We start from the raw sequence: 130,008 nt of genomic DNA on the forward strand, positions 1-130,008 counted from the left end.
AGTGATCATAATATGATAGAACTCATCCTGCAGGTTAAGAGGGGAAAGCTGGAATCAGATGTAACTATATTACACTTGAGTAAAGGTAACTACAAAGATATGATGAGAGCTGGCGAGAGTTAATTGGAAGGGTGCCTAGCAGGAATGAGGGTGGAGCAGCAATGGCAGGAGTTTCTGGGGGTAATTTGGAAGGGTAAGTTAGCTAGTAATATAAAACAAAATTGCAAGCATTCTTTCAGACATATAAAAAGGAAGAGAGAGGCAAGAGTAGACATTCGACTTCTGGAAGATGAGGCTTGAGAAGTAGTAATGAGGAACAAAGAAATGGTGGTGGAAAGGAATAGGTACTTTGCATTAGTCTTCACAGTAGAAGATACCAGTTGCAGATCAGAACTTCAAGAGAGTCAGGGGCAGAGGTAAGTGTAGTGGTTATCGCTAAGAAGAAGGTGCTTGGGGAACTAAAAGGTTCAAAGGTGAATAAATCACCCAGACAAGATGGACTACACCATAGAATTCTGTGGGAGATTGTGGATCTTTCAGGAATCATTGGAGTCAGGAAATCTCCTTGAGGATGGAAAATGGCTAATGTAACACACCTGTTTAAGAAGGGATGGAGTCAGAAGACAGGAAAATATAGACTAATTAGCCTGATTTTAAAGTCCACCAGTAAGGGTGAGATTGCAGAGTACATGGAAACGCATGGTAAAATAGAATTGAGTCAGCATGGCTTTGCCAAAGGATGATCATGCCTAACAAATCTGTCAGAATTTTTTATGGAGATAACATCAAGTTAGACAAAGGCATGATCGTGCCTTTAGACAAAGAACGTGATCTATTTATATTTCCAGAAGAACTTTGACACGATGCCACAGAGGAGGCTGCTAAATAAGAACCCAGTGTATTAGGGGCAAGGTACGGGCATGGATAGAGGACTGGCTGACTAGCAGAAAACAGACAGTGGGGATAAAGCGATCTTTTTCATGATGGTAGCCAGTGACGAGTGGAATTCTGACGGGGGTCAGTGTTGAGACCATAACTATTCACATTATACATTATTGATAAGGACGAAGGAACTGAGAGCATTATTGCTAAGTTTGCAGATGACACAAAGATAGGAGGAGGAGCAGGTAGTGCTGAGGACACAGAGAAGCTGCAGAAGGACTTGGACCGACTAGGAGAGTGGGTAAAGCCATAGCCCATGGAATATAATATTGGAAAGTGTAAGGTTGGAAGAATAGAGGCATAGATGATTTTATAAATGGGAGAAGGCTTCGAAAATCTAAAGTAAAAACAGACTAGAGAGTCCTAGTTCAGGAATTTCTCAAGGTTAACATGCAGGTTCAGTTGGCTGTTAGGAAGGCAAATGCAATATTAGCATTCATTTCAAAGGCTAGAATACAGGGGCAGAGATGCACTGCGGAGGCTGTATAAGGCTCTGATCAGAATACATTTGGAACATTGTGAGCAGTTTTGGTCCATATCTAAGGAAGATGAACTGGTGTTGGAAGGATTTCAAAGGAGGCTTACAAGAATGATCCCAGGGATGCAGGGCTTGTCATACTAGGAGTGATTGAGGACCCTCAGTATGTACTCAATGGAGTTTAGAAGGACAAGGGGGTTCTCATTGAAACTATCACAACACTGAGAGGCCTGAATAGAGTGGACTTGAAGAAGATGTTTCTGAAGGCACAGCCTCAGAGCAAAGACCCTTTAGAACTGAAACAAGGAGGAATTTCTTCAGCCAAAGGGTGGCAAATCTGTGGAATAATTGCCACAGAAGGCTGGAAGCCAAATCATTGAATGCATGTAAGAAAGAGACAGATATGTTCTTGGTTCCTAAGGGGAACAATTGTTATGGGAAGAAGATAGGGGAATGGGGTTGAGAAACATACCAGAATGGTAGAGAAGATTCAATGGGCTGAATGGTCTAATTCCAACAAGCAGAAGATACAGAAGATAAATACACACTTGGACACAAGCTTCTTCTTTGCCACTATTAGATTGATGAATGAACTCTCAGACTTCAAACAATGTTGATCTTGTTAATGTTGTTTGTGTTTTGCACATCTCCTGTGTGATGTAACCTGTGGGCTTGCTCTGAGCACTATATGATCTTTATGTCCTTGTATGCTATGATCTGCCTGTACTGTTCGCAAGGCAATGCTTTTAACTGTACTTAGGTACACGTGACTACAATTAATCAAATTAAAACTTAAATTCTGCTCCTATACCTTATAATCTTATGGTGTTCTATTGGAAATGCCAGAATTTTGACTGAGTGCCAATAAAGGAATGGTAATACATTTCTAAGTCTTGGTGGTCTCAGAATTGAAAGGCAGATTGGAAGTGATGGTGCCCCTGTCCTTCTTGGTGATAATGATCACAGGGTAGAAGGTGTTTGATAAGTTGATGCTGTTCATCTTTTGATAGTTCCTATTGCCGTCACAGTGCATAGATGGTGGAATGACTACAATTAAATCACTGTCAAGGGAATCATTCAAGTGTGAGGCCAAGCCCTGGTCAGCATAGCAGCAGTTGCAACCTCCAAATAGTGGACATTCCATCACATTCCTGATTTCAGCCTTCTCAAGCTGCAAAAACATTGATGGCTCATAAGCTAAGGCAATTCTTGTGGAGTGTCCAGCTCTGTCTGGCTGTTGATCGACCCCACCCCATTCCCCCAGTCCTTCGCTCCTTCCTGAATTTATATTGATTGAAGTCTGCGTATTGATGACGCTGAAAAAAGGCCAAGAGTAGATGGTTGGAGATGGTTACGGCTTCCCAATTAACCAGTTTAAACATTTTGTACCATTACTTAGTCCAAGCCATAAATAAGTTGTGGAGATGAGCACTGCAGAATCATCAATGAACAACCCCAACCAAGACCTCATTGATGAGACAGCTAAAGATCATCAGTCTAAGGACATTACCCTGAGAACCTCCGTGGAATATCGTGTGACTTCAAACAGCCACAAGCCTCTTTAGATACATGAGGCATGAATCTTTCTCAATGACTTCAGCTTTGCTGGTCTCCCTTGTACAATATCTGGTTGAATGTTGCCTTACTGTCAAGAACAGCTATCACACCTCCCACAACAATCAGATCTTGTGTTAAGACACTGATAAGGTCAGGTGCAGGAAGAAGAAGGGTGTTTTTATGACTGGAAGCCTGTGTCCAATGGATGCCCACTGGGATCAGTGTTGGAGTCCTCGTTGTTTGTGGTACATATATAACTGATTGAGCTTTAAATGTAAGAGTGTTGATCAGTTAATTCACAAATGATATGAATATCAGATATTGCAGGAGCATGTAGATGGGTTGGTCAGATAGATTGATCAGTGGCAGATGGAATTCAATCCAGATAAGCATGAACTGATGCATTTGGAAAAAATGAAAAAGGCAAGGGAATACATGATATATAGTAGGACCTTGGGAAACACCAAAGGTCAGAGGGACTTTTGTCTGCATGCCCACCAATCCTATAAGATAGTGAGACTGATAGATAAAATAATTAAAAAGGTATAAGTGTTGTGAAGGTGTCGGTGTGTATTGTACCTTTGAGAGAGAGTGAAAGCTGGCAAGGACTGACTGAAAGCACAGAGTATGCTGAACAATTTAAAAAATGTAACATTTGGTTGTGAAACAAATAGCTGGAACTACGTTGCCATGGTATACAATTTATTCAAACTTGGCCAATCAGTTTAAATTAATTTGAATTTGAATTTGAATTGAATTTATTGTCACATGTAGATACAAAAATCCAAGTGAATTTGAATTTCAGTGTTTTGATGACATCAAACCAAAGAGACGGTCCGATGTTTTGGGGTGTATAAAATCAAGTATTTGAACAGTTGGGGAGAACAGCAAAGAGGAGAAAGTGAGGACTGCAGATGCTGGAGATTAGAGCTGAAAATGTGTTGCTGGAAAAGCGCAGCAGGTCAGGCAGCATCCAAGGAGCAGGAGAGTCGACGTTTCGTTCCTGAAGAAGGGCTCATGCCCGAAACATCGACTCTCCTGCTCCTTGGATGCTGCCTGACCTGCTGCGAGAACAGCAAAGAGCAGTCAAGCACCAACTGAGTGTTAGCAGAATAGCTCTCTGAAAGGTACTTGTCCGTAAGAAATTTGTGCAGCTGAAGACTGAAGAAAAGATGACCCAGGAAAATCTACAGAGGAAAATCCACAGAGGAGAACTGACCCAGCTGGCTGGTTTTGAAATGGGATTTTTTTTTGTAAATCTTAATCAGGGTTTTTATCAGAGCAGCATTGTAGAATGAGAGGTAAAAGATAGAATTAAGAGAAAGGAATTGTAAATAGTTGTTGTCTAATGTTCTCTTTTGGACCTAAAGAATAAGACTGTTTATTTTTTTCTTTAACTAGTAAAATTTGGGGCAGTTCTTTGTCACTCAAAATTTCACAGATTACGACGCGAAGGGAGCTTTTCTACGTGTCTGGTTTAAATTAGCAGAGCGGTTTATCCCATGTCATAATATAAGCGATACTTGCCTTTATTAGCCTAAGCATAGAATCTAAAAGCAGGGAGGTTATGCTGGAACTGTATAAAACACTGATTCGGTCACAGCTAGAGTACTGTGTGCGGTTTTGGAATCCACACAGGAAGGATGTGATTGCACTGGTCAGGATGTAGAGGGGATTTACCAGGATGATGCCTGAACTGGAGCATTTCAGTTATGAAGAAAGATTTCTTTCCTTGAGGCAGAGTGAGACTGAGGGGGAATGTGATTGAGATGCATAAGAACATGAGGATCACAGACAGGGTACATAGGAAGAGACTTTTTTCCTTTGGTTAAGTGACGAGGGGAGCAGAGGTTGGGGGTAAGGGGCAAGAAACTTAAAAGGGATGTGAGGAAAACCCTTTTCACCCAGAGGGTGGTAGGAAATTGGAACTCAGTGCCTGAAAGGGGGTGAGAGGAAAATCCCTCATAACATTTAGGATGTATTTAGATGTGCTCTTGTGATGTCATGCTATATAAGGTCATGGGTCAAGTGCTGGAAAATGACAATAGAATAATTAGGTGTTTGTTTTTGACCGGTTTAGATTCAAAGTGATGATACACCTTTTTTGTGCATGCTATCAACTTCTATGAATCTATGAACAGGTAAACCTGTTCTGGGGAAACCTGAACTCAGTGTCAGTAAACAGGTGTCACTTGATACTACCTCTGTTTAATTCTTCCATCACTTGCCTGATTAAAAGGCACTGAGTGGTTGCATTCGATTTGGTGCTCTCTCATCTTAGGCAAAGTAGGGGGTTCAGAGCAATAAGGATTCAGACTGGCATTCTACAGTAGTTTCTAGAGATTACTGCACTGTTTGACATTTGGGTTTTTATGATGAAAGCTATAAACTTCTCTGCACCCTCTTGTTGATAAAAAAGAAATTGCCATACAGCTATTTTGAAGAGCTGCAGAGGAGTTTGCCTGGCAATGAAAACCATGAAAAGCAGGTTATCTAGTTAACATCACACATCTGTCGAATGAATCTTGCTGCTTAGCTAAAGAAGCACTCTTATGGACATTTATAAAATCATGAGGGGCATGGATAGGGTAAATAGACAAGGCCTTTTCCCTGGGGTGGGGGAGTCCATAACTAGAAGGCATAGTTTAGGGTGAGGGGGAAAGATTTAAAAGGGACCTTAGCGGCAACATTTTCATGCAGAGGGTAGTGCATGTGTGGAATGAGCTGCCAGAGGAAGCTAGTACAATTACAACATTTAAAAGAGATCTGGATGGGTATATGAATAGGAAGGGTTTGGAGAGATGTGGGCTAAAAGCTGGCAAATGGGACTAGATTTAGTTCGGACATCTGGTCGGGTATTGAAGAGTTGAATCAAAGGGTCTGTTTCTGTGCTGTATATCTCTATGACTGTAGCATATCCTTTAGGTTGGTCCAAAGAAAAAATGAAAGGAACCCTCAAGATTTCAGAAGATAAGGGAACTTGATCAATATAAGTGAAATAAGTCCATGAAGACTGGTATCCTGAAACCAAGTCACCCTTTATTTACATGTGCACAGTACATGATGCTGACACAACTAGCACATAGCCAGCTCCTAGACTGAGCAGAACCCCTGACATTCCTGTTTATACCTGAGAGCCAGGAACCCTTAATTGGACCAGTTAACAGCCTCAATCAGGGAACTCATATTCTAGGAGCTCCACTGGAGTGACATCATTCCAATCACTACATCCTCTCCCTTGAAGTCCTGGGACATAGGCCTGTTCTTTTTCCTCTACCTTCCCCGGGGTGTTTTTGTACCAAGTCTAGTTCATCTGACTCTAGTCTTTTAAGCATCACCACCCTGCACCCCCCCACCCCACGCCCTCACCCTTCGATAGCTACTTCTTCACTTCCCTCAAGGCTATACCTTGCCTACCAAACCATTTCCAAGGCTGATCCTTTTTCAGTAGCAGATGTAAGAGTGCCAGGATGGAGACCAGATTACATATGAATTTTCTGTAACAATTCACCAACCTATCGAAAGGCCTAAACTCTGGTTTAGATGTGGGAGCTGTGGCACTTTTGATTATCCTCACTTTATTTTCCAACAGATGTAGCCAAGTCTTGTTGACTCTATAGCCCACGTAGGTCACTTGGGGCACTTGGAACACACATTTTTCCCTCCTAAGGTGTAAACCCACCTTGGAGAAGCATTTAAGTACTATGTCTAAGGTCTCTAAATGCTCTTTATTGGGCTTCCCAGTTATTAACACATCATCCGGATAAAGGATGACCAGGGATGTGCCTTGTAAAATGTTCTCCATCTACTGCAAAATGGCACAGGCTGATGATACTCCAAATGGCAGTCTGGTATATTAGTACAAATCCTAATGGGGGGTAATCACAACTTATTTCTAGGAATCCTCACTTAATCGTAATTGAGTCAATCTAAGTGAATCTTTCTCAATCAATTTCACCCCATCAAGCTTGGGCCTAAACCTTTTTCTTCAATCAGTGGTAACTGAACTAGCTGCTTCTCATACAAGACCGGAACCAAAGTTGTACCTTTAATGTGTAAAGGTTCCCCAGTATAGGTTCTCAGCCTGGCTGAGGCCTTATGCAAACCTAGGGGTCGGAGTCCAGAGCAAACTTTGTTAAAGAGTAATTCTGCAATCACTGGTACAACTGCACTGGTATCGACCTCCGTTAGAACCAGGTGACCATTTAATTGGATGTTTATTTTGACTGATTCTGATTTGGATGTTGTTAAGCAATTTAACTGTTTCAAGCCAGATGTGTGTGGACTTTCCAGGATCAGGATCAAGCTTGGATTATGAAGATGTTAATCACTTGGCTTCGTTTTGAAGTTTTGCTGTGGGCGATCCCTTCGGTCCAATTCGTCCATGCCAATCAGATGTCCTAAATAAATCTAGTCCCATTTGCCAGAGTCCCTCTGTTCATGAGATGGCCTACAATTACCTTCCCTCAAGTGGTGTTCCCCAAGTTTAGTTAGCCTGGCAAGGCTGTACACTTCTACCAGAATGCCCTGCAACTCATAAGCTCTACTTGCTGAACTTCCTAATGACCAGGTCAGTTGTAGTGCCTGTTTGAACTCCAGTTGGGCTTCAGCTAGTAGAAACTTTTGTTAGTTACATCATTAATCCCACATACCCAACGGGTTCTCAGCATCTCACCTCAGGTTGCACCTCTGCCAGTCACCATAACCTGGTCAAAATTCCTATAGGATTCCCCTGGTTTGCAAACTGGTAGCATCTCAGAATTAAAGGAGGCTAGGGTCATAACATCCTTTCATTAAATCTATTGACTTCTGGAAGGTTTTAGTATGTGCTGCCTTTGGGAAAGTGAGGAGAATTACTTGCTTTTCATCTGCCCTATATCATTTGCCTGGAAAAAAAAGACATTCTTTCCACACACTATGCCCAGTCTTCACACAAGTCAAGCTTCCTAAATAGTGGCACGATGCCCAAAATGCTTATCCCAATTCAAAGATGACTGTTGCAAGTGAATCTCCTCAGGGGCATATTTTTGTCACATTGTCTCTGAAGTAACTTTACAAAGGCAGGAACCCCATCAGCAAGTCATCCTTTATGAGCACTTGCATTGTACGTGACACTGACCCAGCTACCATAGAGCTGGCTCAGAGAGTGAGCAGAACCCTGTTTATACCTGTCAGCCAGGACTCCCTGTTAGGACCAAATTAACAGCTCTAAGGAGGTCAACCTGGCTGACCTCGTTCCAATTATCATAATAGGTCCACTACATTCAGAAATCATGGATTTTATAAATGGGGAACCGAGCAAATGCATACTCTAAAATGTAGTGTCATTACAAAGGAAGACACAAATAACACCCAAAAATATGAAGGGCCTAATGCAAAGGAGGAATTGGAAATTAGTGTGAGTCAAGATATGGCGTTAGGGTAACTGATGGGATTAAAGGCAGATTAATAGCCAGGGCATGGTAAGCTTCAACCCAGAGTACTTAAGCAAGTGGCCCTACAAACAGCATATGTGCTGGTGGTCATTTTCTAAAATTGCATACACTTTGGAGCATCTCCTATGAATTGGGGGCTGGCCAATATAATCTCTTTAAGAAGGGAGGCAGAGAGAAAAGAGCAAAATATAAACTAGTTAGCTTTACATCTGTATTTTGAAAAATGCTCACATCCATTATAAAAGATGGAATAGCAGATTACTTGGAAGATAGTGACAAGGTCAGGCAGAGGATTTCTGTGGATTTCTCTGCTCCAGCAAGCAGTTGAGTCCAGAATATTGAAAGTTTTCAATGAGTTAGATATGGTTTTTTGGGCTAAAGGCATCAAAAGCTCATAGGGAGAAAGAGGAACCAGAGGCTGAGCTGGATGATCAGCCATAATATTGGATGGCAGAGCAGGCTCAAAAGGGACAGATGATCTACTCCTGCTCCTGTTTCAATAAATTTTAACAATAATTTCAGCTGTAGAAGCTTTTAGGAGATAACACAGAGGTGATTACAACAATAAATGAGATATTCGAGAGTGTGGTACTGGAAAAGCACAACAGGTCAGACAGAATGTGAGGAGCAGGAGAATCGATGTTTCGGGCATAAGCCCTTCATCAATAAATGAGGCAATCAAGATAAGCCTAGACACCAAGAGGAAACTATGACGTACACAGGATCAAAATCACAAAACAAATTTGGGACTTTTTAAATCAGAATTCCTCTCTATATAAAAACGGCAGTCTGCAAAGCCCTGCATTGTTGGTAGGGTCTCACACAGCCATTGCATATGAGGAAATCAGAATGCTAGTACCTATAAAACTTGTCATTCATAGAAAACAAAGGAAGGAAAAATTCTAGTATGCTGACATGTCAGTAAAGAATAATCTTGAAATACTCATCAGAAAACATGCTCATAAGGATCTATTTCCAGTGAGCAGAGGTCCAATCTGGTGACTGCTAGCAGTTCCACTTAAACTGATGTGTTCAGATGGTCTCAATGGTCTAATGTGTCAGAATGGACTTTGAGTAGCTGCTGCTAACATCTACAGTCAACCTGCTTCATTTTATATGCTGGTTAACCAGAAGTACTGTCATAATCTCAATCCCCACATGCTTTAAATCCAAATTAAAAATTTAATATGATCTCCAACACCAGAGTGACAAGGGAAGAAACAAAACTGCTGCAGAAATTTTAAAAAAAGCTGGCTTCAACAATCAAGCAGATCCCAATCAACAGAAAAATAGTTGGAATACACATTTTGGTAAAAATATTAAACAGTTCCTGTTAGTTGCTTTTGTTTTTTTGGTCTGACAATTCATTCAGTTCATTGCCCAGAAATTTCTAAAATATATAAACCAGATATTTAAAAAGATGTTTTATTTTAAACAAAGCCACCCACCCATGTACTTGGATGCTGTTTCTGCAACTGACATAATTATAATTATTTAGATTTCTAAAAAATTACTATTAGCTACAAAAACATGGTAATATAGTTTATACACTTGAAAGCATTTGTCAAAAAGTTAATCCAGAAATGAAATAAGTCACTCATTCACAAAGACATAAAGCAGGCATTTTTTTTTTATTAGTAGGGATGTTACAATATCTCGCATACTAAATCCTGAAAGTTTGTTGATTAAGGAATTGCAAAGGTGATAACTCAATGAATCTGCTAGGAAGGTAAATTTAAAAAGTGAATCATTTAAATTGAGACAGCAGAATCCATTAAGAACCTAAAGTTTGATAGCTGTTCTTGTTCAATGCAGAGATATGGCTAGTAATAAAGCATTTTACAAAATATATTTTAAAGTTACATTTACATCATTTCCAGAAATCAACTGAATCAGTTAGAATATAACTAATTGCATTTTCCCAAATCTGCTCAGCAAGATACCAGTATTACAAACTTCAAGTGTAATTAGAAAGTATCGGAAATTATTCCAGATTGTTTCAAACATGAAGATAGTGGCTCCTAAACTCCTCCCTGGTAACCTGCCACTCACAGATCATGAGATCAGAGGCTGGTGCTCTTGTCTGGATAGCTGCAAAAATCCCTTGGGATGAATTTTCACAGTTTGGCTTTGCCAGGCTGAAGCTGTAGAGTCTGAAGTTTCATGGCCAGGCCCATATTACCTGCAATTTTCAGCTTTCCCTGAAAGAAGGCCTAGAGAGAGAAAAATAATTGTTTATTAAAAATAATTTAAAGAAGAATGTTTCACATGAGATAAGTGATAATCATGACTTTTTTATTTAGACACAATGCATCTAATCAATTGACTCTCGATTTAGGGAGAAATGTGGTATGAAGTAAAGCTCAATAATTGCCTTAATACCTTTTTGCTTCAAGTGTTATTTCCATTTCTCACCCAAAGCATCCTTTTGGATTTACTGAATGATTGCTTTTGTTCTGAATTCCTTTCAAATTCTGACTTAAAGAATGTAGCCTTTGAAATCTTTAAAAGTATATAATGATCATGCATTCTTTTGTTAAGAATGCAGTCATTTAAAATTCTAACAAAATAGAGTAAGGGTGACACAATGATAATTTCTGACTGCAAATGTAGTGTCTCCCTAAAGTTAGTTCTGAACAGGAGCAGCACAAAATGCACACTGTTAAATGAGGTGAATATATTAAGGAGCAGATAAAATGTAATGGATATGCACTCAGACCCGCACTTCTTCACTGTACCCTAGATGCTCATCAACAATGGCAAGGTAAGAGGAAGAGGAGGAGAAACCTTGATCTCTCTCCATCAGGAAAACAGGGTATAGGAACCCCAAAGCTTATTAAAAAGGGCACCCCAGAACTGCTCAGCCCTTCCACTTTCTCCAGACTAAAAATGATATAAAAGGGAAGTTCCTGAGCCTAACCTGCACACATCATTCAACACTTTTCGCTCTCTAAGAGAGAGCTGTACGTCAGTGCACAACACATTTACTGCAGCAGTTGAAGAAGGCAGCTCACCACCACATTCTCAGGGGAAACTAGGGATGGACAATAAATGTTAGCCAGATAGTGATGCCCATGTCCCACAAGTGAGTAAACAAAACTTTCACTCAGATACTGAAGGGCTTTTGTCACAAACATTGGCTTTCCTGCTCCTCGGACGCTGCCTGACCTGCTGTGCTTTTCCAGCATCACTCTAATCTAGACTCTGGTTTCCAGCATCTGCAGCCCTAGTTTTTACCATACTGGGTGAGAAAGCAGAGTTGCAAAAAAAAAATTGCCCTGCATGTTAAATGTCATAGAGCATGGTTACGCATATTTAGGTAATGTTATGGTTTTTGTGCACTGTGCAGCATTGAAGAGAACCAAATGAAAGTCAGAAAGAACTTTATCAGAATTCTTCTCAACCTGATAGCTCTCGAGAGAGTAGATTGTAGATGAATTGTATCTCATACCCGCTCAGATGATTGCAGAACTATGTAATTTTAGTACCATGTCTCACTGCTGCTTTTTCTCAACTGTTGTACAAAGCAGAATATGTGTAGCTAATTTAATGTAAGTTTGACTGAAGACTTAATTTGGATATTAAAAAGGATAAAGCAATATTTATTCAGCAATAGAAAAAAATGTAGAACAGCTACCAAACAAGTTATATCTTGAATTTACATAATGCAGGGTCTGGCATGCCATATGAGCAATTTAAATACAAAGTTTCATTCCAGCCACAATATTGCACAATAGCTGACAATTGGCATCTCCAGCTTCTTGGGCTCTGTGAAACTGTGTGCATTCCTCATATGGACTGATCTTCTAGACGTTCTGCTTATTCTCACCTTCACTCCCCATTTCCTTTGCAGCCAAGAATCCTCTTTGTTGGCCCAAATTGTGAGAGACGCAGCACAAGGGGAGGCAATGGCTTTAGTGATATTATCACTGGACTATTCATCTTAATCCAGAGATTCCAGTAATGTTCTGGAAATCTGTGGATGAATCACGCCAACTGCAGTTGGAATTTGAATTCATCAAAAATCTGGTATTAAGAGTTAATGATGACAATGAAACATCAGAAAAACCCATCTGGTTCAGTAACGTCCTTTAGGGAGAGGATCTGCCATCCTGATCTGGTCTTCATGTGACTCTAGAACCAGGCCAATTAAGGCCGAGCCAGCAACACCCTTGTCCCTTGAATTAATAAGAATGCAGTATAACGATATCTGGGTTATACACATAGCCCTGTCTGAGCAGTTCTCTGAAGAACTGCTCAGCACAGCCCTGATGGAAACATGGGCAGCACTGGGCCTTGGGTCTGTGTCAGTCTGTGGATTTCTTATGGCTCTCATGAGCAAGTTTTGGATGGGTTCCTTCTGGTCTCCCAGCAATTATCCCTGTATCAGTTGAGGATCTTAAAAAGAGTCTGGCACTTCCTACTGTTTGGTACATAGGAGAAGAGTGACAGTTCCAGGATATCTAGCACAGACCTATAGATGTGGCCTCATTGGTCACAAATGTATTAAAATTAAGGAAATACAGCCCTTTCATGGTCACAAATGATACTGATGCGGTGCTGTCAAAGCAACATGGTACACCAGATAGTGCCCTGGCTTCAGGAGGAGCCAGTAACGTCTGAGAATCCTTATGTCTTAGCTATTTGACTCTCATCAATGGCAAAAAGGTGGTGTCTACTGAAACTGGCATCAGCAAAATCCCAGACACACGTCTGAGTGAGATACTGACAGATGACAGAGGACCCCAGTTGCTTCATAAAACAATATACTAGCAAAGAAATTAAGAGTAGTGTGACCTAGATAGGCATTGGGATAAGATTGCCACCCAAGCATTGTTAATTGCAGTCCTCATCCTTTGAAATAATGGTTAAGAAGATTCTTGGTCATAGAGTCAGATAGTACAGAACAGACTTTCAGCCCATTGAGGCTGCACAAAGTCTCTGTCATTACTGTTCCGTCATTTGGAGATAACAGCAGCGAACATTATGAAGACAGTGTCTCATTGTTCCTCTGTGCCTTTGAAGGGGATAGTATCCAGTGTCTTCTCCTTTACAAACAGTACAGCTGACACTGCAGGCTGTTATTGCTGCTGGGCTTGCTGAAACTCTTGTCTCCTTCTCTTATGCTTTCTCAGCAGAACAATGCCACAAGACAGACTAGATTGACATCTGCCATCTATATCAACTTGAAAGAGAATCTGTGGGGAAATTCAGAGATGACTGTTTTTGAAGGAACTCTTGAGCCCTCACATCTTTAACAATTAAGATAAATGTTATGCAAACAGGGTTGCACAGGTATTGCCCTCGGAGCTAACAGTCAGTCTCAATAAAAGAGACTCTGGATTAGTGGTGCTGGAAGAGCACTGTAGTTCAGGCAGCATCCAAGAAGCAGTATTTACTGCTCCTCGGATGTTGCCTGAACTGCTGTACTCTTCCAGCACCACTAATCCAGAATCTGGTTTTCAGCATTTGCAGTCATTGTTTTTACCTCAATAAAAGGGACAACATGCGACCTTATCAAATGCACTGTAGTCAAAGTGCCCATGCTCCATTGGAGGACAGCTTTGGCTAGCAGCTTCTCATGAAGCATGATCCCCACAGTCACCTTCCACATCACAGCCCGTGTCCTTGAAGACTTACATTCCGGAGAGAGCATATGGCAACTGCTACCATACATTCTTCCGGTATTTGCCTGGCCAACTGGGAATATCAGTTTCTGCTTTTAATTTCCTTATGATATTAAGACTTCTTGACTACAAAGTGGTACCCATAGTCACAATGGACTAGTCATGGTTGCTTCAGGGCATACAATTTGTAGATTCTTTGACCAGTACTGATCTCTAGATGAAATTAAAATTTAAATTAGCAGGATTTAATGGCTTAAATCAATTGGTGGCATGACTACAGCAATAGCTCAAAAATGTCACAAACTCTATCCCTAGAGGAAAATAAAATTACTTGCACTTACCAGTTTGGATTGTGCAGTTGATTTTCAGATTGGGAGCATGACGTTATTACTATTAGTTTTGCAATTAATGATATGGAAATACATGCAAATTGCCTCTCAACATTCAATGATCAAAATCTTGCTGTCTAAGGCATGAAGAATTAATAGAGAGATCTTTTCTTGGAACGAGTCTGATTTTTAAAACTCCTCATGCAATTATGGCGTCATACTTACCATCTCAGTGACGGGCTAATTCTGCAGGACATCTCAAATTCGACAACTTGAACCCACAATCATTTGACTCACGAGGCAAGAGTTCTACTTCTAGCTCCTCTGTGCCTTGGTTTATTTTCAAGATTTTTTGGTTCCAAGTGGTCTCTTATATTCTCCATAATTATGCAGAGTTTAAATTCTTAATTTTACTTTTTGTATTTCTAATTGCGAAGTAGCACATTGATGAGAGGAGCTGTACCTGACCTGATGGGTACTCAACATTGGCATAAGAGTTACCATAGGCTTGTTAGCCAAATAGTTGTAACACAAGGTGACTGGAGGTCATGAATTCAAAACCTGCCATGGGCAATTGTGAAGCTCAATTTTAAACTGGACAATTTGCTGGCAGGACAAAGACAGATAGAAAGTCTACTACATGGTTGATTCTTACTGCTCTCAGGACAGAGCAATAAATGCAAGCCGTAAAAAGTCATGTCTGTTCAATGAAAAGAAGAAAAAGTGATAAATATAGTCAAACATATACACACTATATTACCAAAGATCCAAAAAAATCTCCTATTAAATTTGCTACATTTCTCTTAATCCATGATACATTTTAGTTCATGCGAATAAATACATCAAAGAAGTCTAAGTATGCTGCAATGTCTGAGCCGAGTCATTTTTTGGCAGGGATCTAATTGGTGCTACATTTCAATGCAGTTTGGGCAACACAAGATGCTTTTAGGTTGGGGGTGGCAATTCCTTCATTTTTGACAGACGTGGGGGCTCTTCTCCAAGATTTAATCGATATTCTGTGTTTCCAGACTTTTCACGTGAACTTTATGAGTTTGCAAGTGGGCCATAGCAATAAAAAGTAAACTTAACGGAATGCAATTTTCAAGCAAAATGTCTCATCGCATATGTTTGAGAAGTTTGATGCCATGTCTGAATTTTGTTTCCATTATTCATTTTGCTACAACAGGTGTTAAAAGCAATTTTCTGGAATGCAGAAAAATGGCATTTAGCCAAATAGTCTTCAATTTGAAAAGTAAGCAATTGATTTAATAAATCCTGCCTTCTATTTAACATTTTATATGGAAACTACTTACAGTCTGGGGATTCATCTTGCCAGTCATCAAAGCTAACAAATCATCATCAGACATAGTTATGGTGCAGTCAGCTTTCTTCTCTGAATTCAGACACAGAAAACAAAAGTTAAGTTTTCTTGAAAGGAAATCCATTTATAGCCTTAATCAAAACAAAGCATGGTTGAGCTAACTCACTATAAATTTCCTTTCTTAAGTTGTCATAACCAACGATGGGAAAAGCTATACATCAGAACCTAGTATTTGCAGAACTATAGTAAGCTTTCTTCTACTATATTCCAACATTTCAACATAAAGGAGCAACCTACACACTAAAACAGCGTACCAGTTTTTTGTAAATCCTACACAGAATGAAACTGCCAATTACTGTTAGATGTAGGTATTTCTACAGTGAGAACAGGAGTGACCGAATTCTGACAACTGAAATCCAGTTGACTGGAATGACAATTGGAGCCAGTTGAGATCTTTCTCTTATCAGTTTAGCTAAGATTTAAACATTGGCCCTAAAACTGGAATATCCGAAACAACAAATTAGTCTCATAGTGACCACATAACTACAGTCAATGGTCATTAAAAACTCATCTAGTTCACCAATATCATTTAAGGAAAGAACTCTGCTATCCTTAACTGGTTTGGCCTACATGTGGCTTGAGTCCTACAGCAATGTGGTTGATTCTTAACCAATTAGGAATGGGCAACAAATGCTGGCCAAGGCAGTTACGTCCACATCCCATGAATACTAATATAAACATTGACAGGCAATCGTCTAACCTACTCACTAACTCATCACTTCGTGTATTTTATATTTCTAAACTGGTAGTTGGAATTCTCTCAGCAGAAGATGACAATAAATGCAAGTCAGCATTTTTAACTCTGGTGAAGTAAATCATACGTGTAAAAAGATTTGCTATCAACAATATTTCCACAGCATTGCAAGTTTTGATTGAATAATTTTTGATTTAGTAAAATTTGTTCTACCATCTTGTCTTCTGCTCAGTTCTGTCTTTTTCTCTTGTTCTCTTTAGCTTAGCAGACTTATAACAGCAGATTTTTAGGCTCTTAGCCACAGACTCAGCTCCTGAGAGGGAGATATCCAATTATATTGAACTGTTAAACAGTGACCTCTTTACAGCTTTTTAACATCTGCTAATAGGATATTAAACTCTACTGCCCTGCTCTCTCTATATTTGTTATTTGCAGTCTATCTATTCCTTGAAACAAATTTATGAGGTGATCCATTTCACACGAGCTGTTTCTTTAATGTCTCATCCTCCATTTAAAAGTCTAATTTTTGCTTTGGATTGAAAAAAATGGTTGACAACTCTTATGAAGTGCAACAGGTTGATATGTTCACTTATTCATATAGTCCAGATCCTGCTCAACATGTAATGAATTTCTATGATGCAAACGTTTTTGTTTCTTATAATTTATCAGCTCATAAAAACAGTGCCTCCATGGAAAATATTAAAAAAGCAAATGCAGCAAACTATCAAGTAACAATTTTGCTTTGGAAGAACATATGTCTTAAAGTGGATATGCATCTTAAAACTCAAATGAGATATCAACATCCCATTGAACATTTTGAAAATGTATGATTTAATAAAATTAAAGGATTGGTGTGCATAGCCCTTTATTAAAAGAAAACCCACAGCTTCTCCAGCAACAACAAAAAAATTCAAAACAATTTAACGGAGATTCAGCATTGTAACCTCAGGTTTTAAAAAAATGATATGTGGCCTTGTTCCAGCAGAATGTATGTTACAGTTGCCAGTAAGTAGCCTTGTGCAATTCTCTCACTCCTTATCCTTCAATAAAAACACAGCATGCACAAAACACAAGTTTCCTGCAGATTCAGTTCCCACAGAATGTTCATATGATAGAAATTCGTTACATTTTGGGCAGGATCTGGAAGAGATAAATAAGTGAACATACCTTGCACTTCATAAGAATTGTCATCCATTTTTCAATCCAAAGCAAAAATTAGAGTTTAAAGTCATTTGGTGTTAAAGGTGCAAGGTTTCAGTGTCATGTTCTAAACCACTACTGGCAGATTGAATATTTTTCCAGAATTAGCACCTATAAACAAAAACTTTCCAGTTTAATTTTTTGAGACCTCTTTTGTTTATCCAGGATATCCTGAAACTTGTGGTTCTTTTTTTTGTAAATATAAAAGGCACAGTTTTATTTTGCAATCTCCTCTTTGAAAATAACTGCAGTTAGAGTTGCAATTCAAACTTGGATCTGCCTTAAAAAAGCTTCTTGGATTCAAGAAGCAAAGTTGATTCTGCATCCCTGATGTTCCTGTAGGTGATAGCAATGCTCAATCTTTATTCAAATAATACTGTAACTCTGGAGTGTTACGTATGCCATCTGAAGATCATAGGCCAAATTTTCCAAAGAGTAGCAGCCCTTCTTTTTTCACAAATGAAGGGAGCTCGGTGTTTCTGAGAGAAGATTCTGTGCAGGACTACTTCAGAAATTAGGAGTCGTACCTGCATTCTGACAATTCTTTCATAGCGCAAAACGGTTAGAGGATGGTAAATCACAGCCCATTTTCATACCAGTCAACTGCCATATTCTGAAATTTAAAGGTCCTGACATATACTTTGGCAGCTGGGGAGGGGGTACAGTGCCAGGTGGTAAGATGCCAGATGGGTAAGGGTTAGGGTGCCAAGTGTATAGGATGCTAGTGTGGATGGGGATAGAGTGCAAGATGGGTAGACAAGTATTAAGGGTTGGTTGGGTGGGTTCAAGAAAAATCAGGTAGGAGTGGGGAAATTAGTCCAGTTCAGTATGAATGTATAGGAACTGTGATTGGGACTTTGCAGATGAAGAGGAGGCTCAGATCACAGTCTGGGGGAGGCACAGTTGGAGTGTGAGAGGTTATCATGGGTTCACTTTAATACTTACTCAGCACTTGGACTATTAAATAATGTAGTCTAAATTTTCCTGAGTAACTACATTAGTTAATTTAATCAGAAACATCTGAAGTCTTCTATATTTATGGACATTTTAGAGGGTTCCAGGCGGGGAGGTATTGCTGAGAGGGTTCACTTTCAATAGCCTGTGCCTAACGTCTTGAGCCAGACTCAAATCCTTGCTGCTTATGTTGAGAAATTGGACCATCAAAACATGAGCCATGGTTTACTTTATCACCTCACTATTATGTTGGGCTATACCATAACCATATTATAGCACTGGTCCAATATGGAGCAAATGACAAATACAGAATTCCAGAAGTAAGTAGTGAGTGACAGTCTTTGACATGACGGCAGCATTAAATGAGCTGAAAAATGTGTTGCTGGAAAAGTGCAGCAGGTCAGGCAGCATCAAAGGAGCAGGAGAATCGACATTTCGGGCACAAGCCCTTCTTCAGGAATCTGCATTAAATGAGGAATGGTACCAAGCAGCACTTGGGAAAACTGAAATAAAGATATATCAATAGTGGCTGGAATCACAAATGGCATAAGCAATGATTGTTGTCCTTCTTGTTGTTGTAGGCTTTTTCTCCTCAGCCCGTGGATATTGATGTAATCTTCAGAACAGTGTTTTAGGTCCAACCTTCTACAGCCGCTTTATTAATAACCTTCCCTTCATTGAAAGATTGTAACATTCAGCTCCATTCTTATATCCACACAGAATGATGCAGTCCATGTCCACATGCATCAAGTTGGGCTCACATTTGGGCTAACTTATAACAGGTATCATTGCCTGTTATAAATTACCACTTGTGTGGCATCAATGACAAGCTTCAACGAGACAGCCTAGCTTAACGGTATTACTATTGTCTGTCAAAATTTTGGTGAGCACTACTGATGAGAAAGTTAACTCACACCAGTCACAGTTACTGGAACAGAAGACAGACCATACGTTTTGCTGGAAGTGGTAATTTTAACAAAAGTGGCTCATCAAATACACTAGTACACTCATTACTCCTCGCTTCCTTTAACTTTCAACAAAATTGTAAAATTACTCCAGTGTAGACATGTTGGTTTGAATGACCTCTTTCATTGCTATAATTTTTTTTTAAAACAGATTTTTAATATATTCGGAGGTGAGACAATGGCTATTTCATCGTTCAGGATCGTCAAGGGCAACATTGACCATCTCCATATGACTCCATTGTTGTTGTAACCATCGTGATGACACAAGGTGAACAAACTAAACCTTACCAAACGTGCATAAAGAATAGGATCAGAAGTAGGCCAATATGGCCCAGTAAATTTATTTTGCTGTTCGATACAATTACGAATGGTTAGCTCAATCCTGTGATTCCTTGATTCCATTAGCATCTTAAATGTTATGCTTTATTTCTTGATTTCAACCCTCATTGCTCGATCTGCTTGTGTGAGAATGCTGGAATTATCAGAAGAGGAAAACCTTTCTGGGTTACTCAGAGAAGGCAGGAGAGTGGTACACAGTGAATTGCTCTTGCAGAAAGATGGAACAAACACAAAGTATCAACCAGCCTCCTCCCACTTATAACACCTGTGTGATTTTAAGTGATCTACTGTTATCAGATGTTATATTTTAAAAAAGAACCTCAGATCATTAGCTTTTAAAAGGTCAAATGAAAAGGACTAGCTTTAAAACATGCTATTTCAGCATATTCACTTCCACATGCTGCTTTTCCTTACTAACTTTTGTTAGATGCCATTCTACATAGCCTGTTATTGAATTTCAATGTGAAATATTAGTCTTAATTGAAGAGAAAAGTGACAACATACGATACAAGTTCCATTAGCTTGCTGCATTAGGAGACTTCAGCATTATGCAAGATTAGTAAATTTGCATCAATTGCAAAACATACATTCTGATTAAATAACCATGAAACTTTTGGTCTATGGAGAGAAAGATACATATTCAAAAAGAGGAAGGAAAATTAAAAACACTTAAGTGTCTGATTCAAACTCTCCCACGTTTTAATCAGATTTTTTTTAATGAAAAGAAAACAAAGATTGGCTTGATGCTAAGAATGCCTTCTTCTGACCTGCTCTAATGATCTGGAGTATTAGCCCCAAAATCACTGTCAAAATAACAAGGCTAATAGTCTGTTATTTATGTGCAAATACCACATAAAAATCATGCAGTTGCTTGATTAAATGCAGAAAGTGAACAGTTACTATTGGAAATGCTACTTGCTTCTCGAAAACATCAGTCTAGATCCCATTTAAATGCATTGAGACACATATACTGTTAGTACTTGCTCCGTAAAATGTGAAATAAATTCAATCCAGAAAGCTGAGCGGGATAATTGAAATTCAATCAATGCTTTAAACTATGTGACACGTTTGTGCCTGCCAGTCAACCTTTCTGGCACCAAGAATTAACAATAAAATGTGAAATCTCATTATTCCAGGTTTTAATTTTGGTTGGATATATGCAAGAAAATCCTGTTGCTCTTAATCCAACCCTGTTCTCCCTCTTTTTCTTCCTGCACCTGATTATTCTAACCTGCACTTCCTTGTACAGAGCTTGAGTTGCTCATTGATGAGGCTTCAATCTAATTGATCAAAGAACTCCAAAGATACCTTCTCTGTTCATTCAGGACCAGTTGCCACATACTGTGTGCTACACTGTTCCTCTTTCATACTTTCAATTGCTTGCCGTACCAAATGTCAAGCAAATTAATTGGACAAGAGAAATTTAACTAATAGTAGGCATCATTCATTAACCAGTTCCAGAAATTTTTGTGTCATTATCAGTGTTCCCACTAATTCTATTCTATTAGAATTTTCTTACCAGCTGTACCAGCCTCTAAGACTATACATGGCAGCAACGTGCAGAACTAAAAGTTAATGCTGCGATTAGTGTGCCAATAACGTTGAACACAGGAGCGACTGTATGCAAGCAGCTAGTAAGAACATTGGAGACTTTACTAAAATTGGCCTTCTAATGACTAATCATCCTGTATGTTTTTCTTGTAGGCTTTTTCTTCCATTAGAAACCCAAAATTGCTGAATGTTGCTAGGCAGAGGAATTTAAGAACAAATAATTTGAGGAAAACTCATTAATATAACTGAAGCTGAATTTAATGTGAACATTACGGCATGGACAGTGTTCAGCATTCATGGAATGTTTTAACATATGGGAGTGCTACATACAATGCTCCTAAGCCTCCAAAACAACCAGCAGCAAGTCATAAATTATAGAAATAAAGGTCGCTACTAGACACCAGTATGCAGGTGCTTCCTTTATATCATTAATGATAAAAGGGCAAAAAAAAAACCCTTTTTTAAAATTTGTTATAGTAGAAAATTCATCTTACCAGAATTGAAATCCACTGATCCTTTTCCATTCTTAACATCTACTACCCATAATCCTTCTTTTCCACCAGGGCCATCCTTGACTTTAAATGCAAACACGCCTCCAATCTTCTTCACAAAACGTTCTCCTTCCTAGAGAAAAAAAACACGGGGACAGGAAATTAATACTCTTTTTGACTTCAGTAAGATTAATCTTAGTCAAATAGTTCTGAGCAGCAATATATCAAGTCAGTCTAAACCTCAAGTAGAATACACAATTACCATGGCTTTGCTTTGCACTCCTGCACAGGATTAAAGATAAAAGCTCATTATTGAATGGCTGTTCCTTCCTTCAGCTTTAGCCTCCATCCTTTATTTTTTATATCAGGGAGGAAGCAATTAACTGGTGGTGAACTGACAACAAAATGACACTCCAAATGGCATTAATGAAGAACTACACAATAGTAACAGCACAGTATCAAGATTGTCAACAACTTTTCAAGCAGGCATGAAATTCCTAAACTGCAGTATCTGCAAAGAATTTTTCGTAGACCTGTTGTGTAGTGGAAAAATGTAATGAGATGAGGATATTCAAATGACAAATGGTGACAAATGTTTAACGCATTGGAGTTCACATAAAGAATTGTTAAGTTGTGGCAAATGCCAAATTTCAAAACAATACTTAACTACTCAGATTTCCATTACGTGGTGCTCGATTGCTCCATTTACACTTGTCCACACCAAGCACCTTCCAGATATTAGGCTGCTCACTCCAAAGATTTTAAGGACCTGAACTGCCAACAGTAATTTAACATTCAACTTAAATGAGCAATAAATGTGACTTTATAGTCACATTCAGGAGTCATTTGGTACATGGTTATCTAACATAAATAGTGTACCAATTTTATATAATCCTGGGTTCAAATTTAAATACTCACAGCGTGGGTCAGAATTCCAAATGCAAAATGAAACAGAGATACAACTTTAAGAACATCAGAAATTAAAGATAAACCCATGAAAGAAGATGGTACTCAATAGACAATGTAATAATTTAAGGACTTGCATTGCAGGTCATAGCAATAAATTGATGAGTTGGTTACATCACTGAAATATCCAACTATAATACCAGATGACTTTGAAACAAGCTGAAAATTACTTTAATTGGTGTCAACTAAAACTATGTTTTCCAAAATAATCACTTGTCAGTTTTAAAAACACTCGACTGGTCAAAATATCAAAAAATTCGGATTAGCATGGTTGCAATATTTAATATCGCAACAGGAGAAAACATTAAATCAGGTTGCACTGACAAGCTAAAGCTACGAGCACGAACATTATTACATTAATAACCTTGTCCTTACTGATGTTCATGGAATAAACAGGAAATGTCATTAATCCATTCTATAGCTGATCATCTTGTACAAGTGCTGATTATCCATTGGCATGGCATGCTCTAACTCCGAAAGAAGCCTTTTATTTTCTATATCGAGGGCATTAAGACCAGTTTAAACACCTGCATGACAGACATTCTGCAACATTGGCTGACTTTGCACAAACTGGGATTTGAAGCTAGGCTATTTCAAAAGTTCAAGACAGCATCGCACAGGAAGGTCAATTTAGCTGTTTTTGACTAATCAATAGCTAAAATAAGCACTTTTATAATGTAAAATAAACAGTTTTATGCTAACTCTTGTTTGTGGAATGTAAACTTCTTGAATAATGTAAAAGCCTGCATAAAATCTCTACTTTCACAGATAATCTCTGTGTTATTTCAGAATTTAGACAAGGCCAAACAATCTGTCACGCAAGATCTTACTCGAATTTAAAATATACTATAATAAGCAAATGCCAGTTCCCTATAGATCAGTTTATGTTAGCCGCTTAATACAGCTTATGCTGTTTGAGTAGAAAGGCACATCTGTTTCACAGTACATTTCCTTGGGTACAAAGAGTCAATTTTCTCTCTTCGGCTCTATTTTGATTTAATTCCTCCCCCCTTTCTCTTACCTTTGGTGTCACTGCACTGCCCTGACAGCATTTGCATGCAAATTGGTAATTAATTGGAAATACAGGTAATTGAGTGGTGGCGGATAAATAGGAAAAGCAACAGATTTGGTGATGAAAAAACAAAAGTACCGTTGTGCGTGAAAGCACTGGGTATGAAAAGAAAAATAAAAGAAAAGGGTCCATTCAGAAATTATACTGAAAGCAAATCCAAATATCATCCCTGGAATACTGCTCATGTAACCATTCTAATCTATCTCATGTGTAGCCTTTAAAGTACAATGGTTTAATCCATTTAACTGTTTACTTGCAAGAGAACATTTTACAAAAATATAAACATGCATCAGTATTACAGCACTGTGTTTTATCTTTTCCACAAGTTAAAGACCTCAGGGAGGGTGCAGCACTCAAATTACATTATATGGACTGTGAGTATACTTGCTGTCTATGTTATGTGAACATACCGGCACAATTCTGTCATCTGCATTGATCAGTTGGAGCCATAAGCATTGAAGCAGAGGCTGGTTATATTTTCGCCATTCCTAACTCAGGAGTCCAAGTAGTAAGCAGTCAGACAGCAAGGTAAGACCTGGTAGTAAAACTGAGAGGACAGCTTAGTCTCAAAAGTTAAACTAAGTCACGATTACTCTTGCCTCAATATGGGGTGGGTGCAGGGCTAGCCAGGGCATAGACATCATGAAAATTCTGTGTTCCAGGGGTAAAGTAGGTAGATTAATGATGATCTGAATTGGTACCGATGAAGGGGGCTAGTGAATGGTCATAAGAACCACATGGATCACAATAAGGGGACATGAAGAACTGCAGCTAAATCATGATTCATGAGCGAAATCTGCAAGTCACTCTTCAAACACAAGGTTGGAGCTTCAGCATATTGATAAGATAAACAACTGTTCACAAAGGTTGCAATCCAAATTGGGAGACATAAATGTTTCTTTTAGTTGCAAAATGAATGCAATATATCTGCCATGCCCTCACACACCACAGGAAGATTGTGAAGAAATGAGCATGGGGGTAAAGTGGTTTGTGGCATGGCACATAAGGCAGGGCAAGAAAGTGACCATGACTTGATTTAAGTTCTCCTTGGAGACCGAGCTGTTCCATCAGATATCGCATCAAGTCCTACCTTGATATCTGCAATTGTGACCATTTACTCAGCAATCGAATAGAATGCAGCTTGGACATTACCAGACATTCATGATGTGATTTCTTAGAAAAAGTCAGGAGTTAAGAAGAACTGTGGGTTATCGGCTGTTTTTACTGGAACAGCAAATAATTTTGGAAAAGATGACAACACAAAAGGTATTTAAAGAAAAAAAAAAGAGATTGCTTTCCTTCCCACATATTGTACCTCTGCTGAGTGGTGTCTTGTCTATCAAGAAATGAATGTGTGTGTTAGGATTAAGCTCAGCCCAAACAAGGGTGGTTTTAGGACAATAACTGTTACCCCTCTCCAGTTATGGCTCACCTCAAAGAAATCCTGAGACTGCAGCTGAGGAGAGATACAGCGCTGTTTACACTTCAACCAGGGCCATTGTGGTACAGACTGTATACCTCATGGAGATGAGGTTCTGATGCCTAGACCGGTCAAGCGATGCCATGCAGCGCAGCCTGGACAGGGTGTTATGCTTCATAATGGTGTACTGTACTCCACAGAATGGTGAACTGGCAAAGGTGGAGGGATGTGCTATAGGAGGATATGTAGCAGTGAAAGGAATGCTTTCAGGAAGGTGAGTTTGAGGATCCTAAGATCCCGTTGAGTCTTCTCGGTCAATGAGATTGTGGCTGATCTGATAAACCTGAAGCTTCACTTTACTGCCTTTTCTCTGTTAGCCTTGATTGCTTACTGACTAAAAAATCTTCTATCTCAGCCTCGAGTATACTTTTGTGGTCCAGCCTTGGTAGTTTACTGCAATAAAAAGGTGTAAAGATTCACTATCTTCTGAAAAAGAAATAAATTCCTATAACCTCTGCTTTAAATGTGCGACTCCTTATTCTGAGATGATGACGTCTGGTCCTAAAGACTTCCACAAGGTGCAACAACGTCACAGGATCTTCCCTTTTAACTCCACTAAAAATCTTGTATAGTTCAGTAAGGTAGCTCCTCATTCCAAAGATCCCCTGATGGCAAGGGGCCTAGCCTGATAAGGAGTTTCAAGCCAAGAGTTTCATAACCCTCCTTGGCTTGAATTGCTGCAAGCTTTGTGATCACAAACAGGGAGGCAATGGAGGGCCTGTGCAAGGCTGGATTGGTCTGGGAAGAATCTTCCAGTGTCAGTACCACTCTTTTGCCCTGTGTGCTTGCTGAAACTACTGTGCTTTCTTGAGAGAAAAGAGCATGCAGAGCAAGATAAAGGTTCCTGGTCACCTTCATGCCTTGCCTTTGAAGTTAGGCATCATGGCAAGAGCAATGGAGTGCAGGTCTGGAGTGCACATCCAGCATCAGCTGAGCACTCTGCTAGAAGTGGCTGCCACCTTTCCCATGGTGACAATAATTGCTTCCATGTTAGATTCCCAACATAATGAGAACCTGGGATGACTTCACCATCCTTTGTTCCAGAATATGACGAACCTGTCCAATGTTCCTATGCCTCTCTCTCTGCAGGTTGACCATGGGACTTACAGCCAATATAAAGGCATGGCATCTGATGGGGCTGAGCAGGTGCCCAATCTCCAGCAGTTCTTTGTATGTCAGAGTTCTGAAGCATTCCTTCTTTGACTGCCTGCAGATACACATCAGTGATATGTCCCCTTAATCTCTTCTGGAGTACCTAATGAATGGATTATCTCTGTGCTGGTGGATGGTGCAGGTGAACATCTTGCTGGTGCAGCCTCTGAGGGTTTACATTCCCTCCTCCATGGTGGTGCTGACAAGTAATGATGCAAGTTGTGGTCTCTTCCTGGGTGCCGCTAGTTCCATTGAAAAGGGAAAAAGCTAATGCAGATTCACCTGCTGGTGTTGTGCTCAGCTGACAAGAGCAGAACATAACATTACTCACTGAGCTAGTGCTTCATTGGCATCTCCACATCACCACAAGAACAGTCCTGGGGTCAGCGCTAGCCTTGGAAGCACAATGGGCAGGAGTCGTCAGTAGTTTGAGACAGTGAAATGGGAGTTAGTCTTTCAGTGGATATGATGCATGGGGTTCTAAAGACAGCAAACCATCACCCTTGAACAGATAGTCATGCAGTGCAAAAGTTTCAGTGAGTGTGTGAAGAAGGAGATGACGACACCACTTACTCTTGCAGGGTGCAGGAGATCATTGACATTCTTGTGACACTGTTGGCTATGCCTCTTCTGTGAAGCCACAGCACTGACTCATGCTGTGTTCTGTGCCCAGGCTGGATGGATCTGGGTTAATGAGATGGCCTTCTTCTCATCAGTCAGGAAGAGGACTGAATATCTCTCAGTGATGTTGACTAGCAGTGCCTGGAGGACACTGGAGCTAATATCGGTTTGTTAGGAGCCAGGTCTTCAGTTGATATGACCAGCCCAGGCTGAAGGATTGTTCCTTGGTTATAATGCCTGAAATGGTATCAAGCTGACCATTAAATACAGCACCAGGACCTTTGATATGAAATGTCCCACCAGTAATGAGAATCTCAACTTGGGCATCTCACATCTATTGGCGTAACCCATGTAACATTCTTGCTTGAATAGATAATAAGGAAGTAGCGTAATGTGTAGATCAAACTCGTCTTGGGTAGAACAGATATGAAACATGTTTGCTGCCACATAACGACCTCAAAGTGAGCATTGCCCAGGTTGCAGAACAATACTCAGACTCAAGGGAATACTTATGCCAGGATTTTGTTTAATAATTTTCTATGAAGCACCTGCAGAGTGATATTCAGTTGTAGATGTTTTTGCTGAATATTGTTATCATGATTCCCAGACTTCGATCAGTAAAGCCTCATACAAATTTTGCACAGGTTAACAACAACAGATCAAAGCAAACTGCATTTATTTTATCACTAACAGTCCCCTTTTCTTTTCCAAAATAGACCAACAAGAAAGCTTGGAAATTAAATACTGATCATCACTGCGACTAAAAATCTCTGGATCTCATTCTGTAAGACACATTGTAGAAACATGCACACAAAGGTCAACTGATGTCAATAATACACACACACTCAAGTAAGCTGTTTTATATCAATTTACTAAATACTTTAAACTGAATCCAAAGCAGACAAAACCTTCTTAGAGAAGTGCAGACAGGAGCCAGAGAAAACATCCAGGTTTGAGCCAACTGTACAACACCAGCAAAAGGCCTGTCAAGCCAATGCATTTCACATTAACACACATCTGCTTTAGATTTCACATCAACACCAAAGGCCTTTATTCTGTCCCTATCATTGTGTTCTTTGTTTACTATGCTGTGAACAAATTTTACATTTTTACCATGTTGCCACTGATTCTTGACTTCTTTTTTGACAGTATGTAAGCTGCAAAATATGTTGCTTGCATAAATAAGATTAACTCTTGTGATACACAGAGAGATATTCAGTGCCAAGCATCATAATAGTAGGGAAGGAACAAGCTGTTGTTTTGTGAGAAAGTCTATAAACGGATACAAGAAACTACAACCTGCATCACAGTTTACCGCTTGTATTGTGCAAACTCCATTACACATCAATATCAACATTATTTATAAATTGCATAGGAATGCAATATCGCATAATAAACTGCAAAGATTCAGAGTGACAACTGTCTGGGAATCATGATTAACTTAAAGAATTAAATATTGATGAGGATTGCGAAGACAGTGGCGATTTGCCACTACTTGTGAAAGGTTCACTGAAGTGTCACATAACAGATGTTGGAAAAAATGAGGTCCACAGAATTAAAGGAGCATTGACATTATGGATTCAACTTTGCTTTAAAAGAAAGTGATGAACAGTTGTTTATCAGAACCCACAGAGATACAGTCGGTTCTGCTATAAATTGTGCTTCTTCAACGAAAATTGGCTACAATGTGATTAAAGAATTTAATCCATTATATGTAGGTCATGAACTTTATTTACCTGTATTGGGTTTAATTGCGATTCTGGTCCCATTGGTTTAAATGGTGCTACTATTACGAGATTTTCATATAATGTGAGATCACACGGCAACAGAACTACCGCTTTATAATCAGAACAGACTGTAGAGAGTAGTGTGTCTCAGAGGTCAGCATTATTAAAGATCGATGAGGATGTCTATGTGTTGAACCTCAGGAGATGGGAGAGATACTAAGTGAATATTTTGCATCATTTTTTACTGTGGAGAAACAAAGAGAGGCGAGAGAACTCGGGTAAATAAACACTGATGCTTTGAAAACAGTTAACGTGATAGAAAAGGAAGTGTTGGAGGTCTTAGAAAACAAAGTTGGATAAATCGCTGGTTCCTGATCAAGTGTATCCTAGGGCTTTGTGAAAATTTAGGGAAGAAATTGCGGGGCCCCTAGCAGAATTATCTGTATTGTCGAGAAGCACGGGTGAGGTCCTGGAGGACTGGAGAATGGCTAATGTCGTGCCTTTGTTTAGGAAAGCCTATACAGAGAAGCTTGTGAACTATCAACCTGTGAGCCTGACATTGGTGGTGGGTAAGTTGTTGGAGGCTAACCTGAAAGACAAGATTTACATGCATTCGGAGAGGGAAGAACAAATTAGGGATAATCAGCATAGTTTTATGGGAGGGAAATGGTGTCTCGCAAACTTGATTGTGCTTTTTGACGAAGTGACCAAAAGATTAATGAGGGCTTCGTTTATGTGGACTTTACTAAAGCCTTTGACAAGGTTCTGCATGGCAGACTAATTAGTAAAGTTTGATCGCATGGGATTCAAGGTGAAATTGCCAATTGGACACAAAATTGGCTTGATGAGAGGAGACAGAGGGTACTGGTGGTGTAGGGTTGTTTTTTTGGACTGGAGGTCTGTGTCCAGCGGTGTTCCACAGGGATCAGGACTGAGTCCACTTCTGTTTGTCATTTATGTAAAACAATTTGGATAAGAGTTTGGGAGGCAGATGACATCAGAGTTGCTGGTATATTGGACAGTGATGAAGGTTATCTAAGATAACAAAGAGATCTTGATCATCTACATCAATGGGGTCAGGACTGGCAGATGGAGTTTAATTTGGACAAACGTGACATATTGCATTTTGGTAAAACAAACAAGGGCAGGGTTTATACAATTAACAGTAGGGCCCCGGGTAGTGTTTTAGTACACAGACACCTAGGGGTTCACGAACATCATTCTTTGAAATTTGCATTATTGTAGATAGGGTGCTTAAGAAGGCATTTAGCACACTTGCCTTCATTGCTCAGATGTTGGAGTCTAGGAGTTGAAGTTGTTACTGGATACTGGTGAAGGCTTCTTCTGGAGTACTGTGTACAGTTTTGGTCACCTGCTATAGGTAGGATATTATAAAACTGGAGAGGGTTTAGAAAAGATTTACCAGGACATTACTAGGAACGGAGGTATTGATTTATAAAAATAGGTTGGGACTTTTTTCACAGGAGCACAAGAGGTTGAGGGGTGACCTTGTGGAGGTTTATAAAATCGTGAGGGGCACAGATAAGATGAATAGCATAGGTCTTTTCCTTATTATGGGTGAGTTCAAAACTAGGGGGCATTTTATAAGGAGAGAGGAGAAAAGTTTAAAGAGGATATGGGGGTAACTTTTTTCTTTTTTATGCAGAGAATGTTTTGTGTGTAGAATGAACTGCCAAAAGAAGCAGTGGAAGTGGGTACAGTTACAACTGTAGATACATGAATAGGAAAAGTTTGGTGTCATATGGGTCAAAACCAGGCAAATGGGACTAGTTTAGTTTGGGAACAAAATAACTGCAGCTGCTGGAAATCATAACCAAAAACTCAGCAGAATAAAGTAAAACCCTCAACGATTACATGAGGAATCGTGTTGGAAAATTCTGAAAATGGCACAGTATTGGAATGCATGGATGCATTTGGAAGAGTAGGGAGACTTCATAATGTTAAGATAGAATTGTTGAAAATTATGGAAGGATGGGTATGGTAGAGTGAGAATCTACTTCAACTGGGAAAGGAGAATTGAAACATATTTTAAATAATTGTTAAAAGAACCAGGCAGACATGAGGGAAAAAAAAACACAAATAAGGCACTAATTGAATAGATATCGTAAGCAGACTGAAGAGTAAGAAATGGCAATATGATTTTAAAAAAGAAAACTAAATTGCTATGCAATGGAGGACGAGCAGGGAATTGCCCATGTGGATAGCTCTATCAAAGGGCTGGCATGGGAACAAAGGACTGAATGGTCTCCTTATGGCTATAAAATCTCGTAGCTCTCCCTATATATTAAAATTAACTGAAGTGCCCTCAATATTCTGCCTATGTTTCTAATTTCAATGTGCTTTTGCAGGTAGGAAGAAAGTGAATAGGAGGCAAATTGTCTAATTAGCCAAAACATAGGTCTCAACCCTAGTCACATTGAAGTACTCTGTAATGTAGAAGCGCACACTATTTCTTCTTTCATGTCAGTCAGTTTTACAGTGTTGTTTCATAGCAGTAGTGAGTAGGGTTCAAACTGCTTAACAAAAGCATTTCAGTATGACAGCTAATGGCAAATAGAAGGAACTTAGCCTCAATCGGGGCGAGAGAACACATACCTTATTCACTAAATTTCACAATCATTTATCTTTTTAAAACTTCAACAGATGTTAGGAGTTAAAAATTGGCCTCACCTCCTGAAGTTTTTTCTCAATTTCTCTAAACACAGTTTGGGCTTTGAATCCACTGACATTGGCCACAGCATTGGTCAGAACTGCTTGGATATTTTGTCTTCTGAAAATGAGAATAAAATAGTTTAAAGCCAAAAACATTAAAGAACATCGTCTGATTAGCGCATCTTGTGTCATGCATTTCATTGAAAACTTTATTTCTGGTATAGGAAAATTAGAACTTTAATAACAAATAGAAATGCAAACATATAGAAAATGCAAAACTCCCATGGTGGGTACAGCACAAATGGAGGGATTTTTTTTCCCTGCAATGCAAACATTTCCATTAGCAACAATGTACAAACGAACAGTTAATTTTGAAAATTTTGCATTGAAAAAAGGTTAGTTAAGTCCTACACCTTTCTCAATTGTGCAAACTGTCACAACAGGAAGCACTGTTACCATTCCCCTACAAGCATTCAAAAGAATTTTGGAAAATAAAGTTTGTTTTTCCACAGTAATTGCAATTAGCAATTTCAAGAGAGGTTTGAAATAAAGTGTAAAAATTAATATCTTAAAATATGATTGGATTTGCCTAATGAATTATATTCTATGGTTCGTATTCCCATCACTAAAGAACTTACTTCAAAGTCTCAGCTCATCTAAAATGTATAGGTTACACTACGTTGTTTTTAATTCAATAATTGAGAGAATTTTCAATTGCATCAGTGCATTCCAACAGTATGCAGTGTGTAGAATTTCCCAGCATGAAAATTGCCTCACATGTAAGCACTGAGAGTTTTACTTTCTACATCTGACTGAACTGAGTTAATTCTCAGTGCATTAATTCAGACAACTGATGACAGTTAGGAGTTCCTATACAGTGATGACACAAATCTCAGCCACACAAAGAACAATAGGATAATATCCCCCATCAATGAAGGCTGAAGACTACATTTCGGTAACTGACTGGATTAATTTACGTTACATAGAAAAGTACAGCACAGAACAGGCCCTTTCGCCCACGATGTTGTGCCGAGATTTAATCCTAATGTAAAATATAATAACTTAACCTACGCACCCCTCAACTCACTGCTATCCATGTGCATGTCCACCAGTCGCTTAAAATGTCCCCAAGGACTCTGCTTCCACCATCACAGCTGGCAATGCATTCCATGCATTCACAACTCTCTGTGTAAACAACCTACCTCTTCATACTATCTTCTCCACTCACTCACTACACTTTGTGGGAGAGATACTCACAATATTCAAACTTTTAATTAGGAACCTCTGCTGTATTTTAGGTTAGAAATTCTATTTGATGTGTAGAAAGACTCTTGTTCAGTCCAGCCCTACTTCTAGCTTACTGGCTGACACACAGGGCTGGATTTAATGGAGCTTCACGCAGTAGAAACCATGGCAGTTGAGCCCACTTAAAATGTTAGAAAGACCCCACATCAGTTAAATCGGAGGAAGTAAGGTGCTCATAGAAGATTGCACCTACCATCCCCAGGGTTTCAATTAGCTTGATTCATAAGCCAGTTGACACCTATGTCCTCAAGTGTAGTGTAGAAAAGCACAGCAGGTCAGGCAGCATCTGAGGAGCAGGAGACTCAACGTTGCGGGAGGGCTTATGCCTGAAATGTCGACTATCCTGCTCCTTGCTGCCAGATCTGCTGTGCTTTTCCAGCTACACACTTTTTGACTCTTACTCTCCAGCATCTACAGTCCTCACTTTCTCTCACCTTTGCCCTCAAGTCCACCTGCAATTTACTTTAGGCTCAGAGATTAAATGAAGGCTGCATGGTATTGCAGTTGGAATGGATTTGCCTCTGGTATCTTACAAAGGAACATAGGAACGGGAGTAAGCCATTCAGCCCCTCCAGCCTGCTCCACCATTCAGTGAGATCATGGTTGAACTGTGACTTAATTTTTATACCTTTGGCCATATCTCTTAATGTTTTGCTGAACAAAAGTTTATCTTCTTCAGATCCAAAAGGAAAAACTGATCTAGCATCCACTGCAGTTTGTGAAAGAGAGCTCCAAACATCTACCATTCTGTGTGTAGAAGTGCTTCCTCTCAGCTCTCCTGAATGGTCTAGCCCTAATTTTCAGACTGTGCCTCCCTAGTTCTAGAATCCCCAACCAGTGGAAATAGTTTATTTTTATCTATCCTGTCTTCTCATGTTAATATCTTGATGATGTTGATCAGATCACCCTTCACCTTTCTAAATTCGAGAGGAAACATGGTTCATTTGTATAACCTCTCCTCATAACACCAGAAGTCCTTGTATCAATTTGTGAACCTGCATTGCACTGCCTTCATGGCCAATATATCCTTCCTAAATTGTGGTGCCCAGATCTACTGACAGTGCATTTAGGAAGGTTCATCATTTCCAGTACTCTCTGCTTGCCCAAGACAACTGGCGACTGGGCTCTGATTGACTGGCAGTGCTTGGCAGATGGGCCTTCTGCCTTCTTTATTATCCTACAACAAAAATGAAACCTTTACAAAGCAGAGTTGAGAGGAGTGCAAACATCTTGTGGCGTTGTAGATGGGCGATGCAATTTCGCTGCATATGTTTAAATTCTATTAAAAGGAATTTCATAATTCTGCTGGTTTCCACGAATACTAAATTTCCCGTGTACAAATAATTTAATTTGCCAATAAACAGGTCAATTAGTCGAAAGCTAAAATTGTGACCATCTTATGGTTGACTAATCCAGGTGTTTAGAATGTTTATACGTAGGCTAGCAAAAGCGGAAGGGGACCCTCTTGTGTCCCAGTGGTAGTGTCCTTACTCCTGGATTGGGAGGTACAGGTTTAAGTCCCACCTACTCTAGAGGTGTGAAATAACAACATTTCTGAACAGGTGGATTAGGAAAAAAATAGGTTAAATTAAAGAAAGCAAGAGAGGAAAGGATTCTAGTGTCACAGTGATAATGTTCCTACTTCTGAGCAAGAGGCCTGGGTTCAAGTACCACCTGGGCCAGAGTTACTTAAGAAAGTTCCAGAACAGATTGATTTTTAAAAATGCGAGAGAGAAAGGAAGCCTCAGGTCTTGCCGAGAGGATGAAAAATGAGCCTTCACATAACCATGATGAAGACAGCAGAACATGGTGGTCAAAATCATTGGCCTGTAGCACACTTTATGGAAGGTATCTGATAAACCCCTGTAAGTCTGGATCGTTCATGGGGCAGACTTGCTTTGGCATGATGGGACGGCTGGGGTAGATACACATATTCTATGTTGCAAATTTAGCAATTTAAAAATGTAAAATGAAATTAGGTTCTCTAACAATGACTGAACCATTTTCAGTGTTACTCATGAAAGATCTCTACTTCCAAGTAAAGTTAACACTGAATGACATACATGTTCAAACTGCTAATATTTTCATTTTGTTTTACGTGTTTTACATCTAACTCTTAGTCAAAGATACCATGTTAAAAATCTCAACACCAGGTTAAAGTCCAATAGGTTTATTTGAAAGTACATGCTTTTGGAATGCTGCTCATTCGTCAGGTAACTAGTGGGGCAATATCATAGGACACAGAATTTATAGTAAAAGATCAAAGTGTCATACAACTGATGCAATGTATTAAACAAACCGAGATTGCTGTTAAGTCTTTAATCACTTAGAATGAATTGCAGGTTTTGATTCATTAATATTTAAATTCCGGAACGTCTTTCAAGTCACAAATCCCAGTTGTACTCGGACTGTGACTTGAAAGATGTTCCGGGATTTAAATATTAATGAATCGAAACCTGCATCCCAATTCTAAGTGAATAAAGACTTAACAGCTATCTCAGTTTGTTCAATACATCGCATCAGTTGTATGAGACTTCGATCTTTTACTATAAATTCTGCATCCTACGTTCCTGCCCCACTCATTACCTCATGAATGTGCAATGCTCCAAAAACTTGTACTTACAAATAAACTTATTGGATTACAAGCTGTTGCTGTGTGATTTTTTTTAACATTGTCCATCCCAGTCCAACACCAGAACCTCCATATCAAAGATACCATGAGTTAGAATCATAGAGATGTACAGCATGGAGATATACCCTTCAGTCCAACTCATCCATGCTGACCAGATATTCTAACCTAATCTAGTCCCATTTGCCAGCATTTGCCTCATATCCCTCCAAACCCTTCCCATTCATATACCCATCCAGATGCCTTTTAAATGTTGCAACTGTACTAGTCTCCACCACTTCCTCTGGCAGCTCATTCCATACACACACCATCCCTCTGCGTGAAAAAGTTGTCCCTTAGGTCCCTTTTATATCTTTCCCCTCTCACCCTAAACCTATGCCCTTGTTCTGGACTCCGTCCCCCCACACGCAGAGAAAGGACCTTGTCTATTTATCCTATCCATGCCCCTCGTGATTTTATAAACCTCTATGAGGTCATTGCGCCCCCACCCCCCCAGCCTTTGATGCTCCAGGGAAATAGCCCCACGCTATTCAGCCTCTCCCTAATAAGTCAAATCCTCCAACCCTGGCAACATCCTTGTAAATGTTTTTCTGAACCCTTTCAAGTTTCACAACATCCATAACTGGATGATCTTTAATGCAGATAGAGCCACAAGGATAGGAAATACTAGATATGCCATTATCAAGAACAAATCTATTGCGTAAGCCAGCTGAAGAATAATGGTCCTTCTACAACATTCCTGTGCATATTAATGTTCATTCAGAAGAGCAACTTCAACACAAGTACGTCAAATGAAGCTTGCTGCATTTTCCTGACCTTGTGCAAAATTGATGATTTCATCTTTAAATACTGAACTGCTTCTTGTTCACATATTTGCTACACAGAGAGTGATTAAGATTGAATAATACCTGCTCAAACTGGAAATTCCAGTACAGACTTGCTACTTCCAAAGGCTAAACAAATCAAAAACAAAACACCACAGTGTAAAGACTGATATTGTGGTGCATTTCCCCGTGCAGCAATTTCAACACAATGCTTACAAAGAGTCACACCATTGCTCATGGAATTGGGCTAACACAATGCCACACATTCACACCCAATGGCATGCCTTGGGCACTGCTTTGAGTGTATGTTGTTGGAAAAGCACAGCAGGTCAGGCAGCATCTGAGGAGCAGGAGAATCGACGTTTCAGGCCGAGCTCTTTATTAGGAACCTGACTCTGATTGCCAGCATCTGCAGACCTCACTTTCCCCTGGGCACTGCTTCACCCTCTATCATTGTTCCACAACTGAGAATAAATGACTCCTTTCATTCATTAGAATGGCACTTCAGGAAGAGTCATTAGTATGACTGAAATGTTAGCACCACGAAGTATGATTTAGTAATTGTGTTCTCAAGTGTTACCCAAGTAATAGTGAGACAATATAAACATCAATATGTAAGTGTCTCGCTCATACACAAGACAAGAGACCTTGGTCAGCACACCATCCACGTTAAAAGTCACTTCCTCCATCACCAACACATAGCGTCAACAAGGGTGAACCATTCACAAGATAAACTAAAACAACTTGCCAAGTGTCTTTCGAGAGTACATTCCAAATCCAGTACATTACCCACTTAGAATTGGAAATATACAATTGTTCCTTCACCAGAAATTCCCTAAACTACACTCTGGGTGAACCTGCACCACATGGACTTCAGCAGTTCAAGAAGATAGCTCATCACCACATTCTCAAGGGCAATTAAGGAGGACTGCCAGTGACAGTCACAACACAAATGAATTTAAACATCTCTCTCTAGGTTGGTGGCATTGTTAGATGTGAAGTATCAAGTTAGATGGAATTGCTTTCCATCCCAGCAATTTGCCTCATTACCAGTTTCAAATAGAACTCTTTTGAATAACTCCTAGAGTTCTTAGAGCAAAATATTGCAACATGCTTTGAGTCACGTCTTAATGATAAGGCAGAGACAGAATGAAAAAAAAGGGCCTGGGTGGGTTACTCTTCGGAGGGTCGGTGTGGACTTGTTGAGCCGAAGGCCCTGTTTCAATACTGTAGGGGATCTGATCTAATCTAATCTAAAACAAAATCCTGCATTCAGGATCCAAATAACTTGCCCAAAAGTTTGTGTTGACAACATGCTCAGCAACATGAGGATCGAGGACAGAAACTTGTGATATTAAGTTAAAAAGTCATCCCAAAATGTGGACCCAGCCAACAACCTGTTGAGACATTTTACTGAGGGCCACAATTCAAAACATTGTCTTGCCTGTGGGACACTGTTAGGAATATTCCAACACATTGCACTGGTCCTTTGCAAATCTAAAGCCAACATTAATAGATCTCATTTTAATAGACTCTGTCATGTACTCTGTGGGCTGTCAGCAAATCTTATTCCAGGAAGAACAAAGGGAAAATAGAGTAAGAGAATAAAAAAAACTTTGCTAAATTGCAGTTTATATTTCAAAGATGGACAGACTGTGAATGGAGGTCTAGAGGCACATAAAAGCAGCAAACCTGCCGAACTGATAGTAGGATGGGCTGCAAGTTACTATTTATCACATGAACACCACTGCACATTCTCAAACCCAATGCAAATAGTGATCCTCTTTGCTGAAAATTCATTATTAACACCATGCGTGGATGGTCCTGAGGCAGTCCATTGTTGTTTCCTTTATTAAACAAACAAATGGCTTTGACAACTTCATGGTGTTATTGAAATGGTTTGCAGAATACAAACAAACATGGTGGAGAATTTGGGATTGTATTTATGGTATAAAGCATTTTTCTGTTCTCTGTTCAAAGAAATTCAATTCAACAGTCAAAGCTAATTTTTTTTTTACAAAGTGGATGTAATATTATGCTTAATGCATACTCCACCACTTCATTCAAATTTTACAGTGGCAAAAACTAACATACAGTGGCCACTCATTTTTCCAAATGGCCTCTAATGCTTATTACATCTAAAATACTTAAGTGTTAAAGCACAATATTCCAAGAACAGAAATATTATTCAATTTTGTTCCAATCACACATGGCTATTGGTCAAAATGTTCAAAATGTGTTCAATTGTTGCACTGGTAGGAGCAGAAAAATGCTAAAGCTTTCCACTTAAAGAGTCATATGTCCAGATGCTGTACAGCAGCAGATGTACATGAGTAAGCTTAACAAAAATACTAGCTTTTTTCCCCATTAAAAAAAACACAGCTGCAGATCAACACATGCATACAACTGCTCTCTGCAATTTAAGACAATTCCAAACTGAACATTGTTTTTATTTAGAGGCTCAATGCATTTGTACAAGCCCAGCCACAATAATAGGTAACTGGAGAGACAGCTCCAGTATGTAAGCCAGCTGACAGTAAATATTAATCTCACTAGTCACTAGGGAAAGGCAGAGCAGCTTTGGCTGGTTCAAGTTCTTGAAATGCCTGGCTGTATAGGAACCACATTGTTTCAATTTCTCCTCGGATTGTTAATGGATTGATTTGCAGTAAAGGCGATTTCTAAACACACAAGTTCCAGTGTTAATATGGGATCTGGGGCCTGGCAGATACTCTACCAACAGGCTCTGCATTGTATTGCACTTTAATATGGCAGGACTCAGCTTTGACACAAGGAAATATTAACTCACCTTGCAGCCTGTGGGAACCCCATCCTGTATATTGTTACTACCACAGCACCACCAAGCCCGATGTTATGCTGCAGAGCGACCTTTGCCCCAAGAACTTGCCTCTTCCTGGCTTCGCCTCTCAGTTGCCAGCACAGTTCAGCACATTGGGCCAGGCCTGACAATCAAACACAGATACAATCGATTTTTAAAGCCATCACATACAATCACACTAACAGATAACACCTCAAATATTTAAAAGGGTGGGTGTTGTACTCAACTTATTCATAATACAGAAGTAATATTTAAAAGAATATATATAAATAACTATAGCGTGAGCTGTAGAAATATAATTGCTACATTGATTGCATTTCCATCCCTTAGAAATTGCATTTTTTGGAAGAAATTATTTCCAAAATTAGGCAAACTCAGTCTAATCCAAATTAACAAGCTTTTGTTGTCCTAAAACAGACTTGAATCTGATCAGGCCAAGGGCCAATCAGTGGAGCTGTGCTTTTGTGAATATGTTTTAATATTTCCAGGCAGTTCACTTAAAAGTCCTGACGAAAGGCTACACGTATGAAAATTTTTTTTGGTGCTCCTGTTTAAAGCAGTTGACTAATTTGCTGTGTTTTCTATTTAATACTCTAGTCCAATACCAGGTTGATGCCTGCCTTAACAATCATTCCTCTTAGGTTCCTTTCATATGCTTTTCCACATCAGCCTGAGTGTTTCATATCAGAATAGTCAACATGGAAAAAGATGGAGTGATAATTGACTAACAATAGTAATATGTAGATTGCAAACCTATTTAAATAACATAAAGTACTCTAAAGATTTGATTAGATTAGATTACTTACAGTGTGGAAACAGGCCCTTCAGCCCAACAAGTCCACACCGACCCACCGAAGCGCAACCCACCCATACCCCTACATTTACCCCTTTACCTAACACTACGGGCAACTTAGCGTGGCCAATTCACCTAATTTGCACATCTTTGGACTGTGGGAGGATACCGGAGCGCCCGGAGGAAATCCACGCAGACACGGGGAGAATGTACAAACTCCACACAGTCAGTTGCCTGAGTCGGGAATTGAACCTGGGTCTCCGGCGCTGTGAGGCAGCAGTGCTAACCACTGTGCCACCGTGCTTACTCACAGCTAATCTTGAACTTTAATCCATTATTATATTGAATCACTAACTTGGTCGGTTTATTTAAACCAATGCCAGAACATATCATTTAAGAAAGTGACCTGACTAGCTCAGTGTAGCTACCTGAGTTATTTAAATAGGTTGTTAAGTGCTTGGCCTATAATTACCTGTGTTTTTGTTTCTTTCCCTTTTTGAATGTCAATTATGTTGTAGTTTTCCATTCCTCACTTGACCTTGTCCAGATTTTTCACCATAGCCCATGTCATTCAAGCCTCTATTTGAAGTCATCCACTACTTTGAAAGCCCCTTAGCAACAATATTCTGGGGTCTTAACGGACCAGAAGTTTAACTGGACCAATATTCTGATCAACAAAAATTGCTTCAGAGGTTCAGTAAAGCCTTGATGCTCTGAATCTAAAAATGCAATACCTCACCGCTCAGAGTTTCTCTATTGACTGCAAGGCCTGAAATAGAAACAATACTATCCAAAAGGATGCACGTGCCACAACTCACCAAGCTTACTTCATTTTCATCTTCAAGCCCTGCAATCCCCTGCCTAATGAGAAGGCGCACAAGAACAATAAGACGGTGGGAACACTTATTTGCATATATACCTACTTTTCTTAATTGAATATTTATCAATCAATTTAGAGGCTAAATTCCACATACAAATCAGACACTCTAGGAAAGCAGTCACTGGAATAGGCAAATCTAGAGGCACCAGAAGCACTTTTGAGAGATTTAACAACAGAGGAGCTGAGGCAATTTTTTCTTTATTTCATTTAATTTACAATGGCTGTAGCTACTTTGAAATATTCTCACTTGTTTCACTTGGCTCAAAAACTCTCATCTCATGCATCTTTACTGCTATAAAGGTGAGGACTTTTTTTGAGTGATCTCCTACCTCAGTTATATCAAAAGCTTCAAATCTGTAGAACGACAAGTTTCCTTCACACTTCCGTTAATACGCTTTCAAACTAACTTTTTAAAATATCCCCCAGCATGGGGGTGACACTGACCCTGAAGTATCTTCATGCAGGTCTCTCACATTCTGCCCTCTAATGTGAAATTATTCAAAACTCTGCTGCTCTAAGTTTTATGTACACGGAGTCCCATTTATCCCTCTCCCCAATATGCTACTTTAGCTCCTGGTTATCAAATCCTTTGGTGCCCTACCTCTTTCCTATCTTTGTAATTTCAAACTCTTTCAGACATCAATGCTCTTCTAATTCTGGCCTAATTAGGGCAGCACGGTGGCTCAGTGGTTAGTACTGCTGCCTCACAGTGCCAGGCACATGGGCTCGATTCCAGCCTCAGGTGACTATATGGAATTTGCACATTCTCCTCGTCTCTGCATGGGTTTCTTCCTGATGCTCTGATTTCCTCCCACAATCCAAAGATGTGCAAGTTAGGTGAATTGTCTGTGCTAAATTGCCCAGAGTATTCGTGGATGTGAAGGTAGGTGCATTTACCGGGTGAAGTGTAGGGAATGGGACTAGGTGGGTTACTCTTGAGAGGGTTGGTGTGGACATGTTGGGCCAAATGGCCTGTTTCTACACTGTTGGGATTCTTGAGCATCTCTGATGTTAATCTCTCCACTAGTGGTGGCTATCGTTTGTTTTAGCCTTACACTTTGGAATTCTCTTCATAAAACATTTTGCCTCTCCAACTTATTTCCCTTTTCTACAATCTCCTCAAAACCTATCTTGAGGAAGTCATCTGATTTAATACTTCCTTATGAGAACTGGTGTCTTCGATAATGTGCTGGTGGATCACTTAGGCACATTTTACCATATTTAAGGACATTACGTAAATGTGATAAACGTAACTATCTTCAGAAAGGGAAATAAAACTGCAGTGGAAATTGAAGTTAATTCTCTCTATTTCATAGTAGGGTAAACCCTGCTACACATTCAACTGAATCACGTATTTTTTGTGGCCGAGGATCCCAAACACAATCTCTTCAATTCTGCACAAATGAAACCCAATGCATATTCAAATGTTGCCAAAACAGAACTCGTATCAACTCTCACCTGGTCTGTCAAATATTCTACCTCTCATACATGTTGAAACTCTGGAATATGTTGATCACTTCTCATACTATGGAGGCACCTCTCTCAAATGGTCACCATTGACAACGAGATCCAATACTGGATAAGGGTCTATTCAGCATTCTGCAAACTTTTGCACCATATGTTTGACAATAGACACAGCCAATCAGAAAGAATTGCAACAACGTATCCATCAAGCTGCAACAAGCTTTAAACTTTAGCATCTTAGTGATGTGGCAGACTGATGGTAGAGAAGAAAATCCCGCACTGCACGTTTTTGTGGAACCTACCTATGTTCCCAAAGATCTGAAGGTCGAAAATCAGCCTGTCTATCCATAAAGACCTCCGGCAGAAACTCACAACCGTGATTGGATATCACCTCAAACTCTAGTTAATGATATGTACAAGCTATTATTTTGGAAGAAGATTGGAGGATATTGGTGAACTCATGAGTCCTGCAGGAAATGTGCCAACAAAGCAATAATTTTCCTCAATCTAAGAAGATTAGCAATGAGGGCTTTTTGAAACAGTGATTGTGAAAGAATAATGAATTTCTATCATCTGAGAAACAACTAAACACAGGAAGCAGGGTCTGAAGAGCAGTAGGAGCATTACCAAGTCTGACAGCTGTTCCTAATATTGCCCATGCTCCCAATTCCATATTTCCTTGCAAGAAAAAATCTTTGAGGCCCCAAGACGAAAATTATATTTACTTTTGTAAAAGAGCAAGTAAGATTTCTTTACTATAATTACTTATAAAGATAATGAAAATAATCCTAATTTTGGCAAATTATTTTAGCAATTTTGTTTTCGCTGGAAGTGCAAACCATATTTTTAAATGATATATAACAAATGGGACAGAAGGATGTTGATACAGTAATTGTTTTTCAGTCACAGAATTCAGATGATATTCCATTCTCCCGTCATTGATGGATAGTCTCTTACACCTGCCAAATATATTTTTATATATAGTGTGTGTGTATTCACAATATCTACCGGGAACATAGTGTTCATAACATTTACCATCTGGCTTAGTTCTATCACAAAAAAAACCCAGAAAAAGCAAAGATATTTTCATTTTAGGAAATTATATGGGATTTTACAACACAGAAACCAGCCTGCCTTCATGAGTTTATGCTCCAAACGAGCTTCCTCCCATCTTATTTCATTGCATCTTATCCATATTTCTTTCTGCCTTGTGTGTTAATCAGTTAAGTTAAAATAAAAATCCACTTCTGAAAATTAGTCTTTGATTTCCATTTAGAAAAATAAATAAGATTAATTTCTCCTTGTCTCTGAACCTGGTTCCAACTGAAACTTGTTCCAGGCACTGATGTTAATTAAATGAGAACTGATGACAATATGAACAAATGCAAGTTACGAAATGATCCTGCACATGGCAGACATGTGAAAATTGTCTGATGCAATATCACCTGTCAATATCCTATATTCCCAAAGAACTATTGAACTTGACATGATTTCCAATGATATATTAGGACTATGGTTTTGGAGGAACAAGTGACAATGGTGATAATGTTGTCTTCAATAAGCCAAAGGACATGCTGCTTTTTAAGAACAGGAGGACTCAGTCCAACATCAGTATAACTGATTTACTAGGAATGAATAAGAATTTTCAAAGCTGGGCCACCCAGGAATATTGCAGGGTCAATCCCTACATTGAGTCGGCTGACAGGGCCTACTCAGTGATTTGCAGAGTGGAAATCATTCTGGGTTTCTACTCTTGATTGTCATCTAGTGATTTCTACTGGAAGTGAACATTTAAATGTACATAAGTCCAAGTTCAAATGTTTCATTTCCCCCTAATGATTGAAACGATCCTCCAAGCACTTAACATCAAAACTCACATTGGACACCTGAGTAAGTTTAGTGCCTCTAAGGTGGGAAAGGAAAATTTGTCTTTCCTCCTGTGATGTAACTACTGAATCCACTGCACCATTGGGAAAACACTTGATCTTATTTTATGCCCTATTTTCCAGCCCACTGTGAAAAACCTGAACTTAGTATAATATAATTTCCAAGGATGCCAGGAAATTTCTAGTGTCTTACCCATTGACCGGAGAATATTTGAAGACCACCATTAGATTGGAAAACATCTGTTACTGTCCTAATATGAATATGGCAACTTCTGGCCAAGGAAAGAAAAAGGAACAAATAGAAAGAAAGCTGCTATTTCCTCTACAGCTTAAAATATGATCTTATGACACACATTCCCTGTAATGATTCATCTGTAAAATGGTCCAACAATTCCTTTCTGAATATATTTGTATTTGCAATGCATAGGAAAATTCAAAGTAGGGTCAAAGTAAAAAGACATTTCATATATCTCAAGGTGCTGTAGCCTTATCTTACACTCTAACAACTGTTTAAAAATAAAGATTAGACTGGCTGTTTTTAAATCCTCTGCTGAAATCTTCCAAACATTAAATTCTCAATAGTAAAATTATTGGTCACTGCTAATATGGTGAACATATGGGCTGTTTTTAAAAAAAATAATTTCCTGTTATGAAGTCAAAGAATATGCTTTCCAGATGGAGTTTGATCTAAAATGTTAGCAGAAAACTTAAGCTGGTAAAACGTGAAAAGTGAATTAATCAGAAGCAGCAGGAGGATTTCTAAAGGTATATAAAATCAAGATGTAAAACCAGAGGTTAAAGAAAAACATTGATTTTTGTCTAGTAGATTACACTCGTGGATCAAGTCCAGCTCTGAAGAAACTTTGTTCCTTGCAAAAGCTTCACAAATTAGTTTTGAGTCTAAAAACAAGATATTGAATGTTATTTAAAATATTAAACGCAAGGTTTTCTTGAATTATGAAGTTTCACACATCTAAAATGAATGCTTATGGCACATATAAAATAACTCATCAACTATTACCATTATACTCGCCTTCCAGTCCTCCTTCTGAAAGTGGCATTGCTATTGAGTGTTATCATTTGCAGCCAATGTGAAAATTGAAGGTGTTTTTCATACATGGACATTATTTATCATCTAATGTAGATTTTCACTGGTCACATAAATTTTAAAAATGCAAAAGCAAGCGTGAAACAGAAGCTGCAAAATGACATAAAATCAATAGTTTTACTCCATCTGCCAATTTTTAAAAGAATTCCACAAACAGATTCAGTTGCAACCCTTTGTAATTTAGGGAGCTAAAAAAAATCTATTAAGAAAGAATATAGGACTGAAAAGGCCTGAATGATAAGTGAAAGATTTCCAAAGCCTCACTCTGTTCAGAAAATAGTCTACCACTGTATTCTTCCAACCAAAGTGTATAACCTCACTTTCCCGCAGTGTATTTCATCTGCCACTTTTTTGCCAACTCTCCCAGTCTGTCCAAGACCTTCTACAGCCTCGCCACTTCCTCAACACTGCCTGTCCCTTCACCTATTTTTGTACCATTTGCAAACAATGACCTCAGTTCCTTTGTCCAGATTAGTAATGTATAACACGAATGCAGTCCCAACACCGATCTCTATGGAACTTCAGTGGTCTTCCTGAAAAACACCCCCTTATCCTCACTCTCTGCCAGTCAGCCATTCCTCTATCCATGCAATACCTTGATCCTTACACCATTTATTTAGCAACCTCGTGTGAGGAACCTTGTTGAAGACCTTCTGGTAATTTAAGTAAATCATGTCCACTGGCTCTCCTTTGTCTAACTTGCTCATTACCTCCTCAAAACATTTAAACAGATTTGTTCACAAAGGCACGCTGACTCAACTCTATTTCACCATGCACTTCCAAGTATTCTGCAATATCATCCTTAATAAATGGACTCTCAACTCTTACCAATGACCAAGGTCAGGCTAACAGACCTACAGGTTTCTGTCTTCTGCTTCCCTCCCTTCTTAAATAGGGATGTTACATTAGCCATCTTCCAGCCCACTGGGACTCTCCCTGATAGCTGAGGAGAGGTGATCTATCTCCATCAGAACTCTAATTTGTTGTACAGCTGGTCTGAGTTATTTACCCACCTCAAACCTTACAGCTTTCCCATTACATTCACCTTAGTGATGGCTACTGCACTCACTTCTGCTCCCTGACACTCTTTAGGTTATAGTATGCTGCTGGTAGCTTCCACTGTTAAAACAGATTGTAACTACCTATTCAGATCCACTGCCATTTCTTTGTTCCCCATTAGTACCTCTTCAGTCTTACCTTTTAGATATTTAAAAAAGACTCATATTTGATAATCTCTCCTCGATTGCTTTTTTTTAAAAAAAGTTATCCTTTGCTTGTTTTTAAAGGTTTCCAAATCCTTTGGCTTCCCACTAACCTTCACTACATTGTGCTATTTTTTTCATTTTTATGTTGTTCTAGACTTTGCTCATTAATCATGTTTGGCTCAACATCCCCTTAGTGTGTGTTTTTTTTCTCTTCGGGATGGATTTCTGCTGTGCCTCCTGAACTACCCCAAACTTCCTGCCATTTCTGCTCTTCTGTCTTTCCTACTGAGCTCTCCTTCCAATCAACTCTGGCCAGTCCCTCCCTCCCTCAGTTTCTCCTTCTCAAACTGCAGTGTGAAATCTGTCATATTATGATCATTGTCCCCTCGGGGGTTCCTTCATCTTAAGCTCTTTAATCAAGTCTGCCTCATTCCACATCACCAAATTCAGAACTTTCTGTTTCTTAGTCAACCCTCTCCGTAAGCTGCTCCAAAAAACAACCACGTCATAGACGGTACATACATTCCTTTTCTTGAGATCTGCCTCCAACCGGATTTTCCCAGTCCATCTGCATATTGAAATTGCCCATGATTGTTTTAATAGTGCCTTTCTAACATGCCTTTTCTCTCTCCCCCAATTTATCTTCTTCCCCACATCCTTACTTGTGCTGGCAGGCCTGTACATAACTCCCATCAGGGTTTTTTTTTCCTTTTGTGGATCCTTTACTCTATTCAACAACTTTCGATTCTATATTGCCTCTTGCAATTGACTTAATTTCATTTCTTCTTAACAAGGCAACCTCGACCCCTGTGTGCACCTTCATGTCCTTTCAACAGAACGTATATCCTTGCATATGTTGTTCTCTGTCCTGATTCCTTTGCAGCCACGTCTCAGGAATAGCTACAACATTGTACTTGCCAATTTAAATTTGTGCTACAAGCTCATCTATCTTGTTTCATGTATTCCGTGCTTTTAAGTACATCTCTCTGAGTCCTGTGTTGACTGCCCCCCCTTTTCACAATCATCTTATCTGCTATCCCTGAAGTTAGAATCCTGAAGTTTTCCACACTCGCCAATTACTTGATCTAGAAACTTTAATAACTGCTACTGAGACCTTCTCCACCCTTGAGCTTTTCCCATAATTTTCCATGCAACTGAACCCCCATCCCCCACTATTTAGCTTAAAACCATATTTACAGCCCCAGTTATGACATTCACTATGTATCTAGTCACAGCATGATTCAGTTGGAGCCCATCCAACCAGAACAGCTCCATCCTTCCCCTGTATAAGCACTAATAACACATGAATTCAAACCCACACCAATCTTTGAGCCACATGTCTACCTCTTTGAGGAGTTAAATTGAGCCATTAATAAGATAGTTAAGAAGCTATAATCACCATTAATCGGCAGCTCAGCACCATCTAGCAACAGGCTGCCACATTAACAGGCAATGGATAAAAGATGCAATACGTTGCTCATCAGATTTCTTGTCCCATTCTTCCACACATCTCACCTTAGTCCTCATTGCTAAGATTCTGACCTGAGAATCACATTGTCTTGTGAGGGAATATAAAAGTTGTGTGCAGCTGTGATCTCCAGCATCTGCAGACCTCATTTTTTACTCTAAAACTACGTGAACTCCCTACTTCTCTTCTTCATGCTTCTCTTTGCATTTAAAAAATGAAGATTGAAGCTTTCAGACCACCATTTATGCACATAATGCACAGAACGTTTTTAAAAAAATAGATCATGAAAATTTTCAATTTTGAAAGCAAAATATTCTGATTCCATACAAGATACAACTTTATGGAAGTCAAAATGCTCCTAAAATATGACTTTGAATCTACAACATCTGAAATTTTAGACGTAACATATATTCTTATCAACATTTAAATAAATTCAATTAAAATGGCCTGAGATACAATTTTGTATTGTGAAGTCTGTTAACAAGAGGAGAAGATTTCTCCAGAAGCTTTATGGAATCACCACAAAAGATCAAGGAAGTTCAGGCATAGGGCAAAAACTCTCTCCCAACTTTTTCATTCATGTCCGAAAGGTGCTGACAAATCTTTGAATATTTCAGACACTGACAGCCATTCAGTTTCTCAGTACATGCCAACAATCCCTTCAATAATATCAGAAGCTGATGCTGTCCTCATTTGACACAAATTCACTTTCTAGCAGATACTACCGAATAATCAGGGCTAGGGACCCAGTCTCAGCTTTTATCCCCTCACATGTCACAGTAACTAAAGCCCACTGTAATGGCCCATTTCTACAGGCTAGGCTTCGCCAATGCAGCAGTGATCTGAGAAAGACCTACTTTTCCCTAACTTTGTGTACTAACATGACCGTATGAATTATTCAGCAAACTCCAATGGAAATAAAACCAGAAAGATCTGAGTGGTTAATGGGGCATTGGCCAAAGGGCAAGGTTGAGCTTAGGTTTCTCTATTAGATTGCTCGAAAGGGCTCTTCACAATTTCAGTACAGGCAACTCATGCACAAGATTGGAAATATTTACAGGGAAATAGATATAGTTCATAAAGAAGAGACTCAACTAAACTGCACTGTTTGATCTGTAACCAGTATCACTACCCATACTGCTATCAGGCCTTACACAGTTGATTTGAACAAAGTGTGGAATAGGGGATTACATAATCAATAGATTATTCAGGAGGATTCACAATGCTGTTTCTATCAATAGGACTACCAATTGGAAGCAACGGTAGATAACTTTGTAGCAGTTCTTGCCTTTGTGTAATTGGATTTTGAGTGAAACCCAAACAGATGGGACGAAAGATTTTCCCTTGGAAAGATTTTAAACGAGAAAGAAAAGAGTTGAATAAGAAGTGTTTAGCAGGTTCCAATGTAATTCCCACTGGATACAAAACATACAGCACAGAATACATCAACAATTTACAACTGGGCCAAAGGATAAAAAGATTGCAGTTAATTCTTGTGGAGGACTGCAGTATCTTGTTCTGTAAACTTCATAAAAATAGGGAAAAATAATCAGACTAAATATACAAAAAAAATCGAGTACATTTGGAGAATAACTACAGACAGTTATATCAGCCATAATACTACAAAATAAGAGTTATAGCTTGTCAACTATTTCATGCTTATTCCAAACCAAAATACGGGGAAGGGGATAGGATGAGGTTTGCAATTGAAACAAAAGAAAAAGTTACCTTAACATGAAACCTTAACATGAAACTTTAACTCTTCTCTGTACAGATGTTGCCTAACCTGCGGAGTGTTTCCAACACGGTTTTTGTTTTTAGCTCATTTTATTTTTGTTTTGTGCATTATTCTTATGTTTTAGTGAAAAAAGTAACATGAGAACACTAAAAACTAATACTGAGTTTGCAACTGACAATTTACAGTGCAACTATTTACAAAACCTGACATGAAACACCACATAATAAAGGGCCATTGTTACTTTCATCATAAAGTTTCATAAATGGAGTAACTTCAAGCAGAATTGGAGGCAAAACTCCAAACTCAAAAGGCCATCGAGAGAACATATGGAATTGTGCACACAAAGGAGAATGAGAAGGCAGGGAGTGGGGAGTCATAACAAACGAGTTACAAATAAGTAAAAGAAATTAAAAAACAAAAAAAAGGAAAGTTAGTGAGGGTAAAGATGGGAGAAAGGAGAGAAAATAGAAAGAACCTCACATGTTATTTTTTGATTTATCTCAAACCGAATGCCATAGAAGATGGATTGGAACAGATAATATTTTTAAGTGACCCCTGTAAGATTTGTTACTAAATATTCTTTTACAATTATTGGATTATAATAATATTGGGGTATTTTGAATGTTATTGAACTCTCAACCTGAAGTTTTGTTTGATGGAAGAACTGATATAAGGCTTGGTGTCATCAAGAGACCAATTCACAATCAGTGTTTCAAACAAGGAGTTATCCCGATCAGGATGCACTTACTCTAAGCAAAGAAAAGGCTGAATTTAATGGTTGCAGCAGTGGCTCCATCCATTGGCTTGAAGCAACATCACAACTACCATTTCTAGGGGCCACAGCAGGATTAAATCCTATCACACACTCTAATATCTATCTCCATGATTTGTAGATCATTAAGTGTGAAAAGCTCAAATCCAAGAGCTGTCGGTCAGAGGACTGTAAGGTTTTCAGTCACAGCAGTGTCAGAGAGTGATGGTCATTGTAAGGACTACTGTAAGCCCTAAAGCAACACAGGCTTTGTTGCTGGAGAGGCTCTGTGTAAGGTACAAGCTGCGACATCAGGACGGTCTCCCAATACCAACGCTGCAGGAAGCAACCAGGCTGCACCAGGCAACCTTGCCATGTAGCATGGACATTACCTGTCTGCTGCTGGAAGAATCCTTAATTGGCAACAAGTGCCTCAAAAAGGATAGGAGTGGGAATGTCAACTATGACTTACACTGCACTTGACTTAAGCAAGAGGAAGTCATGAAGGCAACAAGACCTCAACAGGAGGTAAGGGAAATTAAATTCCATCCACACACACAAATAAATACTGACCGACCCGTTTATCAGCTTATGAAAAGAAGCAATGTTATGAGGAAAGGTGTGCATATTTCTATCAATATACAACATTGTGCATTAGCTTCATGATCACTTACTCAATCAATTCCTGAACAGGACAAACATTTCTGAATAGTATTTACTGGGAAAGAGACAAGTTTGTGCACATGTGTGAAAAACAATTTAACAATAACTACAATCCAAAACTGAACTCTCCTGTCTTCTACAAAAAGCTTGCTCAGCTGACCAGAGACTAGAAAAGATTGCAATCGATGATAGCTAGATATGGGAACACTGCATGGTGAAGATGCAGCCCAGCAGCAGACATGACATGCAATGAGAGTGGGTGATCAAGTGGCACAAACCAGGACTGGCATTAACCAGCTGGTGCATACCAGTGACATCAGTGGTGAAAGAAACAGTACACATGTCAGCGGTTGCTGTATGAGCCAAGTCACAGGTGCAACCAATCATGGTGCATGGTTAATTGGTGGCAAAATTTAGTAATTTGAAAAAGGCTCAAGAACTATTTTTTTTAAGAGAAAAAAACTCAACAGGCACTTACTATTTCACTACGAGACAGTTAGAGGTGCATATTTTTCTTCACTCAAACCGCCCTGAGATATTAATGGTGGGTCTTCTCCATAAATCACTGTTACCTTTGTGTTGACAATGCATCTACAATGGTGTTGAATAGCCAATTCCAGAATATGAAGTCAATGAAAATGAAGGAATGCCAATACACATCCAAGCCAGGACGGTGAGCAACTTGGTGTGGCAACCAGTTGCCACATTGCATTCCATCAGCCAATGACATGCAGTAGTCAGTAACATTCATGGTAGATTACAATCAACTTATTGTAAAAATATAGTGTGCAGAACACACATGGATAATGATCCAGATATTGCCGTCACTGGCAAAGTCTCGAAGTAAGTTACACACAAAGTTCTAGTGAGCTTTTCGGCATGGGTTTTCCCTTTACTGATGCTGGTTTGAAACTGCTGTCAAGTCAATAGGATTACCAGTCATCTGGCAGTGACAATGTTGTTCTCAAACTGAGTAAGCAGTGAATCACATTGAAGAATTCTTACCAACAGCAAATAGGATGTAGAATAATATCCTTAACTTCAGTTTCATTTATGGAGAATGAAATAACTGACTGGACTGTGCAAAGAAGGTTAAGGATAAAATATCACAATAACATAGCATGAAGTAAAAAAGTTAAGTTAAAATCACACAACACCAGGTTATCGTCCAACAGGTTTATTTGGAAGCACTAGCTTTCGGAGCGCCGCTCCTTCATCAGGTGGTTATGGACTATAACCTGGTGTTGTATGATTTTTAACTTTGTAAACACCCCAGCCCAACATCAGCATCTCTAAAATCATAAAAATTAAAATGTTTAATCACAACAAAAGAGAAATTCAACATTCCACAAGTGTAGAATTAATTTCCTGGGGCAATGAAACTTCTGAGCAGTAATTATGAATTAGTGGATGAAAAGCCCAGTTAAACATCATTCAATATGGCACAATTTTTGAAGATTGCTATTCTCACTGTTTAAGAAACAAAGTTAGAAATCATATGACATCAAGTTATAGTCCAAAAGGTTTATTTGAAATCACAAGCTTTCTGAGCAATGCTCTTTTGTCAGATGAAATGGAGAGAAGCACACAGTTATGGAACTTAAATGCAGAGAGATAATGGCAAAATAGTTCCAGGTAATTAAGAGTGCCAAAAGTTAAGTACAAATGGCTGTGAGTGGGATGCCGCCAGGCTGAACAGCAAGTCTTTGCAGGTGATCAAAAGTGTCAAACGGTGTGAGTAAAGGGTCAACAGCTGAATAGCAAGTGAAGGGATAACCGATAGTCCAATTAATTAAGACAAAGATAATTTTTTAAAAAATAAAAAATAAAATGGTGCTAGAGACAAACCAAATATCTGGAATAACATGATAGGTATAAGAGTCACACGACGAGGGTCTAGCCAAAGTAACAAGTAATTGAAATCTGTACAAACCAATTAAGTTAGAGAGATCATAACAAGTTGTCAAAATGATGGAATCAAAACAGAACAGTAAGGAAGATTTTACACAGATCAATATGGTGGGGTTACATGTAGCGTGACATGAACCCAAGACCTCAGTTGAGGCCATCCTCACGGGTACCGACCTTGGCTATCAGTTTCTACTCAGCGATTCTGTAGCATTGTTGCGTGTTTCAAAGGCCACCTTGTGGGATGCTTACCCGAAAACTGGAGGCTGAATGTTCTTGACTGCTGAAGTGTTCCCCGACTGGGAGGGAACACTCCTGCCTACAATTGTTGCGCAGTGTAGATTCATCCATTGTCATCTCTCTGCATGGTCTCACCAATATACCATGCCTTGGGGCATCCTTTCCTGCAGTATATGAGGTAGACAATATTGGGGGAGTCACATGAGTACGTACCATGTAGGGGTGGATGGTGATCCCATATTTGGTAGTAGTATCTATGTTGCTGATCCGATAGGTTTTGCAGAGGCTGCTATGGCAGGGTTGTGCAGCGTTGTGGTCAATGTTCTCCTGAAGGCTGGTAGCTTGCTGGGAACGATAATCTGTTAGAGGTCAGGCTGCTGTTTGAAGGCAAGAAGTGGAGGCATAGGGATAGCCTTGGTGAGATGCTCATCATCATCAACAACATGTTCTCCACAGCCTTCAACATGACAGCTTCTCTGTTCCAGGGAAGTACTGGACGACAAACAGTATTCCTTTGGTCATGTCTGTGTCTGTTCTCTGAGGAGGTCATTGTGGCTTTTTACTGTGACACATCGGTACTGGCAATTCATGAGTTGAGCATCGTATCCCGTTCTTATGAGGTCATCTTTCAGCATCTATAGGTGTCCGTTGTGTTCCTTCTCATCTAAGCAGATCCTGTGTGTACACAGGGCTGGTCTGTAGGAGATGGTTTCTTTAACATGCTTAGGGAATATCGACATTCATTTCTTTTGACACTTAGTTACCTGGAACTATCTTGCCATTGTCTCTCTGCATATAAATTCTGTTCCTATGTGCTTCCCTCCATTTCACCCGACAAAGGAGCAGTGCTCCAAAAGCTTGTCATTTCAAATAAACTTGTTGGACTGTAACCTGGTGTCATATGACTTCTGACTTTGTTCACCCCAGTAAAACACCAACACCGCCACATCAATGAGATTAGTAGTGCAAGAGCTTATTAATTCAGAGATTTAAATCTGATTTTAGCCTGGGAAAGCTTCATTAGATTCTGGATTAGTGGTGCTGGAAGAGCACAGCAGTTCAGGCAGCATCCAAAGTGCAGCGAAATCGATGGTTCGGGGAAAAGCCCTTCATCAGGAATAAAATTAAAAAATCAGGATTTCGCTGCACTTTGGATGCTGCCTGAACTGCTGTGCTCTTCCAGCACTACTAACCCAGAATCTGGTTTCCAGCATCTGCAGTCATTGTTTTTATCTCAAAGCTTCATTAGAGTCTACCCTGTGGAGAATGCAGAATCACTGTCAGCAAAGTCTGGATTTCCATATTTAACCTATTGCTTCGGCTTTATGAGACTATATAATCTTCAGAACAAATCTATAAGGTCAATCAAAGTCACAACTATGATTTTTACATTACTTGCATACTTAGTTGCTCACCTGCAGTATCAATACTAAAGAATTATTCATGTAAACATAGAAGACACTTCATAGTAGCAAGGAGTCAAGCACATTGTAGTCCTTTCATGAATTAAATGATTCTGCACAATAAAGAGCGAACTAATTAGTGTAACTTGTGTGCAATATTTTCTTGCTGAATTGTATTATTAAGCCGTAGTATGCTGAAACAACAATTTGGGGAGTGGAAATTATTTACTCTGCCGTGATCTGCTTCCAAGCTCCTACATTTTCCGTTCTACACTTCACATTAGAATGGCTGAAAGGATAGAACTGGTGTGTCCTATTTCCTGTCTTTCTTGCATATCGTCAAGAGTGTGGTGCTGGAAAAGCACAGCTGGTCAGGCAACATCAGAGGAGCAGGAGAATTGTGACATTTCCGGCATTAACCCTTCATCAGAAATGAGGCCTGTGGGCCGGGGACTGAGAGATAAATGGGAGGGGGGTGGGTTTAGGAGGAAGGTAGCTGAGAAAGCGATAGGTAGATGAAGGTGAGGGAGATGGTGATACGTCAGAGAGGGGTGGAGTGAATAGATGGGAAAGGGGATGGACAAATCAGGAGGGCGGTGTCGAGTTGGAGGCTTGGGATTGGGATAATGTGGGGGGAGGGGGGAAATCAGGAAACTGCTGAAACCCACTTTTATCCTGTGAGGTTGTAGGTAGAATATAAAGCGTTTTTTCTCCAGGCATCAGGTGGTAACGGTTTGGTGGTGGAGGAGACCAAGGACCTGCATGTCCTTCGTGGAGTGGGAGGGGGAGTTGAAGTGTTCAGCCATGGGCCAGTCGGGTTGGTGGGTGCGGGTGTCCCAGAAATGTTCTCTGAAATGATCCGCAAGAAGCCGTCCTTTCTCCTCGATGTTGAGGAGACCATGTCGGGTGCAACGAATACAGTAGATGACATTGGTAGAGATACAAGTAAATTTCTGTTGGATGTGGAAGGTCCCCAGTCAATCCATTGTCTCAGCCTGTGCCTGTCCCACTGAACTCATCCCTGCCTACCTTGACACCATCCTATCCCACTTAGTCCAGGAACTCCCCAACTACGTTCGGAACATCATCCACACCCTTCTCCTCCTCCAAGATTTTCATTTCCCCAGCCCCCAACGTCTCAGGTTCACCATGGACATTCCTGTACACATCGATCTGCCAGAACGAAGGCCTCCAAGTCCTCCGCTTCTTCCTCTCACGCCATCCCAACCAATACCCTTTGACCAACACCCTCATCTGCCTGCTGAACTGTCCTCACCCTCAACAACATCTTCCAATCCTCCAAACCAAATGGGTAGCCATGGGCACCGCATGGGACCTAGCTATGCCTGCCTGTTTGGCAGGTATGTGGAACAATCCATCTTCCGCAGTTACATCGTTCCTTTGCTATATTGATGACTGCATCGGTGCTATCTCATGCTCCCACGAGGAGGTTGTACAGTTCATTAACTTTAGCAACACCTTCCATCCTGACCTCAAATTCACCTGGACTATCTCAGACACCTCCCTCACCTTCCTGGACCTCTCCATCTCTAGCAACCGACTAACCATGGACATCTACTATAAGCCCACCAACTCCCACAGCTATCTAGACTACACCTCCTCCCACCCTGCCTCCTGTAAAAACATTATCCCTTATTCCCAATTCTTCTGCCTCCACTGCATCTGTTCCCAGGATGACCAATTCCACCTTAGAAAGTCCCAGATGGCCTCCTTCTTCGAAGTACACAATTTCCCTTCCCAAGTGGTTGGTGATGCCCTCCAGCACATCTCCTCCATTTCCCACATCACCGCCCTTCGACCCACCCCACCCAATGCAACAAGGACAGAACCCCGCCCCGGTCTTCACCTTGCACCCCACCAAACTCCGCATACATCGCGTCATCCTCCTCCACTTCTGCCACTTACAAATGGACTCCACCACCAGATATATATTTCCCTCCCTACCCCTTTCAGCATTCCAAAGAGACCATTCTCTCTGTCAGTCCCTCGTCAGGTCCATGCTCCCCCACCAGCCCACTCTCTACTCCTAGTACCTTTCCCTGCCACTGCAGTGTAAAACCTGCGCCCACATCACTCACCTCACCTCCGTACAAGGCCCCAAAGGATCCTTTCACATTCAACAGAAATTTATCTGTACCTCTACCAATGTCATCTATTATATCCGTTGCATCCGATGTGGTCTCCTCTATATCAGGGAGGTAGGACGCCTACTTGCAGATCATTTAAAAAAAAACATCTCTGGGACACCTGCAACAACCAACCCCACTGCCCGTGGCTGAATACTTCAAAAACCCCTCCCACTCCATCAAGGACATATATTCCTGGGCCTCCTCCACTGGCAAACCATTACCACCTGATGGCTGGAGTAAGAACGCCTCATATTCTGCCTTGGGACCCTGCAGCCAGATAGGATTAATGTGTACTTCACCAGTTTCCTCATTTGCTACCCCACGCCTCCCCCTACCCCCACATTACCCCAGTCCTAAGTCTCCAACTCTCCAACTCCAACTCCTGAACAGTCCACCACCTTTCCCAACTACCCGCTCCCCCCCTTCTCCAACCTATCACCTTCATCTGCCTATTGCATTTTCAGCTACCTTCCCCCCCAACCCCAATCCTCTCCTATTTATCTCTCAGCACCCCCGGCTCACAAGCCTCATTCCTGATGAAGGGCTTATGCTTGAAATGTCGATTCTCCTGGTCCTCAGATGCTGCCTGACCTGCTGCGCTTTTCCAGCACCACACTCTCAACTCTGATCTCCATCATCTGCAGTCCTTGCTTTCTTCCTTTCTTGCATATTGTTCAGGTTAGTCACTCTTAATCTGCAGTAATATTGCAGGCCAATGTGTGTAATATAAACATAGGAATACCTGTAGCACCTAGTGGATGTCCTTTTGATATCAGTCCACCACTTGGATTTATGACCCATTTTCCACCATATGTATTATCTCCTTTGTCAATCAACTCTGCAGCTTTACCTAGGAGAACAAACATCAATCAGCAAAAGTATTAATATATTAATTTATAACGTGGGAAACATTTTCAGAGTCAAAGATACCTGGTGAAAATTATGTAAAATTCAGATATTCTGTTTTTACATTTCATTTCAGTGATTCAACCAAATTTACAGATTCAATTTTAGTAAAATCTGAAAAAAGTTTTGAATAGCCATTTAAAATTTCTTCCCTTATTCTTGTCTCCTACAAATAGTAATTCACTTTTGACTGATGTATCAGTGTTTAGATTAGAGTGGTGCTGGAAAAGCAAAGCAGGTCAGGCAGCATCCGAGGAGCAGGAAAATCGACGTTTCGGGCAAAAGCCCTTCATCAGGAATAGAGTCAGGATGCCTGCAGAGCCTCTCTCCACTCTGCAGGTAACCTGCCTCTATTCCTGATGAAGGGCTTTTGCCCGAAACGTTGATTTTCCTGCTCCTCGGATGCTGCCTGACCTGCTGTGCATTTCTAGCTCCACTCTAATCTAGAGTCTGGTTTCCAGCATCTGCAGTCCTTGTTTTTACCTGACTTATCAGAGTGCCAATAACTAAATTTAAAGGACTTTCTCACAAGTTGAATGCTATCACATATTTTTAAGGCAGTTGCCTTCTTAGCCAAGAGGAATTCAGCCCTCTATATCTTCAAATATGCCTTCTCCTAATTCAAGTTGTACATCAACAATCAGGAATGCAAACTCAGGTTGGCCTTCTACCTCTTTGGCTGAGAAGACAAGAGCAAATTATTACAGTTTCACCATAATGAGACTGGCTAACACAGAATCAAGGCAGAAAATGTGTTGCTGGAAAAGCGCGGCAGGTCAGGCAGCATCAACACATTTTCAGCTCTGATCTCTAGCATCTGCAGTCCTCACTTTCTCCTAATACAGAATCAAACCTGGATACATCTATTCTGTGTGGTTCAATTTGATATAATGTGGTGTAAATTATCCAGTCAGGAGTCAGAGAAACTACAAATGGAAAATTATATAAATGAAGAGTATTTACTGATCTTCAACAGAAGGATGAATGGCAAAACTGGTTGGTGCACAGATAAAATAGAATTTGAACCAACTTAGATTAATGGGTTGAATGGCAATTATACTTGAAGGTCTTCACGGGATGTGTAAAATTCCTTTAAGACAGTTTCAAACATACTGTATATGGGTACATATTAACATAATACACGGAAATATTAGTTTTTAAAAAAAGGCAAATAGAACCAGATTTTAGGTATAAGAAATGCCAGGCTAATGTAAAGCTGTCAACTGTCTCCCAGGAACACATGTCAAAGTATGACTAAAAGTGAATCATGAGCTTGTTCATTTTGAATCAATAATAAAACCTGAAAGAACTGCAGATTCTATAAATCAGAAACAAAACAGAAGTTGCTGGAAAAGTTCAGCAGCTCTGGCAGCATCTGTGAAGAGAAATCAGAGTTAATGTTTTGGCTCCGGGACTAGATTGGGTTGGGATATCTGGTCGGCATGGACAGGTTGGACTGAAGGGTCCATTTCCACGCTGTACATCTCTATGACTCTTCCTCAGAAATGTTAATTCTGATTTCTCTTCACAGATGCTGCCAGACCTGCTTAGCTTTTCCAGCAACTTCTATTTTTATTTAAGTCAATAATCTTGGGGGGGGGGTTGGGGTAAAATTTAAAGATACTTCATGAAGAGATTATAGAATCTGTAAAATCAATGAAGTGGCAGGTTCTTCACACCACATGCAAAGGGAAGGTTTGATTCTAAGGAATAACTACTGGCTCTCCAAATTAGCCTTTCATTTTATGCCATTCTTTTGTCTCCTCCATACAACCTGGAATATTCTTCCCTTTCAAGTAATAAACTATTCACCTTTTTAATGGTTGCCTAGATGATAATACTGATCCCACTCAGTATTGCTATTGGTAGACTGACTTCTTCATTATATAAATGTTTGAATCCAAACTCTGATTTCGCCAGTTCTAAGTAAAATACCCTTCTGGTGTAACAAGAGTGGTTACAAGGTTACATCAATCAAGACACTTCAAGAAAATAGGCAAGAAAAGAAAAAAAAATTGCTCAAATAACATTAATATCTGTTATGCACAAGCGGATGTTATAATATTCCTGTAAACAGACATTATATTATTTAATAAACCTCCAATCACCATTTATTTAGTGAACAATTCCTTTTCTTTAGAACCCAATGGTTTGTGGGAGGAATAAATCAGTAATGGAACCATTTCAAGTTAATTTACAATGCAAGGAAAGAACTAACTGAAGAGACAAAAAAACTGCAGATGCTGGAATCCAAAGTAGATAAGCAGGAAACTGGAAGAGTACAGCAAGCCAGGCAGCATCAGGAGATGGAGAAGTCTGATGTTTTGGATAAAATGCTTCATAATTAACTGAACGCAACAATTACCTTCAGGACAAAGTCCAAGAGCTTCATAAGTAATGAGCTCATTTGGTGAGAAGCAGTCATGAAGCTCAATGACGTCTACATCGTTAGGCCCGAGACCAGCTTCCTGAAAACACTTCCTTGCTGCTTCTTTGGTCATGTCGAATCCAACCTGCAAAATGAAAATAAATTTAGGTCTCTTTAATTTTCTCTCTTCCTCTCTAATCTACTGCCCTATGCTGAGGCAGTGATTAGTACTGTTACTTTGCTCCATCAGAAATTTCTGCAATGTAATCTAAGGCAAGGAATGTAAAACAGACTACTTAACACTTTGGCCAATTCTATCGCCTAATCATTTCTCCTCTTTAATCCATGGGTGCTAACCCGAACATCATAGCCCTGACACCACCCTGAGACCCAAGCACCTAAACAGTTCAGTGTGCAGAGTGGATAAAGAAATATAAAATGACATTTCTCTCTTCAGTGTAAAGCTCACCTCCTCACCTCACTTGTCTCATGCACTGTCTAGACAATGGTTGGCATCACAGTAATCAATTCCGTGTTAAGTATCACCCGGTGTTGTCTTTGGACTCCTGCTCTGACCTGGTTGTCATTTTCTGCCTCAGAAACTATGAGCTGAGAAGGTGCATATTTTGGTCAGTTTTCTCAGAGTTCTCTTCCCTGCTAGATTGGTTTCTCATTTCTGCTCATCTTCCAAAACCCTTCAAAACAGCCAGTCAACAGAAGTCACAGCTACCATCAACTGTATCCCATTTGTCAGTTTTAATGTTCAGCATCTTCATATCCAGCTTACACATATCCTTGTAGTGTGGGTTTGGATGCCCAGGAGATCATGTCCCAGTGGCCAAGTCACCTACAAAAGGACTTGGGTTTACCTATGATATCTATTGATTGATTGTGGTGGAGTCAGTGCAGATGTCATTGGCTTAACAATGTGTGCTGATAGAATTAGCACAGTCCAGAATCCGAATTAATGACTTTGTCAATTGTCTGATACTACATTTAACCACGTGTTTCAGCAATTGGTATATTCATACATAATAACTGATCAAAATAACATTGTTTTAGGCATTTACAGATAACTCCACATTTGGGACCAAAAATACAGTGAGCTAACAAGAAACAATCTGTACCAAGTTTCTGTAAAAAAGAGGGGTAAAGCCTACTATTAATATAATGAATATGCTCTCAATAATAATCTTCCTTTTGTCATTAGGCCTAAAAGATTACGTGCAGCAGCTGTTTGTATATTCTGGAGTCTGGTGCCATCCTTCTATAATCTCAAGAAGCTTTACTTGGCTCTGTGTCTGTGAAGTGCATTAATTTCACTAATGCCTCATTACACCAACTACTTCCATTCAAACACAAATTTATGGATAAGGCAATAACGTTCCAATCTCTTCAACATTTATACGAATCTTGCTTGAATACAAAATGTTCCCATTTTGATCATCCTGTGGACCAGTATGCAGCTAATCCAATAAAATTACAGTTACAGTTTGAAGATCTATATACAAACCCCCCTATATTTTCTGCCCCTTGGTGTTTCTAAGATCTACCGGTAAAGATTCGACTTGATTGGCAATAATATCCTTCTTCAATATTGCATGAATTTTGTCTTTAATCATCAATGTTACTCTACTTCCTGTTTTTTTTAAAAAGAATGTCCTTCCAAAAGAAGTACTAAATACCGCTGGATCTTCAGTTTCCATCCCTGGGAATCCTGCATGTGTGTCTCCAATATCCCAAATACACCATACTCTTTTATATCTATCTACGTGACTAATTCAGTTTACTGACAATGCGCCATACACTAAGACACAAGGCCTTCAGGCTTTTTTAAAAAACATTCTTAGTCCTGTTCACATTATTTTGCAATGTGCTCTTTTTGATTCTTGTCCTCTAGTTCTCTGACTATTACTTTTTTTACTACCCATCCTGTCGTTTGTTTCTTCTAGGGCCCTTCTGCTCTGGGCCACTGTACGATTGTCCTTACAAGCAAACTCAAAATAAAGACTTTACAAACTTTAAGCAATTAAGAATAACATACCTCCTGAAGGGTAATTAGAGGTGGCAATAAATGCTTGCCTTGACAACAATGCTGTCATCCCAAAGCAAATAACATGCTAATGACAACTTTTTTAACATGGGCATTACATACTGGACCAGCACTTATTGCCTGTCCCTAGTTGCTCTTGAGAAGGTGGTGGTGAGCTGCCTTCTTGAACTGCTACAGCCCTCGTGCTGTAGGTTGGCCCATTGTGCCCTTAAAGAGAACATTCCAGGATTTTGATCTAGTGACAACAAAGGAACGGTAATGTATTTCCAAGTCAGGATAGTGAGATGCTTAGAGGAGATGAAGTTCCCATATATCTGCTGTCCTTGTCCTTCTAGGTGGAAGTGGTCGTGGGTTTGGAAGAAGCTGAGCATCAGTGTGAAGAAAGTCGATGCTTGTGGATGTGGTTCCAATCAAGCAGACTGCTTTGTCCTGGCTGATTTCAATCTTCTTGAGTGTTGTCAGAGCTGTACTCATCCAGATAAGTGAGGCGTATTCCATCACACTCTTGACTTGTGCCTTGTCGATTGTGGGCAGGCATTTGGGACGCATGAAGGAGTTATTCACCATAGTATTCCTAGCCTCTGATTTGCTTTATTAGCCACTCTATTTACGTACTAAGTCCAGTTGAGTTTCTGGTCAATTATGTTGATGGGGGGATTCAGTGATGGTAACACCATTGAATATCAAGGTGCTGCAGTTAGATTGTCTCTCATTAGAGATGGACATTGCCTGGCATTTGTATGCTGTAAATGTTACTTGCCATTTATCAGCCCAAGCCTGAATATTGCCCAGATCTAGTTGCACCTGAACATGGACTGTTTCAGTATCTGACAAGTTGTGAAAGGTGCTGAACATCGTGCAATCATTGGTGAAGTTATAATGGAAAGAGGGTATTGATGAAGTAGCTGAAGATGGCTGGACTAGGACACTGCCCTGGGGAACTCTTGCAGAGATGAGACAAGTGGCCTCCAAAAACCACAACTGTCTTCCTATGTGCCCATTAGGATTCTAACCAGTAGTGAGTTTGCCATCTGATACCCATTATTCCAATATTGCTAAGGCTCCTTGACAACCAGGCCACACTTGACTGAATATCAAAGGCTGTCACTCTCTCCTCATCTCTGCAATTCATTTATTTAGTCCATCTTTGAACCAAGGCGGTAATGAGGCCAGAAGTTAAGTGGCCCTGGCAGAACCTAAACTGAGTAGGAGCTGCTTGATAGCACTGTTGGTGACACCTTCCATCACTTTACTAATAATCGAGAGTAGACTGATAGGGTGGTAACAGGGTGGGTTAGAGTTGGCCTGCTTTGTATGTACAGGATATACCTGGGCAACTTTTTCACATAGTTGGGTAGATGCCAGCATTGTAATTGTATTAGAAGAGCATGGCTAGGAGAGTGGCAAGTTTTGTAGCACAAGTTTTCAGTACTATTGCCAAAATGTTGTCAGGGCCCATAGTCTTTGCAGTATCCAGTGCCTCCAACTGTTCCGTGATATCACAGAGTGAATCCAATCTGGCATCTGTGATGCTGAGGACTACTGGAGGAGATTGAGATTGATTGCTGCAAATGTTTCAGCCTTATCTTTTGCACTGATGTGTTGGGCTCTTCCATCCATCATTGTGGATGGGGATGTTTGTGGAGTCTCCTCCTCCTCCAGTGAGTTGATTAATTGTCCACCACCATTCACTACTGGATGTGGCAGGACTGCACTGCTTAGATCTGATCTGTTAGTTTTGAGATCGCTTAACTCTATCACTTGCTGCTTGGGCTGTTTAGTAGTTTAACCAGGTTGACACCTCATTTTTAGGTATGCCTGGTACTTTTCCTAGCATGCCTTCCTGCACTTTCCATTGAACCAAGTTTGATGCCCTGATTTGATGGTAAAGGTAGAGTGGGGGATATGCTGGGCTTGAGATTGCAGATTGTATTGGAGAATAATTCTGATGCTGTTGATAGCCTACACAGCTTCATGGATGCCCAGTCTCGAGTTGCTAGATCTGTTCGGTCTGTCCCATTTAGCACCATGGTAGTAACACACAACATGCGGGTATTTTCAATGTGAAGATGGCTTTCTTTCCAGAAGAACTGTGCAGTGGTCACTCCTACTGATAATGTCAGGTTGGTGAGGATGAGGTCATCTCAGAAGTTAATATTAGATGTGATATCTAGTGGGCACTTTTAACTGAATATTTATTGCAAGTACCTGAAATAATAATAGGAACTTGAGTTTATTTAACACTCATAAATGTGGAAAAGTGTACCAAAATATATAATTAAAAAAAAATGGCTAGTCAAAAAAGGACATAGAATGAGAGGCAACCAGAAGCTTAAATTAAAGAAAGGAGTTTCAAGGCAAGTCTTGAAAAACCCATATCCTTAACTAATTTCCTTCTTTGCAACTAGCGGGAATTTGCTCTCAGAAACTTCAATTTGTTGACTTTGCCTACCATTGTTCTCTCATTCTCTAAGGCTGTCTCTATCACTAGCTCCATAATTCCCCATAATTCCTGCACCTCATACTCTTATCATCACTTTTAGATTTCTGTTAGGGCACTCTTATTGTTTACATTTTCATTCTTCCGGCAAGTGTTCACAGAGCCCAGCAAAATCACCAATACTATAACCTAGAGAATTCTTTTCTCCTTCTTGAATCTTCAAAAATGACTTTAAAAATAGAATACATTTAATAGTTACAAAAACATAATCATCTCAGCATTTTAAAAGTTGGACAAAATTGTATGCACCTAAACTTAGCCCAAAAATACAAAAACTTCTAAAAAACTATAATAAAATACATGTTTTATTTATTCAAAACCTGGTAAATCATTGTCCTGACAGTTTGTCCTGAACTTATCCTTTACTTCAAAAGACTATGCTTCCTGATCTCTGGTTGAACCACCACCGGTAAGTAATGTTTCTTCTTTTAATATGTATATTTTAATGTATTGTTATCATGCAGTTGAAATTAACAGCACTGTGAAAGTCAAGTGCAGACCAACAATCCTTTACACAAGATGATCCTGCTACTTCCAAAATGGACATCATTGGACTTTTAACTACATGACAAATTTGGCAGTAATGGTTCAGTTGCTCTTTTCTATGCAGCTGTGTAGTATACAGCATTGTTAATTTTTTTTTCATGATAAGCCATCCCCACCTAATGGTCTGCATAGGAACTGAACCTAATCTCACAGGATGATTATTGCTACTTTAATCTATAGATTCTTTACTTTCCTGTATTCTCCACTGAAAATCAAAGTTTGATATTCTATCTTCTAGTCTACCTCAATTGCCTCATAAGTTACAGTCAACTTCTTCACTTGGCTAGTTTTCTTACCTGCCACTCCTTATGAATGTTATGATGCTCTGCATTAATGATGTCTCCTTCACTAATGTTTCTCAAAAATAAAATTACTTCATCAGCATATAAGATATTGCTAATCATGTTTTTAATTGAGGCACGCTATTCCGCCCAAAAACAAATAATAATCTCAAACACATTGAGTCTATTTCTTATGCTGCCACATTTTGAACAATAATAGCTTATGAATGAGACATTTAAAAAATGAATTAGAGCAAATTTCAGCAAATGTAGTAATCAGCATAATAGATTTGTGATGTGGGTAGTATCCTAATTAAAGTTCCACTCTAAACTTATCTGTTGCTTGTATTTACTGACTGAAATGTGATCTAGGCAAGAATTTAATTCATGGCAATTTAGTGGTTACTGTTAGCTAATTTTCATCTTTTCCCATCCTAATCTGTCTTTATGGCATACACTTATCCATAAGCTCAGCTACAATACAGATGTAAAGGACAGATCAGAAACAATCGCTATACACTCTGTTAATTTAGAGATGTTAACTCAACAACAACAGTTTTCAAAACGTCCACATTTATGGAAAGAGAAGTGAATTTGTAGTTAATGCTGACCACCTAAATACAACTAAACACAATTCATAATCGATTAAAACCAATTGCCAGTCCTTCAGTGCAATACTGTAACTTGGTCCTAACACTTCACTGCCCTATCCTCCATTGCCAGTTCCCCTCCCATTGCCAATGATTTCAGCCCCTTATTGTCCACTGACAATCCTTAAATCCTCTTACACCCAGTGCCTTCAAGAACACCAATTCTGGCTCCAAGAGGACTGATCAATTTCCTGCTGCAGGTTGGTAGCTTGCTGATGTTATTCAATGTCACCCAGCTGGGAAAATAGTTTAGGTCTCACTACTTCTAGCAAGCAGATACCAGGCTGCCCAAAATTAGGGTCCATAAAAATTTATCCTCCAATTTGTAAAACCATAACTTATATCACCATCCTGGTGCTTATTTTAAAACTTGTATGCCATCCTAGTCACCCACATGAAGTGACAACACTGTGGCACATTTCCATATATAATTAATATAGGACTTAACTAAAAATCTTACCGCCTTTATGCAGCTATTTTCTTGAAAGCTGCTCGGTAAATCAGTTATCATTTCCTGGGCAAGAATTTCAACAGCTTTGGACTCCAAGCCATGTCTCCGTACAAACTTCTCACTTGCCAGAACGGCCGCTCCTGCTCCATCGGATGTTGGACTATTTTAAAGTAAAGTGTTATAAAGTAAGACTTTATAAAATGTTATAAAGTGTAGGGGAATTGGTCTGGGTGGGTTGCTCTTTGGAGGGTCGGTGTGGACTTGTTGGGACGAAAGGCCTGTTTCCACACTGTAGGGAATCTAAACTAATCTAATCTAAGACAAAAAGAGCAAAAGCTCCATCTCATTCTAATTTGAAGATTACAATATTAGCAAACAATAAAAAAAGCTTTGTTCCACTTTAATTTTCTCCCAACCCTGTAGTGAATCAAACCAGTGTAACAATTAACAGGTGCTGCCATCCTACCAGTGTCTTATCCAAGTGTTCATTCTGTGGGTAACAGTGTCACAGCCTTAAGAACAACACTGATTAATGTCACACACTGGTGCACAGTGCAGTGGTTGCTGGGTAAGAAAAGCATGGTATTTGATTTCACTTCCCATTTCCAACATCACAAGGACTTGTCACTAGAGCTAACTACACTGTCATTCCTGATGAAGGGCTTGTGCCCAAAATGTCAATTCTTCTGCTTCTCAGATGCTGCCTGACTTGACGTTCTTTTCCACCACCAAACTTTTTGACTCTGCTCTCCAGCATCTGCAGTCCTCACTTTCTCCTAACTACATGACATTGTTTAGCTGAGACCAGCTAACATAGCATAATCATTGCATCAAAGTCGGAGTGTTTTATGCACCTTACAAATATAGTGCTTTAGCCACTGGTTCTTTGAAAATTCTATGGCATTTTGATATGCTCCCAAATAACACTTCCAGCATCAACGAATGATCAATAGCTTGCTTATTTTTCACATTCAAACATCCTTAACGCATATCGAAGAAGATTCAATGAATTAAAGCTGAAATTGAAAACTAATATCAGTAATGTTCACCATAAATCTATAATTGACTGTTGTCTTAATCCATCTGGTTCACTAATAACCTTTAGTAAAGGGAATCTGTCAACTCTTTCCATTAATTCCACTTTTGATGCTGCTATACAGGTAGTTCTTCTATAATGTGATGGTTGTGTTTTTGTGCAACCCCGTGTTTTAGAAAAATCGCGCTTTAGAAACAGGGCTTAAAGTGTTGGTGACATAACTGCATTACAGCCAACATGTTTTAAAAGTTCGCGCTTTAGAAACAGTGTCCCCTATTCATCAATTGCACTACAAGTTCGCATTAACGAAACACACATTATAGCAGAATAACCTGTACAGTTAAATCAAATAGTGCCCTCCAGCTTTGTCTTCCCTTGTAGAGAACACAGACAAGGAACAGTGTTGAATCCTGGCCTACTCAATATTCTAAAGCAAGGAAGGCTGTGAATAAAGGCCCAGAGACACGTGCAGCAGTCTTCCAATGAAGCAGAAGTGAGGAGACAAATGGCTCAAGTCACCTTGGTAAATTACATTTGAGTAAATCAAAAAGTATCCCATTCTCACCAGCACTGCAGGAGAGTCAGAAATTCAAAAACCGGACGAGACTTCATCACCTGGTCAAGACTGAACTCATCTTGGAACTGAGAATATCTAAATAGATGAATTACAATTATTTCGATGAATAAAGAAATCATGATGATACCACTTTTATACATTTGACCAAGTTCATGATGATCTCATATATGGGGTAGAATTTTGTTTTGAATTATAATGATTTAAAAGTTTAAATTTTCAGCTATAGAGAGGCGCAGGAAAGTCTGATTGGTGAATTGTAAAACATATTTTCAAAAATCTGAATGTACATATGCTTTATCTTATTGCTATTTGTTGCAGCTTACTTTTGTTCCATCTATCATGGAGTTCATGAACACTGAAGGGCTCCGGCAAAGGAAAACAACAATTCCCCGGTTTCTGCAGCAAGAGGGAAGCAAGGATGAAAAGCAAAAGGAATTTGGGACTAGATTTTCAGAGTGGGGCCAACTCCAGAGATTTTTGAATTTTCTAGGAGGATCTGGTTGTGGACGTTGCACATCCATTTCTGACAGGAGCCAATTGTCTGAGAGGGGCAAACAGTGGATTGTGAATCTCTGCCAAAAGTTCCAAAGTTAGCACTTGAAATTGGTGCTGAGTGAATTGTTACTGTTCCAAGGACCTTGAGAAATGACATAGGAATTACAAATTTAAAGTGTACGTAAACATTTTTCAAAGGCATGGGAGGTCAATTAAATATCATGATCTGAAGACTTTTAAATCCTCAGCCCGTTAAACATAAAAAAGACTGAAGCTGTCAGAGTTTGAAACATAACATTATTGATCTGCTTTCTCACAGACCATCTGATGTAACTGAGAGAGAGAAAAAAAAATCATCTGTTCCTGTAGATTCCATAGCTTTTTGTTGACATTTCTTAACGGCTATTATCACAACTGAGGTCTGGCTGACTACTTGATTAAATTTCATAACTTACAATATTACAAGTTTTCTTTGGGGGTGGTTGGGGGGTTGAATTTGCTGAATTCACATTTTGATTGACAATATTAAGATGGTGTTAAAGAATTCGCTGTCTCATCTGGTTACAGAATATCACTTCATTGTAAGAACAAATTGAACAATTTATGGGAAATTAATCTTTGAAGAGGTTTCACGAATAGAAACTATTTTCTGTACCATTGTGTGCAAAGAAGAGTTCTAACAGTTTGTTGAAGTCTACCTTATTTTTCACCTTCACATTGTTCCTGAATTCCATCCATAGTGGGAAGACTGGATGAGTGGTTATGAACCTGGCTAAGAATATGAATTGGCTTGGAGAAGTAATGGGAGTGGGTGATAAGTATATGATGACATTTGAGGGCTTAGCAATTTCTAAAGCAACTAGGGAAAAGTCCAAATAACCAAGGTGGGCATTCTATACAGCCTCAAGTTACTTTGTTTCTGGGGTTGAGATGCCTGACTCTATTTCACCCCTTCCTCAGAGATAAAATGATCCAGACATGGCCCTTTAAACAAGGATTGTACCAACTCAATCTTGCTGCGTCAGCAGTGAAAATCTGGCCTTTATTTTCGGTGAAGACCCAGTGACTGGAGTTGAGTTATTGAGATTAGAAAGGGGAAAGGTACTTCACAATTTTGGTACGATCAAGTCTTTCAAGCAGAACTTGTTTCCCAGCACAATAATACATGAAATTGGTCCAAGTCAGGGTGACTTAAGTAGGCTATTTGAATGATAAACCTGATAAGCAAATGGTTCTTTTTATATATTGCTTTCATAATAAGCTCTTCTATTAAAGCTAAAACTAGGAGCTGAACTAATTTCATGTCAATTCCTCATTATGTTATTAAATCCCAGACTTGAACTGAAGGTTAGAGCATCTCCTCTGCATCAGAAAGTGTTTCAGGTTTGTCCTAATTAAGTTGCAATTAGCAACACAGTGAAAATACCCATCAAAAAACTTGTTAGTATACCTTTTTGACTGTTCACCACAACTAAATGGGAGGTTGTCTTATGTTGACCTGAGATAGGTGAGGCATTCTTTGCTTAGGTAGTCTACTAAATCAATGCTGATTTTCTTGCTCAGAATTTTATCATACTGAAAAAAATCATCCTGTGTTATGACTGTGTGCTGGCAGAGATACATTCAATTATGCATTTTTAATTATTTACACATTTAATTCTATTGTATTTTATATGAACAGAAGTACATAGAAAATAGGAATGGAGGTAGGCCATTTGGCCCTTTTGAGCATGCTGTTATTACCAGTCAACCACTCAACAAAGTCACAGCTGACCTTGTACCTCAACATCAACTTTCAACATTATCCTGCTGTCCCTCAATACCCTTAGTAACCAACAATCTATCAATCTACATTTTTAGACACAGAACATCAATAAATTTTAATGTTCTGAGGTCACAAAAGTACACAGCAAAGCAAAAAAGATAAAATGGTTTGGATAAGGCACTTTGCTTAATCCTTCGACTATTGAACCTTGCAGAGAAAGTATTTATATAAAATGCATAAAACTGTAATCTAGCAAAGTAACAAGTTCAGAGAAAAATAGATGAAAGATTACAAATGATTTGGTGATATGTTTTCTACCCTAGCAGGACAGTCACTATTCTGTCTCTTTTGCTGTTAAAAGAAAGAACTGGCTGGGATAATGCCATCAATCCACACATTGGAGGTAAAGCTAAAATAACGTGTGTTTCTTCTTTCTGCATCCCCTTAAATGCTAGAGTTTAAAATTTCCAATATTATTCATACAGTTTCCTACGTTGGCCCATTCTTTCCCAAAATCTAAGGTTCTGAAACTCTAATTCTCTCACAATTCTACACATTTTAAAACTTGCATAACCAACAATTCTCAACACAACTCTCTCTTTCCTGCTTTTTTAAAATCCCTAATGGTGCCATATACTATGAGCTTTGAGCCTTCACCTTGATTGCTTAAAACTTAACACAAATATCATTATTAATCATTAACCAAAGAGCAAGCCAAAGGACTCACGGATTATTTGTTGAATGCTTGTGATTCTTCCAAGCTATCTTGGCAAAGTGCTCTGGTTTAGTACCTACATTAAAAACAAAAAGACAAATTGTACTGGAGAAACTGAGTTGGATTAAATGCAGCACAGATCAGTGCAATGGAAATTTACACTCTGTCAACCTTCTATGCAAGATGAACCTGAGACAACGTCTATTAAATTTGTTGTATTTCAAATTTATTATAATAAAAGTACCTAGAATAGAACTTGAACCCAGGGCCAGAGGTAGGGAACACTATCGCTGTGCCACAAAACGTCTTATAAAATCAGTTATATAATGACTGACTTCAAAATGTAGCTACTCTCCATTTTTAATACTTGTATTGACATCCACTTCATTGCCCTGCACAACACAGTGGCCAATGTGTTCCAAGCTGAAGTAGTCAAGGAGTGACCCCCTGCTCCCCCACCATCCAATCAGTAATTGTCTTTCTGTAACACTTCCAATTGAGATATCACGGAGCCCAATTTTGTGGCCAATACCTTTACTCCATCTGTTATTTTTCAATCACAAATCAATTTTCTTCAGAGTGGATAATGACGTTACATTAAATTTGTAAGATTTATACATAGGTGTGTTATTCATAGTTACCATATTTCTCCATGTGCTCTTTACCAGCACTTCCAAATAACTGTGGTGTGATTGGGGCTGCAGAAATCCCGTATTTATTAAGCAGCACTTCACAGTGTTTGTCCATTGGGTTGGTCCGATCAGTGTACTGAAAACAGAAATAGTAAACAGTCATATTCTATAAAGATACATAGTATAGTTTTGAAAGATGGAAACTTTTCTTACTCAGTTAAATGAGGTAAAAAAAAGGTAGATGAAATGCTGCACCAGCAATGGGATGCATTTAAAAATAATAGGATACGGTATAGATAAAACATTTTCCAAACAGGAATAAACTGTTAAAAATTAGACCTCCACATATGCATAACAAGAAACATAGAAACAAGAGTAACAGTTTAGTCCGCAGTGAAACTGGTATTTCAGAAGGTGATCAGTTGCTCATTTTGGAGCACTCTCCCCTTCAAGCCCCATTCCAGGTCTTGAGTGCATAAAGGCATTGGTTAATATTCAAGTGCAGAACTGGCAGAGGTGTCATCATTTAGATGAAATGCTAAGCCAAAGTCTCATCTGCCTAACAAGTTTTGAGAAGGTTTGTAGCTCAGGTTGAGGTTCTGGATGTAGGTTTGCTCGCTGAGCTGGAAGGTTCGTTTTCAGACTTTTTGTCACCATACTAGGTAACATCATCAGTGATCTTCCGGATGAAGCACTGGTGGAATGGTCCGCTTTCTACTTATGGGTTTAGGTTTCCTTAGGTTGGTGATGTCATTTCCTGTGGTGATGTCGTTTCCTGTTCTTTTTCTCAGGGGGTAGTAAGTGGGATCCAAGTCAATGTGTTTGTTGATAAGAGTTCCGGTTGGAATGCCACACCTTTAGGAATTCTTGTGCGTGTCTCAGTTTGGCTTGTCCTAGGGTGACCTAGGGAGACATGACCCACTCTCACTAGTATCCTTACACACAGATGAGGAAGGACACCACTTCGACTGGGACAACACACCCACCCGAGGACAAGCCAGACAGAGATACGCACGAGAATTCCTAAAAGCATGGCATTCCAACCAGAACTCTATCAACAAACACATTGACTTGGATCCCATTTACTGCCACCTGAGAAAAAGGACAGGAAATGACATCACCAACACAAGGAAATCTAAACCTATGAATAGAAAGTGGGCCATAATAACAGTGCTTCATCCGGAGGCTTCACCAAGTATGGTGAAGAAACGTCTGAAAACGAACCTTCTAGTTCAGCGAGCAAACCGACATCCAGTCCAATCTGCTTGCTCAATGGATGTAAAAGATCCCTAATCAATATTCTGAAGAACATCAGGGGAGTTATCCCTGGTATCCCAGTCAATATCCATCTCTCAATCCACAGCACAAAAACAAATCATCCTTTCATTATCATGTTGTTGACTACATTCATAATAAAAAAGAGCTGGCAGAAACAGTTGTTTGTCAGTGGTGCTTACACAACAAAGTAGAGGCAGAAACTAATTCCACATCAAATTAATAAAATATTCCAACTACCTTTAGAGAAAGTGATCCTCTTTCCATTTTCTCAAATCCCAAAGCTAGAGTGCAATCAGCCAGTCCTTGAAAAACATGAAAAGAATATTGCAAATATATTTTCAGACCAATGAAAATAAGATTCATAATTAATTCAGTCATTTAAAACTTGCCCACCTAGCACTTTGTATTTTTTGAAAGTCAAATATTAATACATTATCCAAAAGTTTTCAGTGCATCATTTTAAACTTTGATTTTTATATTTGCGTATATTCATATACTGCAAAACAAAAATGAATGACTATTTACAACAACATATTAAAAAATGAAAAACACCCTTCATGAAGTTACTGGAGGATGAGGACTATTAAATATAGAGGGAGTTTATGAAACTGCTTCTGACATAAGGGCTGATAATACAGTGTATACATAACAGATTTGTGACTACCTCAGCATTAAAATTAGACCACTTTGTGCTCTAAGAAACATTAATATTGCACTCTCAATACATGATATGCGTGGATCAGAAGGGCCGTTGACTACAATTCTAAGAGTAGCATCTAAGAGTAGCATCTCTTATAGGGGAGATGTTCCTTTAAATCTGTCCTGAGAATGAAAAGAATGAGGGCATCTGTGCACAATATAATATAATATTGAAACTCCTTAGGCTCAATTTTCCCAACTTTGGGAAGTGTTCTTTTTTTTTAAAATGATATTCATGGCATCTGGTCTGTCATGAAAACTTTATTCACGCAATCTTCATTTCATTAATTATGCCACTGGCTTCTTTGGTGACAGTTTCATGTGGCAGGAAGTGGAAACGCTCAACACTGCCAGCACTTTGCAAAGTTCATGGAGTTTGTGCCATATTTAAATTCCAGTTGTGCATCACAACAGACATGCCAAGACAGGAAATGACCGATTCATGCAAGTTAGCACCTTGGTTCACTGACAGAGATTTAGAATAGGGTGATGAAAGGGAGGGCAGTGATGACTGGCAAAGGAGGCCACCATAAAGGAGGGAAATAGTGATTGATCTGGTGCAGTATCCTCAGTGAAATGTAATGAACAACAGTGCATTAAAAAAAAGTGAAACTGAAGTCACAAGGCTGAACAAATGAAGCTCAAGATGCATTCTAAGGAGAGCATGTGCCCCTGCAAAAAGCAACCTGATAGAAGCATGTGGGTCATAGAATCCCCAAGCTCCAAAGTAACGTCTGAAGCGTTGAAAGGGTATGTCTGTTGGTCTGAGATCAAGCATAATGTGGTGGAATTAGGCTTGCATTGCTGACTTGCATGGATGGATGGGAACACTGTCCAATGACTCTGTCTAGTATTTCAGAGAAGAGGAGAAATTAGAAGCTGCATTGAAGCCTTCAAATTGGGTAAATGCACAGAAATAAGGTGATCACTGCTTGTTAGCAAGATTTTGAATTCGCTGTTTAAACTTTAAGTGGAGAAATCAAATTATTTCCTTGATATCGAAATTCTGATTTTTTTTTCATTTTTCTACATTTCTTTCCATTACGCATGCTCCTCAAGAAAGCAGAAAATTCCACCAGAAGTTTGCAAGAAAATGAGAGTTCTCTGACACTTCGGTTCATGCTTAGGTATTTATCTATAAGGCAGATTTTAAAGAATGTCTACAAAGAATATAAATATTTGGGCAACATAAAATGCTTAAGTAAATTACAGCAATTATAGAAAAATAACTTCTATGATGTTAAAAACTAAATTAATAAACCTATTTTGAATTCTTCCAAAGAGAGGTATCAATATTCTTCCGTTACAATAGAATCATACCTATGTGGCTGGAGGTCTAGGGATAGTGGATGTGGATCGATCCCAAGTCCTAACGGATACCTTGTCAACCCAACCTTGAGTCCTGGTAGATGGAAGCAATCAATTTAGACTATCCCGTCCAATTTTCTCTCCCTACAGGGAGATGCCCAGTCTTCTGCTCCTACTGGAAATTGTTTTGACTCTTCTCCGTAATTTTCATTGCAAGACGAGGTAGCAAGTATAAAATATGGCAATAATAGCCACGAAGAAACAATTTCTAGGTCATGCCAATCAAAAGTTCAGAAGCTTCATTTTAATTTAGATGCAGTTTAGCACCTCATCATAATCATATTTCATTTCGCGTCTCATGGTTCTTACACCAATTGTATTGGCTTACCTCCTTGTATCAGCTGCCTGGCCACAAATAAGGCTGTTGAACCAGTGGAGCAGTTGTTATTCACATTAATAATGGGTATTCCAGTTGTCCCCAAACTGTGATAGATTGCACGTTGGCCACAAGTTGAATCGCCTTTATAAAGAGAATGCCAGAAATTCATTGGAATTGATCAACCAATCAAAAGCTACATTTAAAATTAAAAAAGCATTACACCTATTAAGCATGGTAATTAATCATCATCCCTAGTGTCGTCTTTACTCAAACAACTTCCCCTTTTAATTTTGTAAAAAAAAACATTTTCCAAAACAACTTTTAACTGGACACTTTTCTTGACTCACTGCTTTCTCCCAAACTGATATTCCAACCAAAGATTTTTGACTCTATCAATATATAAGTAACATGAAGAGAATATGCAAATCTTTGATAACTCACTGTAACTATGTCTGAAATACACTGAACTGTTACGCGCAAATAATTTATGCTTGAGTACGCTTAAATGGAGTTCGAATCCATACTTTGTGAGAGCTTACTTCAGTTACTACAAACCATAAAAGCACCTGCACCCAACTCCCAATATCTATACAACCAAGTAACCCTTAGCTAATATATCCATTATCTGTTCCCTTACTCCATTCCTTCAAATCTTATCAAATAATAAGAGTATTTCTACACTCTGTAGTTTCAAACAGGAAATTAATGAAAAATCTGGGCTGATATTTTACTATAGCACAGAGGGAGAGGTGCATTCCAAAAGTATTCCAAAAGTTTAACATGGGATGTTAATCCAAAGATTAATTGGATGAATCTTGCAGGTGATTTCATTCCATTATGTGCAGGAAAATGGTGCTCCCATGACACCGCAGGCCCTTAGCCAACAACCACATAATCTTAATCCGGCATCTCCAAATCAATTTAAATCATTGCAGAATTACAGGACTTTAAAGAAATTTATGGTGTGCAAAACAGTTGTTCCAGGTAGAGGTAAAATCAACTTCTTTCCTATACAAAAATCTAAGTTAATTTAGTTAAGTGAGAGCCTTTAACCCTAAAGCAATAACAATAAGGAGAGTTTGTAATGATTTCAAATATATCAGGTGTCTGTAGGTTTTCCTTTAAATGTTAACTAGGGCTTTATAATTTTGGACCTTAAGAAATACTAAAAGGTCCTTGTGACCTTTTAGCCCATGACCTGAAAGTAATATCGAGGGGGAAGGAAGTTAAAATTCTGAATTTGCGTGGTAATGCAGAAAACAAAGAGACCAAAAGAAAAGAGGAACTGACAATTGGGTCAGTTCAAGAAGAATGTGCCCCACTGTGTGGAAGACTGCATGGGTAGAAGCCCTTTTACACAGGGGTTCATCCAAATCTTAAAAAGGAAGGAACTAGAATTCTGCGTGGAAGAGCTGGGTGGCTGAAATTGGAATCATGCAGGCAGACTGAAGTGTCTAGTACCTCTGTGAAACAGTCTTTGTTGCATTTGCTATTGCATGCATAATTTGTCATTCATCCCGATTGTGATTTGCCTCCTAGCTCAGGATTAATCAGCCATGATTCTGATTCCTGTTAAAGTGATGCTCCTAAAATGAAATATTTTTCAATTATCCCTTTATGCATAGGTTGTTTGGTATATTTGGCTTTTTTTTATTACAAATCCCCATACAGAGCATAACAACTAATCTAAATGTTCGCTTCAAGTTTCTAAAAAGCGTTCATTTTTGATACAATATTCACTGATTTGCACATAGCTAATTCATTGAACATTCATTTAATGCAAAATACATTATCTTGATATAGAAAATAAAACAAAATTTTAGTTGTCTGTTGGAGCAACAAGTTTCAAACAGAAAGCGGGTGTTTAAAATACAATAATGTTGCAAAGAACTATATTTTCACTAATGTCTTTACAGACCACATTCTGCTGCCTTTACCTTTCTGTCTTATTATACAATGTTAGTTAAAAATCTCACAACACAGATTATAGTCCAACTGATTTACAGGGTGACCCCATTTCCACGGAATCGTTTTCTGCGGTTTCAGTTACCAGTGCTTTATGATATGCCTGAGCATATTATAGGGAATGTTCCAGCACCAGGAGGCTGCTGGAAAGCTATGTTTCCCATTTAAATGAATGGGTTTGCTCCTATCCGTGGTTTCAGGCTTCCACAGTTGGTCCTGGAACATAACCGCCATGGAACCCACACAAAGTAGTTGATTCTTAATTGCCCGCTAACATGGCCAAGCACGCCACTCAAACTTTTCAGCACATGCAGTTCTTTATTTTGTTTGAGCAAGTCACTCAGTTGTATTTAAGAAAGTGATTCATTACCATCTTCTCAAGTGGAGGTGGACAATAAATATTGGCTGTGCCAATGATGCCCACACTCTGTAGATAAATAAAGGGATATTTTGCACATGTGGATTTATACTTATATTGCACTTTTCACAATCCCAGAACGTCCCATGTATCATAAATTATGTTTGAAGTATAGTCATTTTGCAATATAAAAATATTGAGGCTTGTCAATAGGTGTAAATTCCTTCTAGCAAAGTAAAGGAGATGTTTCAAGAAAATCCACAACAATGCAATTAAATAAACCACAAGACATCTGATTTACAAGCTGGTTTTCTCTGGCATCTCTTCCCAAACATTGATAAGCTACAAATAATTAAATGGAGTAATGCTATGTGCTCACCATACACATAACCCACACAAGCTTGTTCCACAGCAGAGTACGCAATGCCAGCATCAGCCAATGCCTTCTGAGCTATAATGGAAAGGAAACAATTAATTTTCTGCTCTTTAGAATTTGCTTCACAGATTTAAATACATCAGTACTGCTGATCTATTTATCAAGAAAAGTTTGTACGTTTAGAAACAGATGGACTGAGGTTCAGAGTAAACAGCAATGGCAAACTGTTATAAAATCACTGAATTTATCATGGCACATCATGCCATTCGCCTGTCTTTCCCCCATATCCCTGTATACTACTTCTATCTAAATCATAATTCAACACCCGCTTGAATGCCATAATTGAACCTCCCACCTCCACACTTCTGGCACCTCATTCCAAGCACTTACAACTCACTGTGTCAAAAAGTCTTTCTCTCACATCACCCTTGCTTCATTTGCACATTACTTTAAATCTGTGCTCTCTTGTTCATTTTACTTGTATGAGCATTTGCATACAAGAACCTACTGTTGCACTTCATGACAATAGTGGCACAGTGCTTTTAGGGAGGCAAAACTAGTTCCACTGTAGACACAGATCCCAAACTCTTAAATGAACTTGCCTTATGCTACTAGTTGCACAGATACAACAGCATAACTAGCACATGCCACTCAGTTTGAGCATTCTGTTTCACGAATAAAAAGAATGTCCAGAAATATAAGGTCTGTTCCCCACACCTCCCACATAATGCTTTTGGAGGATATATTATGAAGCCCAAGATCATATTATTTTAAATGCAATGAATTCCATTATACATTCAGTTGATGGTTTTGTGTCTCTCTGAAGGACCAGTCTGGAGTTCTGTATGATTTTCTGTTTGATCAACATTACATGCTGCAAATACCCAGGCAGATCTCAGAACCACATAACACAGACAGCTACGAAATTCAAGTTACTGATCTTGTCTGTGGGACCAATTTCAAACAAATAAACTTGATGTTCATTTCTCATTTCAAAAATATTCAAACTTCAGTTTTAACATGTAAACTTGGGAATTTCCCTTGCTTTAAAACTCTTGGATTATTACAATTGCTTGCCCCCCTGATTGGCACTATATCCAAAAGCAGCCACTCCCACCCACACCGACACTCAGTTATAGCAGTGTTTACCAACTACAAGATGCACTGCAGAAATTCACACAGCATCCTTAGCCAGCACCTTCCAAACCCAAGACCATAGCCAGCTGGAAGAACAAGGGCAGAAAATAAATGGTCACACCAGTATCATCACTCTCCTCTGAGTCACTTACCATCCTGATTGGGAGATATACTGTCGATCCTTTTGGATTTACCCCCTTTAAAAACATATGAACTGCAGTGGTTTAAGAAGGGAGATCACCACCAACTTCTCAAGGACAACTGGGGACAGGCAATAAATGCTGCCTCAGCCAGCGATGCCCACACTCCATGAGTGAATTTAAAAAAAACATTTATAAATGTACGAGTTTGCTGGTTCCAAAATGAGCAAAATCATACCAGCTGTTCAAATAACTAACTAAAATTAAGATGATACCTGCTTCTTTGGCCATGTCAGGATAGTCAACATCTTTCAGAGCCCCAGGCTTTTCAAACTGGTGGAAAAGAAATAACAAATTACATTTTTACTAAACTTGAATTGGATCATACTTAAAGGTCCTAGTGTAGCCATTCGATTGGTTTAAGTGTATTAAGATTACCATTGCTTCTTTATTGCATTTGCGTGCTCTGCAGCTGGACAATAAATGGAGGGAAATAGGTGCCACATCCTTTTAAAGTGTTACGTGAGTGGCACAAGTACAACAGATCTTGTTGGGTCATAGAGTAATACACCACAGAAACAGACCCTTTACATAGAACATAGAAAAGTACAGCACAGAACAGGCCCTTTGGCCCACGATGTTGTGCCGAGGTTTAATCCTAATGTAACATGTAATAACTTAACCTATGCACACCTCAACTCACTGCTATCCATGTGCATGTCCAGCAGTCGCTTAAATGTCCAACTCATCCATGCCAACCAAGCTTCCTAAACTAAACTTGTCACACTCGTCTGCATTTGGCCCATATCTCTCTAAACCTTTCGTATTCATGCAGCTATCCAAGTGCCTTTTAAATGCTGTAACTAATATAAAACCTGCACCTAATATTTCCTCTGGCAGTTCATTTCACATTTGAACCACTGTCTGTGTAAAAAAGTTGTCCCTTGAGTCCATTTTAAATCTTTCTTCCAGCTTAAAATTATGACCCCTAGTTTTGAACTCCCCCAGCCAAGGGAAAAGATCTTTGCTAGTCACCTTAGGTATACCCTTCATGATATTATAAACCTCTACAAGTGCACCTCTCAACCTCCTATGATGCAGTGCAAAAAGTCCCAGCCTACCCGTGTGGGCGGTTCGGTGGCTCAATGGTTAGTGCTTCTGTCTCATAGCGCCAGGGACCATGGTTCGATTCTAGCCTCAGGTGACTGTGTATGTGGAGTTTGCACATTCTCCCTGTATATGCATGGGTTTCCTCGGAGTGCTCCAGTTTCCACCCACAATGCAAAGATGTGCAGGCCATACTAAATTGCTCATGGTGTTCAGGGATGTGTAGGTTAGGTGCATTAGTTAGGGGTAAATATAGGATAGAAGAATGGGTCTGGGTGGGTTACTCTTTGAAGGGTGGAAATGGACTTGTTGGGCCCAAGGGCCTTGTTCCATACTGTAGAAATTCTATGATTTTATCTATATAACCCAACACTCCAGTCCCTGCAACATCTTCGTTGATGTTTTCAGAACCCTCTCCAATTTACATCCTTCTTACAGCAGGGTGGCCAGAACTGTACACAGTGATCAAAAGTGACTTCACCAACATCCACTACAATCTCAACATGACATCCCAACTCCTCTACACAATGATCTAAGCAATGAAGGCAAGCATGTTAAATGCCTTCTTAACCACCCTGTCTACCTCTGAGGCAACTTTCAAAGAACTACGTACCTGAATCCCTTGGTCTCTCCATTTGACAACATTGCACAGGGCCCTACTATGAACTGTATAAGTTTTCTTGGCAATATGATTTTTATCATCTTTAGACTTAGTCACTATTATTCAAGCTATTAAAAGGCCTGACACCACTTTTAATTTCCACTCCAATGTTACAAAGTCAGCTGCAGAGAATTCTTACATGGGTTCAAGAGCAATATTTTAATTGTAGTATTATCCTAGTCTAGAAGAAATTGATGGCACCAGTCAAAGGAGGGATGGGGAATGACAAAATCCTCCCTTATAAACCAATAGTGGACAAGCTATTTTTACAAGAAGTCAAAACATCTGGTTGTAGTATTCTACTGTGTGATTCGCTAAGAAACATTATAAATAGTGAGGTCAGTAGGCAAACACTCCCAATGACTGGAATCATGCTCAACACATAGGAATTTGGTTACGATTGTCAAGGGACTTCATTACAGTTCTAAAAAGTGTCTTCAGTGCAGACATCTTCAGATTTGTCTTGAAAAGAACTCCCTGGCATAAAGTCAGGAGTGGAATTGTTCATTTGTAATTCTAGTATTTGATTCCATTCATATGATTTGGGATAACGAACCAGCTCATACCAAGCTATAATAGAATCTTGTCATAAAAACAATACAGAAGCTGGGTATGTTGTGACAAATGGCTCATGTCCAGAACCCTCAAAGCCTTTCCACAATCCACAAGTACAATTCAGAAGTGAGATGGAAGAGTTATTAATCCTCAGGACGTATGCACCTGCAAGAGTCAAGAAACTTTCATCATCCTGGTCTGACCAGTTCACTTGATTGGTGCTATTACGTATAGTCTGATGACCAGACCTTTACTTACATTACACAGAGGCTCCAATATGTGCAATCTACAGGTTGCCCTGCAAGAACACAAGGACTAATGCCAATAACATTTTTTTGCCTTTCCCTAAAGATTAAAAAAAAGGCATGGCATGTAAGGAGAGCATCCTCCAAGCCAAGCAATACGCAATTTTGGAACTTCTCAGAATAATTCCCACCTACAGGGTGCAGTAACTGGATCAATTCTATAAACAAGCAGCAACATTGAGAGGAAAGGGGCCAACAAGCAATTTCAACTGTGCCAACACTCAGCAATTAATCGCTAAGTCCATCACACGATTAATTGCTAAGTAAAATCATGCCATACACATGGTCTCACAATAGGACTCTTAAATCTCAGGATTTTCTTTAATGCACAGGTAGCTTCACAAGACATGTTAGATAAAGAACATCAAGCTAAGTGGTGCCAATTTGTAATCAGATACAGACACAATTCAGACAGGACCAATTTCTACAGAGTAAACAAAAAGTTTTCAGGTGGATGCACACTTTCCTGTTTGTTCTGTAGACATCTGCATGGTACTTTTTGGAGTAACAACCTTAAAAAGCACCATTATACTTAGGTGCACTTAAATATGCAGATTTGCCTAGAAAGCGGAATAGACAATAAGAGACTTCCTTAGATTACATCAGCGAACTCAACGAATAAGTTACAGCTGAAGTAATTTTTTGTTGAGGTTCTTGGTCAAATATTTCTGTGCAGAATACAGATTAACAACTGCATATGCACATTAATACATCAAGCTTGAAAGGGAGAAGAGTGGTGCTAAGACTGATACTTTGCATTTAAATAAGGCTAACTGTGTGGATATGACAGCTGAGCTAACTTATATGAACAAGTATATTAGGCTAGGAGGTAGAACATTGAAAAAGAGAGGTAGACATTTTAAGGGATCTTTATTCAGAATTAGTACTTTCCCTGATAAATAATATTTCCAAGGAGAGGACCACCACCAAATCATTTAGGGAAAGCATCACTTTATAAGGGATAAGCAAATGATGCCACAAAAATAATGAGTAGTCAGAGTACAAAAAACGATTGAGAATGGCTAAAAGATTAATCAGACCAAATAAATTACAGCATGAGAGGAAGCAAGCTAGAAGTGTAAAATCAGACAGCAAGAGTTTCTCTAAACATCTAAAAAGGAATAAGTAAAGTAAGTGTTTATCCTCTGGAGGATGAGGGTGGGGGAGTCAATAATAAACAATAAAGAAATTGCAGGTGTAATGAATAAATATTTTGCATCTGTCTTTAGTATACAGGATACAAACAAAATGTCCCAGTAATAACTATAAACCAGGAAGTTGAAATTATAAACATTTAGAAAGTGGCATTGTACCAGCAAATGGAGCTGCAGATTGATAAATCTGTGGGTCCTGTGAGACTTCATCCTAAGATCGTAAAAGATATGGCTAATTAGGATTAGATGCATTGGTTTTAAATTTACAAAAGGCATTTCATTTTGGAAATGTCCCTTAAAACTGAAAAGTAACACATATAAGACTTCTATTCAAGAAGGGAGAGGGGCAGGAAACTATAGGCTAGTAAGCTCTGCATCATTTTTTAATTGAATCTCTAGTGTGGAAGTAGGCCATTCAGCTCATTCTGAACCTCTGAAGAGCATCCCTCCAGATCCACCCCACTACCCTAAAACACAACATCTCCCATGGCTAACCCACCTAGCCTGCACATCCCAGGACACTATGGGCAATTCAGTATGGCCAATCCACCTAATCTGCACATCTTTGGACAGAGTGAGGAAACTAGAGCACCCAAAGGAATCCCACACGGACAGTCATATGAGGCAGCAGTGCTAACCAGTGAGTCACTGTGCCACACATCTATTGTGAGGAAAGTGTTAAAGAGTCAAGCATTAAGGAGGTTATAACTGGCCACTAAGTAGTTAAATGGGCAGAATCAGCATGATTTGCTGAAAAGGAAATTTATTTATTTTCTTTGAAAGAATAATCATATTGTGAAAAAAAAGGGAAGCATGTTGATGAACTAAAGTTGGATTTTGAGAAGGCATTTTACAAGATTATTGCAAGAAGTATGAAATCATAGCTTAGGGAGTAACATACAGACATTGATAAAAATTGGTGGGTGGGAAAGAAACAGAGAGCATGCATACATGAATTTTTTCTGGACTGGCAAGATATAATGAGTAGCCCTGCAGGAGCATATGTTGGGCCCTCAACTTTTTTACAATTTAGATTACTTCTTTAACTGAGGCAATCAAAGGCATGATGGCTAAATTTGCAGTTGACACAATGATAAGTGGAAAGTATGTTCAGAAGATGATAAAAGAATACAAAAACAATATAAATAGGTTAGGTGAGTGGACAAATATCTAGCAGATACAGTATAATATTAGAAAATGTGAAGTTGTACACTTTTGGCGAAAAGAGTGAAGAAAAGCAGAATATTATTTATTTGGACAACAACTGCAAAGTTCATCTGAGAACAGGAATTTGGGTGTTCTGATAAATGAATCACAAAATGTTAGTATGCAGTGATTAATGAAATTCTGTCCATTATTAAGAGAGGAATTGAACATAAAGGGTGCAATTATAAATTGCTGTCTCAGACTTGCAGCAGTGCTCCAGCAAAATGCAGCACAAGCTGGAAGAACAGCATCTCATTTTCTCCTTGGGAACCCTGCAACCTTCAAAACTGAAATGTTTTTATTACAAATAGTGATGGTTTAATGATTGCTCAAAATCTAACTTTAATATTCCAGATTTTCATTAAAATTCAAATTTCACCATCTGCCGTTTTGGGATTCGACCACATGTCCCTAGAAAAGTAACCTAGGACTGTGGATTGCTAGTCCAATAAATTACCATGACAATACTACCTCCCCACAGATTCTTGTTAGGCAAAGGAATCAAAGACTATCAGGATAGATCGGAAAGTGGAATTCAGATTGCAAACTGATCAGTCATGATCTTATTGAATTGCAGTGTATGTTTGAAGGATCAAATGGCATAATACTACACCTATTATGCATGTTTATTCATACATATTTCACAAAATTGATGAAGCGAATGTTTCCCAAATTAAACACTGCAAAAGAATGTTCTTGTCAGAACTTGTATCATGTAGAATGAACTGCCAGAGGAAGTGGTGGAGACTGGTACAATTACAATGTTTAAAAGGCATCTGGATGAGTATATGAATATGAACAGTTTAGAGGAATATGGACTAAATGCTGGCAAATGGGACTAGATTTATTTAGGATAGTCGGTCAGCATGGATGAGTTGGACTGAGGGGTCTGCATCCATGCTGTACATCTGTAAGACTCTAAATATCCAATTTCTAACCTGGACTAAGAAAACTAAGTTGGGAGCAAGTGCTATTCATAACTAAATGGAACATAAAGAAAGCATAGTTGGCTGCTTGGAAATTTAATGTTTCACTTTTAATTCTCCCTTATGATTAGGCTGGCTTTGAGCCATTTCTTTCTAATGCAGGGAAACAAAACAGAGTTTTAGCTGCTGTACATACAACAAGAATAAATGGACTAACTTGTTACAAACTAAAAACCTTCCCAATAGCAACTAGATAGGGCTAAGTTCACGAAGCACCATTTGTCAATCACAGATAATGACAAATTAAACTGAGAAGGCCCAAGCCACCTTCTGCTGCCTGGAAGAGTGTTTCATTATTCATGTGGTGTGAGAAGTTGTAGCCCATTTCCCTAAAAGAAGGGGATGCACCTCATGTTCTTTGGTCACATATGCCAGCAAAACAGGCATCCTTTTTGTAACACTAATCCTGGGTAGGACCAGACTATAGTTAACTCTGTGTCCAGGAATCCTTGAAGGTGGAGCACAGTGTATACTGGTATACTTGAGGCCTGTATGTGTGTGGTGGTGATTTAATCACTGACCAAGGGAGCAGCGAGTCCAAGGTGCCTGTGTAACACAGTAACCATTCTGGATACATTTAAAGAGCTGCAAAATGTCCCTGTCTGTTACAGGAGAGTCAGCCAGTGATGTCAGTCACTTCCCTGCAAACAGCAAGATCAACCCTCACCCGGACACAAAACTAACTCCGCTGTCGCTATAAATGGAGCGAATGTACCCCGATAGATAGAGAGATGAATAGATACCTTAGTCATTCCCACTCCCACCACAAACACCCTGTTCTTGGGGTTTGCCATGGTTCTCAGAGACAGCCCTCCAGCCGGAACAATGCTCACTGTCAGGAACACTGCTCTTTAAAGCTGTACATACACCAAACCACCATCTGGAAACATGCCAGTCTCATGCACCTCCCTCAACGCATACTTCACCAGTGGATGCTTCCCTGTCATTGTCTCCGTTTTTTAAAGCAAAATTTGTCCCATTTTAAATTTCGGGTGTGCAACTGTAATCCTGGTGCTCGATCCCCTGCAAGTTGACTGCTTGAACTGGATAAAAAGCTGACTGAAAGGGTTTTAGTTGTCTAGTTAATGATTATAGAATTAGATGAACGTTACATTTTTTAGTTTAGTTTGATTACGAAGGAGGTAAATAAGACACATTTCTACAAATTCTATCATTTTTCAAAAAGCTTGGTTGGAATACGTTTCTGCTTTATTTGTCTGCCATCTACTGGTGGACATTGGTAATGATCTTTCCCTGAATTCCTGCTCAGGATGGAGCAGAGAAGATAGTGGAGATTATTCCTGTTCTGTCCCTGGTGTAAAATTCACATCAGGGAGGAGCAAATGATTTGGATATGAACATTGGAGGTATAGTTAGTAAGTTTGCAGGTGACACCAAAATTGGAGGTGTAGTGGACAACGGAGAAGGTTACTTCAGAGTACAACAGGGTCTTGATCAGATAGGCCAATGGGCTGAGGAGTGGCTAATGTAGTTTAATTTAGATAAATGTGAGGTGCTGTATTTTGGAAAGGCAAATCAAAACAGGACTTATACACTTAATGGTGAAGTCCTGGGGATTGTGGCTGAACAAAGAGATCTTGGAGTGCAGGTTCATAGTTCCTTGAAAGTGGAGTTGCAGGTAGATAGGATAGTGAAGAAGGTATTTGGATGCTTTCCTTTATTGGCCAGAGCATTGAGTATAGCAGTTGGAAGGTCATGTTGCAGCTGTATAGGACATTGGTTAGGCCACTTTTGGAATATTGTGTTCATTCTGGTCTCCCTCCTATCGAAGGATGTTGTGAAATTTGAAAGGGTTCAGAAAAGATTTACAAGAATGTTGCCAGGGTTGGAGGGTTTGAGTTTTGGGGGGAGCTAAATAAGCTGGGCTGTTTTCCCTGGAGTGTCGAAGGCTGAGGGGTGACCTTACAGAGGTTTACAAAACTGTGATAAAATCATAGAATAAATAGACAGTCATTTCCCAGGAGTGGGGCAGTCCAGAATTAGAGGGCATAGGTTCAGAGTGACAGGGGAAAGATATTAAAGGGAGCCAAGGGGCAGCTTTTTCAAGCAGGGAGTAGTGCATGTGTGGAATGAGCTGTCGGAGGAAGTGGTGGAGACTGGTACAATTACAACATTTAAAAGGCAATTGGATAGTTATATGAATAGGAAGGGTTTGGAGGGATATCAGCAAAGTGCTGGCAAATGGGAATAGATTAGTTGACGATATCTGGTCGGCATGGATGAGTTGGATTGAAGGGTCTGTTTCCGTTATGTCTATCTCTATGACTCGATGACTCTAATTAAGACAGGACTCAACTATTTTAATGATTTTTTTGCTCATACACACATCCAGATTCTTTTCAAATGTTGTAATTGTACCAGTCTTTACCACTTTTTCTGGCACCATATTTCACGCAGTGAATGTCATCTAAAACTGCTGTATATATTCTGTACTTCAAAATTCTCGGTTCCCTGTCACCAACAAGTCTATGAGACAAATGTTGGAAAATGGGGCTAGAGTAGATAGTAGTTGATGATGAGAATGGACCTGATGGGCTTAAGGGCCCTTTTCCCATGCCATAAAACTGTTTGGTCATCATTCCCATCTTTTTTAACCTATACTGAACTCATACCTCCTAAGGATGTATTTATTTTGGCATACTTATTAACCATGGTATCACTACTTGTATAACCTCTTCTAACTCTGGATCTCTTCTTACCTGCTCCGATTTGGTGAATTTATAGTACTGTGCAATCTTCGTCCTTTGGAAAATCTTTGTTGGAAAAAGCCTGCAGCTGTTCCACTTTGTTTTTTGGACCCTAAACCTGTGCCTTACCTTCTAGAACCTACTCAAATCCCACCACTTTCAGCTAACCTTCAATCACCTCTCCTAATACCTTCTTTTGGATATTATCTTTTTTTTCGGTTTCTTTATGAGGTCCTTTGTGATTTTTTTTTACATTGACACTGTCAATAGAATTACACTCCAGCATGAGTCATCATCTTTTGGAGAGGTGGGTTGAAAATCAGTGTGTAATATGAGTGCATAAGGAACTGCTGAATGAGTAGCAATAAAACTGATAATCTTTGACAGTATCAACAATATCAAACAGGAGATAAAACTAAATTTCAATATTTTCTCACTTAGAGCATTCCAGGTCATTAACATTTAATACAATACAAGATAGTGGTTTGGCAGGACAAAACTCATGGCGTGCAGAAGAAATACACATTTTGTCAAAGCTTTTTGTTCTGTACTCATCAAAACAAAGAGTCATAGTTACAGAGATGTACAGCATGGAACCAGATCCTTCAGTCCAACTTGACTATGCTGACGACATATTTTAAATTAATCTAGACCCAATTGCCAGCATTTGGCCCATATCCCTCTAAAACCTTCATTTTCATACACACATCCAGATTCCTTTCAAATGTTGTAATTGTACCAGCCTCTACCACTGTCTCTGGCAGCATATTCCATAAACACACCACCCTCTGCATGAAAAAGTTGTCCCTTAGGTCCCATTTAAATCTTTCCCCTCTTACCTAAACCTATGCCTTCTAGTCTTGGGCTCCCCTCTCCTGGGGAAAAAGACCTTGACTACTCATCTTATCCATGCCCCTCATAATTTTATAAACTTGCAATTTGCAAGAAATATCAAAATAAAACAAAACAACCTTTTTATACTGAATAAGAAGAGAGTGCTGGTTGGCTAGCAAATGAATTCTGATTTGTAAAGGTTTTGCCATTGAGAATGCACCAGTCAGGTGACAATTAACTGCTAAGCTTTGTTTAAATTTTAAGCCAGACAGTTGACCCTGGTCAACGCATTCCCCTGAGATATAGACCAGAGAATGGATGTCATCTGCCTTGCTGAGTTGAAATATATACACTTTGTGTATGTCTTCTTTCCATGTACAAAGAACAGTACCCTGCATATTAATTGCATCATAACGTAGTATATGAACTACTGTATAGTTCACAAATGTGCCATACTGTGAGCCCAGATGATAATCTTAAATTGGTCGTCAGCATAATTTTCAGCTCACTCAGAATTATTTAGCAAAATGTTGTCCAACTTTAGAATCTAATGTAGGACACTATGTTTTGATATTTGCAAGCATTGGCTGATTGGGTATGCCCATTATGTTGTTTGTTGTAAAAGGCAAAGGGATTTATTGTTTGATATGACCTACTAGTTTGATATGACCTACCAGTCTTTGGGCTGTACTTGGTATCACACTGGCATTGAATTTTAAATGCAACATTCTTCATTTGTGTGATAAGCAGAACCTATTTTTGGCTTTAAGGCAGCATCCTGTTAGTGACAAACACTACTAGTATTGCTACTGTGTGTCTGTTTGTTTTAATATTTATAAATGTATAGATTTATATTTTCATGTATGATTAAATATTTTCATACTTAATTATGAAGCTTTATCGTGTTATAATATGAGCTTTATAAGATTGTTGTGTTTGGATGATATATTTAATTTAAAGCAAAATAGAGGTGTTATTTGCCCTGTTCTGATGTCTACCTGACAGAAAGCTTGAATGATTTGATCATTAGAGATCAAAGGAATTCCAAATTGTTCTCTTGGGAAGAAGGATATTTACACTTAGGGAAAATGACAGTAGCCTAGGTGTGCTAACAGTGGATAGAATGTGAGTCATCAAACTCAGGATAATTGTTAATGATATTCCAAACAGTTGTACTTTAAACTGTCCATTTATTTCCAAGGTAGCAAAGTGGGCTTTTAAGGAGAGCTAACCAGTATTTTTACCTGGATATATGACATATGCAATTCACCTTGCCATCAGATATAGATGGGAAAGGAAGGGTCTTTCTGAAAACTCACAGCCATGGTTAGTTTGTTAGGATTCAAAAGAGGAAGGTCAGCAATGACTGGCAAGATGCCGTGTTCGGTCCTGCAGGAATGGGGTAGAACTCAAACTTAGATTGAAAACACTGCATTCATAAAGAGTAAAATATCAGGTTGGAAGATTTATCTAGTTTGTGCTAGAGGAACAATCTCTCAGGAAAACACCTCACTAAGAAAGACAGTTCTGAGTTTAAAAGTTCGCAGGTTGAGAAAGTAAAGGAACAGAAAATAAATTTGTGAGAACTTCAGACCGGCTCTCAGAGAATTGAAGGCCTGCCTAAAGGTCCCTGTAAATTATCTCTATTGAGTGTGTTTCTGTGTACTAAAAGAAAATTAAATTAAAATAGTAAATAAAAACTGAAAGACCTTCCTTGGAACACCTTCCTTGGTGTTCCAAGGAAGGTCACCAGACCTAAACGTTAATTTCTCTTCATAGATGCTGTCAGATCTGCTGAATTTTTCTAGCAACTCTGATTTTGTTTCTGATCTGCAGTCCTTTCAGCTTTTATTTTGTATTTATCTCACTGCCAGATCTCTTCTTGGCATGGTCAACCTGAAGAAGTTCTGCTCCTCCCTCCAAAGGGATTTCCATTCCAATCTTTTTTCTTGTCCACTGACATTAAACTCACTGTCACTCCTGGTGTTTGACCAGATATTTGCTAAAACTTATTTCCACAGCCACATCATATTCCTCAGTGACTGCCTCCAGCTCAGACTCACACCATGTATATTCCAATTCATGTTTCATCCCTTGTGCTTTGAATCAACCCAGGATCGCAGGAATCTTTGCCACGTTCTACATTCCACAGACAGCTGCTCTTGCTGCACGCTGAGATCCACACTCAGTGCCATGCAGCATCACATGCACCCTCTCAACAGCTGTCTCCAACAACATTGCATCATGCTGGCACAGGGTTGCGCAGTTCCACTTCATCCTCTGGCTCATTCGCCGTGCTAATGAGAATCTTTTTCTTTTCCTTTCAGACATTAAGGCACGCAAGATGCAACAACTCAGGACCATCCATGGCCCTTTGGAACCTTCCTCCCCTCCCCTTCCATTTGACTCCATCCCCTCTCCCAAACCCCACCTCCTCCTGTCAGGTGATCACAGTCCATCCTAAACTTCCACTCTCCGATACTGAACCTTCTGTACTTAGCAAAGGTCTCCCTTTTATCTCTTTGCATCCCCACCTTACTGAATTTTGGGCACAATATTGGTCACCTGGATTTCTCTGTACCCCCCCCCCACTCAATCCAACCTGTTTCTCTCCAACCTGACTACACTTCGTGCACTTAGATCCAACCCTGATTTTGTTATTAAGCCTGCCAATAAAGGTAGTGCCATTGTAGTCTGGTGTTCTGACCTTTACATTGCAGAGGCTAAGTGCCAGTTTGCAGATTCTTCCTCCTATCTCCTCCTGGACTATGACCCCATCATAGCACATCAAGTCTTTTTCTCTACTACAGTCACTGACTGCATTTCGTCTGGTGATCCTGCCCCCACTGCCTCCAAGCTCATAGTCCTCCAGCCCTGTATAGCTCACTTCTACTCTCTTCTCAAAATCCACAAACATACCCTTTATTTCTGAATGCCCCTGCCCCACAGAACTCACCTCTTCCTACCTTGACACACTCTTTTCTCCCCAGTCCAGTCCCTGCCTACTTATATCCACAATTCTTCTAAGACTTTATGCTAGATTCAGAATTTCCAGTTTGCATTCTCCAGGCACCTCTTCTTTACCATGGCCATGCAATCCCGTTACATGCCGAGCCCCCACCAGGATGGTCTCAGGGCTCTCCACTTCTTCCTGAAACAAAGGCCTGAACCATCCCCCCACCACCATCCTCCTCCACTTGGGCAAGCTCGACCTCACCCTTAACAACTTCTCTTTTACAAAACAAAGTATTTATTTAATAATACATTTGAACAATCAATAGCATGTAGGTATATACAATATTTTGGCAAGGTAATTCTTATATTTTGACCAAGCTATAGTGACGGAATGGCAATATAGTTCTCAGCTATGATGGTATGTGGTACAGAAAGAATGTTGCAAATGATGGTACTCCAATGCATCTGTTGCCCTTCTCCTTCTATGCAGTACTGGTCAGAGTTTTGGGACATTGTGCAGTGCATCTTGTAGATGGTACACACTGCTGCTACTATGGACATGTGGTGGGAGAAGTGAATGCTTAAAATTGTCAACAGGGCACCAGTCAAATGAATTACTTGTGGTATTAATCTTTTGATGATGTTAGAATTACACTCATCTATGTGAGTGGGGAATATTCCATCACACACCTGAATTATGCCTTGTTGTTTGTGAGAGTGCTTTAGAGAGTCTCTGAATTCCCAGCTTCTGACCTTCTCTTGTAGTCACAGTTTTGATCAGTTTCTTGTCAATGGTAATCCTCAAGATGTTGATGTTCATTTGCCAGTTGTACAATTCTGGCCCCTTGAGCATCTTTTATTTTTGTTTGATTCAAGCTTTGGCATTAGGTGACAGGATCTGAACCCTTGAAGTTTCTAAATAAATATCTCCACCTTTCCTCATTCATTACAATGCTCCGACCTGTTGACCAATTATTTTGGTCTGCAATCCTAATATTTCCTTATATAGCTCATTCCTCCTGCAAAGCATATTGGGACTTGTTAAAATATTAATATAGTTCCTCAAATGCAAGTTATTTTTGTTGGCGCTCTGGGGCAGGGTAAACTTTGGAGATGTGAATTTTGAAAGGGCTATCTAATCAGATGAACATTCTGGCAAAAACCTATTGTGAAAGGCCGTCTAGTGCAAAAGTAATGTTATGAGTGGGAGTGAGGGCAGATATGACTAATAGAAAGGTTGAAGTCAGCACTGGGAGCTGGCCAAAGTTGCTGTTGAAGCATAGGTGCATATTCTGGAAATAATTACATATTATTAATAGAAAGATAGCTTAAAACATAAGTTCTCGGTAGAGTTAAATTCCGGTTATGAGTAAAATGACTTGAATGGGTCATGAAGACTGGAAATCTGCTCAGAGCCAAGTTTAAAGTCTGTCTGAACATTTGAGGTAGGTGGACTGGTGTTAATGAAATACCCTCCAGTGATACAAGCACAGCTGTAGGTATGATTCAGATCCATGCCACTTGTAAATATTAAAAAATACGACTGTTATGCCACCTAGGTGAAAGTAGAATAATGGTACACAAAGGGATAGATCTTAGCGTGCCAGAGGTGTGGGGTGAAATGCTGATAGTGGGGCCATATCGGTGAAAATGGGTTTTGGGGTGAGTGAAAGATATGGAAGATGGTGTTCAGGCCCAAAAATGATTGAACTTGATATTGAGTCCTGATGGTTGCAGGGTTCCCAAGCAGAAAATGAGGCGCTGTATTTCCAGCTTGAGCTGAGCTTTTCTGGAGTATTACATCAAGCCTGAGATAGTAATAACTGCGTGGAAAGTGCAGTGGGGATGTGGGGTGGTGTTAGGAGTGGACCAGGCTGTCCTGGAAGGCACAGTTCCTGAAAATGCTGATAGAGAAAAGGAGGTGAATATGTGTCTTGTTGGTGGCATCCCACTGGAGGTGATGGAAATGGAGGCTTATCGTGCTTTCTGCACGGATGCTGGTGGGTAGACAATAAGGAACAGAGCTGTAGGAGAGAAGAAATGAGGTGAGGGCAGAAGTGCTGGAAATGTGTCGGAAAGGGCCGAAAAACTGTAAAACACAAGCTTATTGCAGCCATCCCCAAACATAGTGACATTGACTGTCTCAAAGATGGCGGTGCCAGCCGCTCCTTCACCGCCAAATAGTCACAGTCGCTAGTTAGCATGCGCGTTGATCGCGGGGTATGTTGGGTAGAGGGAATCTAACAGCAATGGCGGAGAAGCAGAAACACGATGGTCGGGTCAAAATCGGCCATTACATCCTGGGCGACACTCTGGGGGTTGGCACTTTCGGCAAAGTGAAGAGTTAAGTGATTCATGATAGAACTAAAACGCTTCCGGTTTAAGATGCGTCCCGCTTTCCGATAATCTCTTCTTGATAAATAAATTTAAATGACGGCCTGTACACTGTTCCCCCCCCCCCCCCCCCGTCACTGTCTCTACCGCCCCCACCGTCACTGTCTCTACCCCCCCCCACCGTCACTGTCTCCATCCCCCCCCCACCGTCACTGTCTCCATCCCCCCCCCACCGTCACTGTCTCCATCCCCCCCCCACCGTCACTGTCTCCATCCCCCCCCACCGTCACTGTCTCTACCCCCCCCCACTGTCACTGTCTCTACCGCCCCCACCGTCACTGTCTTTACCCCCCCACCGTCACTGTCTTTACCCCCCCCCCCCGGTCACTGTCACCATCCCCCCCCACCGTCACTGTCTCTACACCCCCCCCCCCCCCGGTCACTGTCTCCATCCCCCCCCACCGTCACTGTCTTTACCCCCCCCCCCCCGGTCACTGTCACCATCCCCCCCCACCGTCACTGTCTCTACACCCCCCCCCCCCCCGGTCACTGTCTCCATCCCCCCCCACCGTCACTGTCTCTACACCCCCCCCCCCCCCCGGTCACTGTCTCCATCCCCCCCCACCGTCACTGTCTCCATCCCCCCCCCCCACCGTCACTGTCTCTACCGCCCCCACCGTCACTGTCACCATCTCCCCCCCCCCACCGTCACTGTCACCATCTCCCCCCCACCGTCACTGTCTTTACCCCCCCACTGTCACTGTCACCATCCCCCCCACCGTCACTGTCTCTACACCCCCCCCCCCCCCCCCCCCCGGTCACTGTCTCCATCCCCCCCCACCGTCACTGTCTCTACCGCCCCCACCGTCACTGTCTCCATCCCCCCCCCCACCGTCACTGTCTCCATCGCCCCCCACCGTCACTGTCTCCATCGCCCCCCACCGTCACTGTCTCCATCCCCCCCCACCGTCACTGTCTCTACCCCACCACCGTCACTGTCTCCATCCCCCCCCCCACTGTCACTGTCTCCATCCCCCCCCCACTGTCACTGTCTCTACCCCCCCCACCGTCACTGTCTCCATCCCCCCCCACCGTCACTGTCTCCATCCCCCCCACCGTCACTGTCTCTACCCCCCCACCGTCACTGTCTCTACCCCCCCACCGTCACTGTCTCCATCCCCCCCCACCGTCACTGTCTCCATCCCCCTCCCACCGTCACTGTCTCCATCCCCCTCCCACCGTCACTGTCTCCATCCCCCCCCACCGTCATTGTCTCTATCCCCCCCACCGTCATTGTCTCTATCCCCCCCCCACCGTCACTGTCCCTATCCCCCCCACCGTCACTGTCTCCATCTCCCCCCCCACCGTCACTGTCTCCATCCCCCCCCACCGTCACTGTCTCCATCCCCCCCACCGTCACTGTCTCCATCCCCCCCACCGTCACTGTCTCCATCCCCCCCACCGTCACTGTCTCCATCCCCCCCACCGTCACTGTCTCTATCCCCCCCACTGTCACTGTCTCCATTCCCCCCCCACCGTCACTGTCTCCATTCCCCCCCCACCGTCACTGTCTCCATCCCCCCCCCACCGTCACTGTCTCCATCTCCATCTCTCCCCCCCCCCCACTGTCACTGTCACCATCTATCCCCCACCGTCACTGTCACCATCTCCCCCCACCCCCCCACCGTCACTGTCACCATCTCCCCCCACCCCCCCCCACCGTCACTGTCACCATTCCCCCCCCCCCCCGTCACTGTCACCACACTCCCCCCCCCCCCCCCACCGTCACTGTCTCCACCCCCCCCCGCTGTGACTGTTTCCATCTCCCCCCCACCATCACTGTCTCCATCTCCCCCCCACCATCACTGTCTCCATCTCCCCCCCACCGTCACTGTCACCATCTCCCCCCCACCGTCACTGTCACCATCTCCCCCCCCCACCGTCACTGTCTCCATCCCCCTGCCACCGTCACTGTCTCCATCTCCCCCCCCCCCCATCAGCGTCTCCATGCCCTCCCCACCGTCACTGTCTCCATCACCTCCCCCCACCGTCACTATCTGCACACATCCCCCACGTTTCCTACCCCCCCCCATCTCCTAACCCCCCCATCCCCCAACCCCACCCCACCCCCGGTCTCTTAACCCAGCCCCCTCATCTCATTCCCTCATTCCAGAAGAAGGGGTTATGCCCGAAACGTCGATTCCCCTGCTCCTTGGATGCTGCCTGACCTGCTGCACTTTTCCAGCAACACATTTTTCAGCTATTGTAGAGCCAACCCTTTTTCAAAGCTCTCTTAATTTTGTTCCTTTGCTTCTATTTGATAAGTGTAACTTTACTGATCATTTACTATGTCAGTTATCTTTTCTCAAAATGAGTGATTCAAAAGTTAAATACTGATTTTTTTTCTTTTTCAGTGGGAGAACATCAGCTAACTGGACATAAGGTTGCAGTTAAAATCCTGAACAGACAGAAGATTCGTAATTTAGATGTGGTTGGAAAAATCAAACGAGAAATTCAAAACTTGAAACTCTTCCGTCATCCCCACATTATCAAACTGTGAGTTATATTAATTGTGTTATGTTCTGCTAATTAATTAGATCAAACGCCATCTGGAATGTTGTCAACTTCTGGGTACCAGACTTCAGTAGCAACATATTCTTGCGGATGTGGTTAGTATTGTGCAAATTGACCAGGGTTCAAAATACCAAATTATGAATCCAGGTTGTGTAAATTTGGTGCATATTTAAAGGTGTTTGAAAATTATAGTATGATGCACCTTGAAGTATTTAAAACTTTCTTTGGTGGGAGATCAAGGAAGTACAGTTTAAAATTTGAATTGTGTGATGTTTCCTGGGGCTTGCTCATTTAGATTAATTTTTTTTTCTGCCATTCGGAAATCCAAAATGTGCTGCATTTGTTCTGTTAAATGTTTGGATTATCTCTGTTTTTTGTAATGTTACTGCTTTTTGCATTTTAGTCTATTTCGTACTGTAATGTAATCTGTAAAGTTAGATATGCTCCCTATGCCCAATTTTAACTAAGACGAAGGAAAAATTAAACGAAAATCTATCCAAAAATGTTATTTTTATCCCAGTTTTCCTTCCTGCCTCTCATTTGCCTGCACGTGGCATGATTCGGTGCCCCATAACATTCTCAAGCTTAGAAAGGAATCTAATGCAGCTACATGAAATAGCTTCCAAAAATCCACTATTTTGCTTCTATCTATTTCTACCATTTTTGTTTCTTTGTTCAAAGTTTGTGAGAAGATTTGTAACTCAGGTGCTCGTTGTTGTGGTTGTGTTCACCGAGCTAGGAATTTGTGTTGCAGATGTTTCGTCCCCTGTCTAGGTGACATCCTCAGTACTTAGGAGCCTCCTGTGAAACGCTTCTGTGATCTTTCCTCTGGCATTTGTAGTGGTTTGAATCTGCCGCTTCCGGTTGTCAGTTCTAGCTGTCCGCTCAAGTGGTCGGTATATCGGGTTCAGGTCGATGTGCTTATTGATTGAATCTGTGGATGAGTGCCATGCCTCGAGGAATTCCCTGGCTGTTCTCTGTTTGGCTTGTCCTATAATAGTAGTGTTGTCCCAGTCGAATTCGTGTTGCTTGTCATCTGTGTGTGGGGCTACTAAGGATAGCCATGAAACGACACGACCCCAGCTATCCTTAGTAGCCACACACACCGATGACAAGCAACACGAATTCGACTGGGACAACACTACTATTATAGGACAAGCCAAACTGAGAACAGCCAGGGAATTCCTCGAGGCATGGCACTCATCCACAGATTCAATCAATAAGCACATCGACCTGAACCTGATATACCGACCACTTGAACGGATAGCTGGAACTGACAACCGGAAGCGGCAGATTCAAACTACTACAAATGCCAGAGGAAAGATCACAGAAGCACTTCACAGGAAGCTCCCAAGCACTGAGGGTGTTTCTTTGTTCTTACATAAGCGATCATATTTTGCTTTATATGGCCCTAATTACTCTCAATGCTCTCTTTCCATCAAATATTTTAGAATTCGGATTCCATTTTCCATGCAAATGCCCATTTTGTTTAAAAAACAATTTGGAAGATGTAGGAACAGGATGCTAGGATATTGGCAAGTTGCTCAAAATATCCAAAGCTGATAACAACTTCCGCTTTAGATAGCAATGTGTAGATTTGATCTTCCAAAATATATATTTTGTGTTTTATATGTTTAAGAACAGTCTTTAGTCTAACTTTATATCAGCTCAGCATTCCACAGAATAATGTAAACCAAGAGTGAAGGCCATTGGGAAGGTAAGACAACAGGAGAAAGTGAGGACTGCAGATGCTGGGAATCAGAGCTTAAAAATGTGTTGCTGGAAAAGCGCAGCAGGTCAGGCAGCATCAAAGGAGAAGGAGAATCGACGTTTCGGGCATAAGCCCTTCTTTCCCTCCACCTTTTCTCAGTCCCAACCCTCAGACTCAGCACCGCCTTCTTGACCTGCAATCTTCTTCCCGACCTCACCGCCCCCATCCCCTCTCCGGCCTATCATCCTCACCTTGATCTCCTTCCACCTATCGCATTCCCAATGCCCCTCCCCCAAGTCCCTCCTCCCTACCTTTTATCTGAGCCTGCTTGGCACACCCTCCTCATTCCTGAAGAAGGGCTTATGCCCGAAACATCGATTCTCCTTCTCTTTTGATGCTGCGCTTTTCCAGCAACACATTTTTAAGGTAAGACAATAGCTGTTAGCTGCAATAGCTAAAAGGAAAAGTGCAAGGGAAGTGCAGGAAAGCACAGGGATACCAAAGGAAGGTGACGATGTAATGATAATGTCACTGGACTAATCCAGAACTCCATCAGATGTTTCCAAGATATGGGTTTGAACCCATCAGAGTAGATGGTGAAATTTAAATTCAGTAAAACTCTGGAATTTTTCAAAAAGCCTCCTAGCAACCATGTGAACATTGCTGATTGATGTAGAAACTGATCTGGTTCACTAATGATCTTTAGGGTAGGAAATTGGTCATCCTTACCTGGTCTGGTTTACATGTCACTCCAAACAACAGAAATGGGGTTGATTCTCAACTGCCCCAGACAATTAGGATATCTGCATATCATGAACAATTTAAAAAAAAATGGTTTCAGTGTTTTTGTTTTATATTCTTTAATTGCATATTGTCATTTCTGGTTAAGCCAGCATTTGTTGTCCTTAGAAAGGTGTGAACTAATCACCTGAACCATTGCATCTGCTCTTATTAAGGGATTTTTATAGAAAATGAGAAATGGACAAATTGCAAGCTGAATTATCATCACCATGGTTGTAAAAAGGAAAGTTCATGATGTGAGTGTAATCAGATAAAATCACTGCAGGCTGATCTTTAGAACATTGATTAGAGTACTTTGCACTCCACCTGTCTAAAATGTACAGAAAATGTAGACGTACAGTCAGTAAACAAATGTATCTACCGAAGGTCAGATGATTATCTGAAACAGCAACAGTCTGTACCAACTCTGGATATTTTGGATAACTTAATGACCATTATATAAGTTCACCTAAACAGTGCTTGTAGGAACTGCATTCCAGTAGTTTGATGAAGTGATAGCAAAAGAATAGAAATATAATTGCAAGTCAGGATGGTATGTAGTTTGGGGGATCTTGCAGGTTGTAGTGTTCCCATGCATCTGCGACCCATGAGGTGTTGCAGTCAATGGTATACATTGCTGCCTCTCTCTGTCTGTAGTGGAGATGGTGAATGTTTGAGGTAGTTGATTGGGGACTGATCAAGCGGACTGCTTTGAGTTGGATCGCATAAGCCAAATCATCCGCCAGCATTTCTGCCACTTCCAAAAAGACCCCACCGCCAGGGATATATTTCCCTCCCCACCCCTTTCTGCCTTTCGCAAAGACCGTTCCCTCTGTGACTACCTGGTCAGGTCCACGCCCCCCTACAACCCACCCTCCCATCCTGGCACCTTCCACTGCCACCGCAGAAATTGCAAAACCTGCGTCCACACCACCTCCCTCGCCTCCATCCAAGGCCCTAAAGGAGCCTTCCACATCCATCAAAGTTTTACCTGCACATCCACCAATATCCGTTGCTCCTGACGCGGTCTCGTCTACACTGGGGAGACTGGACGCCTCCTAGCAGAGCGCTTTAGGGAACATCTCCGAGACACCCGCACCAACCACACTGTCCCGTGGCCCAACATTTCAACTCTCCCTCCCACTCCTGCCGAGGACATGGAGGTCCTGGGCCTCCGCCGCCGTCACTCCCTCACCACCAGACACCTGGAGGAAGAACGTCTCATCTTCCGCCTCGGAACACTTCAACCCCAGGGCATCAATGTGGACTTCAACAGTTTCCTCATTTCCTCTTCCCCCACACCTCAGTTCCAAACTTCCAGCTCAGCACTGTCCTCATGACTTGTCCTACCTGCCTATCTTCTTTTCCGCCGATCCACTCCACTTCCCCCCCCGTCCCCGACCTATCGCCTTCATCCCCTCCCCCATTCGCCTATTGTACTGTCTGCTACTTTCTCCCCACCCCCCACCCTCCTCTCACTTATCTCTCCACGTTTCATGCTCTCTGCCTGTATTCCTGATGAAGGGCTTTTGCCCGAAACATCGATTTTACTGCTCCTCGGATGCTGCCTGAACTGCTGTGCTCTTCCAGCATCACTAATCCAGAATCTGGTTTCCAGCATTTGCAGTCTTTGTTTTTATCTATCTTAAATTATATACAAGTGTTAATGTAGTCAGGATTAGTCCGCAAATTCTGCTCAATCAGATATCCCATCTAACTAAAGACAGTTTTGTAGATTTTGCAAGACTGGGATGGTTGAGTATGATTTGTTTTCTACCTTTTATGAACAAAAGCAACAACATCCTGCTTGATTCTACAAGTCAATTGCTGGAACATACAGCTTATCTACCTGGTATCTTACTGACACTCAGTTCAGTAGTATTGTCGATAATGTTTCTCTCTCTGTTGCAGCTTTATTTGTTCCCTTAATATATATGTGGTTCCATAATTGGTAGTTTTGATTCAACAAGCAGCACTTCACAAATGGGAATTTAATCAATTTGCTTTGTGTTTTTCGTAACATGAATTACCTTAATGTATATATCCATCTATTAATGGCATTGTGCTGAGATCTTCTGGTTGTGTGATTTGGATACACCCAACAATCATAGTAAATTTCTTGAAATGCTCATGCAATGCATTCTGTTGGAAGAAGCTGAACCACTTTTCCCAAAAACTTTCCAAGGCTAACAAGAACAAACATTTTCAAAATGCTGGAGAGAAAGACAGGTCCTTCACTATTGACAAAATAGTAGATGGCTTAATATGCTGAATGTGGATCTTTTGTTCTATATAGATGCTGCTACATATTAATTTTTCAGTGTGACCCACATAATTCCTTGTACAATAATACAAATATAAGATGATATATGTTGCCTGCTAATTTATTTGAGGCTGAATACTATATTGGCTGATCAAACTTTGTATTACACTCAGGCACCAGCTCTGATTTATTACCATGTATTAAATAAATCTTTCCTCCTTGAACTCCTGAGTAATGGAATAAAATCCTTGCCTTGGAGAAATGTAATAATGTACTTAAGATTAGATCAATGGGAATGCACATAATTTGTTTTCTGGGTGTGGTAAATGCATGATTAGCTTGATAAAGTGACATTCACATTATTTCAAAAATTAATTCAAATATGTTGAAGTGAACATCCAAATTTTTGAGAGAAAATTTACAGCATGATTGAGGCCTGGTTAAGCTGTAGTCTGCCCACCTGAGTTGCGGTTCCTATTCTACCTTTGCTTTGCATGCTTTGTGACCAACATTATTAAATTAATGGATTCTGTTAAACTGCTTCAAACAACTTTGCAACTACTGTATAGACAACTTTTAAATAGCAACATTTATAAATTCAACATGAAAAGCTGTTTATCAATACTATTTTAAAACCATTTCTAAACTTGAGATTTGAAATAAAAACCAGAAAATATCAGAAAAAAGGTCAGCTAGCATCTGTATAGAAACAGGTTGACCTTTCTTCAAGACTGGATATGCTTAATGTTTATTCTACAGAGTTACAGAGCATCCCAATTTGTAGACAAAAATAGCATGGAATTAGCAGGCTAGATGTAAAAGAAAGTGTTTCCATCCAGATTGGACAAATATGTGTGATCATAGTTGCAACATCTTGGTGATATCTAATGAGCTTTCGTGCAGAATTCTTTGGTCCTTTGGTGATGGATTTGCAGTACAGATGTTTTGTTTGATCTCAAGTATTAGAAAGATGACCTGTTTGAACATAAATCTCTCTCTTTTCACCTAAGCATATTAACATTTCGAGGAAAAATAATCGCCACTACAATTTTGATTTATTTTGAACTCAATGCAAAAAGTATAATCAAACATTGTATGAAATGTGTAATAAATTATAATATATTAACTGGAAATAAATCTTGTTACGATCAGTTCTGTGCTTTCGTCTCTGCAAAGTATAATTTTGCAAATGACCTATTTTCTAGTAATTATGTTTTATGGCACTTATCTTAATGGATAAAGTGGGAAAATGTGGATCCTTTTTCTGCCCTGTTTTTATCCTGGTTTGCTTTCTAATTTATTCTTTCTAAATCTAACTTACTTGAGAAGGAAATTTGTAAAGCTGCATCATGCTATGAAAATTGTTGCATTTTATCAGTTTGACTTGTTAACTTTAAAAAGACATATTGAAGGTTCTGTCCACAAAGTGTAACACTGTTCATAGTTATATGACATTTCATTTCCAAGTATCATAGTAAATTCATAGAAGACTTAAACCAGTAGTAATTCTTAGAATTGTCTAGCACATAAAGAAGCCATTTGACCAATGAGGCTTGTGCCATCTCTTGAGGGAATATTCAATGACTTCCATTTCACCTGTTCTTGCTTGATAACCCTCCAAAAGTTTCATTTACAAATATATAGTATTACTTAGCGTGTTTGAGAAGATTTGTAGTTCACGTTGAGGTTCTGCATGTAGGTTTGGTCGCTGAGCTGTAAGATTCATTTCCAGATGTTTTGGCACCCTACTAGGTAATATTTTCAGTGGGCCTCCAGACAAAGCACTGTTGAAAGAAGTGAAACTATCACTGTATTCTAACAGATGAAAGGCTTAACAGACAATCAATTTTTCAATGTATAATTTCAGTTACATCACACTGCAAATTTTTGCTATAAATTCTGTGATACAATCGAGCCCTCCTCAATCACCTGATGAAGGAGCATCGCTCTGAAAGTCCAGTTAAACCTGTTGGACTATAACCTGGTGTTGTGTGATTTTTAACTTTGTACACCCCAGTCCAACACTGGCATCTCCAAATCATTGATAATTCCTGTTTTCTATTTATATGTTTGGGTTTCTTTGGGTTGGTGATGTCAATCCAAAGAAGCCCAAACATATAAATAGAAAGCAGGAATTATCAACAGTACTTTGCCCGGAGGCCCACTGAAGATGTTACCTAGTAAGGTGACGAAATGTCTGGAAATGAACCTTACAGCTCAGTGAGCGAACCTACATGAGTATTACTTACTATTTATAACAGGAATAGGCCATAGGTTTATGTTTTACACGAATTTCATCATAATCTTTTGACATATCCCTTTATTTCTTCTTAGCTTCTCAATCAATCACATTTTTGCTAATGACTACATTTGATAATCACGTTTTAACTTTCCTGAGTAAATTACTGTTTAATCTTCAATGCTATCCTTTTGGATAGTGGGCCAGATCATAGCATTTTCCTATGTAAGAACAAAATCTTCTCCTATCCCTATTTATAGTTTTTATCCAGTTATATTAAATCTGCTTTCTTGTTATAGGTTTGCCTTATTCATACTTGCAAAATTCCTTGTAATTTTGATAGCTAATTAAATTTTCACTCAACTTTCAGCGCTGAAGCGAATAATCTTTATGCTTTACCAGGTACCAGGTAATCAGCACTCCAACAGACTTCTTTATGGTGATGGAATATGTGCCAGGTGGTGAACTTTTTGACTACATCTGTAAACATGGAAGGGTAAGAGCCATGCATTTAAAGTGGAGGAAAACATTTTTATCTTTTTGTTATTATTTTAAACACTTAAGAAATGGTAAATTTTAATTCAGCATTACACCCATAATTTTCATATTTATACAAGCTTGTTGCTGATACTTCTTGAACTGCTGCAGTCATTATACTTTGTTGTGGCAGGTTTCATACAACCGAATGGCTTGCTGGCCGTCTCAGATGGAAGTTACACATATAGTGTAGTTTGGGTATCTCATAAGACAGCCTGGGTAAGGAGAATTTCCTTACCTGAAAGAAAGAAAGGAACATTATTGAACAAAAATCCTGTGTTTTTCATAGCTACTTCTTCTAATACTTGTTTTTGTTCTAGGTTCATATAATTAAGTGAATTTGAACTTGTTGGCTGCAATAGTGGGATTTTAATTAATTCACTGGATGCTTAGTCAAGGCCAATGGTTTACTAGTCTAATAGCTTAAGCACCATGTTACACACCGCATTGGGATTTTCCTGTATTGTGATTGTTTATTTCTGTAACAGATTTAAGGCCTTCTGCAGAAACATTGTGACATGTCCTGTTTCCTATTTTTGCTGTAGGTGGAGGAAGCAGAAGCTTGTCGTCTCTTTCAGCAGATTATTTCAGCTGTTGATTATTGTCATAGACACATGGTGGTTCATCGTGATTTGAAGCCAGAGAATGTTCTCCTTGATGCACAAATGAATGCCAAGATAGCTGACTTTGGTATGTGACCCATCGTGTATGTGAGGAATGTGTCAGGCTGTAGCTAAGTATTGCAGAGTTGCAGAGATATTAGTCTGTCAGAAATACAATACAGAACTTTATTTTCTTTCACACAGGAATTAAGATCACCTGGGAAGAATAATTTAGTTTCTACAAAATAGAATAAACAAAGTTCAGTCAATTGCATATTTGTAAAATGTATTCCAAAGCTATTGTTCTGTAGAATGTGCTCAGACAGAATAGGATATTTTAAATAGTTTAAATTACCACTGCAGTATTGCTCTTATACTCTTCATATTCTTCAGAAGAAACACTTGTAATAGCCTAAATTGTAGTAACCACAGCAAAATCCTGTCAAGTAGTACATGAAGCATTTTGATTTGAGAAGTGTGGCTTATGAATGGAAGGTCATTAAGTTAGGATAGTTGAAATTGCTGTGTAACAGTAAGAGGTTTTGATCTGATAAAGAATGGGTGGAGATCTCCAGGAGTGAAACTTTTTATAAGCTATTAAGATTAGCAAGTTGTTTGCCTTTATTTCTTTATTGTTCCCTATCTAGAGTTCAGCAGAATTGAAATTGACCTTGAGTAATTGTGGTTTGCTTTTAAGAGTAGTCCTGGATACAGTATGGTGGTATACTTTGAGCAAATGATCTCTAGGGCATTTAGATATGGGTAATAAACGCTGGTCTCTTTGGTTTATTTGTTTAATTGAACATTAGAAATGTAGAAAATAGGAGCAAAAGTAGATACTTTGGCCTGTTAAGCCTGCTGTGTCATTCAAAATGATCATGATTGATTCTCCAAACTCCAAGATGTTTAATGGCTTAGCCTCCACAGTCTTCTGTGCCATACAGTTGCTCCAGTTGAGTACTCTTAGTAAAGAAATTTCTTCTGATCTCAATCCTAAATGGCCTAGCCTGTATGCTTCAGACCGTTTGTTCTCTGCGCAGGGAAACATCATCATTTAAAATTCACACAACACCAGTTATAGTCTAACAGGTTTAATTGGAAGCACACTAGCTTTCGGAGTGTTGCTACCACCTAATGAAGGTGCGACGCTCCAAAGGATGGTGTGCTTCCATTTAAACCTGTTGGACTATAACCTGGTGTTGTGTGATTTTTAACTTTGTACACCCCAGTCCAACACCGGCATCTCCAAATCATCATCATTTTATATCTTTCAAAGAGACGCTATCTCATTCTTTTAAAAACTTCAGTGAATATAGGCCCAGTCTCTCTCCATATGACAAAGCTGCAGTCAGTCAGGTGAACCTTTCCTGCACTCCCTCAATGAGAGTTACATCTTTCCTTAGATAAGGAGATCAAAATTGCACATACTATTCCAGGTGTGGACTTACTGAATCCCTGTACAGCTGCAGCAAGGCTTTCTTGCTTCTATACTCAATCCTTTGTATATTCATGATATACAATAATCTGATGCACTAGCACCCCAGTTAAATCTATTTTAAATAGAAGGATAGATGTTAATTTCATTGAACAATAATTTTACAGTTGGTAGTATCCTAAATGAGAGAGGATCAGTGATTGAGTTTAGGCACATAAGAATGGTGAAAATGTATCTGCTTTGATTGTAAATAATAATTCTGTTCATTTAATAAAACTATTTTAGAGTGCAACTAAAGGAGAAAGATGAAGGTTTATGGACATTTAACTAAGCTTTTGTTACTGGCAGGTTTTATATTAGATGTTTTAGGAACAGTAAAAGAAGAAATTCAAAAGTAATATTACTTAGGTGTAAAAATAGCGAAAGCACTATTTGTATTTTCAGTTGCTAATCAAGGTTAGATTGGGATATCTGGTTAGCACAGACAAGTCGGACAGAAGGGTCTGTGCTGTATGACTGACTTTTCAAACCGTTCTTTATGATGACCCTATGGTAATCTCACAAATTTTAATGAAATATTAAAAGTAAATTAGAGTTCTTGAGAAGATTTGCAGCTCAGGTTGTGGATGAAGTATGGATTTGCTCACCAAGCCAGTGTATTGTTTTGCAAACGTTTCATTGCCTTGTTAGGTGACATCATCTGTGCGTCTTTGATAACATAAAATGACCTTACTGATGCCTGAGCATAACAGTCACTAATGTCATTTCTTTTCATTGTAGGACTATCTAACATGATGGCTGATGGGGAATTTTTACGCACCAGTTGTGGCTCACCAAATTATGCTGCTCCAGAGGTTATCTCAGGCAGGTTTGTATACCTGTGTTTGATCTAAGCATTTCCTTCAAGTTCAGTAGTTAAATGAGATTTTAGTTTACTTTTTGTTAATAAACAATTCCCAGTGTTTTGCTATGATCTTCCTGTGCATTTTTAGCTCTGCACCATAGACTCCTGCATTACTTTTGTTAGGGTGTTTTATGTCCTTGCCTTCTAACTTTCGAATGAATATATATTTTGGGATCGAGAGAATACTGCAAAGTTCAACATATTGGGATTTTCCATTCCTAGATTTAGATGTGGTATATCTGAATGTAAAGCAAACCTCTACCAGCTCTAGTCCAAGAACCATCAATCATAGAAAAGCCTTATAATGTCTTGAACCTTTCAATCAGTAGCAATGCTGCTACATACCATTGCTTATTTTCCCATCCAGCCATATTGTATATTTCTTCTAACCCTGACTGTCCAAGAAATATGTAGTGCGTCATCTCCCAGAGAACTCCAACAAAATGGAGTAGAGTTGGGGAACGAGAGCTCATGCCTTTTTACACACTAGCTGCTACATTCAAATGAGTGTAAAAGTCTAGTCTTTGACTGTGGGTTAGTGAATGGGTAGGTATAGCCAAGTATGTGGTCAGGTGGTTTAGGAGAGGGGATATTAGTTGGATTAGGTCTGGTTGTGGTATGGCTAATCAGATCTGGTTGGTTAGTGTGAGGCTAGTCAGGTATGGTTAGGTTTTGGTGGTCTTGTCAGGTCTGGTCAGATTTGGAACATGTGGGTGATGAGGTGGGGGTGTTGAGCATGGTTGGGTGCGAAGATAATTGGGTGGCTAAGTAATAGTGTGAATGGAACTTTATTTAAGTCTGTTGATGGGTGGACAGTCTGGTTGTGGAGGATTTAAGGGTGTAGTCAAGGGTTGATGGGATGACTTATGGTTTATTGTGAAGTTACCCAGCTTCTAGACTGGGTCTTATACTAAGGTTTCCTGGGTAACTACACAGGTATGTACCTTTTTATAAATCCCAGGTTTCCATTTCAAACTCACAGAGCAGCACCTTTGGGTCAGGAAAATTGTCCATTGGAAATTTAAACTCACCAAGCAATTGCACGTAGATCCCACATTGTGACGTCCGCAAGGTCCTGACGCATATCATCTGTTCTACATCTTGTCTCTGACAATTTGCAGACTGAAAAATGGTGGGCAATATTTGCATTGTCTGCTCAAAATGTTCTAATTGGTTTTACTGCGAGATTCCTCATTTCTTTTTGGTGGATAAATAGATTCAGAATAAACTTAGTGTTATTATCTACCCACTCAATTCATATAAGATTTTCAAAGCCAGTACTATTACTTCCAACAATACAGGTATTTTATTAGTTTCTGGCCATTTTCATGCATTATACTCATTCAAACTTTTCAAAAAGAAAACAGAAATTTGTCCCAAATCCTGACTGTTAAATGAATATCCTCTACAGTATTTAAATACATGGAAATTTATTTGATGTGATACAGATTATTTTAGTATTATTTAGATTATTTTATGATTGGCTCACTTTTATTTTAGTTACAATTTACTCACTGTGTCATGCACATAGGTGCCATTTAAGTATAGACCAACACCCTAGATGAATGAAGTGGAAGGTAGAAATGCAATGTTGTGCAAGGTGGAACAGAATAGAAGAAAAGAAGATCACATCTTTGCAGAACATGTGATTTAATTAGCAGGTCATGAAATATAATGGTTTCAGTCCTAATAAAGTATCATATTCATTTTTTCTTTCTATTCTGTCTGTATTCTTTACTCTGAACTTGTGTAAGAGTGTCTTGTGTTGTGTTTTACTTAGCTGTCAACTCTTGTTGCTCTACCTGGCTGAAATATTGTTTTAAGGGAGTTGTCAATGTTGAAAGTTTTAAGATTGTGTAATTGCTATGTGAACAATTCGTTCTATTTATTCGAAATTCCTGGTCTATGGCAAATTAATGAACAGGACCAAAATACAAGCACAAAATCTGCAGAATGGTATGAGAACCGTATTGAGCAATATTTGAGTGCTAGCAATCCAGCACTCGGTCCCCAACGTTGGACTTTTAATTTGCTATCACTTGGTATTCCAATTAAAACAAACAGACTAAGATTACATCTTGGAAGAGTAGCAAATCATAGCAAAAATCATAATGAATATAATTCTTGTGACTCCATTTGTCACTCCATGTTATAAAATTTAAGGATTATGGAACAATGTAGCAATTTTAGTACATGCATAAAACTTTGCGGTGATTATAACTACTGTTGAATATAACATATTTTGTATGTGCAAAATGGATTAGAAGGAAAATTTCTGACAATTCAGTTGGTAGCATTATTGTGGATCTGCGCTTAATTCACTTTTAGTCACGAGGAAGTGTTTCTTTTTAGAAATAGAATATAAAGTAAAACCTTTCGGTGTAATGCTTTTGGGCTAAGTTTTGGGAATAGATGGAATAATGAATGTCATTACTATTGTTAAAGCATTAGTGACCTAAGATGAATCAATGTGAATATATCTCATTACATCCTCAGTTTATACTTGGCTGTTCCTGATACACAAACCCACCCTCTGTGCCTTTAAACATTGGTTGATAATAACTTAACAATATTGCAATTTCAAAATGGTTTCTAGTAATAAAAATTCTGCTCACTCATGAGCCTTCACAAATGTTGGTGAACAGCCTTTCTATGACATGGAAAGTGTAAAGCACTATGTTGATGTCAAATACTTCGAATTTTACCTTGCACATTAGAAGAACCCAAGAGTCTAGTTGTTTGGGGTTTAGGATATTTTGAATTGAAAATATCTCATTCTTTCCTTTCTCCTCTTCAATGTTACCCCTTTTTAATGCCACATTTTTAATATATGTATGGCAAGACCAAGTGAGGGTGACAGGTTTCCTCCCTTAAAAAGGCATTAGAGAACTCGTTTGGTTTTTAAATTATCTGACAGCTTCAGGGCCAAACATTCCTTAAGTGATGGTATATGACCTTGCTTTCAGTGGATTATTAATCCAGGTTTCTGGATTACAAGTTCAGAAGTTTAATTATTACATTACCATGCCCCTATTTTGCTTTTAAGTGATTCAGAGTTGCAAAACTCCTGGGCAGATATCAGCCTTGCTTAGAGAAATATTTTGTTTCACTTGTGTGCACCTTATGTGAGTGAGCTACATGATGAATTTCTTTGAGGAAATGTGCAAAGAAATAGATTTTCCCTACAGGTCTTAAAAAAAGGCAAGGCAAAGTTGGAATAGAATTCTGTAAAACTTGCAAATCAGATTTTAAGTGACTTCAGTCAGAAACCTTCTGCTAATTGTAGTAGGGTTTATATGTTCTAAATTGGGAATTCCCAGTCTATACTTAAATGTAGGAATGTAACTGACCCTACTGAGCATTAGACTTAACCAATCTTTGTCTTGATTATCAGAGTTTAGGATGGTAATCTAGTACTGCACTTGTAACTGAAGGAAAAGGAGACTAGTTTTACTGTTATTGTCAGCACCTCGGAACATAGATTTGTTTTAGTAATAGTTTGTTTTGACAGCCAACATTTTCTCCCATTCATTTCTAGGGAATCTTCTTGTGTTACGTATAAAAATAAAGGTAATTTTCATTAATTTATATAGTTGTGCAGTTCATGCCTTCCATTTTCACTTTTTGTAAATGCTAATCTGTAAAATGCTTGACATCTCATTTTCAGCATCTTCCAGAGTCTGGCTAATGCAATACTGTAAGCACTTCAACTGGAGTGAACTGGTTATTGTATTCTCTTTCTATTGTTTTGTTGTTTTCTTCATTATTTTGTTCTCTAAGAAGTCTAAGCTGATCAAATTGTATAGAAAAATATAAAACTACATCATTGCAAATAAAATAGTTTTTGTTCCACCACTTATTTTATATTCAGTGTACGGGCTAAGTAGTTGAATACAAAAACATAATAGATCATGTCATAGTAATATTTTCTTCATTTATTAGGTTGTATGCAGGCCCAGAGGTGGATTTTTGGAGTTGTGGTGTGATTCTTTACGCCTTACTGTGTGGAACATTGCCTTTTGATGATGAGCATGTGCCAACACTGTTCAAAAAGATTCGTGGTGGTGTATTTTATATTCCTGAGTATCTGAACCGCTCAGTTGCTAATCTTCTCATGCATATGCTACAGGTTGACCCGCTGAAAAGGGCAACCATTAAAGACATTAGGTATGATTTGTAACACTTATATACAATATTTGCCCACACTATTTCTTCTCAGTCTTTCACTCCTTTTTAAGGGGTTATGAATCTTGTGTTTTGCCAGATAGCTCAGTGTCTGCAATTTGAAAGGCAAAATAGGTATAATCTGTTCTCATGCCTTTGGCTGAGCAATATGGGTACCTTATGATACTTTCACCTGTAAGGAATTGATGAGCTAAGGTTATAATATAAAATAACTCTGTCTCAATATAACCATGTCATAAGGGTTCATTCACCGTTTTATTATCCCAGGACCAATTAAAGGAGGTGACACACTGTGGGTGCTCTTTATATAAATAAATGAATTGCATTTTTAGCATCAACTATTCATTGGGAATTAATCTGGGTAAATATATTTCCACTGTTTAAGATGGGAATGAGCGTGAGTACTGCTATTTCTGTGAATGTGCCCAGATGATAGGAGTGAGTTGGGGATTTGGCAAGAGGACACTGAGATCTGGAATGTGACCGTGGAATGCGTTGAAAAGGACAGGGGAAGTGGAACGTGAATGAAAGAGGGAAGAAAATACAAGTGAAGAGGAAAGGGAATGGAAATGAAGGAGAGGCAAAATGCAATAAGTAGAGAAACAAAAGGAGGGGAATCTGGATACAGACAATACTGCATACAAGACTGTTTGTATTCAGTTCAAACAGTTGCAATCCAACATGACTGATCTGAAGTTAAAAACACCACTCCAAACTACAATCTGATGTGAGACAAATCTACTATATGTTGTCAGAAAGTCTGAAAGGATTAGTATTGTTTTGCGTTGTTATCTTAATGTAGCACAGTGAAAACTAAAATTCCATTATCATTTCACCAACAGGGAGCATGAATGGTTTAAACAAGATTTGCCAACTTATCTGTTTCCAGAGGATCCTGCGTATGATTCCAATGTCATAGATGAAGATGCGGTGAAGGAAGTTTGTGAAAAGTTTGAATCTACCGAGTCTGAAGTTATGAACAGTTTATATAGTGGTGACCCACAAGACCAGCTGGCTGTTGCTTACCATCTTATTATTGACAATCGGAGAATAATGACTCAAGCTAGTGAGTTTTACCTGGCATCAAGCCCCCCGACAGGTTCGTTTATGGATGATAATGGGTTGCATATCCCACCTGGAGTCAAAGCCCATCCTGAGCGCATGCCCCCTCTGATGGCAGACAGCCCAAAGGCACGCTGTCCACTTGATGCACTCAATACCACTAAACCCAAACCAATGGCATTGAAGAAAGCAAAATGGCACCTTGGAATTCGCAGTCAGAGTAAACCATATGATATAATGGCAGAAGTCTACAGAGCCATGCGACAGTTGGATTATGAATGGAAGGTTAGAAATAACAGATTTTAAAAGCACAACTCATTATTTTTAAGGTATTTTTGTCATGTTCCCCATGTCTCTCTATACCTTTTTTTCTGTTTCTAAGCCTCAGCCAACACCACTGATATCAGTTGTCTGAAAATGTGTGACTGGAATAGGATAAATTATCGTTCACATTTTTAATTCTCCCTTTCCCTGTCCTCATTGTAGAAAAGATCTGTGTAGTACTTCTAATAATGGAATGATTGGAATTGAGAGCTTGTGTAGTTGTGACTTGAAGTACTGAGATACACTTCACTCTTCTAATGATTTGGGCTGCATTATGATGTTTTGAGTTCATCTCATTTCCACTTGTACTTTTTTATAAAGATTTAAGATGAAGAACATGACTCAGAGTTGACACGTACAAATGTTAGAATATGTAAATGTGACTCTTGCATTTTGTACCTTATCGAAACTTATTTTTAATATGGTGAAACATATGATGAATAGTTCAGTAAGTATTTCTTTGGAGTTCTTCCTGTTTCACTGCTGTAACTTTGTAGGAGTATGGTAAAACTATTTGTGGTCTGAATTTTCACCACACTTTGACTAGGTTTTGTTTAAAAAGTTTCACAATGTTACAAAACTCTTTTGTAAACACACTTTGAGACATTTCATAACACTATTTAAAAGTTCATTCATAGGATGAGGGCATTACAGTCAAGATTGGCATTTATTTGCCAGTCTGCAGCTGCCACAGAAAGGTATTGTTTGACCTTTTTAAACAATTGATCAAAAGAATGGCTTTGTAGATCTTTTTCCCCAAGTTAATTAAGCGGTAACCAGATTAGTTTGTGGTTTCTAAGCTATTTTGAAGTAGTAAGGAAAGCCAGTGTCTTTTCCTGAAGGAATTTGAAGTTTTCCAATCATCATGATTGCAACTTTTTTTAATCTCTGTATTATTTTTATGTTGATTTCAGTCTTCAAATTTTCATAATATAATTTAAACTCTTTGACTTATTTGTTGATCCCATAACAAGTATCCACGTTAGACAGAAATTAACTGTAAGACCTTTTGATAATGGCTATTGTTTGCTTAATTATGCTAAATACTTTTCTAACTTCATTGAATGGAAAAGTACCATGAGTTTAAAAATGAACTACGTATAAGATAGTTTTATATCCAAATTGGGTAAATGAAATAAACTCAACATTAAGAATTAAATTAATCCATTATAAATTATTTTCACTTGTACAGGCCAGGATTTACCTTGGAACTGTTCCTACTGTATCTTTGTTGGAAATGCAGTAAAAAATCCATTTATAAATAGTATTTCCATTGAAGCTACAGCAGCGGATTCAGAGCAATTCTGAGGAAATCGTCAGCTGCACTGTCTCTCATGCCTTTCAGTATGTTAAACTATTCCTTCATCTCAAGTATACACATCTGAAATAGTTTTATTAGGTCATATATTTACTAACTGCTACATTGCACAGAACATGTTGAAACAATATCACTTGGGTCAATGCCAGTAAAAGGTCCAGAAAGTTTGCATTTTTTTTTAGAAAAATGAATGGTACAATTTGAATTTTTATTTACGTTCTAAAATACATGTACTTTAGCTGGTAGTTTATAGATATAAAATCTTTATTAGTAAATGTTAACATGGGAGACAGTAGATATTGCAAAATTTGTAATCAGTCATTAGAAATTTAAGTAGGAGGGAAGTGAAAAGTGTTAGGAAGAAGAATAAAATATAGGAATTTACTGACCAGATTGTATTTTCTCAATCAGAGTGAGAAATGTTTGTTATTGACCATAGAAACCTAAAATGGAAGTCTTGTTAATCACATTGTGTCAACAGCACATCAAATAGCTCAGGTGAAAATGGTTTTGACTGCAAATGTCTTCAAGCGCTATAGATTGATATGTTTACATTTTTCAGCTTCAGTTTAATGGTGAAACATTTCTTAGATTGCTAAGATTTTGGGAAAAAAAATTACCTACTGGCAAAGTTGCCTTAGGTCAGAAATAAGAACAAAAAATGCAGAAAATACACAGCAGTCAGGCAGTATATTGAAAGAGAAATGGTTAATGTTCAGGCTAATAACCTTTCATTAAAACTGGAAGAAAATCAGAAAATTAATTGATTTGCTCACATTTGCTCTAAAGTGCAGAGAGCCTTTGCAAATTGGGTGAGCGCATTACAGAACACCTCTGTTCATTCCACAAGTATGATCCCCAGCTTCAAAGAACTTTAATTTAATTTTTCACCTTGGTCTCAAAATGATCTCTCTGTTTCTGGATTGATACTCTGTTGCAGTGAAGCACAATGTAAGCTGAGTGACAGCACCTCATCTTTTGATTGGGTGCTTTATGGTTTTCAAAACTCAAGACCATATATTCTGGCCTCACATTTTGTTCCTTTCCTTTTTTTTCTTCTTTTCACTTTCAATCAGCAGCATACTTGCTCTAGGCCAATTATTTTGTTTCTTATCTTGTCCCAACACCATTCCCTTTGGCTTGTAAAACTAACTTTTCTATCATTTAATCTCTGTCGTCCTCCATCTCATAAACCTGTGCTTTGTACTTGTTCCACATACCAGTTGCTCAAATTTATTACATCTCAAACTTTTTCCAGTTCTAGTGAAAGGTTAATTCTATCTCTTCACAGATGGTGCCTGAGCATTTCCAGCATTTTCTCTTTTTATTTTAGATTTCCAAAATCTGCAGAATTCTGTTCTTCCTTCAGATGTAATGCTTCTGCTTTAGGTTTCCAAATGTGGTGAAGCTCAACATTAAGGCTTGAACTGGATTTCTTCAACTATTTCTTTTTAATCTTTTTTTCCAAATCCTGTTAAGTATCGTTTTTAATGGCACAGTTGTTTGCATTCAAATTCTGAGCAGTAAATTACTTTCACCTCTGGTTGCCCAGTGATGTTTTACTCATAAGAATACGTTCCTCTCATCCTCTCTAACTGTATACCCCAGAATGGTTTGGAGCATTAATCTTGATCAGAATTGGTGCCTTGGACTCTGCTATGAGGTGTTTCTATAATAAATTACTTTTTCCAAGGTGGTGAATCCCTACCATCTGCGTGTGCGTAGAAAGAATCCAGTGACAGGGAACAATGTGAAAATGAGTTTACAGCTGTATCAAGTTGACAATCGCAGCTACCTGCTAGATTTCATGAGCATTGATGGTAAGGAAGGCATTTGCTTTATTTTGTGTTCTTATGTATTATCTACAACTAAACTAAAATGTGGTGGGTATTATACTGTTGTTCAGTAGCCAGCATTTAATATTTTTCATTTCAGTAATTCCATAAGACTTGCCTGGTGAAAATTTATTTTGTTATCATTGTTTTGTGTGAAGTCACTCTTAACTGTCTAGGAAATTAACGCTTCAAATTGTGCATTTATCAAAAGTGCCAGAAATGCATACAAGCCAACCAATGCTAAAGAGAAGTCATGATGAATTAATCTTTTGGACGTTAATCTGGTTATTAGAACAGGAAACTGGAAAGAGCTAAGCTTTCAGTAGAAAAACAGAGAAAGAAACATTCAATTGAACAAGTAAAATTTAAGGATGAAAAATATTCCTCCCTTCACTGCTGTCAACCCTTGCATTACCTTATCAGAAAATTACATTTGCGTAGATATTTTTAAAAGGCTAGCAGTGAGGACTAGATGATAATCTGCGGGATGCAATGATAATGCATTTAGATAAAACGCGAAGTAAGCATTGGCGTTTCAGATATGCGTGAAAATGTTGAATAAACTGAAAAGTAAACTGCTGCTGAAATGCAGCAAATCGGAAAGCAAAACTGCTGAAAGCATATGTTGGTGTCAGTTCTATGATGTTTAAAACTACAGTACACCTTTGACAAGTCAGAACTGAGGGCTTAGAATTTCTTTAAATGGCATAACTGGCATGTTACATTACCATTTAAGCCAGATTTCCTGTTCTGTCTGAAAAATGTCATTAGCATGTCGCAGATCATAAAAAAATGGTGGAAATCAATCTGAGCTTCAATCATATTCTAATTGTTAAGTCTTTATTTCTGAAGATTAAAGTTTAGTATAGCTAACCATTGTCTAGGTGCACATTTGAATAAGTTTAGGGTGTAGGTTTGCTCGCTTAGCTGTAGGTTTGATATCCAGACATTTCATTAGCTTGCTAGGGGCGACCTCCAAGTGAAGCGAAGCTGTTGTCTCCTGCTTTCTATTTATATGTTTGTCCTGGATGGGGTTCCTGGGGTTTGTGGTAATGTCATTTCCTGTTCGTTTTCTGAGGGCTGATAGATGGTATCTAGATCTGGGTGTTTGTTTGTTGTGGTTGGAGTGCCAGGCCTCGAGGAATTCTCTGGCATGTCTTTGCTTAGCCTGTCCCAGGATAGATGTGTTGTCCCAGTCGAAATGGTGTTTTTTTTTTCATCCGTGTGTAGGGTTACGAGGGAGAGAGGGTCGTGTGTTTTTGTGGCTAGCTGGTGTTCGTGTATCCTGGTGGCTAACTTTCTTCCTGTTTGTCCTCCGTAGTGTATGTGACAGTCCTTGCATGGAATTTTGTAGATGATGTTGGTTTTGTCCATGGGTTGTACTGGGTCTTTTAAGTTTTAGTTTTTGTTTGAGAGTGTTGGTGGGTTTGTGTGCTACTGGAATTCCGAGGGGTCTCAGTAGTCTGGCTGTCATTTCTGAAACTTCTTTGATGTATGGTAAGGTGGTTAGGGTTTCTGACTGTTTGGTCTGCTTGTCGTGGTTTGTTCTTGAGGAATCTGCGCACTTTTTTTTTGAGTATCCGTTCTTCTTGAATACGTTGTATAGGTGGTTCTCTGTTTCCTAAGTTTGTCTGTGCTGCAGTGTGTGGTGGCTCGTTGGAATAGTGTTCTGATACAGCTCTGTTTGTGTGTGTTGGGATGGTTGCTGGTGTAGTTAAGTATTTGGTCAGTGTTTGTCGGTTTTCTGTATACGCAGGTTTGTAGTTTTCTGTTGTCCTTTCTTTCGACTGTGACGTCCAGGAATGCAAGTTTGTTGTTGGTTTCTTCCTCCTTGGTGAACTTTATGCCTGTGAGGGTGTTGTTGATGATCTCATTCAACGTAATAGCACTGTTCACCTCCATCAACATCGACCTGGCAAAGGAAACACTTACCACACTTTTAGAAGAGACCATCACACACACCCCAACCACCATCAATTACATTACCAACGAAGACATCATGAAGCTAGTGCACCTGTGCCTCACCACCCACTTCACCTTCAAAAGCACAATCTACAAACAAACCAACAGCACACCCATGGGATCTCCGCTATTAGGATTCATAACAGAAGCGGAAATGCAAAGACTAGAACAAACAACCCAACCAACCATCAAACCAAAAATCTGGGTCCACTATGTAGATGATACCTTAGTCATCACAAAGCGAAACCAGAAAGAAGAGACATTTAAAACATCAACAACACCCTCACAGGCATAAAGTTCACCAAGGAGGAAGAAACCGACAACAAACTCACATTCCTGGACGTCACAGTCAAAAGAATGGACAACAGAGAACTACAAACCTGCGTATACAGAAAACCAACAAACACTGACCAAATACTTAACTACACCAGCAATCATCCCAACACACACAAGCGAAGCTGTATCAGAACACTATTCCAACGAGCCATCACAAACTGCAGCACAGACGAACTTCAGAAAACAGAGAAGAACCACCTATACAACGTATTCAAGAAGAACGGATACTCAAAAAAACACAGTGCGCAGATTCCTCAAGAACAAACCACGACAAGCAGACCAAACACAGCCAGAAACCCTAACCATCTTACCATATATCAAAGAAGTTTCAGAAATGACAGCTAGACTACTAAGACCCCTTGGAATCCTAGTAGCGCACAAACCCACCAACACACTCTCAAACAAAAATTAACAAACTTAAATGACCCAGACTCTGGATTAGTGGTGCTGGAAGAGCACACAGTTCAGGCAGCATCCAAGGTGCAGCGAAATTGACATTTCGGGCAAAAGCCCTTCATCAGGAATGGACAAAACCAACGTCATCTACAAAATTCCATGCAAGGACTGCCACAAACACTACGAAGGACAAACAGGAAGAAAGTTAGCCACCAGGATACATGAACACCAGCTAGCCACAAAAACACACGACACTCTTTCCCTCGTAGCCCCAATGGATGAAAAAAAACACCATTTCGACTGGGACAACACATCTATCCTGGGACAGGCTAAACAAAGACATGCCAGAGTATTCCTCGAGGCCTGGCACTCCAACCACAACACCATAAACAAACACCCAGATCTAGATACCATCTGTCAACCCCTCGGAAAACAAACAGGAAATGACATCACCACAAACCCCAGGAACCCCATCCAGGACAAACATATAAATAGAAAGCAGGAGACAACAGCTTCGCTTCACTTGGAGGTCGCCCCTAGCCAGCTAATGAAATGTCTGCATATCAAACCTGCAGCTCAGTGAGCAAACCTACACCCTAAACCTCAACCTGAGCTACAAACCTTGCAAAAATTTAAATAAGTGCAATTTGTGGAAGTCTTTGACTTTCAATGCAAATTGTAATAATCTTAAAAATATTGGAAAACACATTTTAGGTTCTAGCAAGTAGAATTTAAAATTAGTGTCTATAAAACAACAGAAGTTTAACTTGGATTATAAATTTAATGTGTAAATTTAATCCATTCTGACGTGATACAAATTTAAGATATTTGTGTGTACTATTCTTTTGGGTGAAGGCAGAGCTATGTTACTGAGTGGCAAAGAATGTTAGTGGAAGTTCTGCAGTAAATCATTTGAATATAAGTTTATGACATGAAGTCATGGTTATGCTGTTGTTCAAGTGCAAGTTTTAAGAAAGTTCCAGGCTTCTCTTTATGCTTTGGATTGCTGTAACATTCAAACTATTTCCCTTTCATTTGATATAAAAGCTGAAATGTTGGAATGAATGGCAATTCATCACATCTGGATGATAAATGTTTCAGCGGAAAGCTTCCTCTGAACACATGTGGTTAGGTTTGTTATGTTTGCATTATCAGTATACCTGTGCATTTTGTTTCTATTTCTAAATTCTTGTGTGTTTATTTCTTTGTGTTTTTGCTCCTAATGATTAGACGATATTATGGAACAAAAGTCGGGCTCTTCCACTCCCAAACGTTCAGGATCCGCAGCTTTGCTGCACAGGCCAAGACTGAGTTCTGATGCAGCAGCTACTGATGGTCAGCCACTCACTCCCGTTGGATCACTGCCCACTTCTCTGACCGGATGTTTGAGTTCAATAAATCCCCGAAGTGGGAGCCATACAATGGATTTCTTTGAGATGTGTGCTAGCCTTATTACTACACTGGCTCGTTGACAAAATAAAATCAACTTCCTGATAATTTATAGAGCATCAGCTCTTTAACTTAGAAAAAGAATTGCAAGAAAACAGCCCTTCCACTTTGTGTGTGTGTCTTGTACTTTGGCACTGGTTATAGATCATGCCAGTTTGCAGTTGGTGCTTTTGTTTCTTTGGTATTGTAGCGGCGGAAGGTAACATTTGTGCATTACCATTTAGAAACACTGCAGTAATATTGTGGAGCTTTATTATTGCACCTGTTTTGCAAGCCAAATTCAAGATATTATACGGGTTTACAAACACATCTGGAAAGGTGTCGAAAAGCAACAACATTCATTTTAATGCAGTAATGTGTTACAAAATTATAAATTATGAAAAATGTTAAAGAACAGATAAAGCATGTTTTTAATACTTGGCATATGATCATACGATGTTTTAGATAAATGATGACTGTGGCAGTTCATTCTTTGCTGAGGCTGAGTGTGGATGGAAATGCTTATTTCTCTTCAGGTTAGTTGTGGCTAGAAAGCTATAACATTAAAACTCTAATTTTATAAATAATTGAGGTAAATTAAATTGAAATTAAAATTGAAATGGCTCAATTGAAATCCTCAAATTACGTTATATACAGCTGTTAAGGATTATTCTACTGCTGTTTTGTTTTATTGATGGTGGAATTACATTTACTTGTGTCGAATTTTTAAGTATAACTAGAAGGGTTCTCTGCACAAACAAAATTAGTTAGGATTCTTTGAAACACTCCTTTATAAATATTTTCCAGCTCACATGAATACTCCTGCACAGTGTATCTTTCACTTGATTTATTAAAGTTGACAGTATAGTCAGCTCGATTTGGTGAAACGTGGCTTGAATGATGAACTTTAATTAAATATACGTACTATATCTTTACAGTACAATTTGGGATGACAAGTACTGTCATATAAATAGTTGATGTTTATAACATTTAATAAAGATCCCAAATTGAGGTCCTTTGATTATATTGATGATTAATAATACTATCCATTTTGTCCTAACACATTATTTACCAGTAAATTACTGTTAGGTTTTCTGCTTCATAAGATTTGCCAATTTAAATATAAATATTTGAAAATAAATCAAGTAAATCTAAGGTTAGATTATAATTTTTTTTTGCAAAATGGGAAAGCACTTGGAGTTAATACTTCACCTAACTTTCCTTGCTTCCCATGGAATTTCTTTTGGTTGGCTAATGTATTGTATTTTCAGTTTTAAATTTCAACCTCCCAAAATTCACCATTTTGTTAAATTCCTGACCATTGCGATCTTTCAACCATGTAGTTGTGTTTCAAGCTTAATAGTACCACCTAATTGGTAGTTATCAATGCTAATGGTTTTAATTGATTGAAAAGGAAAGGATATTGATTATAATCCCCTGCAGCTTTTTGATTTTTGGAAGTAGTTCCAGCAATCAGTTTAATCTATAGAGTATGATAAGATATTGTATGCTTTTACCAGAATTTACAATGAATCTAAATGTGAAAATCTTCAGACTTTCTAACGTACTCCCTCTAAGTTGGTACTTAGGCCAGGTCTCCAGATGTGCCATATCACTAGCTCCATTATTCTTTTTTATTTTGGGTTTATGTTGCTGGAGTTGGTGGCGGGGAAGTGGTTATTTGGTATCTCAGTCATGACTTCCCATGTTAGGTAGCAAAGCCATTCAGATGAGCTTCTGAGCAAGAGGTTTTCTTGGCATCAACCCAGCTTTTACCAGCTGAGGGACAGAAGACCTATCAGCATCCAGAGTCCATGTTCGATCCCTTCCTGGTAACTTGTAGAACATAATGACTTGCAAGAAAATAAGCCCAAATAGTCTCAAAGTATGCTTTAGAGCAAAAAAAATGCATAATTTTCTGCAATTTTTAAAAAATTTAATGAAACTTAAATGAACCATCATAATGACCTGCAGACCTGAGCCAAAATTATGCATCTATACTGTAGATCTGCTTTACAAAGTTGAAGTCTAACTATTTGCATCTTTTCCCCCTAAGGTTTTGTAACTGGTATTATGCATTCTTTTGTAGATTGTTTCTCTTCCCCAGTTCTAAATAGTCATTTGGGTCACACAGAAAACTGAATGAATCACACTTTACATTGAAAACAAAGTTCATTATCCACACTAATTCAGAAACGCTTACTATAAAGTCATTTCAGAAACTGTCAGGTGTCTGCTTGCAAGTAGTTTAATCATGCCTGAGCAAAGTAGAGGGGATAGACTAATGAATGGAAGGTAACCATATGCTACACATATGGAGTCTTGGCAATCGAAGTATTTGTTTCTCATCCTCAAATTTACCTGTCCTTAGTTGTTTTCTCCAGAAGGTTTACCAATATCAAAGTTTCTTCCCATTTTAAGACAGCATTATTCCATGCATCTTCAACAGGGTTCAATAAATACCAATCAAGAGGTTGATCCATCAGTTTTTTAAAATTTCCACTTTTTCAATTTTAGTACCTTGATGCTGATAATTGTACTCCACTGTTACAATTGATTTCGCAGCCTAGACCCAGGTATTATTTTAACGTTGTGCCTTTTGTTTTAATTTTATTAACATTGCCTGCCACTGGCTTTAAGGAGTATTTAAATATATTCTTGAAACATTGATGTATAAGGAAACAGTTGCGAAAGGGATTCTATTTCTCCCTCAGTTCGTCTGCTGCTGAAACCTTTGAATGTCTAGACTTGACTATCCCTGTGCATACCTAATTAGCCTTCAATCCTAGCCCACTGTAAATCAAGGGTACTGCAAATAATCAAGAAAGCTAAGAGAATGTTGTTTTATTGTGAAGGGAATTAAATAGAAGAGTAAAGAGATTATGATTCACTTATACAGTGCATTGGTGAGACTGCATCTAGAGAAGTGTATAGTACTCATTACAGTACTTAAGGATGTTAATGTTTTGGAAGGAGTTCAGAGGTTTTCTGAACTAATGCCTGGAACAAATGATTGCTTTCTGAGGAAAGGCTAGAGAGCCTAAGCCTGCATCCTTTGGGATTTAGAAGAATCAAAGGTGACTAATTGAAAAGTAAGATCCTGAGGGGACTTGACTGAATGGACGTTGGAAGGATGTTAGCCCTTTTGGGGGAGTCCAGAATTACGGGGTCATGATTTAAAAAGACGTGGTTGCACATTTAAAACAGATGAATTCTTTTCTTTGAGGGTTGAGTGTCTTTGCAATTCCCTTCCTTGAAAAGCAGTGGATGCGAATTATTTAAATTTTTTTTAAGACTAGGGTCGGTAGTTCCTTGATTACCAGGGTGATGAAAAATTATCGGTAATATGCAAGAATATAGAGTTGAGGTTAAAATCATGTTAACTGTGATCTTATTGAATAACAGGGCAAACTCAAAGGGCAAAGTGAACCATTGTTCTCTGGTCGTATCTAAAATTTAATTACCTACGTCCGAATCCACACCAACTTCAATTCACCCCCATGCTTGCTGAACTATATTGGCTATTTCTGTGGTGACACATTAATTTTTAAGATTGGAATCCTTGTGCTCTAATGCTTCTATGACCTCCGTCTTCTCAAACCCTATCTCCTGTAATCTGATTTGGCATACATTATTCAAGATGGCTGCAATTAGCCAGTTTGGCCTGTTGGAGCATATTCCAATCTTAATCACTCCGTTTGGTGACAGTGATGTCATCTGCCAAAGTCCTGAGGTTCTGAATTCCCTCTAAAACCTTCTACCTCTCTTTCTAAGATTATCCTTAAACCTACCTCTTTGACCAAGTTTTTGGTCATCAGCCCTAGTAGAACTTTGGTTTTGTCAAATTTTGTTTGATAGTGCTCCTGTGAAGCACCTTGTGGAGTTTTACTACATCTATAGTACTATGTAAATAAAAGTTGTTGTTATAATCTATGTAAGAGTAATTGAAATGTCCCAAAATGTTGAGTTACACAATATAAATACTAGTTCTTTTTATTCCTTTAATTCCCCTCCCCACCTCATTTTCTAAAATATGCATTTACCATGTGTTAAGAAATAATGATGGTTCTGAACTGGTGAATTTCTTATGTGAAAGAGCAGAATCACATGATCCATCCCTTTTAACTTCTATGAATGGCATTGTGTGATCAAGGGTCACCAAAAGTATAAAGAACTGACTCATTATTTAGTATTTTAAAGTAATTCATTCTTGAAATGAAGAAATAACACATGCATTAGCATGCACACTATGTATTTTAAATGTCATTCATATCAGTAGATCTTTTCAGTATGTTCCACTCCTTGTAGCAATAGGCTGTACTGGATGGACTAGACAAGTAAGTTCCTGTCTTATAAATATATAGCAACTTTATGGTACATTAGAAAACAAAGTATAGTACAATAGAATATCAGTTGCATGGAAAGCAACTTCGTAAGCATGTACATTTCACTTGAAAAGGTAGGTATGAGTATATACATTTCTTTGCATGTTTCTGCAACAAATAAAGCTTACGACAAAGGACACTAAGTAGAGTATCCGTTTCATTTTGAAGTTTCAGAGGATTGAAACTTTAACAGTGAATTTTTCTGAATTTTAGATTGATGTGATTTCAGATTTCACTTCATGACCTATTTAGATTTTAGCTGCTTATATTTTACCGATCCGTCAAATATCCATATTTGAAGGTGTGATTTATGTGATGATTTTTTTTCTCTTAAGTCCCCAATCGCCTTTTAATTGTATTGAAGTCAGTACTTGAAATGTAATTTGTTTGATCAGGTATTTTCCTTTTTCACTTTGTAGCTTTTTTTGTTTCACAGTTCCAGTTGAAGTTGACAATTCAAGTTACAATTTCACTCAGAGTAGTTGAAATGGAATTAGATTAAGCATATTCCACTGTGACGAGATACACTACTGAATTATTAAGAAAAAAGATCTACACTACAAACTCAAAGATACTAACAGCTTAAATTTCTGCAAGGATTTGGAATGCATGCTGTTCAACTTAATTCCCGTGGTGTTTCAGTTGCCTTTTGTTTAATGTCTGTCTGGGAGCAGACATTTTGTGCACAGTTTCTTCCGGTGACCTGGAAGACAATTATGACACAAATAGAAACAGGGAGGTAGTAGAAAATGCTGCCCTATTCTTGATACCACAGGAACAGAACTTTTAGCTCGGCATTACTGGACAAAATAGTTCGTAATTAGACTTTTTATAGACTGAAGACCTGCATGCTTCACTGCTTTGTGAACTAATTGAATTGTCTTGTTAAGGAATGACCTAAGGTGCTGGTAGATATTGCTTTGGAACTGATGTGTTTTATTTTTGTGGAGTCAAACAATATTGTATTTGTCAATGAGAATGCAAATTGTATGTATTCAGATTTTGCTAAAAGGGTTGCTATGGAAGGTTGTAAATCACATAAGGACTGTACAAGGCAAATCAGGGTACATACACTTAATTTACCATGAGCTGTGAAATTGAGTGCTGCATGTTGCCACAGTGGCAGTTTGGAGCTGTTGCACATAGTAAAATTGGACTGACTTTAGTCCTTGTTGCTGTGCGCTATGGTTGCCTTAAGATTTGAACATTATATCATTATGATAGCTTTATTCATTATGTCTTGCTGTTATGTATTTGTACAAAGAATGTACTTTTTTTCTTATTTGCAGGAATGAAGTAACTGAAAAGTTTTAATGTTTGAATGTTTTCCTGCAGAAGTAAAAAGCATGATATTTCAATGTTCTATCCTACAGTTTATATTTTCTTCAATTACAAATTGTGGAACATTTTACTTCACTCCATGTTTTTGATGTGCAGAGAGGAGAAACTAATGTTAATCTCAATGCCTTGTTTTGGATAGTTATTAAAAATGCTGTTTTAACTGCCATAGTTATACTGAATTTCCAAAATCTAATATTTACTAATGAAGAATCACATAGATGAAATGCTAGGAAATGGGAGATTGGAATTAAAAAAAACTATAAATATTGGAAAGAGTAAGGTCAGTCAGAATCTGTGGGGAATTGTGCCAAACTGGATGACCCAAATTCTCAGCCAAATTTTGTCATTAATAACAGAAGTTGCTGTTAAAGCTCAGATCGGGTGACCCTTCCTCAGAACTGTTGAGTTCTGAGGAAGGCTCACTGGACCCAAAATGCTAACTCTGATTTCCCTTCACAGATGCTGCTAGATCTGCTGAGTTTTAACAGCAACTTCTGTTTTTTGTTTCTGATTTACAGCATCCGCAGTTTTTTCGGTTTTTATCTTGTCATTAATGCTAACTTTGGGTTGTGGAGTCTTTCCACTTGAATCCAAATAATTAATTTAACAACTACCCGAGTAGGCAAAATGGTATTAAATGAGCAAAGTGCTCTGATTATTCTAGTTTGTCAGGAATTTTTCAAAATTGTCTGATAGAAGAGTTAAATCTGGAAAACTATTTCTCATTAAATTGACATTGCCAAAGATTCAAACCTGTAAAGTACAATTTAGAATTGATGCCACTGTTTTTATTATCACTGTGCGACTAGTACATCGACTCCTGGCTAGAATATGAAAGTAAAAGTCCCTGTAATAATAATTTGGATGCTGTAATGGGAATAATTTCATTCTGGCTGGATGAACTAAGATGGGCCAAATTATTTTGTCATAATTTAGTTTGTGAAAAATTTTGCAAATGAAATTTCTCACTTAAGGTCATATGAAAGAGGGAACAGAATAGATTGTTTGGCTTGAAGCTACTTTCAAGAATGCAGACCTTAAACTGGAGGGGTTTGTTCAAAACATAATTTTATTAAGTTATTAATAAAGTAGAAAACTTGAAATGGAAGTTTTCCAATCTGCACTCCCATTAAGTGGTGTACGGTAATAAACTGCCTCAAGCCGTAACTCAGTATTTAAATTTTGTTATTCTACCTATATTTCTTATGCCTCTGCATTATTACTTATGGGGCTTACTAATGAGTTTTCATAGCATTAAAGCTAACATTCAAATTCAAGTGTGTCAGTTTTCAGCTTGGATAAGAAAGCAGCAAGGCTAAGGTACATTCAGTGCTTGAACTGAGAATTTTTTAAACATGTCTATTTTGTTGGTATTCATTTAACAAATATCTTATTTTCTGTTATGGACATGGCTACTATGTATTTTGAAAACATTGTAAAATACACTTTTATTAAGGCCAGAGTTCAATGTTGGTTCAGATTTATAAAAGGTTTCTCTCTTCTGGTTGCTGTAAAGATCCCATTCCAGTTACTAAGGGATGTGGTGCTTGCACATTTGAACTAGGGTGAGAACTGTAAAATTCAAAGAATGATTGTTATTTGAAATGGCATTGTCATATTAGAGGATGGTGAGAACTTGGAATTGAGAAATGTCCCTTTGAAATCAAAAGATCTCCTATGTCATACCTATACTATACACCTTGTCAGTTCTTATGATTTAGGAACTGTGTATTCTAGCATTAAAGCACTCAGTTATTAATTAAATATGTGTACCAATTTACATTTTAAATTAGTTTCACCACTACGCTTTCCCAGAAAGCACTGAATTTGACAGCAGTTCATGAGTTTTGTATGATTGTGACAATAAGAAAATGTTGACCATAATGACACATACAACTTATTGTTTCTGAAATGTAATGTATTGCATGATATAGGTATTATCATGGTTTCTAATTGCACTTTAATAAAAGATATTGTTAATTATCGATCATTGCTTTTCATCTGTGCAATCAGAGGATGAATCTGTTTTGTTGGGTTCACTACCCCTAATGGATAAGACCCATCACTGAACTAATGACAGGGCTTAAACATTGTTGAAAGGAGATAATTTTGTTTTGTCTTGCAGTCATTAGGACCATGATATGAGACATCACTGTAAACAGCATAAGAGGGTGCTGATTGAACTTAAATGCCAATGATATCCGAACCAGCTAGAACAATTAACTGTTGATCTTAATTCTCAGACCAGTAAGTAGACTGATTAGACATTGTTGCTGTGGGTATGCAGCAATAATTGTAAGAAAAGGAGTCACGGAAGCAGTCAATGAAACAGGTGCAATGTATGTTAAAATTCCTTTTACCTATGAGTACTTTGTGTTCCTTTCTATCTGTGTGCATTTAACTAGCCAGCTTTTCCATTGAATCTTGATTTGTATGTGCCCCATTTGATCAGGCTCCACAACAGCCTTTATGATGAACTAGCAATACCAAAGTCATTAACAGCCATTGACAGTGCATCTCCATACCCTCATTTTTTAAGGACTTATCTAATCTTGAGCTCCTGCACAATACCCTGGATAATTATCTGAACAGTACTGTAGCATTTCTACTTAGTTACTAATCCATTGCCACAAGGAATGCTGTTATTGTCAGCACTAATTGTCTGTCATCTTAAAAAAAAGCCATCCACTATCTCAATTTCCAGTGAGCTTTCAATAGTCATTAAAATGATCAGTTTCAGTTTGATACAAGTCCAAGTGTTCCTGCAGCAAGATCTAGATCTGAATTTAAGACATATGTTTAGAAATGTGTGTCAGGATCTTGTTGAAGTCTGGTGTACACTCACACACATTAAATTTCCCATACAAACTTTACAAGTGTGATTTTCATTGACCTGAGCCCTCTGCAAACGTGTAGACTTTGGCCAAATTTTCTTGGAAAGTTACCCTCAGTGATCTGCAAAGCTCTTGCCATCATTCTACGATCACCCATTTGCTAACTCACTTGGACTTTTAGCAAGTGAATACAGTTGCTACTGTTTAGAAAGGGGTTGGTGTCCACCCTTCCATCTCTTCTTACATCTGACAACCTGCTCTGGAAATGATTCTGCTGGGAATCAGGTATCACAGCTTAAAAAACAAATCTGTGTTAGTGCTTTGTGTTCTGACTAGAAAATCTAGATCCTTAAGTGTTCAGTCTGCAAAATAGGTGCACCATCTCTAATATCACTGATCCAAAAATCCTATGTTTCACACTGGAAAATACATATGTATTCTACTAAAGATACAATCCAGCTTAATTGACCCTTTTCCAGGTGTACTTGGAACTGAATGCTACTGGCATGAATCTTTTTCACAGATGATCGAAGGAATAACTGGGGTAGAATTAAAAAAACAACAAATGGAATTGAAGTTCATTCACAAAATAGTCACAGGACAACTATATTCTCTTGAAATTAGTTTAATAGACCATATTAATCTTTAATGATGGTGAAGTTTAAAGTATACAATTTTAGAAAACAGACTTCATGCTATTAATAGGATCTTGATTTTGAAAGTTACTTGCCCCCAGAAACAGATGAAATGTGAATAATTAATAAAAGTCTAAAGTAACTGCAAGTGTTCTTCAGAGTGGCAAGTTTTCTGCCAATTAACAAAAGACCACAAATGCTTGTGAAAATGTCAAGATTCCCAAAGATCAAGTTACCTTTTGACCTTTGGAAGCTGATCAGTAAAATCATTTTTGGAGTGACTTAAATCATGTGTAAGTTTAAATTCAGAATGTCAAATCCCCTTAGATGGGTTTCAATTCACAGGACACTTGTGTCATTGAAATTCACAAAGTACCAAGATGATTTGCATTATGTAAATAGCAGCACATCTTTAATAAAAAAACTAGTTTCCCACCATAATGTGGACAGGTAAAATTCAACAGCAAGAAGAAAACCTGTATTGGTTATTTTCTTGTTGGGCTAGCAAAAGTCTCAAGTAGTCCTGTCATTTTAAATTGTGTGACAGGTTTGTGTTGTGAAGTTATCAGCGCACTTTGTTTTATATTTTATTCATTTTAATCAGTCAAATATGT

General features: G+C 39.2%; 2 protein-coding genes across 4 annotated transcripts; one reads left to right on the forward strand and one right to left on the reverse strand.

Annotated features, from left to right (window-relative positions):
- Positions 1-10,024: 10,024 nt before the first annotated feature.
- On the reverse strand, positions 10,025-86,362 carry scp2a (sterol carrier protein 2a). Its single transcript, XM_060829794.1, has 16 exons — positions 86,221-86,362; positions 79,779-79,836; positions 78,230-78,301; positions 75,537-75,668; positions 73,379-73,443; positions 71,873-71,999; positions 71,244-71,307; positions 68,245-68,331; positions 66,653-66,803; positions 60,160-60,307; positions 57,631-57,738; positions 39,202-39,355; positions 31,653-31,752; positions 21,947-22,076; positions 15,682-15,761; positions 10,025-10,625 (listed from the first exon to the last, which is right to left on the reverse strand). Exons 1-16 carry the CDS (start codon positions 86,269-86,271, stop codon positions 10,530-10,532), a joined length of 1,623 nt encoding a protein of 540 aa, XP_060685777.1. The 5' UTR covers positions 86,272-86,362; the 3' UTR covers positions 10,025-10,529.
- Positions 86,363-94,216: 7,854 nt separating this feature from the next.
- On the forward strand, positions 94,217-120,884 carry prkaa2 (protein kinase, AMP-activated, alpha 2 catalytic subunit). 3 transcript variants are annotated; one of them, XM_060829795.1, is made up of 9 exons: positions 94,217-94,317; positions 96,723-96,864; positions 104,278-104,371; positions 104,958-105,102; positions 107,230-107,317; positions 111,296-111,520; positions 112,381-112,885; positions 115,936-116,062; positions 120,002-120,884. In XM_060829795.1, exons 1-9 carry the CDS (start codon positions 94,224-94,226, stop codon positions 120,241-120,243), a joined length of 1,662 nt encoding a protein of 553 aa, XP_060685778.1. In that variant the 5' UTR covers positions 94,217-94,223; the 3' UTR covers positions 120,244-120,884. The 3 variants fall into 3 exon arrangements, with proteins under 3 accessions (XP_060685778.1, XP_060685779.1, XP_060685780.1); XM_060829796.1 differs by lacking the exon at positions 120,002-120,884 and having other exon boundaries at positions 112,381-112,929; positions 115,936-115,985; XM_060829797.1 differs by lacking the exons at positions 112,381-112,885; positions 115,936-116,062; positions 120,002-120,884 and adding an exon at positions 110,892-110,923 and having other exon boundaries at positions 111,296-111,412.
- Positions 120,885-130,008: the final 9,124 nt, after the last annotated feature.

The sequence above is a fragment of the Hemiscyllium ocellatum genome, chromosome 9 (genome assembly GCF_020745735.1).
Source record: "Hemiscyllium ocellatum isolate sHemOce1 chromosome 9, sHemOce1.pat.X.cur, whole genome shotgun sequence".
In the NCBI taxonomy this organism is placed as follows: domain Eukaryota; kingdom Metazoa; phylum Chordata; class Chondrichthyes; order Orectolobiformes; family Hemiscylliidae; genus Hemiscyllium; species Hemiscyllium ocellatum.

What these genes read in the sequence shown, in the direction of transcription:
- scp2a (XM_060829794.1), bottom strand. Translation starts at nt 86,271, where the DNA reads ATGGCAAACCCCAAGAACAGGGTGTTTGTGGTGGGAGTGGGAATGACT. An exon ending in GAGGATCACTTTCTCTAAAG is followed by an intron (nt 72,000 to 73,378) that starts GTAGTTGGAATA and finishes TTCTGTTTTCAG; the next exon opens with TACACTGATCGGACCAACCC. An exon ending in AAAATAGCTGCATAAAGGCG is followed by an intron (nt 60,308 to 66,652) that starts GTAAGATTTTTA and finishes TTCATTTTGCAG; the next exon opens with GTTGGATTCGACATGACCAA.
- prkaa2 (XM_060829795.1), top strand. Translation starts at nt 94,224, where the DNA reads ATGGCGGAGAAGCAGAAACACGATGGTCGGGTCAAAATCGGCCATTAC. An exon ending in ACATCTGTAAACATGGAAGG is followed by an intron (nt 104,372 to 104,957) that starts GTAAGAGCCATG and finishes TTTTTGCTGTAG; the next exon opens with GTGGAGGAAGCAGAAGCTTG. An exon ending in CCAGAGGTTATCTCAGGCAG is followed by an intron (nt 107,318 to 111,295) that starts GTTTGTATACCT and finishes TTCATTTATTAG; the next exon opens with GTTGTATGCAGGCCCAGAGG.